The 144,179-nt window shown below is 48.4% G+C and overlaps 2 long non-coding RNA genes across 3 annotated transcripts; one reads left to right on the plus strand and one right to left on the minus strand.

Moving 5' to 3' along the window:
- Window positions 1-18,382: 18,382 nt before the first annotated feature.
- Window positions 18,383-103,699, minus strand: LOC148776615 (uncharacterized). The gene is made up of 3 exons (XR_016038371.1): window positions 102,930-103,699; window positions 49,090-49,252; window positions 18,383-18,433 (listed from the first exon to the last, which is right to left on the minus strand). It is a non-coding gene; the product is annotated as an uncharacterized LOC148776615 (long non-coding RNA).
- LOC129563173 (uncharacterized) lies at window positions 61,194-66,900 on the plus strand. 2 transcript variants are annotated; one of them, XR_016038370.1, is made up of 3 exons: window positions 61,194-61,520; window positions 64,702-64,848; window positions 66,690-66,900. It is a non-coding gene; the product is annotated as an uncharacterized LOC129563173 (long non-coding RNA). The 2 variants fall into 2 exon arrangements; XR_008687315.2 differs by lacking the exon at window positions 61,194-61,520 and adding an exon at window positions 64,402-64,461 and having other exon boundaries at window positions 64,699-64,848.
- Window positions 103,700-144,179: the final 40,480 nt, after the last annotated feature.

The raw sequence follows: 144,179 nt of genomic DNA on the forward strand, positions 1-144,179 counted from the left end.
TTTTTATTGGAGGCTAATTATTTTACAATATTATATTGGTTGGTTTTGCCATACATTGACATGAATCCGCCCCAGGTTTACATGAGTTCCCCCTCCTGAACCCCCCTCCCACCTCCCTCCTCCCTTTATCCTCCCTCTGGGTCATCCCCACACAAGAACCCCAAGCATCCTGTAACATGCATCGACCCTGAACTGGTGATTTGTTTCACATATGACAACATACATGTTTCAATGCCATTCTCCCAAATCATCCCATCCTCACCCTCTCCCACAGAGTCCCAAAGACTGTTCTATACATCTGTGTCTCTATTGCTGTCTCGTATACAGGGTTATCATTTGCATCTTTCTAAATTCCATATGTATGCGTTAGTATACTGTACTCGTGTTTTTCTTTCTGGCTTACTTCACTCTGTATAATAGGCTCCACCTCATTAGAACTGATTCAAATGCATTCTTTTTAATGGCTGAGTAATACTCCATTGTGTATATGTACCACAGCTTTCTTATCCATTCGTCTGCAGATGGACATCTAGGTTGTTTCCATATCCTGGCTATTATAAACAGTGCTGCAATGAACGTTGGAGCACATGTGTCTCTTTCAATTCTGGTTTCCTCGGTGTGTATGCCCAGGAGTGCGATTGCTGGATCATATGGCAGTTCTATTTCCAGTTTTTTGAGGAAAATAATTTATTTTTAAGTTCCTGTTCCTTGAAGACCATGTGAAGGTTTTAGTTGTCTCCTGGGAGGTGGAGGAAGCTCAGTTGGTGACATGAGGCCAAGATACAAGGATATGAGACTTGTGGGGAGAGCAGTCATTCTGCTGGTATTAGATTTCACAGAGACAGGTCTGAGCCAGGCCTGGGGTCAATGGGCAGACTTTGGATAGATGGACTAACATGAATAGGATGAAGTATGGGGTCACAGGGACTTCCCTGGTGGCTCAGACGGTAAAGCGTCTGCCTACAGTGCAGGAGACCTGGGTTCAATCCCTGGGTCAGGAAGATCCTCTGGAGAAGGAAATGGCAACCCACTCCAGTACTCTGCCTGGAAAATCCCATGGACGGAGGAGCATAGTAGGCTACAGTCTATGGGGTCTCAAAGAGTCAGACATGACTGAGTGACTTCACTTCACTCTGGGGTCACAGAACGTGGACAGCAGCTGGAGCAAGCTGGAGAAGAGGCTCTAGAGGGGAGCATGGGGGAGGAAACCACAGTCGTCCTGGGACCAGGGCCACGTGGCCTGAGAAGAGCTTGCTAAGAACTGAGGTCCTGAACCTGCCAGATCCTGCCAGCTATGAGCACTGTCCAGACTTTTCTGCCTGCCAAGTCTTTCTTCTGGGAGCCCCACCTCTAGCCAGCTTCTGGCCCGGGGTACTGCTTTCTCCGTTTGTACTTCCTATTCAAACGAGTTACTCGAAACCAAATTTTCCTTCTGGCCACAACATCTTTCAATATAGTCTAATTCCAAAACTAGGCTTTCAGAGTGGACTTAAAGAGCCTGCCCGTGAGAGTTCACTGGGGCCTCCTCCTTCCAGATGGAACAGTGGGCTCCCTTGGCTGGCGTCTCTCTTTGCCTGAGCCCCAAGAGTCCTCCCCACCAACGTGCACTCCAGGGACTGCCAAGAGCCTGTTGTTTCAACTTGGCACCTGCCCATGTTGCTTGTCTTGTCCCTTCCTGTCTCCCACCTGCTCACAGGGACTTCTAAATTAGTCATCTGTTGTCAAGGAAACGTTCTGCTTCCTCTGAGGTGTGAAGCCTGAGGGACTCAGTTATGGGGGAGGGAAAAGTGATTTACCGGGGCTGGAGTGGTGCCTACATTCATCAATACCTGGGTGGCAAAGACTAGAATTCTCTGCAAAGCTGTGGCCCTCCTACTCCCAGCATTAGCATCAATGGAAAGGTTTGTTAAGATGCAGATTCCTGGCCCCACTCTGACTTCCTAAGTCGCCACCTCTGACAGTGTGTCTCAGAACTGCCTATGGTGCCAAGAAACTCTTGGTGGGAGCAGAGTCTGGAGGTCAGAAAAGAGCATCTCCGGCTTGGCCAGTGTGCAAAAAACTTCTGGAGGACTGTGGCATTTCCTCGAACTTGACCACATTCGGCTGTTTCTAATAATTACGTCTTTATCAGTTGATATCTGTAGAACTCTGTGTGTGTGTCCCAGAGCTGAACACAGAGGAGGAGAGGAAGAGACTCAAGGATTAAATAATAGAGAAAACCAAAACTGTGCTTTGGAATATTTCCTTTGTGTCCTGTTAAGCAACTTCCTAATTCCTAGCAAATCCTATGAGCTCTCCCAGTGAAAAGTGCATTCCCAACTTGTTCAAGAAAACTCAGCATTTAATTAGATCTCCATTCCTGATGGAAACAGAACTAAAAGAACAGCAAAGGTCACACATTCCTTTTGTGCTGGAATCAGACACGCACAGCTTTGCCTGCTCCCCGGAGATCCATAGAAACTATTCCCCACGGTCAGAGAGGCCAGAGGCTCCCTCTCTATTTATGTATCTGGTGACCATTGCCACTCAGGCCTGTGACATACTAGAAACTGCTTTGAAAGCTGTAAAGCCCTATTCAAGTATCGGAGATGATTGTTATAGGTGTTTGCTCTCCCCACTAATACTGCTCAAACATCTGCTCCAAGTCAGCAGCTTTGCCGTACTGAAATAGGAGGGAAGCGGGTAGGGCACAACCTTTGAAAAAATGACATAGCCCACGGACATGACACGAACTGGAACCAAACAGGTCCAAAACGGCTGACAACTCCACGTCCACTAGAACTTGAACCTCAGTATACACTCACTGTGACACATCAACAAGCTAACTGACACACCCAGAGGTGCCACAACAGTTTCAAGTGAAGTGAAATTGTTAGTCTCTCAGCTGTGTCCAACTCTTTTGTGACCCCACGGATCGTAGCCTGCCAGGCTCCTCTGTGCATGGAATTCTCCAGACAAGAATACTGGAGTGAGTAGCCATTCCCTTCTCCAGGAGGTATTCCTGACCCAGGGATCAAACCCGGGTCTGCCCACAGATACTTTACCGTCTGAGCCACCAGGGAAACTCTGTGGTCACCCATAAAGACCACAAAATAGGTGGTGGCTCAATTCACAGAAATCTCTACCCCTTCCCCAAAATAGCTGGAAATAATTCTCCCACTCATTAGCCTATGAAATTACTCAGCCCATACAAATTAACCACACCGTGTTTCAGGACCGCTTGGCTTCTGAGAGGGCCCACGCTCTGTGGAGTATGTTTCTCTCTAAACAAATCCATTTCTTACCTATCACTTGGTCTCTCTCACTGAATTCTTTCTGTGATGAGACGTCAAGAACCTGAGCTTAAGTCCTGAGACCAGGTATGTGATCTCAGCTGAAAGATCGTGGGTTCAATCCCAACCTGAGTTACACGCTTTCAATACGTCATCTCATCCTGTATTCTCATCCCTATTTCACAGATGAGACAGCGGAAACATAAATGACCTGCCCAAGTCATACAGTTAGTGAGAGACAGGGTTCTGCGTGCTTCTGAGAGAAATCCCCTTTCCATTACCCATCATCCATCCCTGCAGTCTTTTCTTTCTTTAACTGAAGCCAGGATCCTCTGCATTGATGCTGACATTGAGTCTGACCCTCACAGCATCCAAAGGGGCAGCGACATTTTCAAACCAACTCATTTTAATTTCTTCTGATGAAAACCCCCTGCTGGTATATACACTTGGAGACTGTTGGGAGGAAGAAGGCAACCACGGGAGAAGCAGAAAACTCTGGGATGTTGGGCAGTGATGCCCCATGCTGTAGGGACTGTCTGCCCATCTCCTTCCTCCAACACGTGTTCACCAAACCCCTACCTGCTCCACAAAGTTTCAGCAGCTGAGGGGCTACATGGGGGAGAAATAGAAAACATGCCCTGCTCCCCAAGAACTCAAATTCTGACAGCTTCAGTGTGTGCCTGATGCTGAAGCTCACCTACTCTGTACACTAGTACTGAATCAAATTTCAAAGACAGAATTTTGGGTAAAGTAGAAAAGGATAGCTTTATTACTTTGCCAGGCAAAGGGGACCAACAGCAGGCTAATGCCCTCCAAACTATGGTGTCCCCACTTGGAGACTTTAGAGTAATTGTTCAAAGAGGATGTGATCAGCTGGTGGACATTCTTCTGATGGGTTGGTGGTGAAGTAAGTAGGAGTCAGCGTCATCAAACTTCAGGTCCAACTGGCCTGGGGTCTGTATGCTAGTGGTCAGCCTTCCATTGTTAATTGTTAAGTATCCCCACCTGTAAAATAGCTCAAAGATATTGTTGTGTGTATCTATGGATGGGGCACCAGGATCTTACCCCAAGGCTGTTCTTAACTGTTTCTCCCTAGTCTCTCATTCTCTCCCTTCCCTAATTAAAAACTCCTTGGATTTGCCCACTGGAACTCAGAGAAGGTCATGGAGGTTGAATGAAGGCTATTTACCATAATCAAAGAAATGAAGGCCCTGTGCCTAGGAGCCCCACAGGTAGCATGCATAGTATCATGCAGAACCCAGCCCTTCATCCCTCCTTTACAAGGAGGCAAATGGAGAAGACTGCTGTTTTGGCAGGAGGGTGGGGGCATCTCAGTGACAATGGAGATGCTCTAGGGGGCACATCTGGGTTGACCTGGAGGCTCATTCTCCAGTCAGTGGACCAGCAGGTAGCTTCAGCTCCTCTTCTTCACACAATTGATAAGCTTCCCTCTGAACCCCTTTCTCCTAACAAGATGGAACATTATGGAGACAGGAGTCTTTGCCCAGCACATCCGATCCTGTGAGCCTGGCCTGAATGTGCTCTGTGAGGGAGGTCATCCAGGCTCTGGGGCTGGGAGGACGCTGCTGCTTCTCTGCTTGGAAGCTTTATCCCAGGGTGCCCCCCTTTACACAAGACCGTCTGGCACCGGATGTGTGGATGCGGGGAGCTTGTTTTGCAGAACAATGGCTATAATAAAGGTATGGGTCACACGACATGATCTTTGAGTTTTTGCAGAGTGGGATGAGAAGACAAGATGCAAAAATAATGAGTCTCTTTCTGCATCTGGGCTGGTTCTGAAGGGTCAACGATGGCTGTGGAAAATCCTTTAAAGCCAGCTGTCTGGAACAGAGAACACAGGCGCAGGGCTTGATAACAGGTCTCCAAAGGCCATGTATGCACCAAGGGAGTTCTCAAAGGGCACCCTAAGGTGCTGCAGCGAGGCCTCCAACCCCGAGAACACTTGCCCAATCAAGGGCATCCTGACAAGTACCTACAGTTCTGTCATGACTGTTGCAGGAAGGCACCCCTTCCAGGACCTAAAAGTAGGCTCTTGTCTAACACCCGGGAATGAATTGTCAGAGGAGACACACGTGCCGACAAAGCAAGAGACTTTATTAAGAAAGGGCGCCTGGGCGGAGAGCAGGAGGGTAAGGGATCCCAGGAGCATTGCTCTGCCATGTGGCTTGAGTCCTGGGTTTTATGGTGATGGGATGAGGTTCTGAATTGTCTCTGGCCAATCCTTCTGACTCGAGGTCCCTGCTGGTGGTGTGTGTGCAGTGCTCAGTCGAGATAGATTCCAACGAGAAGGATCCTGGGAGGCTGGCAGAACATATGGACTGACGTCTCCTGTCTCCTTTGCCCTTTCTCAAATTCTTCTGGTTGATGGTAGCTTGTCAGTTCCACGTTCCTTACCAGGACCTCCTGTCAACTCTTGCAAGTGGTTACTGTGAGACCTGGACAGGGCAGGCAGTTTCCGTCAATGGTTTGCCTGACTTGACGATGGAGTGTTCTCTTCTCCAGGTGTCAGAAACAGACGCCGATCCCCCACCCTGGGAGGCAAACAGAGCTATGTCTGCTCCCTTATGCTTTGGCCCTAGACACTCAGTCTACCATTTCCTGTTTTCTTCCTTTCCTGGATTCACCAGGAGGCTGAAATGTCAGTGAGCAGAGCCCCATCCTCCTCCAGCCTCATCGGGGGTCTTCTCACAGGGAGATGGGGCTCATGCTCTGTTAGCAGAGAGGCTATGGCAGGCCTGAGCTGGTGTTTTATTGTCTTATTTAATCCTCTTAACTGCTCTAGTCACCTGCCATCCATGCCCCTGCCTGTGTCCCCTGTGGTCAGACTGCATTCATTCTTGCCTCCATCACTTTTTCTTTTTTTAATGACATGTCCTTTTGGTTTTGTGGGGTTTTTTTTCTTTTGGCTGTTCCAGGTCTTAGTTATGGCACATGGGATCTAGTTCCCTGACCAGGGATCAAACCTGGACCTCTTTCATTGAGAGCATGGAGTCTTAGCCACTGAACCAGCAAGGAAGTCCTGCGACCACTCTTGAACGGTGTGATATTGGCAGAGATTCCTAACCTCTGAGCGCCCACCCCTGCCTCCATAAAATGGACCTCTTAAACACACTGACCTCCTCCTGTGTTCTTGTGAGGATTCAAAGAGATGATGCCAAATAAAGAAGATGGCACCCCATCTGGCGCAAGATGGACACATTTGCACATTATTATTTTGTGCCTTGATATTATGAGCTCAGGGAGTTATGAGTGACTTCCAAAAGGTCACACAGCTGATAAACAGCAGAACTAGATTTGAACTTAGTTCTGACTGATTCCAGAGTTCATTTACCAAAACACCTTATGGCTGTGGGTCTAAGATGTGGTCCAGGACCAGTAGCCTCAGCATCACTGAAAATGCAAATTCTCTAGCCCCATTCCTAAGGAGTCAGAAACTGGGGATGCCCCCAGTGATCAGCCTACCCTCCGGGGGATTCTGAGACGCTTTGGTGTGGGGAAATACAGCAGGACAGTCCCTCAACTTCCCTATGGCTTCAGCCCACCCCTCACTCAGATAAAACTTCAGAACTTTTTAAAGCTCCATGCAGGAAGTACCAAGCAAAGCAAATCCTTAAGACCTGAAAGGATGAGGCACAAAGGAGCAATTAGAATCAAGGAGGAAGTTAGCACTAACAGGAGGGTAGTTGTTTCGAGTGAATTTTTAAAAAACAACAACAATAACATAAGGTGAGTCATATCTTCAGAAATTCACAAAATCCCTTTCCTTCTCCCATGCCCCCTTTTCTGGGCATCCTCTCTCCATTCCTGGTCCTAAGAAGGGCCACAGGGACCTGCAAGGTTTATGATCTTCACCGACTGCATTTCTCCCCTCATGCAACCCGGGCTCTTGAGAACGGGGGTGACTGGGCGTCAACAGCTGCCACAGTGAGATCTAGAAAAGAAAAGGGGAAAGAAAACCATGCCCCTTTTCCAAGGGAAACTGGAAGAAAAAGCCCAGGAGTCCCCATGTGCTTGTCAGTGGAGGGACTAGGCAAGCCAGGTGCCGAGGACATCAAATTTAAGGAGACACTTGCCAGACCCAAGAGTAAGTACCTCTTGAAATGTGCACCCTTGTCCTGGCCATACCTGAAGGTAAGCCTATCCTTTGACATTAAAAGGTTGGTTTCTCCCAGATAAGTCACCTGAGTCAGGAGAACCATTTCATTCTCTGATTGGACTGCACAATAGACAGGCGAGGGCCCAGAAACCTCAGCTAACACCTGCTTAAGATGACTGTGCGTGTGGAGCCAGCCTGTCTCACCACTCCGAGGTGGGAACTGTGCTGATGGTACAGCACCCTAGGGACCCCCGTCTGGGCCCTCCCAGCTGCCAGGAGGTGGTGCCCGCCCATGCCAGCTGCCAGGCCAGCCTCTGTGTGCTCAGGAGCCCTGTAGAATCTGAACAGACAGCAGGTGGGAGACCCACCGGGGAAGGCAATGAAACTCACAGCCATAAACGAGTTTATTATTGTTGTTAACTCAGGAAATAAACGTCTCGAGCACTAATAAAATGTTGTGTTTTCTGTCTTTATGTCTCAGAACTGAGGTTTTTCCCATCACCACGGCTGCTTGGAGCTGGCATGGCCCTCGGTGACAGGGCCAGGGCCTGCTGATGGGGGTCTCGGGCCGCCCCTCCTCTGTCACTCAAGCCCCACCTGGTTCTTTCAGGAGGTGTCAGGAAAGGTAGGCACAGTGGAGGGCCTCGGCCAAGGAGGAAACTTCCTATGAAGGAAACACACACATACTCCAGGTATATAAAGAAGCACAATCAGGAACTTCCCTGGTGGTCCAGTGGTTAAGAATTCACCTTCCAATGCAGGGAACGTGGGTTGGATCCCTGGTCAAAGAACTAAGATCCCACATGCCACAGAGAAACTGGACCCACATGTTGCAACTACTGAGCCCCTACGCCGCAATGAAGATCCTGCGTGCTACAACTAAAACACAGCCAAAAAATAAATTCATTAAATTTCAAATAAAAAAGAAGCATGATAATTTCCTCTCTGTTCCAGGGCGGTGTGTGCTGCATGTGTCTGCAAATGTGTATGCTGAATGCCCTTTGCATTATGAACACTCAGCGTGGAATTGTGGTGACAGGCCAGTTTCAGCTTTCTCTGAGTCTCCACAGAGATTTTGCAGAGACCCTCATGGGGCTGACATTCTATAAATTCATGATTGGATTTTGAGGACAGGGTTTTCTTGACCAGGTAGGCATGGACAAATGCAAGTGAGGACAAATCCATTGGGAATCTTGGTTTTTTTTTTCTGGCCATGGGTCATGTTTTGGTCAGGTCAAATGCTAGTTACTGAGTAAACTTGAAATCATTAGGGGCTTAACACAAAATAAATTTATCTCTTGCTCCACAAGAATGTTTCTGGTTGATGGGCAGCTCTCCTTCACATGGTGACTCTGGGATCCATGTTTTACTCATCTTGTGAATCTGACCTTCTCTAGGGGTCTCTGAGTTCTCTGAGAGAAGGCCATTGGTAAGAACTAGTCTTATGGCCCAATGGTTTGAAAGGGAGCCTGGGAGATGTAGTCTCTGACTGAGGAATGGCCTTAGTATATGAAATTCTGGTAGACAGCTGGTGGCAGAGACCAGCCTGTTAGAGGGATGAGCAAAGAAGCCAAGGTCTCAGGCTCCCGGCATATAGGGCTGAACCTGGCTGCCCCAAGACCTGGCATCTACCCCACCAGAAGGCTTCATTGTCACCAAGGTCGGGGGAAAAGGGAAGGAAATTGATGGGTAACTGCACAGATGCTCCCAGTTTCTCCAATTGCAAAATGGCATTTCTAAGAGTACTTATTAACACTTTCCTGGTTGGGTCAGGATTAAATGAGATGACATATGTGAGTGCCCTCAGCCCATGATACCTGCACTGTGAATGTTAATTAATGAAAGGGGAGACTCCATCAGAGCCAGTGAAACTGGGAAAGAGGCAGTTTCCATGGCTGTGAGAAGGAGACAGTCTACTCTACCCTCTGTCCTAACAAACATCCCCAGATCTGAGCCCGCGCTCCTTACATCTGAGCCTGGCCAAGGCCTTGTAAGTTAGAATCACGTGTGTGTGTTCTTGGTTTAAAACCACTCAAGCAAAACTGAACTGACACCAAACACCTTCTCTTAGACAATGACAAAAATCACACAGAGAGAAGGAAACAAACTTTAAAAAAAAATGCTGTTTTAGCTATATATGCTATAAAGCTATATTTAGTGCCTGCTTAGCACAATCTTATACTGCCTTACATTATTTGAAGGTTTAAGTGAGTCCACCAATCCAAAATAATTACTCTGCTAGGAGTTGAGAGAGAGAGAGAGAAATAAGAGATGTGATGTCCTATTCTCGAATTGCTGATGACAGTGGAGACGTGGGAAAGAACAGCCATTCTTCTTTAAATGAGAACCCCTTTCCTGATAATAAACAAGGGCACCACACCTGGGATGGCTCCAAGGGAGGGCAGGGGTCACCTTGCTGTGTACACTACCAGGTTATGAAGTTGACTCCTCCTCTGAGGTCCCTTTGCTTGGTGATGGGCATGGTTGTGCGTTGGTGGGGATGTGAAATGGACCTAGCTTCCCCACAGGCAGGTTGGCTCTCCTATCTTCACTGAGCCCCTTGAAAACTGTCTGTCCTCGACAGACGTAAAGAATCAGAGCTGAGCTGTGCACACAGTACATCCAAAGGTCTCCCCCATGGTCAGCCCACGCACCACAAGTTGCATGAAACTCACACTTAATGCAAAGGGAACAAGATGTTCTCTTCAGCTCTTGGGGGTGGCCCACATGTTCTACAGACTCTGCTGGGTGCATGCTAAGGGCTCAGGACATCATCAAACACAATCAGTGATGCTGCTGCTATTCCCCCTCCTCCCTCCTTTGCCTTTTCTCCCCACTCTCTCCCTCTACCCAGGCAGCTGAGACACTCAGTCTGCAAAGAATATTCTTTGCTTTACCAGATTCTCCTGCACTAATCTGAGGGCTCTAACCCAACAGGAGGCTAATGGTGTATGTGTTTGTGTGTGTGTGTGTTTCCCCCCCCTTGGCCTGATTGAATGGAAAGAACACAGACTTGGGGCTCACACTGGTCTGGGTTCCAATCCCAACTCTGCCACTTACTCGATGTAAATTTGGGCTAATTGTGCAGCCTTCTGAAGCCTCACATCCCTGTGTGCAAAATGGACATCCCCACCAGGAGATATGCAAGGGGTAGGTAAACAGGATGACTTAGCAGATACTAAAAAGCTGTTAGTTTCCTTTTCTTGGGCATGCATGTGTGTGTGCTAAGTCACTTCAGTCATGTCTGACTCTTTGTGACACTATGGACTGTAGCCTGTCAGATTCCTCTGTCCATGGGATTCTCCAGGCAAGAAAACTGGAGTGGGTTGCCATGACTTCAAGGACCTGGGTAGCCATGCAGCCTGGCTTCTGTACTCCACTCTGGAATTTCCACCATTAGAACTTCATCTCTTAAGCCTTTGATCCTTGTAAAAGTCCAGGATCCACTGGGAGAAAATCTGCATAGTAGAAAGATCACATAGTGAGGGGTGGGGAGACTGGGAGACACTGAAAGTGAACACAGAGATATAGATTCTTAGGCTGCACGGCAAGGAGATCCTAACTCTGGTTCTAATCTAACCAACTGGCAGCAGGTACTGGGAGTGCTGTGTCCAGACTGCTGTGTTGAGGATTCTGAGGTCACTTTTGGCCTGGAGGAAGGAGGCATGCCTGGTCAATTGGTGATGTCTGTGAATGAAGACGAGGAGGTCGTTAGGTCTCAAAGGGTGTTGGGGAAGAGGGCTGACAGCATCCCAGGTGTTTTTGTTCCTGGGTACTCAGTTGACTTGTTCCTCTGCCTGCCACAACCCAGATTATTCCTCCAGGAGTTCTTCCTGACTGATCTTCCAAAGTTTTTCCTGCCCTTTGCTTTCCTTTCTCTGGACAAGTGCAGCCTCACTGGCTACCGAGCATTGCTGTGCTTTACTGTAAGCCCAGCTGTTTCCAGCCAGAGCCGGCTCTTGCCCACAGAGGAGAGCAGTTTTGAGCATGCAGCACCATGCCTCAGCATCCTTCTCCCCAAGCCTCATTACGATATTGTCGATATTCCCCTCGAAAGGGCATCTCTCCCGACGCCTTCGCTTTTTTTATTAATGTGTGTGAAGGCAAGTCAAGCCTGATTATCATGAAGACAATTGCTAAATCCCTCCTGGAGAAGGCTCATCCAGACTGTGTAGGCGGTTTAATTTCAGAGACCCATTAATTGGCAAAATTGCTTAAGCAGCTGCTCTTGATGTCATTTCAGGACCACGTTGTGAGAAGCAAAGAGGAGGGGAGTGGGAAGGAAGGGAGGAAGAGGGCGTCCCAGTGGCCAGCCCGCTCAGCCTTGTGAAGCAGGCCATCAGCCCAGCATCTGCCAAGGTCCACTCTCCCCAGGTAAACATATCAACACGGGGAAGACTATGTCACGACCTGTGTCTGTGAGTGTGCTCAGTCGAGTCCAACTCTTTGCAGTTCCACGGACTGCAACCCATCAGGTTCTTCTGCCCATGGAGTTTTTCAGGCAAGAATACTTGGGTAGGGTGCCATCTCCTCCTCCAGGGGATCTTCCTGACCCAGGGATCAAACCCACGTCTCCTGCATTGGCAGATAGATTCTTTACCACTAGCGCTACCCAGAAAGCCCCCAACACATAGAGCCTGCCATAAATAAAAGGTTAAGTAAAGTTTTGTTACAAGGAACATGCAAGGTTCATGTGCATGGATCATAGAGTTGTCCCTTCATTCAATAAACATGTGCCAGGCATGGTGCTGAGTAAAGAGTGTGGGCCTCATTTGAGATAGAGAGAAAGTCTGACAAGCTATCAAAGGATATAGATCTGGGGAGATTCTGAGGTGAGTGTAGCACTCCCAGCTCAGGAGACTGGAGAAATGTTTGCAGGGGAGAGACTCAGAGCTGGAACATGGGAAAGGGACATAGCAAAGCTTTTTGACACCACAGCCTTCCAAAAAGCAACAAATACAAATATAAATATCTAAATGTTCTGTTTAATATTCCGAAGACAGACAAGTCCTGGGATAAGCATATTCTCTAAAAAATTACTGAAGCATAACACATGCAGAAAAGAGGATATATGTTAGGTAGATGCCTCACTAAATTCTTATATTACTATCCCCCTTGTAACTGCCACCCAGATCAATAGCTAGAATCTTTCTAGCTCCTGAGAAAGCTCCCCTCCCTAATGCCTCCTCCCAGTCACTGACATCCCAGGAGAACCCTTTTCTTTTTTTTTAACTGTGATCACCATAAATTGGTTTTGCCTGGAATCGTAGAGAACTCTTTCAGTTCTGGCTTCATTCACTCAACCTTATATCTGTGAGACTCTTCCACGTTGTATAGAGCTATTGGAACAAATAGGCTTTTAATGAATAGGCCCCTGTGAGCACAATTCTGGCAAAGACTTCTCATTACCTATCACACATCCATTTCCCTTTCTTACTAGCAGAACTCCAATTTATATAGGGTATTTATACACACACAACTATAAGACTACATTTCCCAGACTTCCCTGCAGCCCGGAGTAGCCAATGAGACATCAGTGAAAACCACTCAGTAGGGCTTCTGGGAAGCTCTTTACAGGGGACTGAGTCAGCCAGAAGGACTCCTCCACCTCCCTCCTCCTTATGCCTGGTGTGTCAACATGATTGGAGAACCAGCGGCCATTTGAAGCCCTGAAGAGACTTGAAGATAGGGCCACATGGTAAGGAATGCAGATCAGAAAGCCAACAGAGTCGGATCCCTAATGACATCCTGGGACTCCATACGAACCCTGGATTGCTTTCCTCCAGGCTGATACTTGGGTTTTCAGTTTCAGGGAGGAGAACTGAATCCTAACAACTAGACCATATTGGTGCCTGAAACCTCCTGGTTTCCATATGGTGCACATGGAATAAAATCCAGATTCTTGGCCATGTCCCCCATAGCCCTGTGTGATCTGGCTTATTTTCTGAGTTCTTCTTCCATTCCCTCCCTTGCTCTCCATTCACAGGAACCTTCTTTCTCCTCCTCCTCAAATACCTAGAGCTCTTTTTTGCCTCAGGGCCTTTGCACATGTTATCCCTCTGGCAGGAGCTCTCTTTCCAACATCTGCCTGGTTTTTCCCATTGTTCAATCTCACCATAAGCACCGTTTCTTCAAAGAGGCCTTCCCTGAGCACATGACTGAAACTAGATGCCCCTGGTATTTTGCATTTGGGCACTTACCATATTTTAAATTATACAGTCATTTGTTTATTTGTTCAAAGCCTGTTTACTCCCACTAGACCTCAGTTCCATGATGGCAAGGACTATGATTTTGACATATGGCAAGTACTTCAGAAATATTTTTGAGTTAATTTATTAATTTGAGGGAAATAGAAAGGAAGTTGCAGTCCCTAGCTGAAAAATCAAGTAGACTATAGACCTCAGCTCTACAATAAAATGAAAGCAATAATATATAAGATATCAAGGTGAGTCAAACAGAGAACCAAGAGATCAAGACCAGATTGGTGGGGGGACGTCAGGGACTCATACAAACAGGCAGTGTTCTGAGAATCCGCAGAAGAGGGCTTGAGTGTGACCAAGGAAGGCTTTGTAAGATGAGGACAATTATAAGAAAGAGAAAGAAAGTAAAAAACAATCAGTAGATGGAGGAAAGTCTATTCATTGGAATTGAGTTCAGTTGTGACAAAAGTATCAAATTAGCAATGGCTTAAAGAAGATACAAGTTTGTCTTACTCTCACATAAAAGACCTTAGGTCACCAGGAACATTTGTGCTTTCTGCCTTGCTTCTCTGCCATCTTGAGCACATTACTGGATGGTCTAACAGGGCTGCTCATGCTCCAGCCACTGCATCCAGAATCCATGAAGCAGGAAGAAAGAAGAGAAAGGGACAAAAGATGTATGCCAGTTTCTCTTACCATCTCATTGGCCAGAATCTAGTTACACAGCCTGCACAGCTTCAGGGAAGTCTGAGATAGGCAGGCATGATTCTGAGCCCAGATAAACATCAGGATTCCATTATTAAGGAAGAAAGACAGAATGGATATTGAGGTAAGCCATCACAGTGTCTACCATAGGGCAGGGAAGGCATTCCTTTTGTCAAGGTGTGGTAAATTGCAAAGGGGGCCATGATACACTGAGGCTCCTCCCATTGGCAGGTGGAGCCTGTTTTCCCATCCTTCGTACCTGGATTGACTGATGACTTGCGTGGACCAACAGCATGCAGTGGAAGTGACAGTTGTAAGGGAGCCATTTCTAAGCCTAGGCCTAAAGGGACCTTGCAGCTTCAGCTCGTGCTGCTCTTCTAACACTGCTGCCACAAGAACAAGCCTGGGCCAGCCTGCCAGAGGAGGAGAGGCCCAGAGAAGAAAGAGCAAGGCATTCCTGCTGACAGCTAAATGACACACAGGCAAGGCCATCCAGGACCAGCCAGCGCCCAGCCCATACTCTTTCAACAGAGTACAGACACGTGAGCAAGCAGACTAGTAGAACTAACCAACACATGCGTGAGCTGTATCAATCATTATTTTGAGTCACCAAGTTTTAGTGTGGTTCCTGACACAGTCTTCTTTGGCAATAGATGCCTGATAAAAGGATGCAGGTAAGGAAGTGTGGGAGGCTGAGTGGAGAGGAGACTTCATGCGAGGCTGAAGTCAAGTCTGTTTCTCCCAAATAGTCCCAGTGATATTTATTTATTCCAAATTAAGAGTCTTCCTGAGAACCAAAGTTCTTTCAAGGTGCTTTGGCTTGAAGAGGGAGTCAGGAGTCCCAGACTCCAAAATTCCACCGTCTGTAGCAACTGTGTGGCAAGAAGCAAGTCCCACTCCCTCTCCTGTCCCCAGGCTCACCATCCACCAGTGATGATGTGCACTTAAGCCTCAAGGCACCTTCAATGTTTATAAGGACAAAGTAAGCTAATGAGGAGCAAAGAAGAAGAAGAAGCTGGAACGTAGAGAAATGGGTCGTGGGACATGCACTGTTGGAAAAACTGAAGTGATCTTGAACAGAAACATTAGCTCAAGGTAGAAAGGGCTCAGTGCCGCCCCCAAGCGGCCATGGCCTTCCTCTGAGGGTCTTTCGGGTTCCTTAAAGGGCTATTTGCAACCACTCCTTGTTCTTCTCTGGCAGAATCACAAGATCCCAAAACAAAAAGTAACTTTGATCTGCCTAAGCTCTTTCAGTGAAGAGGTGACAGCTAGAATTTCAGCCCAGATCCCTGGGTTTCGGTCCATTGCACTTGCTACACTGATTGCCCTAACACTGTATAAGTCAGAGGGGCTATGGGTATGAGACTTTGTGGCCCCAGATCTTGGATGTCACCAAATCATTCCCTCCATCCAGTTGTGATTGGTCCCTGGACCTCTCTACCTCCTCCACATCAGAGGAGCAAAGAGCTAATGGATGCCCCAGGTTGCACTGAGCTAAAACTGCTCTGGCATGTTTTTATGCTCACACAGCTCCCCTCCCAAAAGTGGCCCATGGTCAGTCCCCATCTCCCCCAGTGCCACACTGAGCAAGAAATACTGGCCCCAGAATGCAATTGTACTGCCTTCCCACACCCAGGAGGGGAGTGGGCACCTCTGCAGCTCTAGTGCCCAGCAACCTGCTGGTGAACTCAGCCCCCTGGGACCACATGGGTTTCAGATGCTCCCCACCCCCAAACCCCACTTAGAAGCCTCATCTGCTTTCCTGCCTTCTGCCCAAATCACTGGTTCCTGCTGGGACTGGCCACCTGTTCAAAACCCCAGCTCAACTGAACCCAGTGACCAGCAGTGCCCCCAAGTAAAAAGGAGCAGATGTTCCAGGTTCAAATATCTGCTCTGCTATTTGCTGGCTGTGTAATCCTGGGCATTTTAGTTAACCTCTCTGAGCTTCATACCTGAAATAGACATGATAAACCTCCACAGCCCCCACCCCCAAAAGGTGGTTGAAAGAATCCAGAGTAAACTTTTAAATCAAATCATGTATCCATCCATCCATCTATCCGATTGCCTCTGGTCGTTCTGAAACATAGGGATACATGTGTCTCTCAGAGCCCCATTCTACAATCTCCAATCCTCCCCATCCCTGAAAACTACATTTCCCAAGCTCCCTTGCCTGCTGGCTTCTCATAACACTCAGCCGATAGGACATACCGGAGGGAGCTTGAAAGGCAGGAAAGAGGGAGAGGTGGCTGTGGCCCTGGGGGCTACAGCAGCAGCAGAAACAGCTTCAGCAGCACCTGCAGATTGGTGGCTCAGACAGTAAAGAACCCACCTGCAACACAGGAGACCTGGGTTTGATCCCTGGTTAGGAAGATCCCCTGGAAAAGGGCACGGCAACGCACTCCGGTATGCTTGCCTGGAGAATCCCCATGGACAGAGGAGTCTGGCAGGCTGCCGACCATGGTCTCCCAAAGAGCCAGACACGACTGAGTGACTGAGCACAGCACAGCTGCAGAAGAGCAGACCTTCAGGCTCCCGTTGGGTGGCCGCACCCAGACATGGCAGCAGGGCCACACAAGGGCTGTGAGCAAACGGTCCCAGGACAGGATCAAGAAGCTTCATTTCTATTTGCCCTCTGACATTTTAGCCCCTTATAACCAATTCTTTGCATTATATCCTTGAAACATTTAGAGCAGCTCTGATCTCCTGCCTGGGTCCTGGCAGATGCCATGGGCAGCAGGCGGCCCACATCTGGAGAATTTCTCACTTTGTGCCTCCTTCACTGAACTCTAGCCCAGGCCTTTTGGGTGGATTAGACCACCGAGGTACTCCCCCCACCACACACATACAAACACACACAGCCTGACCCTCAGACCAGTCCCAGACTTGGGGCTCAGTTGCTGTACCCCTCAGGTCAGTGAGTTGAAACCTTGCTTCTCCAGTCTGTAAAGGGATCCAGCCCCTCCATTCTATTTAATTCCCCCACCCCTCCCTGCCCCAGGCCTTGTCTTGACCCCGGCAGTCCTCAGCTCACTCGTTACCCACCCCTGCCAGGGGAGCCCAGCCACCCCAGTAAGAAAGAACCCTAAAATGTGCTTCCTACCCACCCCTTAGACAAAGCAGAGGAATGAATGGTTTCTGCTGCCAGTACAGCAGAGGTGGCTCTGGGGCTGGAGCAGCCCCATAACATCTTCCAGTCTGGGCTCTGCTCTTTAGAATTACAAGGTATGATTATGCCCATTGTACAGATGAAAACAGTGTATCTCAAAGAGTTGAAGTGACTCGCACATGGCTTTCTTCTGGGAAAGGCTTCCATCTGCCATCAACACTCAACTTTTCCCGATGATGGTCCTTCAAGCTCCTCCGCCCTGTCTCTGGTGCCACTCACTCCTATCACACGGAGCCCTCAACTCAGGTTGAGTCCCGGGTCCTGGACTTCCCTGTCCTGAGACCCCAAGCAAAACATGTCTCAGATTCCATGTCTGTTCATTGTTATTTTCTGCCAGAAAGGGGGGAAAAATTAATCTATACTAAAGGGTCAGTGAGCTGAAGGGTCTTCTATTGCCTAGAAACACATTTCTTCTGATTCGAGGTCTTCAGCCCATGAAGACCACTGCCTCCAGCTGTGCGGGATATGTGGTCTCCTCCCTGGCGGGCGCTAGCTGAGTGAATAGCCATCCACCCACCACCACCTGGACTCATGCAGTGCACATTTAGACAGTGGCCCTACCTTTCCAGAGACTGTGTTTAATCCAAGAAGCACCCTGTTAGAAAGAACTCATGACCACAGGTCAGGAGACCTGGATCTGATCTGGAATCCCCCACGAGCTCCTGACTCTCTCACTATGGAATTCTGTCTTCTCTCCAGAAAAATCAGGGCATATGTTTGTGCAAGACTGAACACCTATATATGCACTATCTCATCCAATCACATACGAGGCAAGGTGGGCCTCCCCTGTTGCCGAAATGAGGGGATGGAGGGCAGAGAGTTAAGGACTTGATCAATACCTCATGGTTTAAGAGAGTCAGAGTCTAAGGGACTTACCTGGTGGCTGAGTGGTTAAAACTCTACGCTCCCAGGGCAGGGGCAGGGGTTCAATCCTGGTGGTGAAACTAAGATCCCACATGCTGTAGGGTGTGGCCTATAAAAATAAATGAATAAAATTTGGGGGCTTTGCTGGCTGTCCGGTGATTAAGACTTAGCCTCCCAATGCAGGGGGTGCTGGGGTCAGAGAGCTAAGATCCCACATGCCAAAAAAAACAAAGCATAAAACAGAAGCAACATTGTAACAAATTCGATAGACTTAGAGAGAGAGAGAACCAGAGCCTGACCTTGAACCCTGCTCTCAGGCTCTGCCTCTGGTCCTTCCATAGTCACTTGGGAGCAGGAAACTTTGTATCTGTAAAGGCTCTTGAGGGTTTATGCCTGAGCACCCATGAGATGGCATCCTGGGCAGCGTGGCAGGTGGCGTCACAGGGCGGTCGAGATCCATGAGCTCTATCCATCTGGGTGGACCCTTCTCCAGCTGAAGCGCTGAGCTGCCTCCTCAAGGTGCCGGGTGGAATCCCAGCGTTTCCCCCGCCTGCTTGAGCCTGGCAAGCGGAGCCTGAGAACAGATGCCCGGCACCTTGTTCTTGGCGAGAATGACGGATTTGTGGGTCCCCTTCCAGGAGCTGCACTCACTCCCCCGGTGCACGCTGTGTCAGCCCATCCCCAGCTCGTGAAAATAAACAGAGCCATTATCCCTCCGCTGACTGCCACGTAGTCTATTTATACCACTTAAGACGCGGGATAAATGGCTTCTCAGTTTCATAATGAAAGGAATATTTCATTTCGCAGAGCTGAGGAACTGTTTAGAGTATAAAAACAACATTTATACTGTGTTTTGATAATAAACTGATCTGGAAGTTGGTTCATTTAGGCGATGGCTTGCATCTGAATTGGTCGTCTCTGCTGAGATTGGTGTGGGTAGGGGGGATGGGGGTGCGGGTGGAGGCAACAGGGGTGCAAAGTGCCTGTGGTCAGGGGAGGCTCAGGGCCCCGAAATGCCCTTTCCATTGACCACATCAACTCACCAGTCCTCGCAGCACTCTTTTAGGTGGCTACCGTTATTATCCCCATTACACAGGTAGGGAAACTGAGGCACAGAGAAGCTCAGAAGCTTTCCCAGGGCACAGAGCCAGTATTAAACTGTATTAAGTTGTTCAGTTTAAATTAAATGCAAGCAGACTGGTTCCAGAGCCCACCTTCTTAACCACCACGCCAAAAATTTGCTTTCAGCCTGAGAAAGGTTTAGAAGGTGACTTCTCTGGTGGGCCAGTGGTTAAGACTCTGTCTTCCAATGCAGGGGATGCAAGTTCGACTCCTAGGCAGGGAACTAAGATCCCACATGCCACTGAACAACCAAGCCTGCACTGCAACTAAAGAAGCCCACATGCTGACACTACTGAGCCCACGTGCTGTAGGCTACAGTCCATAGGGTCACAAAGAGTTGGACATGACTGAGCTATTTCACTTCACCACAGAAGATTCTAGGCCTGTGGTACAAGGATAAAGAGGACCTTATTCTGAGTTTGCATCATCATTCCACTTTCCAGCTGTGGACTTTTTTGATGAGGAAGAGATAACAGTAAATATTCACCCAAACCAGTTCACGTTCCTCCTGGATATGACCCCTGCATCTAGGCAGAGCCATGTGACTAGCTCTAATACATGGAATGTGGTAGAAATGAGACTTGCCACTTGTAGGCCTGGCTCCTAGAGCCTCCACAAATTCCCCTTTTTGCTGGCTAGATGCAGAAGATCCTGAGGCGGACTTTGAGGGCACTAAAATGTTAGCTGCTCAGTCATGTCCAACTCTTTGCAACCCTATGGACTGTACTCCACCAGGCTCCTCTGTCCATGGGATTCTCCTAGCAAGAATACTGGAGTGGGTTGCCATTCCCTTCTCCAGGAGATCTCCCCAACCCAGGGACTGAGCTCAGGTCTCCTGCATTGCAGACAGATTCTTTATCATCTGAGCCACTAAGGAAGTCTCTGAGGGCACTAAAGGTACCCTCTTAAGCTAAACAAAAAGGAGCAGATACTTGAGTCACATCTTGGAAGAGGTGCCCAGCAGTGCCGTGTGATGGCAATACTGCACTGGGCATTCCATCAGTGATAAGAGCAGTGAACTCTCGTTGGGTTAAATCACCAAGAACTGTGTGCTTGTTACTGCAGCATAGCCTAGCCAACCCTGACTAACACAACTGAGAAGAGGGTACCCGAAGCCTCTCAGTGGTTCAACAAAGATAATTACTGGAAGGACTCTTAGAAAGGAACCATTTCTCTGGATGAATATCAGATGGGGTCTGTGAAATAAGTACCCATATATCATCTAACTATATCCTTCTAGCTCCACCTATAAATTCTCAAAAAGACTGAGCATTAATAATCAAGAGTAGCTGCAACATTCACAGGAAAATAGCTTAGCAACTTTTCCACCAGATGGTAATTTCTTACCAAACTTACCATTGCTTTGTACCACTTGCCTTTAGACACTGCTCCATCTGGGAGAGTCTAAGGCCAGGACTGAGGTTCCTTGGTCTTAGCTTGAGTCTTTCCTGGTGGGATTTTCCTGTCCACTGCTCTTGAGGGTCTTCTAATAAAGATAAGTGATTGTTGGAGAGAGGCTCAGGCCCTAGGAGAATTGATGTGGCCCAGGAAGGAGACAGGAGAAGGAAATGGCAACCCACTCCAGTGTTCTTGCCTAGAGAATCCCAGGGATGGGGGAGCCTGGTGGGCTGCCTTCTATGGGGTCACACAGAGTCGGACACGACTGAAACAACTTAGGAAGGAGACAGGGGAAGAGAATAGAGGGACTCCACCTCTAGAGCAAGAAAAAACAGCAGGGTCTGTCCAGGAAAAGTGAGGCATCAGCTGAGAATTCCCTTCACCTCCACCTATTCTCTTCTTTAAGAGAGGCCATCTGAGACTTTGGGAAGTAGACCCAAGCCCAGCTGGCTCTAGAGGACAAGTGGCCAATGAACATACAAAAATATGGCCACCCTCCCAAGGAACCTGAGAAATAAGAATTAGAACCACAGTATATTATGGGAAGATTTAAACTGCTGCCTTTTGTCAATTATAAAACATGTTTCGTTTCACATTTTGGAACTCAGACTGTGTCTTCTAGCCCACAGCATATCACCATATAATTAGCATAACAGTGTCTTAGATTAGATGAAACATAGTAGAGATGTGGTCACAATCATTTATTCAAAGTGCATTCCTTTGTTCCACTAGAAATTTTAGTGTCCTGTTTAAGTCTCGAGGCACAGGTTAAGATAGCAGGAGATAAATCCCCAAGTTACCAGCTGGAGGAGAGGTGCCCAGCAAAGCAAACATCAGATTTTAAAAAATACCAACTTGAAGGTGCTTAATCACCCAAAAGACCAAGATTACAGGATTTCAGAATAGAATGACATGTGTAGTCCAAGAGTACTGACCATGAGAACCGCAGACTTTATATTGAAGTTATCTTCGGGTGAATATGGAAGACTGTCCTACCCAGATGTGTCTGACACATTGTTGCTGTTTAGTCACTCAGTCGGGTCCGACTCTTTGCAGCCCCATGGACTGCAGCACACCAGGCTTCCCTGACCTTCACTATCTCCAGGAGTTTGCTCAAATTCACGTCCATTTAGTCGATGATGCCATCCAACCGTCTCATCCTCTATCGCCCCCTTCTCTCACTGCCCTCAACCTTTACCAGCATCAAGGTCTTCTCCAGTGAGCTGACTCTTCAATCAGGTGGCCGAAGTATTGGAGCTTTAGCATCAGTCCTTCCAATAAACATTCAGGGTTGATTTCCTTTAGAATTGACTGGTTTGATTTCCTTGCTGTTCTAGGGACTCTCAAGAGTTTTCGCCAGCACCATAGTTTGAAAGCATCAATCATTCAGTGCTCAGCCTTCTTTATGGTCCAACTCTCACATCCATACATGACTACCAGAAAAACCATAGCTTTGACTAGACAGACTTTTGTCGGCAAAGTGATGTCTCTGCTAGACTTAAATAGTCTTTGAATTAATTAGAGTCTAGGACTAAGGAGTGACCTTTCTTTAATTCTCTTCCTCTTACATTTTGTTTCTCACCCTAGCCTCCCCATTCCTCTCTATTTTCTATTATAGGGATTCATGGGGGTCATTCTCAAAATTATAAAACATTCACAGGAAATCAGCCCTTCTTTCAAGTCTATTCCCTTCCTGTGCCCCAGCCCTTCTTTAAAATATACAAGTAATGTTAATAGCTGTTACCAAACTCAGTATTTTTACTGTGTCAGGTCTGACACTCAATACTTTTCGTGCAATGTAGCATTTTGTTAATATTTTCTTATGGTTTTTAACTCACCATTCTTTGGAATGTAGTTGTCTGCCTCTTGTATATCTCTTTTCAAAAAACTAAGAAAAGATTCAGAAAATAAAGATCATGGCAACCAGTCCCATCACTTCATGGCAAATAGGTGGGGAAACAATGGAAACAGTGACAGACTTTATTTTCTTGGGCTCCAAAATCACTGCAGATAGTGACTGCAGCCATGAAATTAAAAGATGCTTGCTCCTTGGAAGAAAAGCTATGAACAACCTAGACAGCATATTAAAAACCAGAGACATTACTTTGCTGACAAAGGTCCGTCTAGTCAAAGATATGGTTTTTCCAGTAGTCATGTATGGATGTGAGAGTTGGACTAAAAAGAAAGCTGAGCACTAAAGAACTGATGCTTTTGAACTGAGGTGTTGGAGAAGACTCCTTAGAGTCCCTTGGATGGCAAGGAGATCAAACCAGTCAATCCTAAAGGAAATCAGTCCTGCATATTCATTGGAAGGACTGATACTGAAGCTGAAGCTCCAACATTTTGGCCACCTGATGCAAAGAGCCGACTGGCTGGAAAACCTGGCTGGAAAAAACCCTGATGCTGGGAAGGATTAAAGGCGGGGAGGAGAAGGAGATGACAGAGGATGAGATGGTTGGATGGCATCACTGACTTGATGGACATGAGTTTGAGTAAGCTCCGGGAGTTGATGATGGACAGGGAGGCCTGGAGTGCTGCAGTTCATGGGGCCACAAAGAGTCAGACAAGACTGAACTGAACTGTAAATCTCTTAAGAGAGGGATTAGGTTTTTAACTCTGTCAGCCCCTGTCTCCCTCACCTGGGACTGGAACTAACCTTTAGCAAATATTCACATGATGGAGTAGATAAAAGGATGGATGGATGGACATATGGATGGATGGTTGGATACAATTATTTACACATTTTTTATTCTTGTACCATTAAGAAATAGGCCAAAAGAGAGGTTCCCTACAACAACAGAGAGTACGAGGTCACCGAGGCAGAGATAGATTTCACAAGGCACAGCCGATTTATTCAACACTGCAAATGAGTAAAAATGATAAAGTTCCCCCAAAGTCCAGAAAACCAGATGTGCGTCTGTGCCTGGTCAAATACACATGATATATTCTTATTAATAAAGCCAGACTGGTGTCCAAAAATTATCCAAGGAAAACATTCGCCCACCCACAGTGATGGGGGAAGCGATTACTTATTAATAAAGCAGTAGCTAAATCTAATTATATCCCCATCAGAGGCAGTTGGTAATAAAACCGGGCTGGTCTTCCAGAGCTCTGTGACCTCGCTGACCTCAAATCAAAGTTTAAACCATCCGTCAGCTTCCAATACATTCCCAGCACACCTACCAATTATCAGCACCCTGGTGCCGCTGTCTGCCGGGGGTCAGAGGTCACCGCGTGCACCAGAGAGCTGGGAGCTGGAACGGGGCTTTAGAAATCTCATTATCCTGTTAACCATACATTTATCTGACAAGATAAAAGAGACTAGGTGACCAAGCTATCATTAAAGATTAATAGAAAGTATAAAAAATTCAGCTGCAACCAGCATTGCTGTTTAGAGCTTGTGATCGGCATGACAGGGTTATTAATCAGAGCGCCAAAAAGATTTAAGTCTTTGCTCTTGATATTTTCTATTTTTGTTTTTGTTTAGTTTTTTTTTTTCCTTCCCTCTGTCTCAAGTCATTACTTCGTCTCTTACCACCCCAAACCAGAGGTCAAAGGAGACTCCTGCTAATTGGCTCTTCTGGTTTCAAATCATAACCCATTGGGCCAATTATAAAATTGCCAGGACTCCGAGTTGACAAGGGATGCAGCAGAGGGATGCTGGTGAGCTAGGGCAGCGATTCAAGCTGCCTACGGGTCTGCCGCCCTTTCTCACGTGCCAGGCCTGTTAATCAGTGGGGAAAATCAATAGATTTTTAAATTAATTCAGCCCTAGAAGGCACACCCAAGCCCCAAGATGATTTCCCCTCATTTGTGATTCCATTTCAGTTTTACACAGAAGATTTTCAGACCACACCTACCCAGGAATCAGAGGGCAGCCTCAGTAGTAAGGCTTAGGGATTCTTAGTCTCTGCAGGTCTCTCCCTATCACCCCCCACCCCATCACCCTGCTTTTTCCCTGGCATCACCCTTCCCCGTTGTGGATCATAAATCAAAGTCCTTTTCCTATTAGCTCTGTACGGTATGCACTCAGATGACCACTCGGCAGGCTCCCCTTTGGCCGGGGGCCGAGCCCACAGAGCTAGGAAGATTATGTAGGGAGAGAAGGAAGCAGTGTCCAAAGCGAAGGAGAGGCTCCAGTCTGCCCATGGAAGGGACTCGTGCCTCACAGTCCCCACAAGCCTGTTCAGCAGAAGCCCTGGGGTTGGCGCAAGCTCAGTGGCATGCACAGGACTTCCACCAGGCCTGCCTGGACTCACGTCTGCAGCCTCCCCACCACTCACTGGCTGACCTCAGGAAAGTCACCCAGCCTCTCTGTGTCTGCTTCCCAAGCTGGGAAACGGGAACAACCCCCTCCTTCTCAGGGCTGTTTGAAGATCACAGGGAATCCTTGAGTCCAGTCTTTTCTGTTGTAATCACTTCCTGACTTGCTCCAGCTTCCTCTGGGCTCCATTAAAGCTAATCTGATAAATCAATTAAGAATAAAATTCTATTGACCAGCCTCTGGCAAGTTGCCAGAGTTCAAGGACAGCATTTTATTCCTCTTCAACTTCACTCTCCCCGCCCACTCAACACTCCCTGCCAACACACTCAGTAAGTGAGTTGTCTGATGACCTCCCCTTGCAGATCACAGCACTGTTCATGCCTCGTGAGCACAGCCCAGCATACGCCATCATGACTGCTCCACGTGAGTTTGATGAAGGAAGGAAGGAAAGAATGCCTGGTCAGATAGAAAATCCAAATCACCTGCTAGGAGGGACATCCAGGTCAAAGACAAGCCCATGGGGTTGAGGATTCAGCTCAAGGATCCTAGGAAGGTGAAACAGAAAGAAAGGTCATGAAGAGAAGAGACTGGTAGGGAAGAGGAGAGATAGGTGGTCAGAGAAAGTGGCTTGGGATTGAAGTAAGGCACACACTTGGCCTTTAGAAAGTTAAGACTCCAGCTCTGTGGCTTAGGGCTGGACCAGTCGGTTTCTAGAATCAGGCAGCTCTGAAAAGGATGGAAATGTCACTGGTGGCTGCACGCCAGGAGAACCACATCCAAAGATTGCCTCATTTTCCTGGGAAGTCAAGCAGGAAGAGGGGAAGGAGGGAGGTCTTCCAGCAGGAGGTTCTCTTGAAAAAAGTGACATTTCAAGGGACAAACTTGTCATGATGTTACACAGAACAGAGGAGGAAAGAATGGGGTTGGGATCTGAGAGAGAAAGCTAAAGGAATCGTCTAGGGATGACTCCACGAAGGTCCACACTGGGATGGTGACACTTGGACATGATGGAAAACCAACCAGCAGCCCACCTCTCGTGTTCCTGCTCCTTGCATCCAGGCACAGCCTGTCTGGTAGGTCCCTCCCAGAGCCACATTCCGGGGCCAGGCCCAGTTCCACCAGGTAAATAGAAAGGAAGTTAACGGTTTCTTCCTTCATTTCTCTCTCCTGACTCCCTCTGATTGCCCAAATCATTGTCTCTTCTGCAAAAATGTGTTTTATATTCAAAGCATTACATGTCTAATTGTGTACTAGATTATTTACTAGCTGTGCATCTAATACAAAATTTCATCTTAAAGTGTCTTTTCCCCCAGAAAATAGTTTTCCTTTAAGCACAAATGCCCATTTTTTAAAGATCCTACGCTTCGAAAACAAATCCAGTGAAAGATAAAGAACTCTTGACAGTAATCAGGTGAACAGGCTGGCTTTGAAGACAGAAGGGGGACAGCTTCCTTAAAGCCACACCCTCATAAAAATCTTCTGAAAGATTCTGGAGCTAAGAAAGAGGTGTGTGTGTGTGTGTGTGTATTTGTCTGGGTGTATTTGGATGTATGTGAATCTGGGTGTATCTGTATTCATGTATATGTGAGCACTTGTCTGTATGTTGGAGGAAAGAGAAAAAAGGAAACTAGTATTAATTAGCAGCCTACCATGTTCAAGAGTTTTGGGCATTCACTATACTTAATCCTCTTGTAATGTACCCATTTTACAGTTAAGGAAAGTGATACTTAGGGCAATAAAGAAACTTGCTCATCTGCCCGTGTCAGAGCTGTTACCCCTCAGTCATAGTCAAACCCACCTTTGCTGAAAGTACTGAGGAAATCTAAGTAAAATATTTTTTTCCCAGTGGCGTCTGCATACTTTCTCAGATCTATTTGTATATTTTATAAGTATTTTATGAGTGCCTTCTTCCTAAGCATAGAGGTAGAAACTTTACATATGTTGTCTAATGCCATGCTCACGACATTTCTGCAAACAAGTTTACTATTCCAATTTCAGAGATGAGAAAACTTGAAGCATTGAGAGATTAAGTGATTCCTCTATTTGTTGTTGCTATTGTTTGTTCCTAAGTTGCGTCTTAACTGTTTTGCAACCCCAAGGACTGGAGCCAGTCTGACTCCTCTGTCCGTAGGATTTCCCAGGCAAGAACACTGGAGTGGGTTGCCATTTCCTTCTCCAGGGGATTTTCCTGATCCAGGGATCGAATTTGCATCTCTTGCATCTCCTATATTGGCAAGCAGATTCTTTACCACTGAGCCACCATGGAAGCCCAATTCCTCCATGGTTGGTGGTGGTTTAGTCACCAAGTCGTGTCTGACTCTTGTGACCCCATAGACGGCAGCCCACCAGGCTCCCCCGTCCCTGCAAGAACGCTGCAGTGGGGTGCCATTTCCTTCTCCAGTCAATTCCTCCATGCTGCTGCTGCTGCTAAGTCGCTTCAGTTGTGTCCGATTCTGTGCGACCCCATTGACAGCAGCCCACCAGCCTCCCCCGTCCCTGGGATTCTCCAGCCAAAATCGCTGGAGTGGGGTGCCATTTCCTTCTCCAATGCATGAAAGTGAAAGTGAAGTCTTTCAGTCGGGTCCGACTCTTTGCGACCCCATGGACTGTAGCCTACCAGGCTCCTCTGTCCATGGGATTTTCCAGGCAACAGTACTGGAGAGGGGTGCCATTGCCTTCTCTGCAATTCCTCCATAAGGAGCTATAATTCAAAAACATTTTTGTTTGACTCCAAAGCCTGAACGCTTGACACTCTATCACACTGACTTGCTTCATTACAACCAAGTTTTAAGCGTTGAAAATTAAGAATATCAGTAGATAGGAAAATCATACACACATAAAACCCAGAGTTGTCTCATGATGATCTACGTATAAAAGACGGCAGCTACCCTGCGTCACCAAAACCCACATTCTCCTCATCTTCCCACTCTGTTACCACCCTCAGTGTATCGGCTGCCATGGGCCAGCTTTCCCCACGGTCACAGGATGGCTGCCACAGTGCCACACTCGATACACAGTCCTGACAACAAGCAGAAGAAAAGGGACCAGTTAATTCCTATGTTCTCTCTTTTACACCTTTATTTTCATTTCTTATATGTTGTGTCCACTATTCTAATCTTTTCTCTGTGCATATATATGGAGACATGTTGGGAAGACATTCACCTAATGTTCCAAAAAGTCTTTTTGTACTTCGATGCATGGCTTGATTTGTTTTTGTAATAAACAGACTTTTATTTTTTTTAGAAATAAAATAGTGAAGTCAAGATTTAAAAGAACACAATCAAACAGAACTTACGATGTCAGTCACCTGCTTAAGATATACCATTGTCTCCCCGACTGCTGACAAGATAAAGGCCCAACTCCTCAGCAGAGAACACAAGGCCTGCTGTGATCTATGGTCCCCGTGGTCTTGCCATGGGACACAGGTTTTCAGACATGGACATTTCTTTGGCTCTGGCTGCTCCCTCTGGCTGGAGGACCTCTGCTCCCCTGCTCTTGGTGAAAGCCATTCTTTCCTCAAAACCCAAGCCAAAGAATTGATTTTTGTGTGTATGATTGCTCCTCGGAGCCTTCCCAGAAAGCTATAGGGTATTTCTCCACTGTCCAGGGTATTTCTCCCCTGTCCAGGGGTCATAGAATTATATTGAGAAATATCTTTCTTTTTAAGTATGCTGTACAAACTACCTTGCCCCATGGTTAGTTTGGGACAGTGGTGTGCTGGAGTTGGCTTCCGCTCTCAAGACCTGATTTTCTGTATCTCTGCCAAAGATGCCTCACTGGTACCTAGAAAGTGGTTATGTTGAAAACATGCCTACCGTGGGAACTGGCAAATGCTGTGATAGGGTATCATGCTTTCCCTGTGGAAAGCTGGTTATCAGACATTCACCAGCGTACCCCAGTTTGGGGAGGTATCCTTTCTGTTCCATCCCTAACACAACTCACTAAGGTCAGCCTTACTCCCTCCAGCACGGTGCTTTGCTCAGGGCAGGAAGTTAACATCTAGATGATCAGTTTCTGGAAATGTGGTGTAAGCAGAAGGGCCATCCAGAAATATACTCATTCCCCAGCTGTGGGCGTAGCCTGCCCTCAGCCTCGCTGTGGGCTGTGCAATGCAGATTCCTGTATTCTTCCTGGAGAAACCTGTCTCCACCTCCTGAGAGGGAACAGGCAGGGCTTCAGGGGAACAGGCAGGGCTTCAGGGAAGCAGGTGATGTCAAACTGCCCCCAGGCCTCCCCAGATCCCTAAATCTTATACAACAGAGAGACTTAAGTAACTCTGGAAATGTGGGAGTGAGCCAGATGGTTCACAGGTCTTGGGAAATGCAAGAAAAAAGTGAAGTCACTCAGTCAAGTACAACTCTTTGCAACTGCACGGACTGTAGCCTACCAGGTTCCTCCATCCATAGGATTTTCCAGGCAAGAGTACTGGAGTGGGTTGTCATTTCCTTCTCCAGGGGATCTTCCTGATCCAGGGATCGAACGCAGACGCTTTACCCTCTGAGCTACCAGGGAAGCCCAGTGGTTAATCCGGCCCAAGTAGCATTGATCATGTGCTCACTAGGGGTCTATCCAGGGGTCTGTCCAGTTACCCAAAGCACTGTCTGTGCTTTCCAGGGGAAACTGTGAGTGACAGGAGAGCAAGAAGCGGGCCTAGGTGACATCTCACAGGGTCCCCAAACCCCCAGGTGTGCAGCTATGGCCCACCACACCCAAGTCTATGCGGGGCACTAGGGGGTGTGGGGGTCCTCAGAGAACTGACAGGCTCAGCCCTGAGATCAAGCCACTCACACCGCAAGACTGTACGGCCATCCAAACTCATACCCGCGTGGGCCCTGGAAGCCCGTACAGGAGGTAGGGGCTGGGTTCCGGTCCCCATCATGGTGCCCAGTCTGCAAGTCATTCTGAATGATGTTTGTTGAAGAAATCAGCCTGAGTTCTGGTCCTTTGCACTGCATTTCCCCACACCGACAATGAGGTGCCTGGGCTTCGTAGGCTTCCACCACATCAACTTTGCCACTTTCTGTTTCTAGGTCTGAGCCAGCCCAGGGCTCAGGAAAGACTGAGTGCTCAGTGAGTTGTCCCTGTAACTGACCTGCCCCTCCTCCCTGGATCAGCCCCTGTGCAAACCAGTGTCTGCTGCCTGGAGCCCGCCCAGCTGGCTGGCAGCCCCTCCGCTGACTGCCTATGGGAGCCGATGACGAGCTTGAGATGAGAGGGAGGCTCAGCACATGTCTGCACCACTATCACTCGGCTTCCTTGAGAGGAAGGTCATCAGAGGCACGTCAACACCCTGGCGGCTGCTGTTCCAGGCAGACGAAACAGGGGGAGGGCTTGGGGATGCCTGGACCCTGCAGAACCAGCCTGTGGTGGATGAGAGCCGAACCACAGGAGGGGAGCAAGCGGGCCTGGCCTCCACCCTACAGGCTTCAGGAGTCTGGGGAGAAAGGGAACAGAGAAATATTTCTTCCTGCATTTTCTAACTGGATGCTTTACAATTTGTTTCATTTCCTCTCTAACATGACTCCATGGAGAGATGCTCTTGCCCCATTCTTCAGCTGAAGCTCAGTTAAGGTGGCATGTCTTGTCCAAGGTCACTCTGGCCTCCAAGGCCAAGATCGTCATGGATGACAGTTTAAAGGGACTGAGCACCACACTTTGAACAAACCTAAAAGTAGGAACCAGCCATACGATTGTTCACCACACTGATTTTTACATGTAAACAGTGAGTCCACCCCTCCTACCCCAACTAGGGGTGCAGTGGGGCCAGGTGTTCCCTGGCTGACCGGCATCTAAAGCATCTTGCAGGGAAGTGTCCACTTGTTGACAGCCAAGCTCTTTAGTCCAGGAAGCCTCGAGGGGGTGTGGGTGGGGTTTCCGTTCATAGGAAGCTGGGGGCAGGTCGGGGTGGGCAGGATGATATGACCACTCCTGGGTCAGGGGGGAGCCAGCCTGGGACCCACTCAGGCCAGCCTTTCTGGGGACACAGCCCCACCAGAGACCCAGCCTGTCTTTGACTCGCCCACCCTCTGCCCCTTCTCCAGCCCCTGTGCTGGTCTTTCTCCAGGCCCCCACCCTTACCCACTATGACTCTCCCACAGAAGAAGGCCCCAGTCTCTTTCCTTCTTCCATCAGATTTCAAGAGTTCATATGGAATTGCTAGAAGCTACATTAGACTGTAGCTCCAGGGTCAGTAAAGACAGGCTCTGCTTCCCTGAAAACCAGAGCCTAGGTGCTCTACCCGCACACCCTACACACGGCCCAGGCCACCCCCTCTGAAGACTTTTCTAGAAGGGAGGGGGACAGGAGACACAAATGAACTAACACAGTTTCAATTTTCCTATTGCTACGCCGAAGAATTGATGCTTTTGAACTGTGGTGCTGGAGAAGACTCTTGAAAGTCCCTTGGACTGCAAGGAGATCCAACCAGTCCATCCTAAAGGAAATCAGTCCTGGGTGTTCACTGGAAGGACTGATGCTAAAGCTGAAACTCCAATACTTTGGCCCCTCATGCAACGAGTTGACTCACTGGAAAAGACTGATGCTGGGAGGGATTGGGGGCGGGAGTAAAAGGGGATGACGGAGAATGAGATGGCTGGATGGCATCACCGACTTGATGGACATGAGTTTGAGTGAACTCCGGGAGTTGGTGATGGACAGGGAGGCCTGGCGTGCTGTGATTCACAGAGTCGCAAAGAGTCGGACACGACTGAGCGACTGAACTGAACTGAACTGAACTCCCAGGAAACTCAAAGAGGCTGGCTAACTTACCTGAAGGCACCAGGAGGAATTGCCGGTGTCGCCCTCTGAGCCCAGTCAGCACCAAGCCTGTGTGCGCACCGGACCCTGCGCGCCTGGGTCTCCTGTCCACGTTAGACAGCACTGGCACTTGTGTGCATCATCTCCTCTCCCAGCCTCTCACAAGCCCATCCTTCTCCACAGTTAGCATCTGCCTGGGGCACAAGCCTGGGGTCTTCTCAGCCCAGGATCAGCCCCCAGTCACATCTCTCTCCCTGTAATCCCCACCCTCCACTGGTCAGGGCTCCTGGCTGCCTCTCCCTCCATTTTCAGAACGTATTTATCTCGAGCCTAGGATGAGCCAGGGACTCTGCCGGGCACTGGAGAGACGGACGTGAGTGAGCAGGACAAGGGCAGGGCTCCCTGCTCTCGGAGTAGACATTCCTCTGAACAGAGGCAAGCAGATGAGCCTCAAATGAGAGACATGTGCTAGAAAGTCTCACTGGGAAGGCAAGCTCACCCAGCCTGTCCCTCGGTGGTCCTCCATTACGTTTGGCCTAACTGGTCCCCTCACTTGACCTTGGGGAGCAGACGGGGGGCAGGGAGACCTACAGGAAAAGACCAGCCGAGCCCTTTTGAGTGTGGCATTGTAGATTTTCTCACTCACTCTGGAAGGTTGAGATTATCCTCAGGATTGTCCCCAGGTACAGATGACAAAACTGAGGCTCTGAGAGGTCGCTCAGAGACACGGGAGCCAGTATAGACCCGTGTTGGAGCCCAGCCCTCTTGACCTCTGGCCAGCACTATTTCCAAATTATGCTGCCTCCAGACCAAATATGAGATGGCAGCTTCCCCCATTGCCCTCCCCAAGTGCTCCCCTAACCTGCCTCAGCCTCCCTTCCACCCCACCCACCTCAGCTCCTGCCAAGAGCACAAGCCAAGGAGTTCCAGAGACAATCCTACTAGAAGACATTCAGGAGTCGCCATTCATGGCACAGACTGGTTGCTAGATTGGTCTCAGATGATAGCTTTTTGGGCTTACTAGTTGGCTTAGTCATAAGGAATCTGCCTGTCAGCGCAGGAGACACAGGAGATTCGGGTTTGATCCCTGGGTGTGGGTGGGGGGAAGATCCCCTGGAGCAGGAAACAGCAATGCTCTCCAGTATTCTTGCCTGGAAAATTCCATGAACAGAGGAGACTGCCGGGCTACAGACCATGGGGTCACAAAGAGTTGGACACAGCTTGGCGACTGAGTATGCAATGGGGACTTACGGACAAGGGTCTGGGGGGAGGAAAGAGAGGGTGAGAGAATGGGGGGAGTGGTATGGAAGAATCTACACCAACATGGGTAAAATCGATAGCTGATGGGAATTTGCTGTATGACTCAAGGAACTCAAACTGGGGCTCTGTAACAGCCTAGAGGGGCAGGAAATGGTGGGAGGTAGGAGGGAAATTCAAGAGGGAGGGGACATGTGTACACCTATGGCTAATTCATATTGATATCTGGCAGAAATCAAACCAATATTCTAAGGCAATTATCTTTCAATTTAAAATAAATGATTTTAAAGAAAAAGCTGACCACAGCAGATTTCAAGGCCGCCCTCACCTTCCGCAATAGCCCACGCTCTGTGGAGTGTGTTTCTTTCCAAATAAATCCACCTCTTTCCTATCACTTTGTCTCTCACTGAATTCTCTCTGCAATGAGACATCAAGCACCTGAGCTTCACTGGGTCCTGAAACCAGGTCTGTGAACTGGGTTGGGAGACCGTGGGTTTTGGCCAGGTTCAAGAGCCGGCCATGGGTGTTCACATCCTAATCTGAGGTGAATGGTTTCATGGTGAGCTCTAGAACCATGGTGAGCTTCCTCCTCTTTCATGGAGGAAGCCAGTGTGGCTAGTGCAACTCTGAAGCAGAAAGAGCAGGCTTACCAGGGCTGTTGGCAGGGCCACACCAGGTGGTGAGTCATGGGATACAATAACACATTTGCCCTTGATCTGGGGCAGTGAGGAGGCTTTGGGGCTTTCAAATGTGTCTGCATAGTGAGGAAGGGGCCAGCAAGCCGGGGGACAGCTTGGTGGGGCAGAGGTGGTGCCGGGAGACCCACTGGAGACTGTAGCAGAGTCCACATGAGCAACCTTGATGCTTTAGAGGCAGGTGGTAACAGCAAGAGAAAGACAAGCAGGTACACTCCAGGATACGCCAACAGCAAGGCTGAGCGATGCACTGCAGGTGGGGGTGAGACCCAGAAGTCGAGGCTGGTCTAGTTCCCGCTCTATGGAGACCTGGGTGGAGAAACCCTGAGCTTAGGATCTGATTGATAAGACTGAAAGACATGCCCAAGACCTTCCAGCCAGCCTCGATCTGGGACGCCTAGTTAGTTTCTGAACACGCAGCTCATGCTGAGCAAAGCAGAGTCCAGGTGAGAAGTGGGGGGTGGGGGCGCTGCTTTCTCTTGGTCATCTAGTGAGATACTAGAGACAGACCTGGGGCATCCTAGTGTGCCCCACACCCATTCTACAGCATCTCACACAGCCTGTGATGCATGGGGCTCAGATGGTACTGAGCCAGGTACTTAGCTAGGGGTACTGAGAACATGACACCTCCTGGAAACTCAGATTCTATCTCCCTTTAAAGTAGTCTTGCTGATGATAAAATGCTATCAGGTATGCAAAAGCTCTTTGGATAGTACCAAGCATAAGTGAAAGCAAAGTATTTTTATGACAAAGTTTGGGGTGGGGTTGAGATATGAAGATGAGAAGGAAGAACATCACAGGTGGGGGTTGGCACAACCAAGCACAGGCCTGGGGATGGGAGAGGGCAAGGCCATCAAAAGCGGAAGATGGCAAGACCAGCTAAGTGCTTTCATACACATTATCTCGCTATGTAGTCATCGCATCATTCTTATTAAGGTAAATATCATGTCCTCATTTTTCAAATAAGGAAACACAGTGGGGCAAGTTGTCCACGCTCACCAGTTCCTAAGTGGCCAAGCCAGCTCGTCTCACTCCCAAGCAGCCTGGCCCTTAATAGATGAAAAATCGTTTTCCAGGTTAAAAGTTAAAAATGGCTTTTAGAGGATGACAGCCTCCCCAGGAACTAGTTGAGGGGAGAAACTTTTAGTGGCCAGGACCTCTAAAGGTCAAGTTTAACAACCCAGGGCAATTCTGAGAAAGAAATTGGCCTTTCTCAAAATGGGCCCCCACAAATAAACGTGCTCTCATTTCAAAAGTCTGAGTGTCACGGAGGCAGTGGGCAGGCCAGAAGGGTGAGGCTCTGCCCACGTGACTGTCTCTCCTGCAGCTGCTCCAGAGAAGCTGGAGACATGGAAGATATTGTCTGCTGATCAGCAACTTGGGCAAAACTTAATTGCTTCCCCAAACCTGAAACATATCAAACTGCATAAATAAATGTGCTTTAAATTATTAATAAAGGCATTTACATCTGAAGTCTGAAAATTAATTTAATTTCTTATGCTAAACTGGCTGGCGTAGATTGTGATTTGAAGATTCAAAGACACAAAAAAGCAGGGAAGAAAAAAATAGGATCGGTTATCTTGGGCATTTTGCATTTATGATCCTAGGGGATAATAAGAAAGAAGGAAGCGGTGGAAAGAAAGGGTGGGAGGAAGTCCTCCTGCAGACCCAGATGAAAACCACTTCATCACGAGAAGGAAAACAGACAGGCCACCTTTCTTCAGGGCTCTTGCATACTGAAATGCACTGGAAAACTCAGGGAGTCTGAGTTTCCGGGGAGATTGAATTGCTTAGCTTTCTCAAGGGCAGACATAATTAGAGCCAAGGTTGTGTTGGATGTATTAGATGAGCTTAGAAAGTAGGCTAGGAAGCATCAGCTAATGCCTGTGTGGCTGGGGAGAAAGAAGTCAGAGACCTCTGCCACCCAACCACAGCCCAACCTGACACTGTCAGAGGGCCATCCCTTCAGCTTCCAGAAGCAAGGTAGTACCAAACATTCCTGCATCAGAACCCCAGCTCAGCCAATTACTAGTTGAACATCCTTGACCCAGCCTCTTTCCTCTGAGTCTCGGCATCTTCATCTGCAAAGTGGGTTAATAGTATCTATCTCACAGCGTTTTGGTAAAGATGTTGTGTGGCATTGGGAATTGCCTGAATCCAGACACTATTTGGACAAGTGATAGTGCTACTGCGCTCTCTAGTATTTTTGATATCCACTGATAATGCCCAGATACTTTTATTTTTAGGAGAGAGAATAAAGGAGATGTTGGACTGGGGGCTTGGTCTAGGGAGATAGCAGAAAAAGAGAGGTGATATGGGGCCTCTTCTCATCGAGCCACTGGGACAGGGTTGAGCTCTAAGATCTAGACGATGGAGAGTCAGAAGTCAAAATGGGGCTTCCCTGGTGGTCCAGTGGTTAAGAGTCCGCCTTGCAATGTAAGGGACACTGGCTCAACCCCTGGTCTAGAAAGAGGCTACCTGCTGTGGGGCAACTAAACCCGTGTGCCACAACCACTGAACCCGAGCTCTAGAGCCCACAAGCCTCAACTACTGAAGCCTGAAAACTCTAGAGCCAGCACTCTGCAACAAGAGATGCCACAGCAGTGAGAAGCTCGTGCACCACACTAGAGAGCCACGCAACTAGAGAAAGCCTGAGTGCAGCAGCAAAGACCTAGCACAACCCCCCCCCCAATTTTTTTTAATAAAATAAAATTATTTTTGAAAAAGTCAAAAGGTTTTGTAAGGTTACTGGAAGCAGAGCTGCCCTGTAGCCCATGCAGGTGGAGAGGCGCACCATCCTCTATCTGCCTGGAAGGGTCTGTGTGCCAGTGTTCCATGCCCTGGTGGAAGAGGCTGGGTGGCCCCCTCACAGAGCAAGGGTCATGCTTGGGTGGGGGGAGTGGGCACAGACATGGGGATTCAAGCAGGAGAGGAAGGGTGAGGTGGATTTCGTGAGTAAGGAGCCCCTGAAATATCCAGAGAACACTCAGATCCGGCACTAGGAGACAGTGAAAGCAAATGAGCCAAGATTTTCTAGTTATAGGCTTGGGGGCTGGAACACCTGGAGTACATCTCTGAATGCCCATCATTAGGCAGGTATACAGTAGGCGTCAATACAAAGTCAGCTCCCTTCCCAGTCCCCTTTGTTCCTATCTTGTGCACTTAACCGGGTATTGATCTTTTCCCTTATCTGGTCTCCAGGAGAGTCAGGGGTTAGGATTCTGTACTTTAAATCCCAAGACTCTGATGCTGGGAAAGATTGAAGGCAAAAGGAGAAGGGGGCAGTAGACGCTGAGATGGTCAGATAGAATCACTGATTCAATGGACGTGAATCCGAGCAAACTCCAAGAATTAGTGAAGGATGGAGGAGCCTGGCGTGCTACACTCCATGAGGTCGCTAAGAGTCAGGCATGACTTAGCAACCAAACAACCTTAAACCCCAAAGAGAACCAGGACAAATCCAAACGCACCGACCAACACTTGTTAAAACATCAGCTAACAGTTGACGCTGCACATTACTTTTAGCAGTTGAGTCAATGTTTTTACTTCAAATTCCCTTGAGCCACAAGCAGCACCTTGTAAAGCAGTATCCCCACTCTACGGTAAAGGCAACTGAGGCCCAAGGAAAGTGACCTAAGGTCATGCAACTTGTAAACAAACCACAGAGCAGGGATTTAGCTCATGGTGCCCTGGCAGTATGGAGAGAGTCATGCTGAGCTGGGACTAAAGCCAGCCCTTCCTCCTCACAGCGACTCTCGCTGGCATAGGGTCAGCCCTTACTGAGTGTCGTGCACTGCGCCAAGAGCTTTGCAAGCATCACCTGTACATCTTCACCAAAACCCAATCACTGAGACACTCCTGTCATCCACTCCTGTTATCCCTGCGTGTAGAGAGTACACCGTTCTTTTGAGAAGCTAAGTTTCATTTCCTCTAGTCTGGTGAGTAGAAAGTCAGGATTCCAGCAGCTCAGGCCAGAGGCCACGCCTTTAACTATGAGCCCTACTGCCTCTCACCTAACAAATTCTGCTTCCCACCTGTCCAACAGACCTGATGACACGGAACGTGCAGAGCTACTGTGCAGACCAAAGCGGGCCACGGCACCCCCCAGCACAGTGAGCTCTCAAAGGACACGTGTTCCCTTTCCCAGGCCACACGGCTCCCCAGGCTGGGCCCAGAGGGCAGGAATGAAAAGACAGACCTGAGACGGGTGACTGAGCAAGGCAAGCCTCTCTCTGCTGCCCCATGAGACAGGTGCCGGCCTCACAGTCTGACACCCACCAGGGACCTGGGCATCTGCCTCAACCCTGCCCTGGATCTCTCGGCCTAGCAGGGGGAAAAGCACAGTTGGTCCTCTTTTCAACAATTTCCACTTTTGCTGCAATTAATTAATGCCCGAACAACCGTGTGCTGTTCACTTCGCTATTTCTACTGGTAGGACACAGCTTAGTTGAAAGAACGGTGGCTCTAGCATGACTTTGGACTGCATTTGAGCCTTGGGGGGCCTTGAGCAGGTCACCGTGCTTCTGGGCATGTCAGGTTCCCAGCTTACAATGAAGGGATCCCTACCCAAGGTCACTGCCAGGTGCAGGTCAGGGCTGTGCCATCACTGACAGGGCATCACTGCTCCTCCAGGGTCTGCACTGGATGCAGCCTCAAAGGCAGCACCATGGAACAGAAAGGTCTTGTTTGCCACGAGAATTTGTCTTTAAAGAAGGGGATACCTTTAGTCATTTTTGTTTCTCAGGTATTAACCTTCCTAATTGCCTTTGAAAATGCTTCTGAATTGCAACACGATGAAAAAATGTTTCTTAAACAATGCTTATGAAAGACAGTATATTAGTTTTAGGTTGAATTTATTATACAGGTGGACATTATAGTATCTTTAGATTTTAGAGCAAACGGGGGCTCCTCTTGTGATCACAGTGTGAAGTCAACAAGTGTTTGCATTGTATAGGACCTGAACAATAGCTTTCTATGTTACATCACAGTAGAAGCTTACAGGTGTTACCTCTTTACCCCACGCTGTTGGTCACGGCTTTGATTCAGTTGTCACTGGGACATTTGCCGGGGATGTCAAAGTCAATGACTACGTGGCACAGCATAGTTGCTAAGAACAAGAGCAGGGTATTCCTGAATTCCACATGCTTTGTGTTGGGCTTGAGAGGAAAAATCCCATTTATTCAGAACTGTTTCTCCCTAGTTTCTTTTTTTTTAATTTTTATTGGAGCATAATTGCTTTACAATATTGTGTTAGTTTTTACTGTACAGTAAAGTGAATCAGCTATGTGAATACATATATTCTCTCTTTTCTGGATTTCCTTCCCATTTAAGTCACCACAAAGCATTGAGTAGAATTCCCTACACTGTACAGTAGGTTCTCATTAGTTATCTACTTTATATTCAGAAACTGCTTTCACCCTGAGTGAAGAATTACACTTGGAGGACAGGAATAGCTGAGCTGCCCACTGGCTTCAATGCCATCCTTTCTTCCTTTCTGGCTCCCATCTCTGTCCCATGCAAGCACCTCTGAGCTTCCTGAAATTGTGTATTAACCTACATGCTTCATTTTCTGGGAACATATAAATAGCAAGAACCAGACCCCTGCTCCTGCTGTCTGTGGCTGTCCTCAACCCCAAATTCCTCTGTCATGATCCCACCCGCAACCTCCTGGCTCCCTTCCTCCTCTCCCTCCTCCCAAGAGCTCAGAGCGTGGTCGGGTTGGGAGTCTGGCCAGACCTGATCATCGTACCATGTGGCCCTAAGCAAGTCTTCTTTTCACCTCATCTGTAAGACAGGAATGAAATAGTTATCTACTCCATGGGTTTGATGGGACACCTATATATGATCTTGGAGATGGCAATATTCATCAACAGTAAAGAGCCATTGGTCATTACTATATTCTGTCTCGGCTAGGTGATCAGCAGACACTCATCGAATTGGATTCATTTCTCCTAAAAGAGCAGTGGTCCAAACGGGAGGAGCACTTGCGTTTCAACAGATGAAATTGTGGGAGAAGGAACTTCTCCCCTCCTCCCCATTTTCACCTGCTCACAGAAAATGGGATGCTGCTCCTCCCCCACTTAGAAGTGAGCTGGGGAAGGGACTTTTCAAGGAGCTGCTGATCTGAATGGTGGGCCCACCCGTCCTGGGCTGGATCTCAGTTGGGCAGGGGTAGAGTAACCATGAGCCATCCCCTGTCTTTTATTTCCTGTGCCCAGGCGTAGGGGACACCACCCTCCCTTCCCCAAGGATGCCAGGTGCTCAGCTGGCCTGTGATGTACTGAGGCTGGGCCTTCTTGGAACCGTGGCTCAGGAAGGTAAACCTCACAGGTTGGACCTAGAGGGACAAAGGGGTATGGGGTTTCTGAATCCCTAACATGCTTCTTCCTGGGCCTACTATATCTTCAAGTAGTAAAATGTCAGACCCTGATTGATTTCTTTGTTCAATGCATGCATGCATGCTCAGTCACTTTAGTCATGTCTGACTCTTTGCAACCCCGTGAACTACAGCCCACCAGGCTCCTCTGTCCATGGGATTCTCCAGCAAGAATACTAGAGTGGTAGCTGTGCCTTCCTTCAGGGGATCTTCCCCACCCAAGGATCAAACCTACATCTCTTATGTCTCCAGCACTGGCAGGCATGTTCTTTGCCACTAGCGTCACCTCAGAAAGCCTATTTGCTCAATTAACATGCCCTAAGCAGTTACTGGGCTTCCCAGGTGGTGCTAGTGGCAAAGAACCCGCCTACCAAGGCAGGAGACATGAGACGCAGGTTCAATCCCTGTGTCAGAAAAATCCCCAGAGGAGGACACAACAACCCTTTCCAATATTCTTGCCTGGAGAATCCCATGGACAGAGGAGCCTGGTGGGCTATGGCCCATAGGGTCACAAAGGATCAGACACAACCGAAGCAACCGAGCACACACGCAAGCAGTTACCATCAAGCAGTTTTGATGACAGTCACTGGGAAGAAGCAGATCAGAGGAGGAGAAAAACCTAGGCTAATGGTCACATCTCCTCTCTCACATAAATTCTTCTCTATGTCACACAGGTTTCCCTCCTCAGCACATGTATACTTTCTGTCTCTACACACACCTCAGCCTCTGCTCTGCTGAGAGGCCCCTTGGTTAAAGCTGTTTTCTGGAAGCCAGAGGGAGCTCAGTAGGAAGAACAGGTTGATTCAGCGGGCAGACTGGCCTGTCTCCTCCCCCAGCCCCCTCCTCCCCTCACCCAACCACCCCCCCCCCCCCGCCGGGGGCCTGCTCAGAGCTCCTCTCCGCGTTGGATCGGCCTCAGTGGCTCACCAGGACTTGTGTGGCTTCACTTCAGTTTCTTAGATTTAGAAGACAAGACAGAAAGGGAAGCGTGGGGAGAGCCCAGCTGGAGCCCGAGGGGGAGCAGCGGGGAAGGGCCATGCCGCACCCACCCCCTCACCCGGCCCCCTCGCCCAGGCCGGGCTCAGAGCAGAAGTTGCTGATGCACTGCGGTCGCCATGCGGTTCAGGCCCAGGGGCTTAGGCAGTCGGTTGTGGGAAGCGTGATAACCGGTGAGCCGATTCGCAGAACTTCGAAGGTTTTGTAACAAAAGGTGACAGCACAAAGCTGGAGATAACAAGGTGCCATGGCACTGTGCCAAGAAGCTGGGCTGTGGTGACAAAGGAGGGCCGGCACGAAAGCCGCTCCTCTCTGGCAAGGGAGGGCAAGCGGGACCACTTCCGAGCCGAGACAATGGGGCCCCTTGGAAGAACTCACTTGTTCGTGGCTGGGGCGGGGCTGTGACAAGAATGGAGATGAGCTCAGGCCATCCCTTCCTGCCAAGCTGGGAGTCCACGCAGTGGGCTGTCATAGCTCAGTGACTGTCATAGAAACTGCTCGATAGTAACTGCTGGCGTGTGTGCTCAGTTGCTTCAGCTGTGTCTGGGACCACAGGCCCCCTGCCACGGGGGTCTCCTCACGTGCTTGCCATCTCAGTGTAGCCGTGACCCTGGCCTGGGCGGCAGCCAGACTAATAAACACACGGGGAACTGCCGCCTGGGAGGGAGAGCCGGACAGAAAGCATAGCCCGGTGCCTCAGACACTCTGGGTACAGACAGAGCCACTGCAGAAGGGACCCACTGATGCTCTGTGGCCATAGGACCGCGTCCCCCTTCCTCACGGTGGCATTTGAGCAGCCTCACTCTGGGCCAGCCTACTTTCCAGCACCACCTCCTACCCCTTGCCCCATTGACGGAGTCATCTCCCCAGACCTTCGCCAGGCACAGCACACACTCAGCTCTTTGAGGCCTCAGTGCCTCTGCCCCTGCCAGCTCCTTTGCCTCTAATGCCCTCCCCTCTCCTTCCTGCCTGGATGATCCTTCAGGAAACTGTTTAACTATTTTCTCTCCTGGGAGGACCTCCTTTGCCCCTCAGGGGAGAATTCAACCCTGGTAGACCCAGCCCCTGCACCAGGCTTGCCTGCATAGCCATCTGCTATTTGCACCCGTCCACCTAGACCGTTTGTTTTCCCGTTGTCTCTCTTCCAGGCTGTGAGGAGAGGGACTGTGTCTTAATCTACCTTTCACTCCTAAACTCCAGGTCAGAGTCTGGCATTTAACACTCACCTGATGCTGATAGAAGGATGGATGGATAGAGGGTTAGATGCATGGATGGGACGGGAAGGATGAGGGAAGGATCCAGGCAGGTGCACCCTGGTGGGGAAAACACTTCATCCCAGAACCTGTACTTCCTCCCAGGCTAGAGGCCTGGGGTCCTCTTCCTACCTGAAAGCCCCCTCTTCCTCGGCTCTCACACTCTCATGCCTTGGATCCCAAGTAAGTGCTTGAGGCCTGCAAAGTGGTTTGAACCCCAGAGCCTTAGAGGGGGTCACGGGAAACCAACTTTCCCCTTAGGAGTTCCCCCAGGCACGTCCGAGCCTGCCCTGTGCAAAGAAGGAGGGCGGGAGGGTTGATCAGCCGTAGGTCAGTGCCATTACTCACCCCTCCCTCAGGCCTGGCTACTCACTGCTGCGTCCTTGCTCCCACACCCCCCAGTGTCCTCTGGCCCCGGACTGGAATCCCCAGGGCCCCTCCCATGCCTTGGGGTGACATCAGTGCCCAGCCCCAGGAGGAGGCTTCACCCCCAGAGGCACAGACATGAGCCTCTCAGAACAGACACCAGCCTCGCCCAGGGGCCAGGAGGTGGGCAAAGGCCAACTGAAACTGGTTTAAACCAGACTTAGCCGGTTTTGCTCTGAGCGGTAGAGGAAGTGAGTGGTTCACACCTAGTGAGACGGAGCAGCCAGGGCTATCTGGAAGCCTTTTCTACAGCCAGATCCCCTGCAGATCGCACAGGAGACACGGCCCCCACCCTGTGACTCCTCAAAGGACAGGGCCCAACACCAGTCCACAAGGGACACTCCAAAACAAGGCTTCGACCCTGTCTCCTCAGCCCAGGGCTGGCCCGACCCTGTTAGGTGGAGACCCTTCAGAGAAGGGTGTGCATGTGTGCTAAGCTGCTTCAGTCATGTCTGATTCTTTGCGACCCCAAGGACCACAGTCCGCCAGGCTCCTCTGTCCATGGGACTCTCCAGGCAAGAATACTGGAGTGGGTGGCCATGCCCTCCTCCAGGGGATCTTCCCCACCCAGGGATCCAGCCCGCGTCCCTTACGTCTCCTGCACTGGCAGGCAGATTCTTTACCATGAGCGCCACCTGGGAAGCCCTGCACAGAAGTGGGGGGAGTTCTATTAACTCTCCTGCCCTGAACTCACAAGGGTTTCCAGAGAACTCTGTCATCTCTGTGTCGTTTCTCTGGAGTCCTTCAGAGAACTACTTATGCTCCTGGCTTGTGGTGGGTGTCCTCCCTTCTGGAAACTCCCATCTCCACCATCTTCCATGGAGCATCAAAGCCAGGTTGCTGTACCTCCAAGGAGGAAGTGCCCACGGCAGCTGGGGTCCTCAACTCCTTGCCCGGTTTGCCCTGGAAGACCCAGGCTTGCAAGATCCAGCCAGGTCTCTGCTGGGTTGCCCACATAGGCCACCACTCAGCCCTGCCTCTTTTCTTGGACAGAAAAAAGCCTTTTCTGCTCCTCTTACTCGTGAAGCTAAAATACTCTTCAGAGAAGCCCATGGAAGGGGAAACCCAAACCAAAGACACCAACAGGGACTCTCAGTGCTGGGAAGAAAGGGCTCAGCAGTGGGACCCCTAGCAGAGCTCACTGGAGTCCTGACCTCCTGTTTCCGGGCTGTGCTGTGTTTAGGCAAGCCCCTTCTCTGAGCTCAGTTCCCTCCTCTGTAAGACAGTCCTGAGTATAGACTGCCTGTGCAAGTGGCCATGTGGGAGCATTTGGTGAGATTTGGATTCTGAAGTCAGGAGGCATGGCACATAGTAGGTATTCAACAGACAACAATCCCCTTTCTGCTCCTTCACTGCCCATGTGGTTTAGGGTCTCCACCTGGAGTGCTCAGGCACTGGGAGCCCACCCGGTGGACCTGAATCCCAGCTGGTGATGCCTGGGGAACTAACCTAGCCTGTGAGACCCACCCTCTCCCTTTAGTGACATGGGCTTAGCCACGGTTGTTATATGGGAGGGTCGTTAGGGGCTGTATGACAGGACAGGAGCAAACCGTTTAGCACAGTGACTGGCATAGAGTTGGTGCTCAGAAAATGCCAGTGGCTCTGTGGTTAATTTTTATCCCGTACGCCCACACTCCAGCACACAACTCTCCTCCGTAATGCTAGAGCCAGAGACACCGTGACCCCAGGAGGAGCCAGGTGGGGGTACAGCTTCAGCCCGAACCCTCAGAAGCTGCTTCATCAACCACATCTCCCCGCTGAATCAACATCACCTGTGGGACTTTTGGCACCACAGTGACACCCACAAACCCTGCTCTCGGGGGATGGGTCAGGTCAGGAAAGGTGCCAGTGAGTTCCCAAGGCAAAAAAACACTTCCCTACAAGCACCCGGCCTCCGGGACGCTGGGAGGTGCACGGAGAGGCAGGCCTGCTCCGTGTGGCCAACCTGTGGCCAATGTACCTTGTGGGAAAGCAAAGACTTGGAGCTGCAGCGGTGGGACCTGGGGAAAACCCAGAGACTATTTCACAGCGAGAAACCCAGGTTCAAGAGGGAAGTGAATGTACCAGGTCACCTGACAGCCAACGCTAGGTCGCATCACCTAGTGATTCCCATCACTGCTTTCACCTCCTGACCATGGGCCAAGACTTCGAGAGATCTTCCTTCATATACAGACGTGTACGGCTGTAATCACTGTTGAAAAGGCATTGTTTCTATACCTGACTGCTTTTTTTTAAGTCTTTATTGAATTTGTTACAATATTGTTTCTGTTTTATGTTTTGGTTTTTTGGCCACAGGGCGTGTGGGATCCTAACCCCCGGCCAGGGATCAAAACCACATCCCCTGCAAGTCCTAACCACTAAACCACCAGAAAAGTCCCTATACCTGACTTCTGACCATTCCGTTCCTCAACTTTTTCTTGTGATCAACTTTTCTGAGGTGAAATTCACATAACATACCATTAACCACTCCAGAGTGTACAATTCAGTGGTATTAAGTGCATTCACATTGCTGGGCAACCACCAGCTCTCTCTACTTTCAAAACTTTTTTTATCACCCCATAAAAAATCCCACACCTGTGAGATAATCCCTTATCCTCCCCTGGGAACCTCTGGTCTGCTTTCTGTCTCTTGGGGCCTTCTGGAGGCATCATATAAAAGGAATCATACAACGTGTGGCCTTTGGTGTCTGACTTCTTGCATTTAGTATGATGTTTTGCAGGTTCATCCACTTATAATATGCATCAGTGCTCCATTCCTTTTATGGCTAAATCATATTCTTCCATATAGAAATGCTATTCATCCTGGGTGGACATTTGGACTGGTTTGTCATTTCTAAACATACAGGAAGACTGAAAGAATAATATAATGAGCTCTCCTTTTCCCACTCCCCTGACTCAACAACAGAGTCTGGATTGAGCGAGGCCAACAAGGTATTCTGTTGGGACACTGAAGGAAGGGCTTGCTTCCAGCAACTGCAGGGGCAGGTGGGCCTTGAGAGGCATGACTCCCTCAAGGCTGCCCCTGAGGCATCTTGCCAGCCTCATCCTGGTCCTGGCCCTGTTGGACTGTTTTAATCTGTTGCCATGCTTGCATTGGCTGTCAAGTGACCTGGTGCACACTTGAAGATGGATTATGGACCACATGACATGTTACTCCTCAGTTGCTCAGCTCCCAAGGACAATGTGCTAAGTAAAAAATCCATTCCCCACTGTGATTTCATGTCACCTCCATCTTCCAACCATAGTCACATTTCCCAACTGCCCCAAGTACTTCTCTCATAGATCTTTTGCTTGGTTGGTTGGTTTGTTTTCATAACCAACCAAGCAAATGATGTATGAAAGATGTTGTCTGGGGGCTTCCCTAGTGGCTCAGATGGTAAAGAATCTACCTGCAATGCACAAGACCCAGGTTCGATCTCTGGATCGGGAAGATCTCCTGGAGAAGGGAATGGCTACCCACTCCAGTATCTTGCCTGGAGAATTCCATGGACAGAGGAGACTGGTTGGCTACATTCCATGGAGTCGTAGGGAGTCAGGTATGACTAAGTGACTTTCACTTTCCCTTTTTCTTTTGGTTTGTTTTTAGCAGGATCTAATGGTGCTTCCCACATCACATGTGGATATTGTGTCTCTTTCACATTAAAATGGCCAGGGTTCCCCCTCTGCCCCATGGCATAGGGCTTTTAAAGAGTCCAAACTGTTTTATACAGAGTGAAGTAAGTCAGAAAGAAGAAACCAATACAGTATAAGAATGCATATATATGGAATTTAGAAAGATGGTAACCATGACCCTATATGCAAGATAGCAAAAGAGACACAGATGTAAAGAACAGACTTTTGGACTCTATGGGAGAAGGCGAGGGTGGGATGATTTGAGAGAATGGCATTAAAACATGTATATTCAGTTCAGTTCAGTTCAGTTCAGTCGCTCAGTCGTGTCCGACTCTTTGCGACCCCATGAATCACAGCACGCCAGACCTCCCTGTCCATCACCAACTCCCAGAGTTCACACAAACTCATGTCCATCGAGTCGGTGATGCCATCCAGCCATCTCATTCTCGGTCGTCCCCGTCTCCTCCCACCCCCAATCCCTCCCAGCATGAGACTCTTTTCCAGTGAGTCAACTCGTCGCATGAGGTGGCCAAAGTATTGGAGTTTCAGCTTTAGCATCAGTCCTTCCAATGAACACCCAGGACTGATCTCCTTTAGAATGGACTTGTTGGATCTCCTTGCAGTCCAAGGGACTCTCAAGAGTCTTCTCCAACACCACAGTTCAAAAGCATCAATTCTTCGGCGATCAGCTTTCTTCACAGTCCAACTCTCACATACATACATGATGACTGGAAAAACCATAGCCTTGACTAGACGGACCTTGGTTGGCAAAGTAATGTCTCTGCTTTTTAATATGCTATCTAGGCTGGTCATAACTTTCCTTTCAAGGAGCAAGCGTCTTTTAATTTCATGGCTGCAATCAGCATCTGCAGTGATTTTGGAGCCCAAAAAAATAAAGTCTGACACTGTTTCCACTGTTTCCCCATCTATTTCCCATGAAGTGATGGGACCAGATGCCATGATCTTCGTTTTCTGAATGTTGAGCTTCAAGCCAACCTTTTCACTCTCCTCTTTCACTTTCATCAAGAGGCTTTTGAGTTCCTCTTCACTTTCTGCCATAAGGGTGGTGTCATCTGCATATCTGAGGTTATTGATATTTCTCCCGGCAATCTTGATTCCAGCTTGTGCTTCTTCCAGCCCAGCGTTCCCCATGATGTACTCTGCATAGAAGTTAAATAAGCAGGGTGACAATATATAGCCTTGACGTACTCCTTTTCCTATTTGGAACCAGTCTGTTGTTCCATGTCCAGTTCTAACTGTTGCTTCCTGACCTGCATACAGGTTTCTCAAGAGGCAGGTCAGGTGGTCTGGTATTCCCATCTCTTTCAGAATGTTCCACAGTTTATTGTGATCCACACAGTCAAAGGCTTTGGCATAGTCAATGAAGCAGAAATAGATGTTTTCCTGGAATATTACCATATGTGAAATAGATGACCAGTCCAAGTTCGATGCATGAAACAGGGCACTCAAAGCTGGTGCACTGGGACAACCCAGAGGGATGGGATGGGGAGGGAGGTGGGAGGGGGGTCCAGGATGGGGGGGACACATGTATGCCCATGGCTGATTCATGTCTATGTAGGGGGCAAAAACCACCACAATATTGTAAAGTAATTATCCTCCAATTAAAATAAATAAATTAATTTTTTAAAAAAGAGGCCAAACCTTATAGTCTTTTAAAATGGCCCACACCATGGATTTGCCTGATTGTTTTCTCTTGATGTCATTTAACTTGTTCTTCTGTCCCCTATAGATCCCGTGACCTGGGATTTGGGACTGGAGATTAAACATGTTGGCAAGAATACTCCATAGGTAAGGTGTGTTCTGCACATCACCTCACATTGGGAAGACTGTGATGCCAGGTGGTCCTACTATGAATGGATGATGCCAAATTTGACTGGTTGGATAAATGCATGGCCACCATACTTGTCGGTTGGAACGGCCATTTTTCCTTTTTTAATCAGTAAGTAAGCTGGGGAGACTCTCTGCAGCTGCACAAATATCCTGTTTCCCAACAACCCTTCACTCGCTGGCCTTTAGCACATTAATGATCCCTGCCCAAGTCAAGAATTACACTGGAGGAGGCTGTGAAATGGTGACTTTCTAGCTTTATCGTTCCTTCTACCGTCCTCAGTGGCATCCTTTTGAAAAGGAGGGCTCCCCTCTTCTCCCTCACCCTCTCTCTTTCTCTTACACATGCACACACACTGAATCCATGGGTTTTTCTATTCGTTTCATGTGAAGTTTCAAGTATATTTTCTACTTGTTTCATTAATGATAGCCATTTTTCTTCCTGATGCTCAGAAGCCTCAAATTTTGCCAAAGGGATCCCTTTAAGTCTACTTCTGCACCTTTCTGGCATGACTTCACTAGTTTTTAAGCACACCCTTGCTTCTCGGGAAAGATTGAAGGCAGGAGGAGTAGGGGATGACAGAGGATGAGATGGTTGGATGGCATCACTGACTCAACGGACCTGAGTTTGAACAAGTTTCCGGAGTTGGTGATGGACAGGGAAGCCTGGCGTGCTGCAGTCCATGGGGTGGCAAAGAGCTGGGCACACCTGAGCGACTGAACTGAACTTGTTTCTGGGAACAATAAGATGTCCTAAGCTTACCTTGTACTTTCCTTTCCTCAAATCTGGAATCAACTGCTTCTCCAGAAAGGTTTAGTTCTTTTTGGTGGTTAGTGGTCTTAGAAATCAAGACTGAACACTGGGTGGTCTCATCGCTCCTGGAGTTCTTGCTTCCAAGCTCTTTCAGTGGACAAAGGTGGGGAAACTGAAATCAGTTTATAATATTATCAGTTCAAGTTTAACCATCTGTTTCTTCTCTTAACTCTTTTGCTGTTGCTAATTTAATATTTGAATCGCTTTTCTTTCACACAGACTTAGTTTCTAATGACATTAATATACATATTTATTTACTTGATTTTATGATATACATAAAATACTTCCAAAGTTACTGTATCATCATCACTGCTAAGAATAAATGTACTAAGTAAACTAAGGACTTCTTTAGTTTTATTTGTCCATGGAATATACCCCACCTCAGATGTATGGTCAAGGTATTTTTTTCAAGTTTCTTGAAATCATTCTTTTTGTTGTACAGTTAGGCTCTTAAATTAATTTACAGTCAGGTTTATTTGTTTGCATTTGTGAACAATTTGGGAGTTTTCTCTTTTCTTTCCTATTTTTGATTTAACTTTATGAACATACAAATCATGTACCTGGTTATAAACAGAAAACTATATTAAAAACCATATTTGGAGCAATTTTACTCCCACATCAATCACCCTGTTTCCATGCCCCTCTGGTTGATTCTTCTTGTGTCTTTTTATATATGTGTGTGCATATGTGTTCATGTATACGTATTATTACTTCCCCTTCTTTTCTACAGAATTTATGATAGGGTGCAGATGAACATCTAGAGTTCTGTGAGATAAAATAAATTTAAAGGAGACACATTTGCTTCTAAATCTCAGACCTACTCCCAGCTAGCTGTGTGGCTTGAGCTAGTCACATAATCCCTCTGAGTCTCTATCTCCTCATCTGTAAAATGCGATAACAATCCCTGCCTTGTATGGTTTGGGCTAGGATAAAGATATTTCTCATATCATATTAAAATATTAAATTCTAGGTACAGTACAGAGCAAAATGTAAAGAACAAACTAAAGAATATTAATACATATATATATTTAATATTATGCCTTCCTGTATAAGACACAGCCCCAGAATACATAAAAGACCAAGGTGGTTTTATAGAGATACAAAACAACTCTATGACAAAGGAAACCCTAATCAATGTTAAAACACAAGCAACAGACAGGGCAAAAGTGTTTGCAATATATTTAAAACACATCAGGTACAATCACTTTGAAAAACTGTTTGGCACTTTCTAGTAGAGCTTAAATATACACTCACCCTGTGACCCAGTTATTCCACTCTAGGGTATTTACCCAAGAGAAATGAGAACACACATCCGCACGAAGACTTGTGTGTAAATGTTGATAGCAGGCTTATTCTTTATAGCCCTAAACCAGAAATGACCCTGATGCTTATTACCCAGGACAATGGGTGACCCATGTGACAATGGGACACCCCTCAGCAATTAACAGGAACCAACTACAGATAACATGGATGAATCTCTAAAACAGTTCGTTAAGCAAAGGAGGACAGACATGAAAGTGTCTGCTTGTATTGGATTGGCCAAAAAGTTTGTTCAGGTTTTCCGTAACATCTTACAGAAAAATACGAACAAACTTTTTGGCCAACTAATATGATCTATTTACAGGAAACTCAGGTAGAGTCAAATCTAATGGCTTGTGATAGGAACCAGTACAACAGTTGTTCTTGAGGGGTACTGACCAGAAAGGGATCTGAGGGAAACTTCGGGAGCAGGGAGATGTTTGTGCTGTGATTTGAGTGGTGATTACATGTGTGTGTATGTTTGTCAACAATCTTCAAACCCTACCCTTAAGATTTACACGTTTCATTGTATGTAAAATACACCTCAATTAAAAAGACAATGGGGACTTCCCTGGTGGCGCAGTGGATAAGAATTGGCCTGCCAACACAGGGGTCACGAGTTCGATCCCTGGTCTGAGAAGACTCCACACGCCTCAGGACAGCGAAGTCTGTGCTCCACAACTACTGAGCCCACGTGCCGCAACTACTGAAGTCCACGTGCCTAGAGCCTGTGCTCTCTGCAACCAGAGGAAGTCCGTGCACGCCAACAAAGATCCAGAACAATCAAACATAAGTAAGTAAATAGAGTCTTTTTAAAAAACAAAAATGGATTAAACAGAGGACATATAAAGAGTTCCCAGAAATCACTAAGAAAAGGTTGTGTGTGCTAAGTTGCTTCAGTCGTGTCTGACTCTTTGTGACTCTTTGGTCTATAGCCTGGCAGGTTCCTCTGTCTGTGGAATCCTCCAGGCAAGAACTCTGGAGTGGGTTGCCATGCCCTCCTCCAGGGGATCTTTCTGACCCAAGGATCGAACACTTATTTCCTGCGGTTCCTGCATTGCAGGTGGATTCTTTACTACTGAGCCACCAGGGAAGTCAAAAAAGGAGTAAATACTGTTTTTAAAAAATGGGCAAAGACTGTAAACAAACAACTTATTATTAAAGATATATTCATGTTTAGCCAACAAATGACGAAGAGATGTTCAGTTCACATGGAAGCTAGGAAATACAGGATTGCAGTTTTGCCCATCAGGTTGGCAGAAGTTAAAAAGATTAATAATATCAAATGTTGGTAAGAAAAGAAATCAAAGAAATAATCACTCTTATGAACTATAAATTGGTGAAGGTTATTAAAAAACAATTGGTTAGTTCCTATCAAAATTTTAGATGTACATATCCTTTGACCTAGCACTAAAACTTCTGGAAATCTATACAAAAAAAGGAATTATTTTAAATCACAATATTTCTGTACCATGGAGTGAAGTAGTTCTATGAGTATCAATATGAAAGGACATATAACTAAATGAACAAAAGCACAATTCAGAACAATACACAATATAAAACACGATCCCACTTATACGAAAAACACCTGAGTAACTATATGCATGCATGCATGCTCAGTCATATCCAACTCTGAGACCCCACGGACTGCAACCCGCCAGGCTCCTCTGTCCATGGAATTTTCCTGGCAAGGATACTGAAGTGGGTATTTCCTCCTTCAGGGGATCTTCCTGACCTAGGGATTGAAATTTTGACTCCCGAATCTCCTGCCTTGCAGACACATTCTTTACTGCTGAGCCATTGGGGAAGCCAATGCAGATAATTACATGTACATATATATATATATTTAGGCATCTCTGGTAGTTCATCTGATAAAGAACCCGCCTGCAATGCAGAAGACCTAGGTTCAATCCCTGGCTTGGGGAGATCTCTTGGAGGAGGAGGGCATGTCAACCCACTCCAGTATTGTGCCTGGAGAATCCCAAGGACAAAGGACCCTGGCAGGCTTCAGTCCATGGGGTCTCAAAGAGTCTGACACGAATGAGTGACTAAGCACAGTGCAAAGAGGGAATAGGAAATATTTGCTTTAAGTGCTGATAAGGTTATTTCCTGGGAAGGGTATCAGGGGTGTTTGGTAAAGGAGAAGTTTCCTATGTTACACTGTATGTTTTGAGTATTATTTTTATAATAAAAGTATATTTCTGCACTCTTGCTGCCATTGTGAAAACAAACGCAAAAGGTTTCTTGACAAACTCTTTGACGCTAAGGATTTCTGAAGGAGCCATTGGATATATGTATTTTGTCCTCTTTATATGTCCAGTCTTGTCCAAGGGGTGAAAGAACCCCAAAGAAACATATCCCACTCAAATCCCTGTACATTCACCTTGTTATGATCATGCAATGCTAATCATGGAAATACAGTCCCTGCTGTCATCCAACGGGCACTGGAAAACATTCAACAATTGTGTGTTCAAATGTATTCTTACAGGTGTGGTGGTTGTGAGAGTAGGGGTTGAGGGAGTCCTATCCTTCAAACTTAATCACACAGGATACCAACCCTCACAGGACCCTGGCAGCCATGTGTGTTTTGGAAATCAGAAGTTTTACGATTTTAGTTGGTGCTAGTGGACAGAGTCTAATCTCATATAGTGCATGCATGTATGCTAAGTCACTTCAGTCATATCTGACTCTTTACAACCCTGTGGACTGTAGCCCACCAGGCTACTCTGTCTATGGGATTCTGCAGGCAAGAATACTAGAGTGGGTTGCAGGCCTTCCACCAGGGGATCTTCCCAACCCAGGGATTGAACCCGCGTCTCCTGTGGCTCCTGTATTGCAGATGGATCCTTTACCACTGAGCCACTGGGGAATATAGGAGATCTAGCAGAATCTGGGGCAGCACCTTATAATCAGGCACATCCCCAATATTTCTGTAGCAAAATGCATGAATGTTCATATCGAATATGAAAACTAGCTAACCACAGGTCAGTCCAAGTCAGATTCTGCAGTCAAATGAGCTCATGCTAATCTGACAAAATCAGCTTTTGATGTTTGAGATCTCTCTGGATTTTGGAACTGTGGATAAGGGACTGTATGGCCAAATGCTCTCTAAACCTTACCTTATTTTTGTTTTATTGAAGCATAGATGACTTGGGGTTCCCCAGGCGGCGCTAGTGGTAAAAAACCCTCCTGCCAATGCAGGAGACGTAAGATGCTTCACTCAACTGAAGCGACATAGCACACACATAGATGATTTCCTAAGCTTCACTTTGAAAGGTGATTTCTGACGACAGAATGTCAGCGTGATGCGCCTGTATTTAATATCATTCCTCCTCTCATCACTGAGCGTACAGTGGATACCATCAAGTTAAGGAAGTGGTGTCCCTGAGGCCGGATTTAGTCATGCCAAATAATTTCCATGTTTGGCCCAACTGTGTTAAGATTAAGGAACCCACTGTTCCTACACTAAGTTTTGAATTTTTTAAATTTTCTACTTACTTCTAGGAAATGATGTAGGACAAAATCCTATAGCATAGTCACACTCACACACACACATGATGCAGGGTGGACTGAACCGAAGTATTACTCAAGCCACATTTGTTAAGTCCAGGCTCAGCTCTTCACTCATTCGTTGATGTGGAGAAATCCAAAGCCAGCAAATGAACGTCAGCTCCAGCTCATCCAAGTCTAACACACAAAGTTTCATATTGCCAGTTCTCATGGAAGTCTGGAGTTTGAATATACGCTACCTATGTGATGCAGAACCCCCAAGCCAGAATAGTGAATCGGTCCCAGGTTGGCAGTGCCCCCTGGTGGTTAGAAGAAGCAAATACAAATCCTCTAGAGTAAAAGTGTTCTCACTTTGATTTGCCAAACTACAAAAAACAAAAAAACCCGCACTCAAAGCAATGAGTCACCATGAACTAGAGTCAGCAGAGACAACAAGCCACAGATTCCAACCAGGATTTCTCAGCCTCAGAGCTATTGACATTTGGGACCAGATAATTCTTTTCCATAAGGGCTATCCTGTGCATATTAAGTAGAATACCTGGCCTCCACCCACTAAAGGCCAGAAGTGTGTGCACACTCACACACACACACACACACACACACCACCAGTTTTGACAACTAAAATGTCTCCAGACATTTCCCAATGTCTTGAAGGAGAAAAATTGCCCTCAGTTGAAAAACATTGATTTAGATCTTCAAAGACTTAAAATATTAGAACAATAAGATAGATCATAAAATAGCTGTGTATGAAATACTTAAAGGCTTAAAATACAGACCAAAGACAAACAATAAATGAATAAGAAACTACCAAAATTTACAGGCAGGTGTTTATGAAGGCTCACATAGAACTGGAAATGAGAAAAAGACAATTCATGAAATTAAAAATTCAATGGATACACCAGACTAGATACACAATCACTGAAACAGAGGAGAAATTTAAAGAAATCGCCCAGCTATACAGGAAGAGCAAGATGAAGCAAAACAGAAAACGGAACAATAAGGGAAACATGATACAGAGGTTAAATGACAAGCAACTGGAGCTCCAGAAGCAAAGAGTAAGGAGAATGAGAGGCAGGCGATATTTGCGGAGATAATGCCCAAAACTCTTCTGGATCCACATACACAGGAACTCCTGAAAATATCAAGCTGGGTGAAAGTGCAAGTTGTTACGGGCTGGATGGAGGAAAGCTGAAGCCTGAGCCTCAAGGGCTTATCATTGAAGCTGGTACACCAGTCCAACCCAGAGGTCCACGGGAGGGCCAAGCTGGCGTCAATGGCGCAGATGTGGGAGAGCTGAAAAGGGAGGGATACTGTGGACGGGGACCTGAGCTTGACCTTGAAGGGTGTTGAGGGAAGTTCACCCAGTGTGTCTTCAGAGACCTTGATTTGAGCCCTTTGTTTTACAGGACAACCTGCAAGGTTGATTGGAGGTGGAATGTAGAAGGGTAGAGAGGACATGGGAAAACAGGGGAAAGAGCATAAGCAAAGCTTTGGAGGCAAGGCTAACACGTCATGAGCAAAAGACCAAAAGGAGTCCTGTTCAATGGATCGGGGAATATTTGAGAGAAGAATTACAAAACTTATTGAATGGACAAAGTGAAACCAGCCTGGGAAAGTCCCTTGGGAGATAAGCAGGTGTGTTTAGACTTGAAACTGTAGACCAAGGGTTGGTCAGCTGCAGCCTATGGGCAAGTCTGGCCCACAGCCTGTTTTTGCAAAAAAAAGTTTTATTGGAGCACAGGCACACCAGTTCATTTGCAAACCACCTATGGCCGTCTTTCACTACAACAGCAGGGAGCAGTAGCTGCCACAGACACCACACCATGTGGCCTGCAAAGCCTAAGATATTTACTCTATGACCCTCAACAGAGAAAGTATGCTCATCCCTGATCTAGGCAGAAGCAGCCAGGCAATGAGGCCTTTCGGCCAATACCCATGATTAAGAGGATAAACCTAGAAGTGGCTGAAGGACTGTGTGTTTTGTAAGAGGAGGAAGAAAAGTGCTTAACCTTTATTGAGTTCCTACTTTTTGCCATCCCTCCTCCCACATTATCATTATTTTTCACAATGACCCTGACTAGAAACTGCTGCTATTTTTTTTTTCAGAGATGAGTTAAATGGGATCCAGAGAAGTTAAGCGATTTACCCAAGGTCAGCCAGTGTTTCAGGCAGGGCTGAGACTTCATTTCAGGTTGGTCAGATTCCAAAGCTGATGTTCTTCCTACCACACCTCACTGCCTTTCCAGGCACTGTGTATCCCAGATGGAAGGTGACAGCCTCAGGCTGATGAGCTGGCTACTGTGTGTCATAGCCAGCAACAGTTTAAATGGGGGTGGGGGTGGTGTTTACCTCTTCTCTTGAAAACAGATCCAGAGGCCTACTCTGACCCAAAGTGAGGGGGACCTCTGGCTCAGGGATCCTCCAACAATTGCTTCCAACTTATCCAAACATTGGCTCCACCTTGGCCCTCTCCACCCCGCCCCTCCAGAGCCATTGGCTCGGCCAGGAACGCCTATCATACAACTTCCCTCCAGTCTCATCTCACAGCACGATGCTGAAGGCACTTGGGCCATGTGATAGCATCTCCGTATCTATGAAAAAAAAAACACAAGGGTTGGCAGTCCTGCACAGTGCCACCCACAAGAGATGGCCCAGTTGATTTGCAGTGAAATTGCAACACAGCTTCTGCTTCTGCCCCAGCTGGATCCCAGGCCCTGGAGCAGAGCCCATCGAGGCTTGCTTCCACCCCCAGCCTGGCTCCTGCTCCTCCCGTGACTAATTTGGATCCCCATCTGACAGCTACCATGACCACTCCGTCCAGATAGGGCCTAACAGACCAGCTTCTCGGTTTTGTGGTCAAACTGGTTCTTGAAACTTCCCCAGAGTTCCAGCAGGGTTGGGTCTGTCTGTGGGGAACTGTAACTGGCTGCCCCTTGGGGTTGAGCTGGTTGAGGGTTTGAGAAACCGAAAGAAAGAGATTAGGAAAGTGTGAGTTCCACCTAAGGCCTAGGTTATCTATACGGTCGTGGGACGTAATGGAAGTCTCCCCAGTGGATCCCAGTGGCTGGGTCTGTACCTTGTCAGCTCTCCAGTTTACAGTCGGATGCCATGCCACGTGAGCTCTAACCTCCAGCGTGTCCATGAGGAAATGGATGTAAACATGGGAGGAACCCTGTGACCCCAGGTCTACTGACAGCCTCGCATGGACAGTTGCTACACCCTCCTACTCTCCTGGGAAACAGAGATGTGTGTCAGCTCCAGGGACTCTGGGCCCATGCCTGCTGGTGTGCTGAACTGCTTGCTGGCTGTCCCTGATGCAGAGGGACAGCGGGGAGTGAGGGACACCGGCTTACCCCAGCAGCCTTCCTCAAACACAGCCTGTTGGCCCCTTTGCTGTAGCCACATTGTGTGTCCACACGGGGGGCAAGAAAGAAAGGGGTGGGGAGCCAGAAGAGGACAAAGAAAACAAGGAGGCCAAGGAAGGTTTCAGTGCAGTTCAGTTGCTCAGTCGTGTCCGATTCTTTGCGACCCCATGAAGGAAGGTTTAAAGAGCATCTATTACATGCCACGCTCAGCACGGGGCACATACAAACATCATTACATTTATTCCTTATGTGGGAAAGGAGACATAATTTATTAGACAAACATGTGCATCCCTGAGACACAGCACAGCTGTAAGGACTGTAGACCTGACTCCTCCTGTATCCCACCTCTGCCATAGCTGCTTGTGTGATCTCACTTAACTCACCTAAAATACAGGGGTTAAAAAATAGGGATGATGTCATATGGTTGTTACAGTGATTAAATGAGATAATGTACTTAAAGTGCTTAGAACAATGCCTGACCTGAGCTCCCTGTGTTATACAGCAGCTAACTACCTGTTTTACACATGGCAGTGTATACATGTCAATGCACTTTCTCAATTCATCTCAACCTCTCCATTCCCCTCTGTGTCCATTCTCTATCTCTGCACCTCTATTTCCACCCTGCAAACAGGTTCATCAGTACCATTTTTCTAGATTCCATATATATGCGTTAATACACAGCATTTGTTTTTCTCTTTCTGACTTGCTTCACTCTCTGTGACAGACTCTAGGTGCTCTGTGACGACCTAAATAGTGGAAGGGGAGGTGGGGGGGTGGGAGGAAGGCTCAAGAGGGTCGGGATATATATACAAATGGTTGATTCATGTTGTTGCACAGCAGAAACTAACGCAACATTGTAAAGCAATTATATTCCAATTTTTTTAAAGTGCTAAAGGAAAAACTATAGACCTAGAAAATATAGCCAAATATATTCTCCAAACCCTAAGGACAAAGATTGTTTTTTCAGACAAAAATATATATATATAATACCTCATACAGAGACAGTAAAATCATGGTGTTAACTAATTCTGATTTTTTAATCTTTATTCTTGTTTTACTGTTGAAGAAATTGAGGCTCAGAGAGGAGCAGTGACCTGCCCAAGATCACACAACTAAAGAACGACAGATGCTGGCGTTCACCTCTGGGTCTATCTGATGCCACTACCCCCTGTTTGAAGATTCTGAGTCCACAAGGGGACTGAGATAGAAAGAGAAACCTGAGCGCCCTTGGGCAAGATAACTGCTGCAAAGGCAGCTGCTGGGGCTGTGGCTGGTCTCAGGAAGGGAGTGAGTCAACCTCACAAGGTCGTGGGGTGAGGTCCCCTGGGAGGGGCTCAGGGCTTCTTGGTACCCTCAGGCCCTGAAGGGAACCCAGGTGGGGAAATGGCTATGGGTGACAGGAGTCTGCTCATCCCTGAAGAAACCAGTGAATGATTATGCAGAAAAAATTGAGAACGCTCAGCCTCCGGGAAGGCAGGCTTAATGGTGGTGAAAGAGCCCCTAGCAACAGATAAACAGGAAGTCCTGTTGCCCAATACCAGACAGACACGCAAGCAGTCCCCACACACGAGTGGTGGCACCGAAGCTTGGTGCAGCAGCCCAAGAGGAAAGCGGCAAAAGCCCCCGGGGTGGGGCATCCCGCCTCAGCCCGTCCACACACAGCCACAAAGTGGGCCAAGCCTCTGGCAACTGGGGAAGGTACACAGCCTCCCTGGGCACCCCTTTTTCCAGCCATGTAATGCAGATGGTGAGACCCAACTTCCAGGGCAGTTCTAAGGACTGAGGTTAGATTATGGGGTGGGATGCGGTGTGAGTGCCCTTTCTCAGTACAGAGTTCATGACCCCCTGCACCCTTAATGCTATGCCCAAACTGTCTCCCATTCCCTCAAAGAGCTGGACTCAATATAGGTTTCTACTGAGCTTCTCAGGTTCCTGGAAGGCAGATGAGCCTTTTCATATTTACAGCAACCCACCCCTCTCCCCAGCACTGCCTGCTGGCCCACACCTGATGGAGAATAATAGTGTTACTTCAATATCCCTGGGGACTTCCCTGGCTGTCCAGGGGTTAAGAATCTGCCTTGCAGTGCAGGGGATGTGGGTTCAATCCCTGGTCAGGAAACTAAGACCCCACATGCTACGAGGCAACTAAGCCTGAGCACCGCAACTTCCAAGCATGTGCATCTCACCTAGAGAGTCTGTGCCCGAACAAAGATCCTGCTTGCCACAATTAAGACCTGATGCAGCCAATAAGTAAATAAATATTTTTTAAAAAATATCCCTGGACAGGTGCAGCTTCTGGCCTCGCCCCTATGTCCCTGGAGCCAAGCAACCGATCCGAGCTACCTCGACAGATAATCACTGGCTCCCTCTGAAGGTCCTGATCTCTGCATCACCCGTGGTTAGAGGCCAGCACCACTTGGAGAGGAGGTTGCAAAGGGGATTCAGTCACTGACTAGGAGTCAGATCTGCAGAACTGAAACCCTCATGGGCCAGCCCAAGCCGCTGTTCCTGTGTTGTTGGACTTTGTGGCTGTTTTACAGACAGAGCCCAAAGCCTCCTTGATAAAAAGTGCTATCTGTCTAATGAATGTATTTGTAGGGCGTTTAAGTTCAAAGCCAGTACAATACTGGCAGAAAGGAAAGATGAAAGAATGGAAAGAACAGGATGGGAGCTGGGGACCCCTGAGCCCAGCAGATGTTTCTACCAAAAGAGCCTCCTCACTTCCTGGGATCCCTGAGACCGAGCCCTACGGTCTAAGCAGGCAGGTCTGTGATCCCATCCAGCCCGACCTGTCCCAAGGCCTGAGGCGCACCAGGCATCCGAGCAGAGCCTACATCACACTCACTCTTTGGATTCCCTAATTGTTGCTCTGAAAATCTGTCAGAAGCTCCAAGGGGCACCAAGGCAGTTCTTTGGAAAACAAGCAGACAGCAATGAAGGGAACCAAAGCCTCAATTACGCTGGGGACAGAAGTCTTTCAAAAGAGATGGTTTAATGAAAAGGTGCTGTCAAGAGCTAACTGTGTGGAAAGCAGCCTGTCCTCAGCTTCCTTTCTCCGTGTCCCCACCCTCCCCAATCTAGTCAGGAGCCAGCACTGCAGGACCAGGACTCCAATGCCTGAGGATTAAGCCCAGCAGGGCTGGGAAGGAAGGAGCTGCCAGGCCAGGTGCACAGGTCAGCTCCCTCAGGTCCTGTCCCCTTACCCAGCCTGTGACCTGGGTTCTGGACCCATGGTTCCCACTGATCAGACTGCGTGGTGACCCAGGCTTGGAGAAGACAATGCAGCCACAGTATTTTTCTACAGTACTACTCATTGTTTGTTGAAGGGGACTTTCAGCATAGATTTAGTCTTCATTGAATAGTTACCTTGACAAGTAATTTCTAATCTAGCCTTCAAACAATCCTTGAGTTGCTTAGTCCATGATTCCCATTTTACAGATGGAGCAACTGAGGCACAGGGGAGCAGGGGAAGCAACTTGCTGTTGGTCATATAGCTAGAAAGCAACAGAGCAAGGGTTTAAAGTAGGCAGTCCGGGTTGACAGCCCCCCTTTCACAACCTTCCTCCCAGTCTTGCCCTTTCTAGTGTTGATATGCTGTCTTGATTAGCCTTCCAGACTGATTCCAGGCTCTACCCGAAATCCCCAGGTGCTCCCAAGTCAAGCCCGCTTCCAGGCTCAACCCTTCTCCCCAACACGGATTATCTTTTTGGGTCCAGGAGTTGCTGCCACCTACAGGCCGCATGTGCAAAGACGCTTGAGCTCTTGAGGTTCCCTGGGCAGAAGGGTGGCCTGGAGACCCAGCAACCACTGTGCTGCTGCGTTCCGCCATATGGCTAAGCAGTAGCAGAGGGTGGGGAGCTTTAGCTCTGGAGAGTTCTGCATCTGGCCCCTTCTGCAATGACAATCTGGACCCCACGAGGAAGAAAAAGGGTGGTGGGCTCTACAGGGAGGCAGACACAGTGGTGGGAGATGAGTCCCCACAGAAGCCTCACCACCCGGGATGAGTCAGCCTCCTGGTGCAGTCCTGCCTAAAGACAGGAATTAATGGAGCTCAGAAAGAGTATTTGTCATTTCCGTACTACCTTTCTTTTGTAGCTTGCTAAAGACTTTAATGCCTGCACCATAATCCAGCCGGAGGAAACCCATGAAGCTCTGAATGTCCCTGTGTTTCAGAACTGTGCCGGACTCTTCTCCGCCAATTAATTGGTAGGTATACACGGATTGAGGAGGGAACGAGAGAGCCAAGACCACTGGGGACAAACAGATTTAGCCGAAATGCAGTCAACGTGTAGACCAAGCAACAGAGATAGGCATTTTCTGCCAACCTGGTCTAGTCTGAGGCTTTATTTCCAGACTGATCACTGGCTTGCTGTGACAGCCACAGAAACCACCTCCCTGGGCCTCAGTGCTGACTGATACTTGTGAATGGGGGAACAGGAGATGGGAGAGAGAACGGTGGTTAACTTTGCCCCTACTGAGAGGTGGGCACTGTGCAAGGTGTGCATGCGTGCAAAGTTGCTTCAGTTGTGTCCAACTCTGTGCAGCCCTATGGACTGTAGCCCACCAGAATCCTCTGTCCATGGGATTCTCCAGGCAAGAACACTGGAGTGGGTTGCCATGCCCTCTTCCAGGGGATCTTCCCAACCCAGGGATCGAACCCTTATGTCTCTCTTATGTCTCCTGCATTGGTAGGTAGGTTCTTTACCACTAGCGTTACCTGGGAACCCCACTGTGCAAGGTGCTTTATGTGAAATACCTCCCAAGGCCCCAAGTGGCAATTTTTATATCCCTGTTTTAGAAAGGTAAACCCAAAGTCACGTAGCTAGAATGGAAAGCAATGACAACAATAGTAACCAATACGACAATCATAGTCAATGTTTATATAGTGCTTGCTGTGGTCTGGGAAATACATTGACATGTCTAAGCCTCACTGAAAACCACTGGGGCTTCTCCAGTGGCTCTGTGGTAAAGAATCTGCCTGCAATGCAGGAGGTGTAGGACACACGGGTTTGATCCCTGGGACAGGAACATTCCCTGGAGGAGGGCATGGCAACCCATTCCAATATTCTTGCCTGGAGAATCCCATGGACAGAGGAGCCTGGTGGGCTACAGTTCATAGGGTCGCACAGCATCTGACATAACTGAAGCAACTGAGCTCAAGCTCAAAACATTAGGTTGGTGTTGTTACCCCCATTTTGCAGATGAGGAAACTGAGCAGAGATCTGCAACTCCCACCTAGTGCAAGCAGCACCACCACCTTCCTTCCTGTTCATGTCACAGAACTGTTGTGAGGACCAGCAGTATTGGGGAGCAGAAACAATGCTCCTGCAGAAGAAAGTCACCCTTGGACCTGCCTTTACTTCCTTCCTGGAGAGGGTCCCTCTCTGGCAGCAACAGTCACTTAACCTCTGTTGATGAGTTGAAAGCCCCAGGGCTCATACATGATTGCAACGATTTTTCCTGTGTCCCCAGAGAGCTGGAGTGGGTGGTTTCCGAGGTGCAGAGCTCAGGTGGGAAGAACTGTGGAAGAGGGACTGGAGTACAGATTTAGTTGTGAGTGAGGAACGGATGAGTAGGTGGGAGAATAAATCGAGATGGGCAATTGAGAATAGAGAGGTTAAAAAAGGAGGGGAAGACTCCTCAGCCAGGACCCGGGAGCAGGCCATGGAGCCCCCCAGTGCCTGAACACCTGTGCCTACTGCCCCAGGCCTGACCCTTCTCTTTGATCCCCTAGGAACAAGAATGCACAAGGCCAAGGGTTAGGCTGGGTGCAGGAGAGACCTCAGAGGAAGTCAGACTGAATTTTGAGACCCATCTCTTCTTACTCACTGTGTCGCCCTGGATAGGTTACCTAACCTCTCTCCTCACCTGTAAAAGGGAGATTACATCCTTGCCTTACAGGGATGATGTGTGGATTAACCACAGTGATGTCCAGACAGTTCTAAGCACAGAAGTGACTGGCCTCCAGCAGAGCTCGGTAAATTTTGGCTACAATTATAAGCTGTTTTAAAAGCACTTGGCATGGAGTAAATACTCCACAAATAAGCCCCATACAAGTGTAAATAATTAATAATTATTATGATGACTAATCATCATTATTGTTGATGATAAACGTGAGAACTGCTACCCAAATGCCAGCTCCCCCACTCAATCTGTCTGCAGTTTTCACTCCTCAGCAACAAAGAACTATTCTGAGACCCAGAGCAATTGCCGGTCCCATGCAGGCAGACAGGGAGCACTGATACTGTCTCAGTCCCCACCCCCTACTCCCCTCCCGTACCCCCCCCAGCAGCACAGCAGGGTCTGGTCTCACCCAGGCAGGTACTGTTCAACCAAATGCACCCATCTGGTTGTGCATCTACTTAGCTCCTCTGCCTCTGCATTGTTAAATATTTTGGATAGCACCTAAAGAGAGTACCTCTTTGCAATTCCTTGAGCCCTGGCTCATGTGCAACAAGGCAGACCTGCATACAGAAAGCAAACCAAGGAAATCCTGGTCCAGTTCCCGGAACCTCTGCCTCTGAGATGAGGCTGGTAGGCAAGGAACAGGCTCTCCTGAGCATGCAGACCTCAGCCTCGTACTGAAGAAGCGGAGCAAGGCCTACAGTGGTGCCTGTCAGCACACCGCATAGCAGAAACTCAATAAATACATGGATGACTGGATAGTCAGACGGATGCATGGATGGATGGAGGGATGAGTGAGAGTGACCATAATAATCATGTCTTTTTTCCCCCTGACTTTCTGATGCTTTGACATCTGGGGCTTCGCTGACCCTGAAGAGTCTGCAGCTCCCAAGGCTAGTAAACTCTGAGATGATAAACACACCTTTCATATGCAAACCAACCAGTCCCTCATTCCACCCATCCCCTCACCCTGCCCCCTAACTACCTCCTTTATCAGGCTTTCATACTTTGGCTCACTACCAGGTACCAGACTGTTAGGGTCAGTCCCTGCACCCCCGAGCACTGCTGAAATCATTCTAACTAGCAAACCCTAAACCTGCTTAGCTTGCCTCATCTGTTCCTTCCCTTGGAAACCACAGTAAAGACTCTCGCCCACATTTTCCCCTCACTCTTGCCTCCTGATCTACCCTGGTACTTCCCCACATAGCCCCTTGTGGCATGGCCTGCCCTCCTCTGGGGAACTGTGAGTAATAAACTACCTTTTCAACAGCAGTCATCTTCTGATCTGCTGGCTTTACCATACCTGAAGAAGAATAAAACCTTCATTTTAAAACAGGAGGGGGAAGGATAGAAGGAAGGACGGGAGGAGAGAAGGAAGGATGGAAGGAGGGAAGGGAGGGAGGGAGGAAGAAATTAACCTGTTAATTTCAAGTTTCTGTAGGAATGATCTGATCCACAACTTTGCTCTCTGCTTTGAAAGAAGCAGCTTCCTCCTAGCAGATTCTGGATGTGTTTGAGAGAATGATCCTCCGCAGTGCCATAGGCCAGCAGTTATAACACTCTACCTTTGGGGACATACAGGCTTGGCTTTGAATCATGACCCTGCCTTTCACTGGCTATGAGACCTCAGGTAACTGACTTGACCTCTCTTGATTCATTTCCTCAACTATTTTATATATATAAAATAACCATGCACCATCTCACTCTAGCATCAAAAAACTTGGAAGGTACCTTCCGTACCTTCCGGTACCTTCCAGTAGATAGATACCTTCCAGTACCCAGTATCCAGCTCAGAGTACACATTCCACAAATGGTGAGCATTGTTACTTGGCCATTCTGCAGTCCTGCACTCCGAGTGCTACCTGGTAGCAAGACTGTTATCAAAATGTCATCTTCACCCAGTAATTCCTATTTGGGTCTCTTGGTTTCAGCATCCCAGAAAGCTGTCTTAAACTCCCTGCCCAGTCCCTGGCCCAGGGACTGGGTTCAGCAGACAGAAGGCTTGCTGTGCTTAGTGAAGGAGCTAGAGGGGCCCTGCATCCCACCTTGTGCTTCGATTTTCACAGCCCTGGAGTCACACTGACCCCCTTCCTGTAGAGACGCTGTTTGGCTTCCCCTGCTGATTTCAAAGTGAGGAGCAGGAGGACCTTTCAACTGGAATAGCATTTCCATTTTCCCATCTCCCCCGTACACCATCACTCAGTAAAAATAGCTAATTTTAAAATGGCTGCTCTTATGATGGACGAGATTAACGGATCTTGAAGAGCAGCCAGTATACCAACTGCTCCTGCAGCCATGATGAAAGCTAATAATGTAGAAAATTCTGCCAATTCCTTTAATTCATGAATATTTAAGCCTGTGAAAAATCTGTCAGATTATATCATTTTTTTCTGGTGATTTTCCGCCTAAGTACATTCGTGGCGGCCTGCCAGTTGCTCAAGAAACTTCAGCGGGAGCAAAATTGTTCTTGTTGTGGTTGGTGTTGTTACCATGGGTTGTCGTCTTCCTGCTGAAATGATCCCCCCTCCCCATCCCAGGACGGAATCAGGTTCACCTGACAGAGCCAAAGGCAACCCCTAGGATTTTACCTCAACAGGCGTAGATTCTTCTAACCCGAAGGCTGGCACAGACCTTTGAGATCAGAGCCCACGGTTTTCAAATTGTGTTCCATGGTACCCAGGGATTCCTCCAGGGTCCCCAAGGTCCCCTAGCTAGAGATGCTACGTGGTTGGAGTTGGGGGATGCAATCTCCACCTCCATCCAGCAGTTCTGCTTTCTGCAGCGAGGTTCCATCTAATATTTCCCTGGGAAGACATTTAAACAGAATTTGGAAACCACCTTGTAGCCCAACCCCCACCTCCCGAAATAACAGATGGAGAAACTAAACCCCCCACAAGGGTAAGCAGTTTGTCCATGTCACTAAGTACATGAGCGGAGGCCTCTGAACTGTAGCCAGGGTCCCCAGCTCCAAGCCAGCTCGCTCTCCTTTCCAGCACATTCTGGCCGACCTCTCAACGGCCCAGCACAGCCTGGGTGGGGGAAGCAGGAAGCCGCCGGGCTCAGATGGGATGGCCGCCGCTCCCCAGCCAGGGTGGACAGGCCTCTCTCGGAAGCCAAGCTGTTTCCTCGCAGAGACAAGAGACAGACAATGAGCGTGGTTAGCGGCTTGGGAGGGAGGGGCGGCCCACTTCAGAGATGATTATCATGTGGGGACTTGGCTGGAGGAAGGAGCGAGCTGCTTTTTATAGGAACTCCAGTTCCTTGTTTTGTTCCCCTCGGGTGATTCTCCAAAGAAAGCCGACTCGAGTCAGCTGGCAGTGGCAGGGCGAGGCCGAGGCGGCTGGGCTGCGATGGCCCTGGTTCAGCACTTGCCCCAGCTGGTCACGTCCTCACCAGGGCAGCCCGCACTCTGCCAGGAGCCCAGGTCAGCCCCCATCCAAAATCAACAAGTCTTTTGTGCTTCTCCTTTAGACACGGTGTAATTACAGCAAACATGCACTGGCGGTGAGCAGCAATCATGAGACAACTGTTGAGGATTTCAGATGCGCTTGGCGGTGGCTCCTGGAGCGCAGCGCGAGGAACCGCAGCTCCAGTTGGCCCGTGCTGGCCCGAAAACAAGGGATTTGCAGAAGTCGGGAGCGGTGTGTTGGCACAGTGTCCACACCATGTCGTTCATCAGCTATTTCCTTGATCGCGGGTTGTGTCTTACCACCAAGCCAACCGACTGACTCATGAGTCATTGAATTAAAAAATAAATAAATACTTGAGGCCAGCTGTGCCCGACGAGCAAAACCCGTCAGGCTGCAGACAAAGTGGGCCCCTGCCACTTTCCCAGGTGGTTTCATTTTTCCTCTTTTTGTTTTCTTGTTTGAAAACTATGAAAGTGAAACCACACACCTCCCCCTGAACGCTGTTGTGTCCCCACAGCTGGAGGAGGTGGGTGGGGGCGGGGTCTCCTGGTTGCATCGGCATTGCCCTTCCGCAGGCCCCAGGGTCCAGCCATGAGGCGGGAACCCAGGCCCTGCTGTGCCTGGCTCTGAGCAAAGCCCTGCACAGGGAAGTGGCCAAAACCCATTGTTAGGTGGTTACAGTACATGGCCAAGAACCCACCCAGACAGATGATGAGGAAAATAGTGATATGTGTGGAAAGTGTGTTAGTCGTTCAGTCACTTTATGGGTCCTACTCTTTATGACCCAATGAACTGTAGCCCTTCAGGCACCTCTTTCCATGGGATTTTCCTGGCAAAAATACTGGAGTGGGTAGCCATTGCCTTCTCCAGGGGATCTTGCTGACCCAGGGATTGAACCCGGGTCTCCTGCTTTGCAGGCAGATTCTTTACCATCTGAGCCATCAGGGAAGCCCCAAATAGTGATCAATATCCTCAATTTATAGATGAGGGAATAAAGGCTTCTTCGTTTAAGAGTCATGCTCTGGTCCCACACTTAGTAAGTGACAGAATTGGGTTTAAAATCCAGATTTATCTGATTCCAATGTTCTTCTTATTCTCAGATGCATCATACTATGAATATGTAATATTATAGGGTGATTAACACTGACATGGCCCACTCACGCCCCTCCCCCCAACCCCAAGGCTGACATTTAAGCTTGGGAGGCACGAAGTCAAGGATGAATTAGACAGTTGATGTAATTGTGGTTAACACCCTCAAGGAAGAAGTTCAGGGTGTTTTCATCAGGGGACAGAGGGCCTGGCCTGGCCTGAGAGGGCTGAGAGGCATGAGGAGGCATTAAGTGGGCAAACATTCCTGCAGAGGGAAGGGCAGGAACAAAGACCCTGAGGCAAGGAACTGTGTGCTGGGTGCTGACGGAAGGGCAGGGAGCTTGCAATGAGGGGGCCTTAAGGGTGGAGAGCTTGGTGGGGCATTGAAGGCCAAGGAAATAATTAGGGGCTTTATCCTAACAACATGGGGTAGCCATTGACGGGTTTTAAGTAGAGGCATACACAAATCTGAGATTTTTTTTTAAAGGATTCCCCCTGGTTGTTTTATAAACAATTGGCTGAGGGACAGGAGGAGGGACAGGAGAAGTTGCAGGGAGAGTTATCGATAGGCCAGCAATGCTGGTGGCTCACAGTTTCCAGACTGACTGAGGGCACAGGCTCTCTCCATCACCGCCCCTCAGTTCAGTTCAGTTCAGTTCAGTCGCTCAGTCATGTCTGACTCTCTGCGACCCCATGAAACGCAGCACGCCAGGCCTCCCTGTCCATCACCAACTCCCAGAGTTCACTCAAACTCATGTCCACAGAGTCAGTGATGCCATCCAGCCATCTCATTCTCTGTCATTCCCGTCTCCTGCAGCCCCCAACCTTTCCCAGCATCAGAGTCTTTTCCAGCGAGTCAACTCGTCACATGAGGTGGCCAAAGTATTGCAGTTTCAGCTTTAGCATCAGTCCTTCCAATGAACACCCAGGATTGATCTCCTTTAGAATGGACTGGTTGGATTTCCTTGCAGTCCAAGGGACTCTCAAGAGTCTTCTCCAGCACCACAGTTCAAAAGCATCAATTCTTCAGCGATCAGCTTTCTTCACAGTCCAACTCTCACATCCATACATGACCACGGGAAAAACCATAGACTTGACTAGACGGACCTTGGTTGGCAAAGTAATGTCTCTGCTTTTTAATATGTTATCTAGGCTGGTCATAACTTTCCTTTCAAGGAGCAAGCGTCTTTTAATTTCATGGCTGCGATCAGCATCTGCAGTGATTTTGGAGCCCAAAAAAATAAAGTCTGACACTGTTTCCACTGTTTCCCCATCTATTTCCCATGAAGTGATGGGACCAGATGCCATGATCTTCGTTTTCTGAATGTTGAGCTTCAAGCCAACCTTTTCACTCTCTTCTTTCACTTTCATCAAGAGGCTTTTGAGTTCCTCTTCACTTTCTGCCATAAGGGTGGTGTCATCTGCATATCTGAGGTTATTGATATTGCTCCCGGCAATCTTGATTCCAGCTTGTGCTTCTTCCAGCCCAACGTTCCTCATGATGTACTCTGCATATAAGTTAAATAAGCAGGGTGACAATATACAACCTTGACGTACTCCTTTTCCTATTTGGAACCAGTCTGTTGTTCCATGTCCAGTTCTAACCGTTGCTTCCTGACCTGCATACAGGTTTCTCAAGAGGCAGGTCAGGTGGTCTGGTATTCCCATCTCTTTCAGAATGTTCCACAGTTTATTGTGAACCACACAGTCAAAGGCTTTGGCATAGTCAATGAAGCAGAAATAGATGTTTTTCTGGAACTCTCTTGCTTTCTCCATGATCCAGTGGATGTTGGCAATTTGATCTCTGGTGCCTCTGCCTTTTCTAAAACCTGCTTGAACATCTGGAAGTTCACGATTCACATATTTCTGAAGCCTAGCTTGGAGAATTTTGAGCATGACTTTACTAGCGTGTGAGATGAGTGCAATTGTGCGGTAGTTTGAGCATTCTTTGGCATTCCCTTTCTTTGGGATTGGAATGAAGACTGACCTTTTCCAGTCCTGTGGCCATTGCTGAGTTTTCCACATTTGCTGGCATATTGAGTGCAGCACTTTCACAGCATCATCTTTCAGGATTTGAAATAGCTCAACTGGAATTCCATCGCCTCCACTAGCTTTGTTCATAGTGATGCTCTCTAAGGCTCACTTGACTTCACATTCCAAGATGTCTGGTTCCAGGTGAGTGATCACGCCATCGTGATTATCTTCGTCGTGAAGATCTTTTTTGTACAGTTCTTCTGTGTATTCTTGCCATCTCTTCTTAATATATTCTGCTTCTGTTAGGTCCGTACCATTTCTGTCCTTTATCGAGCCCATCTTTGCATGAAATGTTCCCTTGATAGCTCTAATTTTCTTGAAAAGATCTCTTGTTTTTCCTATTCTGTTGTTTTCCTCTATTTCTTTGCATTGATCACTGAGGAAGGCTTTCTTATCTCTCCTTGCTATTCTTTGGAACTCTGCATTCAGATGCTTATATCTTTCCTTTCCTCCTTTGCTTTTCACTTCTCTTCTTTTCACAGCTATTTGTAAGGCCTCCTCAGACAGCCATTTTGCTTTTTTGCTTTTCTTTTCCATGGGAATGATCTTGGTCCCTGTCTCCTGTACAATGTCACGAACCTCCATCCAGAGTTCATCAGGCACTCTATCTATCAGATCTAGACCCTTAAATCTACTTCTCACTTCCACTGTATAATCATAAGGGATTTGATTTAGATCATATCTGAATGGTCTAATGGTTTTCCCTACTTTCTTCAATTTCAGTCTGAATTTGGCAATAAGCAGTTCATGATCTGAGCCACAGTCAGCTCCTGGTCTTGTTTTTGCTAACTGTATAGAGTTTCTCCATCTTTGGCTGCAAAGAATATAATCAATCTGATTTTGGTGTTGACCATCTGGTGATATCCATGTGTAGAGTCTTCTCTTGTGTTGTTGGAAGAGGGTGTTTGCTATGACCAGTGCGTTCTCTTGGCAAAACTCTTTTAGCCTTCGCCCTACCTCATTTCGTGCTCCAAGGCCAAATTTGCCTGTTACTCCAAGTGTTTCTTGACTTCCTACTTTTGCAGAAGAGTCCAAAATGCAGTACTTGGATACAATCTTAAAAACGACAGAATGATTTCTGTTTGTTTCCAAGGCAAACCATTCAATATTACAGTAATCCAAGTCTATGCCCCAACCAGTAATGCTGAAGAAGCCGAAGTTGAACAGTTCTGTGAAGACTTACAAGACCTTTTAGAACTAACACCCAAAAAAGATGTCCTTTTCATTATAGGGGACTGGAATGCAAAAGTAGGAAGTCTTCTCCAATACCACAGTTCAAAAGCATCAATTCTTCGGCCATCAGCTTTCTTCACAGTCCAACTCTCACATCCATATATGACCACTGGAAAAACCATAGCCTTGACTAGATGGACCTTTGTTGGCAAAGTAATGTCTCTGCTTTTTAATAGGAAAGCTGATTGCCGAAGAATCGATGCTTTTGAACTGTGGTGTTGGAGAAGACTCTTGAGAGTCCCTTATACTGCAAGGAGATCCAACCAGTCCATTCTAAAGGAGATCAATCCTGGGTGTTCATTGGAGGGACTGATGCTAAAGCTGAAACTGCAATACTTTGGCCACCTCATGCGACGAGTTGACTCACTGGAAAAGACTCTGATGCTGGGAAAGGTTGGGAGCGGGAGGAGAAGGGGACGACGGAGAATGAGATGGCTTGATGGCATCACCGACTCTGTGGACATGAATTTGAGTGAACTCCAGGAGTTGGTGATGGATGGGGAGGCCTGGCGTGCTGTGATTCATGGGGTCTCAGAGAGTCGGACACGACTGAGCGACTGAACTGAACTGAACTGAAGGTTGGTCATAACTTTCCTTCCAAGGAGTAAGCATCTTTTAATTTCATGGCTGCAAACCTCCCCTCACTGTGCATCAGAGATGCTCCAAAGGCTCTATCGCTAACAAGATATTCTCATAATCAGGGACTAACTTTACAGATGTGAAGCCAGGAGGAATACTGCAGCCTGGCAAATACTGCAGCCTGGCAGCATGGTTCTGGGGATCTTATCCTCCTCCCCCAACCCCTCCAGCTGAAGCCAAGGTTGGGGTGACTGCAAAAGCAGCACCCCTTTTCTCCTCTCCCTCCTGGTCCCACACTGTTCTAAGTAATTCTTTTGAGCAGTCCCAGGAGCTGACTATGGCTCAGATCATGAACTCCTTATTGCCAAATTCAGACTGAAATTGAAGAAAGTAGGGAAAACCATTAGACCATTCAGATATGATCTAAATCAAATCCCTTATGATTATACAGTGGAAGTGAGAAATAGATTTAAGGGACTTGATCTGATAGATAAAGTGCCTGATGAACTCTGGATGGAGGTTCGTGACATTGTACAGGAGACAGGGACCAAGACCATCCACATGGAAAAGAAAAGCAAAAAAGCAAAATGGCTGTCTGAGGAGGCCTTACAAATAGCTGTGAAAAGAAGAGAAGTGAAAAGCAAAGGAGAAAAGGAAAGATATAAGCATCTGAATGCAGAGTTCCAAAGAATAGCAAGGAGAGATAAGAAAGCCTTCCTCAGTGATCAATGCAAAGAAATAGAGGAAAACAACAGAATAGGAAAAACAAGAGATCTTTTCAAGAAAATTAGAGATATCAAGGGAACATTTCATGCAAAGATGGGTTCGATAAAGGACAGAAATGGTATGGACCTAACAGAAGCAGAAGATATTAAGAAGAGATGGCAAGAATACACAGAAGAACTGTACAAAAATATCTTCACATCCAAGATAGTCATGATAACGTGATCACTGACCTAGAGCCAGACATCTTGGAATGTGAAGCCAAGTGGGCCTTAGAAAGCATCTCTACGGACAAAGCTAGTGGAGGCGATGGAATTCCAGTTGAGCTATTTCAAATCCTGAAAGATGATGCTGTGAAAGTGCTGCACTCAATATGCCAGCAAATGTGGAAAACTCAGCAATGGCCACAGGACTGGAAAAGGTCAGTCTTCATTCCAATCCCAAAGAAAGGGAATGCCAAAGAATGCTCAAACTACCGCACAATTGCACTCATCTCACACGCTAGTAAAGTCATGCTCAAAATTCTCCAAGCCAGGCTTCAGCAGTATGTAAACCGTGAACTCCCAGATGTTCAAGCAGGTTTTAGAAAAGGCAGAGGCGCTAGAGATCAAATTGCCAACATCCGCTGGATCATGGAGAAAGCGAGAGAGTTCCAGAAAACCATCTATTTCTGCTTCATTGACTATGCCAAAGCTTTTGACTGTGTGGATCACAATAAACTGTGGAACATTCTGAAAGAGATGGGAATACCAGACCACCTGACCTGCCTCTTGAGAAACCTGTATGCAGGTCAGGAAGCAACGGTCAGAACTGGACATGGAACAACAGACTGGTTCCAAATAGGAAAAGGAGTATGTCAAGGCTGTATATTGTCACCCTGCTTATTTAACTTATATTCAGAGTACATCATGAGGAATGCTGGGCTGGAAGAAGCACAAGCTGGAATCAAGATTGCCGGGAGAAATATCAATAACCTCAGATATGCAGATGACACCACCCTTATGGCAGAAAGTGAAGAGGAACTCAAAAGCCTCTTGATGAAAGTGAAAGAGGAGAGTGAAAAGGTTGGCTTGAAGCTCAACATTCAGAAAACAAAGATCATGGCATCTGGTCCCATCACTTCATGGGAAATAGATGGAAGAACAGTGGAGACAGTGTCAGATTTTATTTTGGGGGGCTCCAAAATCACTGCAGATGGTGATTGCAGCCATGAAATTAAAAGACGCTTACTCCTTGGAAGGAAAGTTATGACCAACCTGGATAGTATACTGAAAAGCAGAGACATTTGCCAACCAAGGTCCGTCTAGTCAAGGCTATGGTTTTTCCCGTGGTCATGTATGGATGTGAGAGTTGGACTATGAAGAAGGCTGATCGCCGAAGAATTGATGCTTTTGAACTGTGGTGCTGGAGAAGACTCTTGAGAGTCCCTTGGACTGCAAGGAGATCCAACCAGTCCATTCTAGAGGAGATCAATCCTGGGTGTTCATTGGAGGGACTGATGCTAAAGCTGAAACTGCAATACTTTGGCCACCTCATGCGACAAGTTGATTCACTGGAAAAGACTCTGATGCTGACAAAGGTTTGGGGCGGGAGGAGAAGGGGATGACAGAGAATGAGGTGGCTGGATGGCATCACTGACTCTGTGGACATGAGTTTGAGTGAACTCCGGGAGTTGGTGATGGACAGGGAGGCCTGGCGTGCTGTGATTCATGGGGTCGCGAAGAGTCGGACACGACTGAGCGACTGAACTGAACTGAACTGAGGTATTCCCTGAACCAGTCCCAGGACTTTTCAAAGGAGGCCGCCATTATCTTCATTACCTCCACCATAGTTTGGCCTCATGTCAAACAACAGGGAGGGAATACAACCCCGCCCACCAATAGAAAATTGGATTAAAGATTTACTGAGCATGGCCCCACCCATCAGAACAAGACCCAGTTTTCTCCTCAGTCAGTCTCTTCCATCAGGAAGCTTCCATAATCCTCTTATCCATCAGAAGGCAGACAGAATGAAAACCACAATCACAGAAAACTAACCAATCTGATCACTTGGACCACAGCCTTGTCTAACTCAATGAAATGATGAGCCATGCCATGTAGGGCCACCCAAGACGGACAGGTCATGGTGAAGAGTTCTGACAAAATGTGGTCCACTGGAGAAGGGTATGGCAAACCACTTCAGTATTCTTGCCTTGAGAACCCCATGAACAGTATGAAAAGGCAAAAATATAGGACACTGAAAGATGAACTCCCCAGGTTGGTAGGTGCCCAATATGCTACTGGAGATCAGTGGAGAAATAACTCCAGAAAGCATGAAGAGATGGAACCAAAGCAAAAACATCACACAGTTGCGCATGTGACTGGTGATGGAAGTAAAGTCTGATGCTATAAAGAGCAATATTGCATAGGAAGCTGGAATGTTAGGTCCGTGAATCAAGGCAAATTGAAAGTGGTCAAATAGGAGATGGCAAGAGTGAACATAGACAATTTAAGAATCCGTGAACTAAGATGGACTGGAATGGGTGAATTTAACTCAGATGACCATCATAGCTACTACTGTGGGCAAGAATCCCTTAGAAGTAATGGAGTAGCCCTCATGGTCAACAAAGAGGCCAAAATGCAGTATTGAGTGCAATCTCAAAAATGACAGAATGATCTCTGTTCTTTTCCAAGGCAAACTATTCAATATCACAGTAATCCAAGTCTATGCCCCAACCAGTAATGCTAAAGAAGCTGAAGTTGAATGGTTCCATGAAGACCTACAAGATTTTCTAGAACTAACACCCAAAAAAGATGTCCTTTTCATTATAGAGGACTGGAGTGCAAAAGTAGGAAGTCAAGAGATACTTGGAGTAACAGGCAAATTTGGCCTTGGGTTACAAAATGAAGCAGTGCAAAGGCTAAAAGAGTTTTGCCAAGAGAACGCACTGGTCATAGCAAACACCCTCTTCCAACAACACAAGAAAAGACTCTATACATGGACATCACCAGATGGTCATCACCAAAATCAGATTGATTTTATTCTTTGCAGCCAAAGGTGGAGAAGCTCTATACAGTCGCAAAAACAAGACTGGGAGCTGACTGTGGCTCAGATCATGAACTGCTTATTGCCAAATTCAGACTGAAATTAAAGAAAGTAGGGAAAACCACTAGATTATTCAGGTATGACCTAAATCAAATCCCTTATGATTATACAGTGAAAGTGACAAATAGATTCAAGGGATTAGATCTGGTAGACAGAGTGCCTGAAGAACTATGGATTGAGGTTCATGACATTGTATAGGAGGCAGTGATCAAGACCATCCCCAAGAAAAAGAAATGCAAAAAGGCAAAATGGTTGTCTGAGGAGGACTTACAAATAGCTGTGAATAGAAGAGAAGTAAAAGGCAAAGGAGAAAAGGACAGATAAAAGCATCTGAATGCAGAGTTCCAAAGAATAGCAAGGAGAGATAAGAAAGCCATCCTCAGTAATCAATGCAAATAGAGGAAAACAATAAAATAGGGAAAACTAGAGATCTCTTCAAGAAAATAAGAGATACCAAGGGAACATTTCATGCAAAGATGGGCTCAATAAAGGACAGAAATGGTATGGACCTAACAGAAGCAGAAGATATTAAGAAGAGGTGGCAAGAATACACAGAAGAACTATACAAAAAAGATCTTCATGACCCAGATAACAACGATGGTGTAATCACTCATCTAGAGCCAGACATCTTGGAATGTAAAGTCAAGTGGTCCTTAGGAAGCATCACTGAACAAAGCTAGTAGAGGGGGTGGAATTCCAGTTAAGCTATTTCAAATCTTGAAAGATGATGCTGTGAAAGTGCTGCACTCAATATGCCAGCAAATTTGGAAAACTCAGCAGTGGCCACAGGACTGGAAATGGTCAGTTTTCATTCCAATCCCATAGAAAGGCAATGCCAAAGAATGCTCAATCTACTGCACAACTGCACTCATCTCGCATGCTAGCAAAGTAATGCTCAAAATTCTCCAAGCCAGGTTTCAAGTGTACTTGAACCATTAACTTCCAAATGTTCAAGCTGCACTTAGAAAAGGCAGAGGAACCAAAGATCAAATTGTCAACATCCACTGGATCATGGAAAAAGCAAGAGAGTTCCAGAAAAACATCTATTTCTGCTTTATTGACTAGCCAAAGCCTTTGACTGTGTGGATCACAACAAACTGTGGAAAATTCTTAAAGAGATGGGAATACCAGACCACCTGACCTAGGAAATCTGTATGTAGGTCAAGAAGCAACAGTTAGAATTGGACATGGAACAACAGACTGGTTCCAAATCAGGAAAGGAGTACGTCAAGGCTGCATGTTGTCACCCTGCTTATTTAACTTGTATGCAGAGTACATCATGTGAAATTCCAGCCTAGATGAATCACAAGCTGGAATCAAGATTGCTGGGAGAAATATCAATAACCTCAGATATGCAGATGACACCACCCTTATGTCAGAAAGCGGAGAAGAACTAAAGAGCCTCTTGATGAAAGTGAATGAGGAGAATGAAAAAGTTAACTTAAAGCTCAACATTCATAAAACTAAGATCGTGGCATCCAGTCTCATCACTTCATGGGAAATAGATGGGGAAACAATGGAAACAGTGACAGACTTTATTTTTCTGTTCTCCAAAATCACGGAGGATGCTGATTGCAGTCAGGAAATTAAAAGACGCTTACTCCTTGGGAGGAAAGTTTTGACCAACCTAGATAGCATATTTAAAAGCAGAGACATTACTTTGCCAACAAAGGTCCATCTAGTCAATGCTATGGTTTTTCCAGTGGTCATGTATGGATGTGAGAGTTGGACTGTGAAGAAAGCTGATCACCGAAGAATTGATGCTTTTGAACTGTGGTGCTGGAGAAGACTCTTGAGAGTCCCTTGGACTGCAAGGAAATCCAACCAGTCCATCCTAAAGGAGATCAATCCTGAATATTCATTGGAAGGACTGATGCTGAAGCTGAAACTCCAATACTTTGGCCATCTGATGCGAAGAACTAACTCATTTGAAAAGACCCTGATGCTGGGAAAGATTGAAGGTTGGAGGAGAGTGGGATGACAGGGGATGAGATGGTTGGATGGCATCACCACTAGATGGACACGAGTGAGCAAGCTCTGGGAATTTGTGATGGACAGGGAAACCTGGTGTGCTACAGTCCATGGGGTTATGAAGAGTCGGACACTACTGAGTGACTGAACTGAACCAAACTGAAGGTATTTCCTTCAATCTGCTTTTGAAATCTGCTTAACCAGTTTTCATCAATATTGAAAAAGCTCCTCCAGTTCAAGCCTCCCCTCTTCACCCTATTAATCCCCCACGAGGGCCCCTCCAGGTCACACCATATCCAACTGGGGCTTAGCTGCCCCTTCAATTCAGTTCAGTTCAGTTCAGTCGCTCAGTCGTGTCCGACTCTTTGCGACCCCATGAAACACAGCACGCCAGGCCTCCCTGTCCATCACCAACTCCCAGAGTTCACTCAAACTCATGTCCATCGAGTCGGTGATGCCATCCAACCATCTCATTCTCTGTTGTCCCCGTCTCCTCCCGCCCCCCAATCCCTCCCAGCATCAGAGTCTTTTCCAGTGAGTCAACTCGTCGCATGAGGTGGCCAGAGTATTGGAGTTTCAGCTTTAGCATCAGTCCTTCCAATGAACACCCAGGACTGATCTCCTTCATAATGGACTGGTTGGATCTCCTTGCAGTCCAAGGGACTCTCAAGAGTCTTCTCCAGCACCACAGTTCAAAAGCATCAATTCTTTGGCGATCAGCTTTCTTCACAGTCCAACTCTCACATCCATACATGACCACGGGAAAAACCATAGCCTTGACTAGACAGACCTTTGTTGGCAAAGTAATGTCTCTGCTTTTAAATATGCTATCTAGGTTGGTCATAACTTTCCTTCCAAGGAGTAAGCGTCTTTTAATTTCATGGCTGCAATCAGCATCTGCAGTGATTTTGGAGCCCCAAAAAATAAAGTCTGACACTGTTTCCCCATCTATTTCCCATGCCCCTTGGAGACCCAGTTTTCAGGAGAGCTCAGAAATCCTTCCCCAACTCCCACCCACCCCTTCCTCCTCCTGAAAGATGAGAAGAGGGCAGTCTTGGGAAAGGAAGAGCTGCTCCTCCCCTCCCTCACCCTCTCCCCTGGTGTCTGGGCCAAACTCTCTCTCCTGGCCTAGAGGGCCTCGGGCTGGCTGGGCCACTAGGTTTGGTGCCACTAGGAGGTGCCCTCTCCTGCCTTCTGTCTGCCCCCTCTCCCCCAACTATTCCCACCCCTCTTACAGGACAGAGCAACACTCAGATCTGGGCCCTTGTGTGAGTGAAGGGCAGGGATTCCTAGAGCCCTACACCTGCCCAGGCACCAAGGTGCCAATGCTGTAAAGTATCCCTTTGGCCATTTTGTCTCCTTTGCCATGAATACCCTTCAGGGCACTTGTGGGGAAGGGCCACATTTTGACCTAACACTATCCTCAGAGCACTGTAATCTCGCTACAATTTCAAACCTCCATTCTACAGATCGGAAGTGGAGGTTCAGAAGGGCTCAAGAGCTTGCCTGCTGCTAAGCGGGAATCCGCAGATGAAACCAAGCCTGTTCCTTATACGCTTCCTGGCTGAGTGAGGAGGATAGAGAGAGGGACCCTGAGGGGCTTTGTCCCCATCGTCTGGGCCCCGGTGACACCCCCGGGACCTCAGCACACACCAGCCCTGCAGAGGTCTAGCACCGCACCCTAACAGTCAGCGTGGGCCAGGGTCTGGAGACTGGGGGTGCATCACTGAGGTCCCACAGAGCCACCACCACGCCCCAGTGATGGCTACGCGCCCCTGCTCAGCATCCTCAAGGCTCAGTACCCCTGAGTACATCAGCGAGAGAAGGTGAGGTGTGACTGCGATTTAGGGTGTTCAGCCTTTCCTGTCAGCTCCATATGGGAGCACTCCTGTCCCCCTGCCCTGCTGTCACCCCTCCTCCAGTCTCCCTCCCACCCCAGCACCCACCACCGCTCAGAGCAGGCCTTGCTCCATCTCCTGATATCAGGGCAAACTTACTGCGAAGAGCGTGGTGGGAGGGACCACCAGCGTGATTAATGCGCCAGCAGCCCCGGAGGGGCAGCTGCCAAGCTCACCAAACACACATCATGAAAAGTTATTGCTCAGAAAACATCAGGAGCGGCACTCACTCATAAATATTTAATGCCCCCACCGCAGGCAGCCAGAGTTCCTGCAAGGCGGTTAATTGCCTCCAGGACAAGGAGGCCAGGGCCTCCTCAGAGCCAAGGCTACTCCTTCAGCCCCTCCTGGTCCTTCCACCCCAGCCCCACAGTCCCCCAGCCCCCACCCTTGCCCAACGGCTGAGCAGGTCCTTTCACTTCCTGGCTCTGCTGGCCGAGGATGAAGAAGCCCCTTAAATCTTTATTTTTTTACAATTTTTTAAAAATTGATTTTAATTAGAGGCTAATTACTTTACAATATTGTAGTGGTTTGTGCCATACGTTGACCTTAAGTCTTTACATGTCACAACACAGGCTCTCTCCGCTCTTCCTACCCAATCTCCAGGAAATCTTCCTTACTCGCTTTACACTCGTCATATTGAGTCACTGACTGTTCCCTAAATAAGCCAGATTTTTACCAGGCAGGAGATAGATGGCCCCGTTCCCCCTGACCCAGGGTAAAGCCATTGGAGACTCATTCCCTGTGGGTTAGAATAGCAGGACAGTTAAGGGAGAGGCTGGGCCCTGCCCAGACCACATATTTCTTATTCTCAGAGTCAGAAGACCCCCTGCACCACATGTGTGCAGAGAATTTCCTTGGAAGTCAAAGGGGGAGTGATGTCAAGAGATGCTCTACCCACAGGCCTTTTCAGTAGAATCCGTCTCAGCTAAGAGATGCCTGCACATGCGTGGAAGGAAACTGAGATACACCAAATATGGACTGAGAACCAAGCAAATCAAAAGGACTGACCTCAGGAAACCTGGAAGAAATGCCCCATAAAAGTAATTCAAACTGCCATGAGAGTGAGGCTCAGGGACTTTCCATCTCAGTCTGCCCGTGTGTCTAGCCACGGTTGTTTTTGCAGTTTAGTCAGTAAGTCGTGTCCTCTTTGCAACCCCGTGGACTGCAGCACGCCAGGCTTCTCTGTCCTTCACTATCTCCCAGAGCTTGCTCAAACTCATGCCCATTGAGTCGGTGATGCCATCCCACCATCTCATCCTCTGCCTTCCCCTTCTCTCGCCTTCAATCTTTCCCAGCATCAGGGTCTTTTCCAATGAGTCAACTCCTTGCATCAAGTGGCCAAAATATTGGAGCTTCAGCTTCAGCATGGGTCCTTCCAAGGAACATTCAGGGTTGATTTCCTTTAGGATTGCTTGGTTTGATCTCCCTGCAGTCCAAGGGACTCTCAAGAGTCTTCTCCAGCACCACAGTTCAAAAGCACCAATTCTTTGGTGCTCAGCCTTCTTTATGGTCCAACTCTCACATGTGCTGTACTCCTTTCCCTCAATAAATAATTTACTTGCTTCATTACTTTTCATCTTTGTGGGAATTCCCACAAAGTCCACGGTCCACCCCACTCCCAACCTTGTCCTCCAGAGACATGTCTAAAGTCCCAGCTCAAGGGTTCTCCCTGTGTCACAGGCGCTGTGCATGTTTCTGGTGGAGTAACATGCAGGATGGCACCCATCTACTGACATGACACAACCCCCACCAAGTCAAGTTCCTAGAGGGAAGAATCTAGATTTGCCCTATTTAGAAGCATCCTGACTCTCTCTCTATTGCTCTGTCTGCTGCCCCCAAGGAGCTCCCAATAAAGATGAAAACACCGAAGGAAGGAAGCAGATGGAGGGAAAGGGGGAGGACTTCTCATCTGGAAGATGGGATAAGTGCCTCTTTGTCAAGATTGGCATAAAACTGAAATAACACATGCAAAGCACAGTGCCTTGCATGTAATAGATGTTTCAAAAATATGTTTGGACAAAATTAACGAATGAAGGAGGCAGTGAATGGTGTCCACAAGGAGAAGAAATTGGAGAGGAGAGAAACTGGGGGCAGGAGAGGAGAAAACAAATTCTTAATGAGCATCTATTCCATACCAGGCATGGTCCCAGGCTCCAGATATACTCAGTGATGGGGAGAAAAAAAAAACAAAAAACCACCATATCACTGCATCCATGAACCTACAATCTAGAGGGAAGACAGAGCTCGGTCTTAGCCCCAGTGTGGGGTGTAGGCACTGCCATTCTAAAACTTTATTATTCACTTCCCATGGCCTCCAAGATCAAGGTCAATCTCCAGAGCTTGCATTTATGGAGTCAGGATAGATAGACCATACCTATGTCCGTGCAAGCCTGCTAAGTCGTTCCAGTCGTGTCTGACTCTTTGCAGCTCTATGGACCATAGCCCACCAGGCTCCTCTGTTCAATGGATTCTCCAGGCAAGAATACTGGAGTGGGTTTCCATGCCCTCCTCCAGGGGATCTTACTGGCCCAGAGATCTAACCAGTGTCTCTTACATCTCCTGCAATGGCAGATGGGTTCTTTACCAATAGCGCCACCTGGGAAGCCCAGATGGACCATGCTATGTAACAAATAGCCCCCCAGATTTCAGTAGCTTACAGGAGTTTGTCATTCAGGCAAATCCACACCGGTCCAGGCATGATCTAGCCTGTGTAGACCCTGTGTTTTGGGCTGCTCTGCTCCAGTGGCACCTCCATGTGTCATCGCCCATTTCTTTTCTGCTCAAGTTGGTAAGGTTGAAACCATGACCCATTCCAGGGCCCTTACTCTGAGCCTCTGCACATCCTCCTGTCCCTGGACAGAAGACACTGCCACCCGCTCCTACCGGCGGATCCCGGAGGATCCCACGATTCTGACATACGGAGCTCGGCTGTGCTGTAGGTTCAGAAAGAGAGGAGGAGAGCAAGGCACTCGCCACGTTTCCCTGAGGACTCATCCTCTCCACCTGAGAAACGGGCAGAATTGTTCCTGCTGCTGTGGATGGGGAGTAGGATGCCTCTTTCTGCCTCTGGGAAGAATCCACCCCCTGGAATCCTCACAGTCCTCAAAGACAGTTTCTACCCAAGGGCAGTTGTAGGCTGTGAAGCAGAGAGAGGAAAGAATTGGCCTTGAGGTTGGAAGCCCTCAGCCCGTGGCCACAACATGTTAGCTAGAGGGGAAGCAAGCCATGGAGTTCAAAATAGAGAAAGAAGAGGAAACGAAACCGGCTCCTCTCCCAGTCCCCACCACCCCCGCCCCTGCAGTGCCTTAGAGGATGAATCAGCTTGTGCTCTTCTTTTCCTCTTGGAGGCAGTGGTAGAGCTGGGGGTGAGTAAGCCGTATGGTTCCCCAATGCGGTCGCGGTCAAGGTCACTGGACACTTGGTTCAGCCCCCTCACAGGCCCGTGAGAATGAGTTCCACATCCTCTCACACCAACTCCATTTCCCCTCCCACCCCCTGCCCCTGGCAATCCCCTCTGGCTCTTGCTTCCCTCTCCCAAGTCCAAGTCCAAGCACAGTCTGCCCCAGCCCCCACCCCACTGGCCCAGCCAGCCCCTCGCAGAGCACAGGGCATGGTCCGAAACCGCATCGTGCAACGTGACTCACTCGATCTGTGGCAAGACTGATGCAATTGTGGGTGAGGAGTCATTTCTGCTGATGAGGAAACCACAGTAACCCAGCAGGGGTGAGAGGGCAATCCATCAGGGCAATTGGGACCCACCCTGAGAAAGTGCGCTCCCAGAGCCCTCGGGCTTCCCGGAGGAACCCAGCCCCACCGCAGCGGCGGCCAAGAACAGAGCAGAGCCCCCAGTGCATGGCTCCCACTGGCTGAGATGCCGCAGGCGTGGGGCTGGGAGGAAGGCCGGGCCCTGGCAAGGGTGGGCCTGGTTCACACACACCAACTCTTCCAGGGCCCCGGGTGAGCCACCTTTCTGCCTGTACAATACAGAGGCAGCTGTGAGAGGTTCTCAGAGGAGGCCAGGGAGCCATGGTAAGAGAAGTCTTCTCTGCACCCGATGCCTGGACCAAAGATGACAACCATCTTGCGGCTCACTCCACTGCACTGAAAGCATCTGTATCTGCCTGTAGTGAATGAGCCCCCACAACCAGAGCAGGTGCCCAGAAACACCCTGAGCTGAATCTGAAGTCACAGCAGCCAACAGCCTGTGTGCTGTGACCCGGCTCCCCTGGCACACCCGCTCTGGTTGTCTGATCTACTGCTCATGTCCATGAGCCAACAAGCCCAGTCAGCCTCATGCCCAGTGAGCCCTCATCACTGCCCCCACACTGAGCTCTTTTCTTCCATTCTTTATCATCTGGGTGGTACAATGCTCGGGGCGGGTCTCCACCTTCAAACAGAAGCCATTCTAGACAGACGCTAGAGACATTAGCCCTACCAGAAAGCGACACATCACCTCACCAGATCAACAGACCCATGAAAGGGAGGCATTCTTTCTTCTTTTAAAAAAAATATTTTGTTTATTTTGCTGCACTGGGTCTTAGTTGAGGCACCCCAGGTCTTTGATCTTTAGTTGCGGCATGTGGGATCTAGCTTCTTGTCCAGGGATCGAACACAGGCCCCCTGCATGGAGAAGGCAATGGCAAGCCACTCCAGTACTATTGCCTAGAAAATCCCATGGATGGAGGAGCCTGGTAGGCTGCAGTCCATGGGGTCGCTACTAGTCAGACATGACTGAGCGACTTCACTTTCCCTTTTCACTTTCACACATTGGAGAAGGAAATGGCAACCCACTCCAGTGTTCTTGCCTGGAGAATCCCAGGGATGGGGGAGCCTGGTGGGCTTCCGTCTACGGGGTCGCACAGAGTCGGACACGACTGAAGTGATTTAGCAGCAGCAGCAGCCACTGAAAGTCTAAGGGAGGCAGGGAAATCCCAAGTGAGGCATTCTTATCCCATTCTACTGCAGAAGGAGCCAAGGCTCAGAAGGCAATATAACCCACAAGGACACCAGTAACTTGGCAGATTGTGGCCCAAACTCTCTTCAAACTCCGTGCTCAGAATTCTCTCCAGATTCCAGCCACCTGCTAACTCAGCTTCCTCCTTGGGGGTCTCTCAATGAGGACCAAGGAGATGAGGAGTCTTTTAAGAAGCGCCAAGCAAAATATAAAAGGAGAGAGCAGGACAGTTCACCCTCCACATCTGTGGGTCACTGACCCACAGGGCCAAGGACCATGTCAAACACAGGCCACTGCCCCATCCTTATGCCCTCCCACCCCCAACCGCCCCCCACCCCCACGCCCCCCCAGGCTGAACTGGAGCACCATAAAGGCTGAGCCCAGCCATTCATATGCAAGCCTGACCCCTGGTGCCACAACCCGGAACTGCATGGACAGCCAAGGAGGCCCAAGAGGTCAGGAAGCTTGGCACTCGGTGGAGACAAGTGCTGAGCCTCAGAGCTTTTGAATATGCCCACACTTCCCAGCCCCCCAGTCTGGGTGACTCTGGAACCCCAGGCTACAGGGTCTTGATAACCAACCCCCTCACATAGCCAGTTCTTGGAATATGCTCATGAGTCACAAATCTCATAATGGCCTAGGAGGCACGTAGAGTTTTAGCCCCTTTCTACAGATGAATATACGGAGGCCACAGCAGTGAGAAAAACTCCCCAACTTCAGTTAAGAAGTCAATGACAGATCCTACACTTGAACCCAGATTTTCTGATTTAAAAGACCACCCCCTCCAATTTTCCTAAAATCTCCACCCCTTGGGTCACTAAAGGTAGAAAAGAGATAGGAGAACATGGCTTCTAGGACACCCCACATACATCAAGTAGATTTATTTTGGAAAAATAAATGTATTTAAAATTCATGCCTTTATTTGAAATTAAAGAGTTTATTTAAAATAATTGTACTTAAACATGCTTATGTAAAATAAAATACTTGCAAGATAGCTTTCCACCTGCTTCTAATAGCCCATGACCACAGGACCGTTGATCTAATAAATATCGTGTCTAGAGGGGGTGGACAGGACTAAGATTGCTAGATTTAGCAAATAAAAGTACAGACTGTGCAGTTACATTTAAACTTCAGATAAACAATGAATCCGCTATTTGGGACATATTTATGCTAAAAAAAAAAAAGAAAAAAGATTTGTTGTTTGTCTAAATTCAAATGTAACTGGATGTCCTCTGTTTAATCTGGCAGTCCTAGACTAGGTGCTCTTGGGGATGGGAGAGAACTGCAGCTAGATTGGGGGGTCCAGGAACAGTTTGGGGCCTCTTAACCAGCGAGGGGTGAGGAGGGGGAGAGGCAGTGAAGTTGGAGATCCAGGCAGAAATTTGGAAGCTGCTCAGGGTTTGGGGTCCAGGAGTGACATGATAATGTCCTTCTTTTCTTACAGATTATTCTGACCCCCACATGGAATATAAGAAAGGGGGAGTAGGGACTTCCCTGGCAGTCCACTGGTTAAGACTTTGCACTTCCACTGCAAGATGTATGAGATGGATCCCTGGTTAGGGAAATAAGATCCCGCTTGCCATGCGGTCAAATTTTATTTAAATAAATAAAAATAAAGTTGACATCTATAATATTTTTAAGAAAGAAGAAGAAGGGGGAGCAGTCAGTCAGGGAGGGCCAATAAGGATGTATGTGACGGCATGTGGTTCACGCAGGGTTGCACGACAGGTGGAGGTGGTGGGGAGCAGTAGGTTCGGGACACGCTCTGAAGGTGGAGCCCACTGGAACCTCACCCTCGGGGCCTGGAGTGCCACTCTCTTCCCATCTTGTGTGCTTTGGTGCTCAGTCGTGTCCAACTCTTTGCAACCCCATGGACTGTAGCCCACCAGGTTCCTCTGTCCATGGGATTCTCCAAACAAGAATACTGGATGGGGTGCCATGCCCTCCACCAGGGGATCTTCCCAATCCAGGGATCAAACCTAGGTCTCCCGCATTGCAGGCAGATTCTTTACTGTCTGAGCCACCACCAGGGAATCTTCTCCTCTTAGCCCTTCCCGATCCTGCTCTCTGAACCACGCACCCTTGGTTTTGCAGCCTCAGTTCTGACTTCCGCTGTTTTCCTCCTCCCTCCATGAACTCCCCACCCGGGTGCCACCTGATGGGACTGTCCCTGCTCCTCTTGGCAGGCAGGTTCACGGAGGGAAGAGAAAGAGAAGTCGTTGTGTTGTTTTTCTTGTTCACCTCATGGCCACCATGCCCCCCCAAGGGACCCAGCCAAGTGGCCAATGTCAGGTTTTTCTGAGAGAAGCCTGTCCCTCTGCATACAACCAAGAACCAAGGCAGGAGGGGCCCCCTGACAGCCCTCCCCTGGAAGCAGGACCCCTGAAGGACCCCTGAAGAGTCTGTGCTCACCCTTCAAGTCTCAGGTAGGGTAAAGAGATCAGCACTCCAGGCCCTGACTCAGTGCCTACCAACCCTACTGAGGGGAAAAGCTCCTGGATGCAGAGCAAACCACCCCCTGACCACCACCACTGCTGCGTACTCTTTCCCTGAACCAGACCTCATGAGGACAAAATGCTGGTCTTCCAGCTCAAGGTCAGTGATTTTCAAACTTATTCCCAAATTAGGCCACTGTAGAGGGGGAGAAGGGGAGGCGAATCCAGGAACCAACTCTCCCTCACATCAGCCACACTAGTTAGACATGTATGACTATACATGTTTTGTAAACTGGGGCTTCGGGTAAAATTATTTTTTTAAACGTTAAATTTTAATTTAAAGTTTAGAAATGTTAAACAATTAATTAAAATTTAAAAATAAATTATTTTTATCTGGCTGCATCGGGTCTTCGTTGCATCACACCGACTCTCCAGTATGGTAAAGGCTCCAGAGTGCGCAGGCTCAGTAGCTGCAAGTCTTGGGCTTAGTTGCTCTGAGGCATGTGGGATCTTGGTTCCCCAGCCAGGGATCAAATCCACGTCCCTTACATCAGAAGGCAGATTTTTAACCCTGGGACCACCAAGGAAGTCCTTAAAATTCTTCTTTTAAAGGATGCCTTGGTGAAAATACTCCCGCCTGTGTGCACGTGTTGAGACCTTGTTCTCCTGGGTCCAGCTTTCCCAGTACCATATCATCTGAGCCCTGCTCCCTTCGCTTTCATTCCTGTACTGCCATTCCACCTGAGACTTTACGTCCTGGTACTGCCTGACCCTCTCTCCAAGGGTCTCCATATCAGAATCCCCACAGCAGCCTCCTAACACCCCCTGGGTTGATGATCATATGGCCCATTTTACAGATGAGATCACTGAGGCCCAGAGGCAGCAGAACCTGAACTGGATGCTGGGAGTCTGACTTTGGATGCCGGCCCTCGGCAGGCTCCTACTGAGGCCCCAACCCCAGCTCCCTGCCAGGATCCCCATCCAGGCCACCAGAGTCCCAAGTCTTTGATTGGATTGACTCCTGCTGGAAGTCTGCCTCAGAGCTGGAGGCCATGCTTTAATCAGAGCAGCCCAGACTGGCCTGTGCAGAGAAGAATGTCATCTCTGGGGTCTCGGCCCTGGAGTCCAATCCCTGGGTGGCCTCCTCCCAGCAGCACCCAGGGGTTCACTGCCTGTCATCTGTTACATAGCAGGAGAAACATGCTGGGGAACACTTCCAGCTGAGATGGATGCCCAATCAAAGCCAAGAGGAGATGTAGAACCCTACACACAGCAGCCTATTGAGAACCCATGCAGCTCAAGAACCCCCTCACCCCCCAATCACCCTTTGCTGGGCATCAGAATCAAAACCACAGGTGCTCAGATGGAACTCACTGAAGTTCAGTTGACTCAGGGTAAGCCCTGGGCCTGGGGATTGTTTGAAAGCTGCCCAGGTGATGTTCTGGACAGCCAGGGTTGATAACCACCAGCTGGTTCAACTTCTCCCTTCCACAGAGGAGAAAACTGAGGCCCACAGGGAAGGGCTGGTGACACCTTAGGACTAGGATCCAAGACCTACGACCTAGGACTAGGGCCCTGGAGACAGGAGTCTTTGCACCCTCAAACCAGTCCCCCCCACAATATTCAGACCTGGGTCATGACATGTACAAGGGAGAGGGGAGAACACACACCCTAGCCCCTGGCACTGAAGGAAACTCTGGCCTTCACTCCTGTCCTCCTGGACTCTTTTCTGTGAGTCAAACAGTGGGAAGGCGACTCTGGGTAGGCAAACACAGCTGTGTCAGCCTCAGTTAGCAGTTTTGAGCACCTACTGTATGCAGACACTTGCTAAATACTTTGCTGGCATTTTCACCAAGAAGATCTTCAGGTTTCTGACCAGAACTGTCCCACATTCCCCAAGAGAAACAGGAAGCTGTTGTCCATCACTGGATGAACTGGATAAAGAAAATGTGCTTTACATGTATGGAATGAAACAGTCCATTGCATTGGAATATTATTCAGGCATAAAAAGACATCCATTTGCCACAATGTGGATGGATCTTGAGGGTATTAGGCTAAGTGAAATAAGTCAGATGGAGAAAGATAAATGCCGTATCACTTCATTTACCATCAAACTCGTAGAAACCGAGAGTAGAAGGATGGTTTCAGGGCCTGAGGACTGGGGTAAACAGGAAGAGCTGGTCAACAAGTACAAACTTTCAGTTATAAAATGATGAAGTCCCAGAGATGAGATGCACAGCATAGTGAACTACAGTCAATAATACTGTATTGTGTACTTGAAAAGCGGCTGAGGGAGTAGATCTTGAATGTTCTCACCATAACAATGACAACAGCAAAATAGTATTTATGGGAGGTGAAAGGCGTGTAACGGGAGATGCAAGAAGTGTCAACTAACCTTACTGTGGTAAACATCCTATAGTATATGGGTGCATCAAATCATCATACTGTCCACTTAAAACCTGCAATATTTTTTTAACTTTTTGTTTTATATTGGAGTATAGCCAGTTAACAATGCTGTGACAGTTTCAGGTGGACAGAAGAGGGATTCAGCCAAACATATACATGTATTGATTCTCCCTCAAACTCCTCTCCCATGCATGGTGCCACATAACACTGAGCAGAGTTCCCTGGGCTATACTGTAGGTCCTTGTTGGTTATCCACTTTAAATACAGCAGTGGGTACACGTCAGTCTCAAGCTCCCTAACTATCCCATCCCTCTCCCTTCCTCCTTGGTAACCATCAGCTCAAAACTTACACTATATTATATGTCAGTTATATCAATAAAGACGGAGAGGGGAATGTAAGTAAGCTGGGTTTCCCCTACTTTAGTAGTCATGTCCTGCTTAATAAAATCCAAAAAGGCTTTGCTTGAAATTTCTGTCTGATAAGGAAAGAGCTTCCATTCTTACTCTAGGCAGGCAGCTCCTGGTCCCCCGCCTGGCCTGAGCTGTGGAGGGCATGGAGCACAGAGTTTAGAGTCAGGACACCTGAGTTCCAGCCCCAGCTCTGCCATCAAGTGCTCGTGGGGCAAGTCATTCTCCTTCTCTGAGCCTGAGTGTCACTATTCTTTAAATAGGTGGGGTGAACTCCATCAGGATATTCAAATTTGTTTTGTGCAAGCCAACACTTTCTTCCCATAAAACTGCACATGGGTTACACAGATCATCATGGATACAGTAAAAGAAGCATCTGGACTCTCAGAATGGGCACATGCAGCCCTTCCACCCGACTAACCACCCCCCACACACAGCCCCCAAGGAAGCTCCCCAGAATTCCCTGAAGCTTCACTCTGCTTGGCCAATAAGGTTGCCTTTGGTTCTGTCACCTGGATTTGATGGGGACAGGGGAGATGGGGCGGTGGTGAGGTATCTGAACAGGAGGGTCCAGCATTCCTCTTTCCTAGATCAGAGAAAGCAATTTCTTATCCTTTTGGCATGACTCAATGGCTAAAGAGGTAGCAGAGGGAGTAACAAGTCCGGCCAGTGGCTCTAGTCAAGGGGAGGGGACATCATGGGGACATGGGGGGCCTGGGAGCACCTCAGCTCAGAATCAGATTTCTCCTTCTCTCCAGGATGCAGGCCAGAGCGTCCCACCGGTAGTTCCCCGTGACTTTTTGATCTTTCCTAATCTGTGAAATGGGCACATCAGAGCCGTTGGGAGGGTTGGCCAAAAAGCTCATCAGGGTTTTTCCATAACATCTTACAGAAAAACCCGAACAAACTTCCTGGTCAACTCAATAGAAAGCATGCAAAGGGCTCAGAGCAGGGCCCAGCACGTCCCCATCAGTTACTACTTGTTAACTGTGGTTTTCTGTGTTGTTATTTTTCTGCCTTGTGGTTTGTAAGCGCCTTTGATTGGGTGGGGGCAGGGGAGAGTCATCTAATTCTTAGAGCTGGTGGAAACGGTGGAAACCTTCTTTGAGAGATAAAGAAAGTGAGTCTCAGAGAAAGAAGAGGGCCTTGCCGGAAATTCACGTGGTGAGTCAGAATCGAGCTGGGGCTCCGGCGAGGACTCCAGCCTCCCTCCCGGGAGCCCTCGGCGCAGGCAGAGCGCACGCCGCCAGCTTCCTCCTCGGCTCGGGCCCATTGGCCTTCGTCGACTCTCCGCCCACAGGCCCTCCGCCCAGCGGGCGGTGGGGAAACCGCGGACCCCTAGGTCGGCCTTGGGTTCCTGAGGCCCCATTCGGCCTCTCCCTCGGAGCACACACCCTCCCTTCCCTGCCCAACCAGGGCCTGTAATTGCACTAACTGCCCCCTGGGGAAGGGGAGCCTCGGCTTCATCCACATGAGTCAGGTTTCCAGGGCAGAAACCACATCGAACAGCCTCAGCCTCGTCACCGCTCCCCACAAACCACTTCCTGCCCCTTTCCTGGCACCGCCAGCCTGAGGTTCGTGGCAGCTGCCAGGCCTTGGTCTCTGCTACTCCAGTCCTAGCCCACTGCAAACCCAGCCGCACACACCCGCTACCCCCACCCCAGGAGCAGGAATCCGTCCAGGTGGAGGGGCCATGGGCTGGGTCAGGAAGGCAGTGGGAAGTCCCACCAGGATAATCTAAGCCCTGGCTGTTCCTGACTCCCCAGGCACTGTCTGTAATTTGATTGTTCAAGCAGCCTCATGTCTCCCACTGCAGAGGGAGACAGAGATGCAGAGCTGGCTGACCCCTGCCCATCCACCCAGGGTTGTGGCCCAGCTATGCCCATTTCTCCACAGGAGGTTGTGGGGAGAACAGAAAGAGCACAGGCTTTGGAGGCAGACCGATCTAAGTTTGGATTCCAGCCTTGCCATCGCCTTACTGTGACTTGATCAGGGACTTCATCTCAGCCTCGGTTTTCCCACCTATAAAATGGACAGCATAGCATCACTTCTTCCAGATGTGTCAGGAGGAGCGACGGAGCTAATCCACACAAAAGCCTACAAAGTACGCTGTTCCCAGTAGATGCTCAGTAACTGCTGGTGTCCTTCCTCCACCAGAGCAGTTCTGGTGAAGCGGCGACAGGTGGCCCAATGTCAGGAAGAGTCCTCCAGTGGGAATCAAGAGACTGGATCCAACCCCGGGGCCGCCTCTGACTTTCTGTGTGGCCTTGGGCCGGCTGGACAGCCTCTCTGTTCCTCAGTTTTCTCGGGCATAAGCATGAGGATGGGTTCGATGGTTTCCAAGGTCTCTCTGACACACCTGGGGGCTTGCTAATAGATAGTGACCCTGCGGGAGGGGGACAGTGAGTGGAACAAGGTTAATACCATCGTTGGGGCGATGGTTCAGCTTCCGGGTGACAATGACACAGGGCTGGGGATTTGAGCTCGCTCAGATGGTGCCAGCAGATGGCCCCCAGGGACACACTAGGTTGGGGGCAGATCATCCTGCACTCAGGATAGCTGAGCTCCCAACACCTCCCTCCACCTGGTCAGCCTCACCTGCCACTCTACCAAAGATCCCACAAAAAACTAAGGCTGTCTCTGCCTTTAGGGAGCTCCGCTAGGCAAGGACAGACTTCCAGGAGCTTTTGCTGGGGAAGACAGACTTCTCAGCGCATGATCAATAACTATATTAATAAGAGACATCATGGTACTTATTCACTGATTACCCCAGAGCACACCCTGTCTTAAACCCTTAATGAGCATCGTCTCATTTAACTCCCCATGACAACCCCAGTGAGGTCATTATTACCATTATTTCTGCTCTACAGGTGAGGGAAACAAAATGCAGAGAGACTACGTTCCCTGGCTCCAGGGCAGGCAGCAGTATGCACCAGGCTCGGGCCAGGGCACCCTGACAGAGCAGAGGTGTGAACAAGGTGCCGGGGAGCCCAGAGAAGAGGCCTCCCCCTGTTGGCTGGGGGTTTGGGAACATGGCCCAGAGGTGGGGCATTTGAGTCAGTCCAAGCTCCCACTTACCAGGCACTTGCCAACATCATGCACTTCTCAGACTTTAGGTAAGTGTCCCATTCGGTCCACCGTCCCACCCCTCTGCCAGGTGCTTCTATTATTCCTGTTATAAGGAGGCACAGAGAGGTCAAAGCCTTTGGCATCGGGGGGCGGGGGAGCAGGGGGCCCAACAGAGGGAGCAGCTTAGAATAAACATGCTCAGGAAAGAGCAGGCATAGCTGAAGCCTTAGGTGTTGGGAACAGAGGCTAGACAGGTAGGTGAGGCGAGGTCCTGAGCCTCCACCCAAGCACACAAACACCCTGGCAAGAGGGGACCCAGGTCCTCACCTCACATTAGAGCTTGGTGGTTGAGCTTCAGGGCCTCCCCCTCCTGCAGTTCTTAGGAGGTGGCCATTACCCATCCTGTCTGTGACTTACACACCCAGACTCTGAGTAAGCAAACAGATCATGGGGCTCCTAATCCCATCACACCCAGAGAGCTGGGGAGAGGCTGGGGTGATGGGCCTGGAATCTGTGCCCTCCGGGAGAGACGGGGAAACCTCGTTCCATCCTCCTTCTCAAACTAGTAAACCAGAATGCCTGGGTGATTCATTTTTCTTGAAGACACAGAATAAACACGGCCTGAGAAGAGAATTGGTCTTTGTTCCCCAGGATGAAAGACAGTTGGAAAGCAGGGTTGAAAATGCTGAAACCCAAGGTTGGCAAACAGAAAATTAGTGGCAGATTAATTTCACTGTCTCACTGGGGAGTGGAATCTTGTACATTAAGTACAGGATTAAAGGGAATTAATTTCCCATCTCACCAGGCCTGGAGGGAATTCACAGGAGTTCTGTGCCTCTGGGGGACAGGGAGGTCAGTTCCAGTGGAGGAGAGGCAAGGTTTGCCCCAGGGGTTGTGAGGTGGGTCAGGACAGGTTGTGGGGTCCCAGGCCCCTGACAAATGGGAGGGAAACACTGACCTTTCAGAAAACTGGAGCCTCTGCAGTCATGACCCCTCTAGGTGCCTTTCCAGTCCTGCAAGGTCATATTCAGAACCATTCTATCCTATTTACAAGCCCTCTGTGTACCCATTCTGTCCTTCCTTCCTTATAATAATCTTTATAAGGTGATTACTAAATGTCAGCACTTTTTTTTTTAAAGAATCAGTCAGTTTATCCTTGCAAAAAACCCAAGAGGAATTACTATTATCATCCCCATTTTACAGATAGGAAAACTGAGGCAGAGAGAAGCAAACTGGTAGCACTGGTAAATAGCAGAGCCAGGATTTGACTCCACACTGTCTAGAAACAGTCTTGTGCTTTTCACTCCAGCTTCTCCAAGGACAGGGTTTGCTTCAGTGGAGCAGACCTGACCTACGTGGTGCTGTCTGGGCTATTCCTGGTCCCTGCTGCAGTGGCCAGTCTCAGAGGGAGCCCCGCCCTGCCCACATCCCTCACACAAGCACCATGAGATTCTGGAATCATCTTGAGCGAGGAAGGTTGTTTGTTGCTGGGCCTGATGTGGTGGCCCTGGGCTGCAGCTGCTACAGGTGGAGAGAAAGCCAGACCCAGCAGAGGGACCCGCCCACCTGCAGAGTCAACCCTGGCTGGGGCTGGGTGGTGCTACTGCCTTCGCTGTGGGGAGGGTGGGGTGGAACAGCCCAGGGCCAGCCAGACCTCAAATAGCAGGCTGGTCCAGCTGCCTCCTAGACCCACAGTTAGGACATGGACCCAGAGAAGGCGAATCTAAAGGAAGGAAAGACTATGGCTTGCCAGCTCACTGCAGCCCAAACCACAGTGTGGCAGAGACAGGAAAGGTTTGATAAGACTCCCCGCCGGGGACAGGGATACATGAGTGGGTTCTGGAAGGACCTGTCTCTAGTCCTCATTCAGGGATGGCAAATAGCCTTCAACTTGCACGTCGGTGCCAATCAGGTGGCTGGAGAATTTCCCCACAGTGTCAGAGTCATATTCTGGCTCAGCAAAGAAGAGGTCTGTGGTTGGTTAGCAATGTCTGCGATGGGTGAAGCATCAGAGTGGGAGCATGGCCGTGGTGTATTAACGATCCCTGTTAGCTCTTTCATATGGCACCTAGGATCCACTCCAACAGTTTTACCTCCCACTCCTCTCCCATCCTTCTCACCTCCAGCCACTCCCAAGTGATTAAGGTTCTCTGACCACATCCTTGAAAACAATACATTACTATATGCTTCAGGCAGCCTTTGTACAGCGTGTTCCCACTGCCTCCATCCTCAACTGCCTGATGAGCTCACTTTCATCCTTCAAAACTCTGTCCTGGTATCACTGCCCCGATCTTGACCTCCACGGGGTTCGTCACTTTCCCTTTTGTACATCATGATCCACGGAGCTGCCATTGCTGAGTGACTCTGGGGCCCAGCAGTGGTGCATCCGCTGCACCGCTATTTAGACACCCTGCCTTACGTCCTAAAACGATCCCGTTACACACATGGGGACCTGATGCTGAATGCTCTTAGGACTTTTCCCCAGGTGCCCAGCTGGGCCGTGTTGGAGCTGAGATCTGAGCCCAGCCTATCCAAGCCCAAAGCCCGTATGTTAATCATCATGCTGTGATCTGGCTGCTGCCCTCTGTTTATACCACACCGAGGTGTAATCTGTATTCACTTGGCTGTCTCCCTCTCTAGACAGTTCCTTCTTAGATGGCAGAAACCGTGTCTCTCCCACATATCCTCAGCAGCTAGTCCAGGGCCCACCACACAGGAGGCGCTCAAGAAATGTTGGTTGAACTGGATCTGACAAAAATGGTGGAGAGTTTACTTATTCTCTCCCCTCTCCTCATGTCCCAATCCTCGTCCAGGGACTTGCCTCAGCCATGATTGTCTGATCTGGGCATTAGTCTCTCCATTGTGTCCCACTTTTTGCGACCCCATGGACTGTAGCCCACCAGACTCCTCTGTCTGTGGAATTCGCCAGACAAGAATACTGGAGTGGGCTGCCATTTCCTTCTCCAGGGGTTCTTCCTGACCCAGGGATTGAACCCCCATCTCCCTCATTGCAGGCAGATTCTTTACTGTCTGAGCCTCCAGGGAAGCCCTGTCTGATCCAGGCAGTGGATGTTTAATAGAGCCTATGAGAGGACAGAATCATGAGTCTTTTTGATGTGGGTGATTTATCTCCCCAGAGAGATTATAAGCTCACAGTGGAAAAGAACAAGGTATACATCTTTCTTTTTTTTTAATTTTCTTTTATATTTTCCTTCCTGTTTTTCACTTCTTATTTATTGAGTGCTTCTATTGTTTCAAGCTGGGGCTGGGTCCTGGGGAACATATACCCTCCTGATGCAGTGTGTGGGCTCTGTGGACAATCCACTGGTTTAAAACACAAGTTCCCTGACTCCCCTCCACCCTCCAGATTCTGACTCTGGAGGACCAGGGCAAAGCTGTGCACTACCCAGCTTTATTATTATTATTATTATTATTTACTTATCTATTTGGCTGCACCAGGCCTTCGTGTGACACATGGGTTCTTTTTTTCTCTTTTTTTAACTTGTAGCATGAGGGATCTTTTAGTTGTGGCACGCAGAATCTTTAGTTGTGGCATGTGAGCTCTTAGTTGCAGCGTGCGGAATCTAGTTCCCCAACCAGGGATCAAACTCAGGATTGGGAGCATGGATTGGGAGCATGGATTGTTAGTTGCTAGACCACCAGGGAAGTCCCCGCACTGCCCAGCTTTGACTACATTTCTGATGCAAAGCCATCAGCAGCCGCCAATCTGTTGAAACCCCCAAGTTACCATCTCACCACCAGTGGCGCTGGCAACCCAGTGATGCACTGAAGACCTAGTTGTGCAGGGAAGGGGGTCCATTGGGTGCCTGATCTTCCCCCTGCCTACAAGAGGACTGAGGGTCCTAATTCCAACTATTCTCCTTTCAGACTTAAACACCTCTTCCCTGAGGAATGCTCTCTGGTCCCTCAGGCTGGGTTAATGCATTGTCACTTCTCCAATCATAGATGTGTCTCCCTGAGATGGCCTGGTTATTTGCCTCACACCCAACCTAGACTATGAGCCCCCCTTGAGGGGAAAAGATTCTTATTAATTGATTTTGTTCACCCAGCGCTTGTTGAATCATCACTGGCTTTTCCATGCTCGTGTCTGAGAGAATGCTGACTGGTGATTTAGTTAGCAAGCCAACCATAGCCAGAAGTCCGAGGAGTAGTGGCAATGACACAGGCCTTGGAGCCAGCTACACCTGGGTTCCCCTCTAGGCTCTTGCTATTAGCCACGTGACTTGGAGTGCATACCATACTTCTCTGAACCTCGTTGTCCTCACCAGCAAAATGGAAGTAACCACATCTGTACTTTACAAAGCTGTGAAAGTGAAAGTCGCTCAGTTGTGTCCGACTCTTTGTGACCCCATAGACCATACAGTCCATGGAATTCTCCAGCCCAAAATACTGGAGTGGGTAGCCTATCCCTTCTCCAGCGAATCTTCCCAACCCAGGAATCAAACCAGGGTCTCCTGCATTGCAGGCAGATTCTTTACCAATGAGCTATGAGGGAAGCCCAGGAAAAAATGAAAATAAATGTATGTGGAATCTAGAAAAATGGTACAGCTGAGCCTATTTTCAGAGCTGGAATAGAGACACCGATGCCGAGTACAGACATGGGGACACAAAGCAGAGTGAGGGCAGGGAGAACTGGGAGAATGGAATTGATATATACACTCTGCTATTTATAAAATAGATAACTAGTGGGAACCTGGTGTAGAGCAACCTGGGGGGGTGGGATGGGGAAGAAGGGGTGGGAGGAAGATCCAAGGAGGGGATATATGTATACATAGAGCTGATCCACTGCATTGTACAGTGGAAACTAGCACAACATTGTACAGAAACTATACTCCAGTTTTTTTGTAATGCATATAATAGAAAAGGCCCCCAAAATTATAAAACAATTCTAGAGAGCCCGTGACTCTCCCTGCCCGGCCCTGCCTTGACCAAGTCCCACTTCCTGTGCTAAGACTCTCCCAATTGGCCGTGCGCCTGCCTGAATGTCCTCTTCCTACAGGGTCTCACTTGGTGAGGTCAGCCTGCTCCTGTTGGGTCCTGGTTAAGGCAGAGGTTTTCTGTCCATGCTTTTAGATGAATCATCATTTCATTAAGGCTAGAATGTGCCTTTTCTAAGCTCCAGGCAGCACAGGATACGATTCCCCAAGAGGTCCCAAGCTCAATAAGTGAACACTGGGTTTGTGACACATCTGAATTCTGGTCCCGTTGCCCCCCGATGGATCTCAGGATGAGGGTATCCTCTCCTTAGTTTTCCCAGGTTCCCCTGAAAGAGGCACAGAGCCTTTATGCTACAGAGCTCCCCACATCAATTGGCATCTTGGGATGTGGAGGCACTTTCCACGCACACTTGATGAGCGTCGTGGGCTCTTCTTAGGCATGAGCAGAGCAATGGTACTGGTGTACCCTGTCCCCACCAGTACAGCCAAGTGAGGTACACAGAATTCAGAGGAACATTGCTCTAGACAGAATTTGTGGAGAGGAACTAATGTGTGTGAGCACATCCCATGTGCCAGGCTGAGGCTGTTCACAGACATCATTATTTGACCCTTGTGTTGATCCTAACAGATAGCCTCGTTTTACAAATAAGGACACTGAGGTGTAAGAATGTAAGTGGCTTGAACCTGGCATGGGAAAAGTTAGCAAACATCCAAGATCCAAACTCCCCAACTTTGACTCCAGAACCGTCTTCCCCCAAAGAAAAGTAAAGGGTCTCAGTTCTCATGGGGTGGAATGTGATCTTCCAGCATCTTCCCAGTCATCCCACCCTCCCCCAGAGTGGGTCCCACCCAGATCCAAGTAAGGACAGTCTGAGTCCCCAAGCTAGCAGGCCAGGAGCCAGCATGTTCCAAACCTGACCCTGTCACCCAGAAGCTGTTAGCAGCTATTGTTCCCACAGGAAGCCACATAACACAGCGCTCTCAAACCAGGCTTTAGTGGCACAGAGACTCAGGTTTGAATTCCAGTTCCTCCAGCCTCTGGCTCTGTGACTTTAGGTAAGTCACTTGACCTCTCTGAGCATCTTGTGAAATTGGGAAAAGAATCTTCTGTTCAGAGGATTTTTGTACAAATGCAGGCTATACAAAGTACCTGGCTCATAGGTAGGGCGCAGTCAATGCTGATCATTCTCATGAGTTGCTCAGAAGGCAGCACATCCTCCAGAGGATGAACCATCACCCCCTCAGCTGCTTCCATTTCCTTCCCGTCCCTTATCTCCCACCAGGAAGAGAGATAACTAAATGTCTCTAGGCAGGAGAGAGAAAATAACTAGGTAGGAGCTGACTGCCTCTGCACAGAAGTTTAAATTTTTATGAAATGAGGAAATTCTCTCTCCCCTTTCCAAGTGCCTGGCTTAATGAGCCCAGCCAGAAGGAAAACATTCACTGGTTCCCTCAGGTGGGCACATAGGCAGGAAAAGCAGGTCGTCCCTGGTGCCCACCTGTCCCAGGCCTGCCGAATGAGAAGAGGGTGTTTCCTCTGTGATGCCAGGCATCAGAGGCGAAAATAGATTGAATTTTCTTACAGTGGGGCTCTAACACTTAAATGTGCTTCTAGGCTCTAGAAATAGCCAGGATTTGAAAAGCCCAATATATAGAACAATTCTTTTCTTTTTAATTGCACACGCCAAGGATTAGGTGTTTTTTGTTTTGCTTGTTTGTGTGTGTGTGTTGTAATATTTACTTCTTTGGCTGTACCGGTCTTAGTTGCAGCATGCAGGGTCTTCTAGTTATGGCATGAGGATCCTGAGTTGCAGCATGTGAGATCTTTTTTTTTTTTTTTTCAGTTGTAACACGTGAACTCTTCTCGCACCATGTGGGATCTAGTTCCCAGACCAGGGATCAAACCATGGCCCCCTGCATTGGGAGCACAAAGTCTTAGCCACTGGACCACCAGGGAAGTCTGTACAGTTTTATCAGGAGACCAGGAGGTCTCAGCAATTCAAGGGTTAGGACCCAAGAGCATGCGTATAATTGCTTAGAGAGGCCCCAGAAGTCAGGGGCACCAGCGGGGCCTGTTTCATGTATCCTTGTGACCACTTGTCAGGCCAAATACCTTGACGATGTGTGTCAGAGTCTTGAATCTCACAGACCTGCCTCTGCAAACGTGTCTTCCAAGATCACACAAGCAGCCTTTTACCCAAACTTGTGAAAAACAGTGCTTTGTCTGGGGGCAGTAGATGAATAGAAGCACTCGATGATTTCACCTGAGGTGGGGGCCAGGTCCCGCATTTCAGACGCTCTTTGCTAAGGTCCTACTCTTCCCCTGGACCAGCCAATAGAGTTATCATGGTGACCGCGTGTGTCTAGGGGTGCAGGTGAGAGCAGGTGGAGGAGAAGGAGGCCTATCACCTGCTGGTACTTCAAGAGCCTGAGGCTTCCACACACAAACATCCCAGAGGTACCCCAACCCCTCCTCATGGAGCCAGACTGGCTTCAGAGCCCAGCTCTGCTACTGGCTGTGTGGCCTCCAGCAAGTCACTGAACCTCTGCAAGCCTTAGTTTCCTTTGCCGGGCAATGAGGAATATAAAACTGCTTCACTGGATTAAATAATAATGACTGTGCCTGTGATGCTGTCTGAGATCAAGATCTGGATCTATTATTTACAATAGCCCTTCTGACCAAGGAGGAGGGCCAGGCGCCCACCCACTTCCTCCCCAAAAACCCGCAGTTGCTGTAGGTGCACCTTCTAGGGGTTCTCCCCTCATCATGGCGTCCCTCTCCCCAATATCCGCTTCACTTGGATGCCACCTGCCCCTGCTGACATCCCTTGGCCTCATCTTACCTCCAGAAAGCACCTGAAATGCCCCAGCACCGACCGGCTGTGTTGGAGGGAGGGCTCAGGTCTCCAAGAAGAGACCAAGGGGGGCTTTGAGAGAAGTTAAGCTAAACTGGAAGAGACTTGGGACCTGGGGACAGGAGATCTTCAAAGTTGGGGCACAGGGGTTCCAGTCCCAGTTCTGCCATCAATCCGCTGAGTGACCTAAGCAAACCCCTCTCTCCTTGGTTCTAGATCTCCTGTATGTGAAACAAAGGGCTGGACCAGAGCTGAGAATTTCCATCTACACTGTTTGGGGACACGTCTGTGCCCAGCAAGGACCCAGGAGGGCAAGGTCAAGATGGTGCAGCTCTCTCTGTGCCTTTTTATACATTGGGAGTCCATGGGCAGTTTCAATCGAAAAAAACCAACTATTGCAAATGAACTACAAATTAACCAACCTGGGCATCTGCCTAGACCCTGGGTGGAGTGAGGGAGGAGGCAGGAAAGGGCCTCAGAAACCGGAAGGGCAAGCCCGGTGGAAGGGAAGGTCAAAAGGAGGAAGAAGAAAAGCTGGCAAACAAGAAGGGGGAGTGTCTACAACAAGAAAGGAGATGAAAGAAGGCGGTGGGTACAGGCTTCCAGGGCACCCACGGGCAGGTCCACACATCAACCTCATGGAGGGCTGGCTAACCTGAAGGCCAGGAGGGGCTGCTTTCCCCGGCTCATGGCTCCACCATCTTCTGCTTTGAGTATTTGATGGCTCCACCGGAAGGACAGCACGTCCTGGGTTGGGAGCACGGGGAGGTGGAGGCAAAGCCAGTAAAATGAGCCCTCCCAGGCCCTCTCATGCAGTAGACGTGCCTGCATCTGGAAGCCAGCTGGGCCCTCCCTCCACAACACAGCCCCCTGCACCCAAGCGCTGCTTGTTCATTCTGATGGAAGCCCATGGTATAAGAGTCAAGGGTCTCACACAGCAAATGGCCAGAGCTGGGGCACCAGGCTGGACGGCCTTGCCTCCATCCCACCCATGTTCTTGTCACCCATGTTCTTGCTATGGAGTTCACCCAGGTTACAATGCTCAATAGTTCCAGGCGCTGACATCTGACAGCTCCATCATCTGGGAGACAGGTGGACTGATTTTACAGATGAGAACATGAGGTTCAGAGACAGAAGCTTGCCCAAATCCACACAGTTACTTGGGGTAGAAGCAGCCCTTGAGCCTGTGATTCCAAAACCAGTGCTCTTTCCAGCAATAACACCCACTTCATATCAGTCATGTCATGTCAGTCGTTTGCACCACAAGATTAAAAAGGAACAAAAAGCCAGAACAGGAACAAACTGGAGGGCTTGAGACATAGGTCTTTCCAGTGTCAAGTCCAGAGAGAGAAGAAGGGACCATGTATTTGTCCCCATTTCCTAGCTGTAGGGTGGGCCACCTACACCCTCACTTTACAGATGAGGACATTGAGGCTCAAGGGAGTTAAAGAACTTGTTCCGCGCTTCATCACAGTAGCCGTGTCCATAAGCCATGCTCATTTGACTCCCGACTCACCTCCCCAGGCTTCACAGAGCACCACAGGGCCCCCACTACTGTGCTTTTTGCTTGGAAGACACCAGAGGGCTAGATCTTGAGGTCCCTAACCTTGAGGAACCAGTGGCACTTAAGGAGGGGGTAGGATAATGTCACTCCCTGTAGGAGAGTTCCCTGCTTCTCCCAGCAGGCCAGGACACACACACACCATTCATCCCAGTGCTTTCCCTTTGTGGCCTGGATCACAGGCCTCCTGGGATGTTGGGGGGATTCTCCATTTGCAGTCTCTGCCCTTTTCTAGAGCGTGCGTGACCCAGGTCTGCCTGGCCCAGAACAGAGCCTGGGACATGGAGGTGTTCGTAAACCCTTGATCAAAGAATGGGCACATGGATGGATAGATAGATGGAAGGACGAATGGACAGACAAACAATTGCTCAAAGCATGCAGGGCAGTGGGAGGTCAGAGAATAGAGAGAGAAGAGTATAAACTTGGAAGCCCGGGGGAAAGTGTCAAACAGAAAAGGTTCCTTGTATGTGTGGGTGGGGAAAACAGCAGAGCAGCAGCCTATATCTAGGGCAGAGTTTATTGGAAAGAGACAAGCTCTGGGGCCACGTGGAAAGGTGGCCAGTAGACCAGGGTCAGTTTCCTCTGTGCTCACAACTCGCTGGCAACCTTATTTGGGATCTTGGCCCCTCTGGGCCTCAGGCATTTCTGCTGTAAACAGAGAGGGTGGGGTTGACCTCACCAAAGTTTGAGTTCTCTTCTATTTCCAAAACCCTATGAGTAGGCCCAGCCAGCAGCTCTCACAACTTTCTCCCTCGGGCCAAAAGCCCCAGCCCCAGCCCAGGGGCCCTGAAACCCTGCCTGGACTGACCCTGAAGTGACCACAGGGCTGCAGAAACCTATGATTTTCCCTAAATTACCTCAAGCCCACATGGAGCCATGGGGCCATGGGGCCCAGCCGGGTCTTACAGCCACAAAAGCCGGCTCTGCTGAATCTTGGATCTGTGACTTTGGGCAAGTCACCATGAACCTTGGGGCCCTCATCTGTGACACAGGATAGAAGCTATGCACCCACTCCCATCCCCCACCCCCTCCCTCAGGTACCTTGAGCTCTAGGAGAATCAGGTTTGTGTAAGAATTTAGGTTCAGTGAAGCTCTGGCGGCGAAGGTCAGACAGTCGCATGGAGGAAGTTGTCTTTGAGTTCTCCACTCCCCGGGCCCCTCTTGCTCCCACAGGTGCCCTGAGTCCTGGGAGCCCCGCCACCTGCAATGATCCTAGTGCCAGGGCAGCGGCTTCAGTGTTACTTCTGTCCCTCGGTGTGTTAATGGAGGAAATCCTCTGAAAGCCAGATGTGGGCTCTCTGATGGGGCAGTTTCCTGCCAGCAGTGAAGGGAGCTGGCGGGACAAGAAGCCATTCAGGAACTCATTCAGCTGCTCACTCCACCTGCTTCTGCAACATGCCTGAGTCCAAACGTCCGTCAACAGGCGCACCTCCCCAGACCCCAGCGTCTGACCCTTCTCGGGGCTGCTCTGGGTGGCAGGAGTGACAGAGCCAAGACGCCCGAATGTCCCTCAGGGCACCTCTCGTCCACCCTTCACTGCACAGACAGGCTTCCCAAGGGGCGGATGAGAGTCAGCCCCAGGCCCCCGCCTCTTAACTGCACATGCTGTGTTCCCAAGGCACTTCCCAGCTGCTCCCCAGATCACGGTGATGACTGTGGCAGAGGGGAACTGCCCTGCTAGGTTCATCCACCTGGGGCACGGGGGCATGTGAAGGGTTAGGGGCCTGAGAGCTGGACCTGGCCCCCCCATCCTGGCGTGCGGTGCTCAGGATGCCACATCCCCACTAGGAGGCTCAGATTTGGGAGCCAAATTCAAGCCATCTGCTCTCCAGCTGCAGAACACCCCCATCCCTAATGAAGTGTCACGCCTTCACTTTCCAGCCCTCAGATTCTCCCCTCAAACCCAGACACCACCCTCTAGCTTGGTCTTGGACACCAAAACAGCGACCCCTGCTGGTGGTTAGATGTTTGCAACGCCAGGCTCAGACGTTCAGATGCCTCAGGGCCATCTGGGCAGCAAGATGGGCATTGGGCACAGACAGAGGAAACTGGATGCCCATTCTATCCCTCGGCCTGAGGGCAAAGTCCCAGAGGGAGACCCCAGTTCCCGGTCTTCAGGGGCCCTCCTGAAGGCCTCCAGGCCTGCCCGCCCCAGAGCACTTTCTTCTGCTCAAACAAGGCCTTTCAATGCCAAGGGCAGTGGTCTTCTCATCCTTACACTCTGCGGCTTGTACAGACTGATGCGAAGCTGAGTGATTCTGAAAGGAGGGGCTCACTCAGGGCTTCTTGAGTAATCTAGGCCCTCACTCTACTTCAGTCAAAATCCCCTTCCTCTGGGGACGGTGAGGGGGAGAACTCTGATTAACTCATGCGCACTTGGGTGTGGCTGACTGTTAGTACTATTGAAGGGGTGGGGAGAGCTGCGGAGGATGGCTGTCTGGGTACCTTGCTGACCCCAAATAGAGGGAGAAATCTGAGACAGTTGACCAACCCATGAAAGCAGACCTGAGGGCAGTTCAAGAGAAGATCCAGGGGATTTGAAAGTTCCCTGACATCCCTGACAAAGTAAGGACCTCCACAATCACGCATTTGCAAGGTTAATCCTGGAGTTACAGCCCCTCAGAGTGGAAAGGACCTTAAAGGCCAAGGGGAGCCTTGGGGTTTGTGAATCCAGACACACTGACACACATTCACCACTTCAGAGTCAACCTGCTGGGGAAGGTCTGGGGAGCAGAGCTAAGCTGATGGTGAGCTCTGTGCTATCCAATTATCTTCTGCTGGAAATGCCCAAAGGGGCCCTGGAGAAGTTCCAGAGAGTGCAGAGTGGTTGGCCTACTGGACTCAGCCTCAGTGAGCCAGCTGTTCCATCTCAGCCAGCAGAGAAATTTGGGAAGAAGTGGCAGGTGGTTTAAGCCCAGGCCAAGGTGTTTGTACAGTGGCTCACAGCAGAGTCCGAGCCATGGGTTTTAGTAAAGGGTGCATCATGAGATGATATGAAGCAGATTACAGAGACAGGGCCACAAAACAAATCCCCTTCTCTGTTCATAGGGCAATGAGCCTATGAACTTTCAGAGTCTGTGCAGAGAGGGGCTCTGAGGGGGTGAATGGCTGGCATTCCCACCACACTCAAAGGCCCACTGCCGCCATACCCTATCCCCCACCCTGACCCCCATCTACTCAGAGGTAGCTCTCTTTTCTTCTCCTTCCCTCCCTGCTTCCTTCCCTAACCTGTTTCCCTGCCTTTAGCTTAAACTACACCACTAAAGTGGTGCTCAGGGCCAGGCACCTGTGCTGGGTATCATGGGGTCACCCAGCTATGACTCAGGCAGGGTCGCCCTCCACGCAAGGGGCTGTTGGAGTCACATGCACAACCCTGAGTCAGCTCAGAACTCAAAGTCATGCCTTGGGATGCCAAGAACAGCACTTTGAAGGTTGATTATCCGCTACTGTTTGTGTAGACAGGGCTAAGCTGAGTATCAGACCTCCGGGCAGGGCTCGCCCTGCCCACAGCACTGCACTCACTGTTGTTAAAACCTGCCAAAAAGTGGATTTGAATGGAGGGGTAGGAAGATTGGTTTTTACTGAGCCTGCAGCATGAGTCAGGCACAGCAATTAGGTATCTCATTTGCTCACACTGGCCTGCAGAGGAAGGGATTAGCATCTCCAATTTGCTATTGAAGAACTAAGATTCAGAAAGGTTAAACGACTCATCAAAGCCGCACAGCCAGAAACTGGTGTGACCTCAAAGCCCTAGCAAAAGGGAGGGGGAGTGGAGTTAGCTGAGGTTGCAGTGGGTGGTGTCTGGTGGTGTGACTTCTGACTACCCTGCCCCCAGCCTGTGCTGGCCCCGCCCACACACAGCTTGCACGCACTTCAGCCCTCCCATCCACACACGTCTGGAGTGCAGAGCGCAGCCAGGCCTACCAAGCGTGAGGCAGGGTTGAATTCTCCCCCACACCAAGAGGCAAAGGAGGGAGAATCGGGCCCACAGAGGCCCCTCCTCAACGCCTCCCTCACCTCCCCCAGTCTGCTGCAGCCTCAGCCTCCCCAGGGTCAGCATCAAAGATTCATCAAAGCTGAAGCCCTGCAAAGTGTGCGCTTCACATCTCTAAATGTGCTTCTTCCCAATGAAAAATTCAGTGGAAAAACGTGGGGAGTTAAAGGCAGGGAAACAAGTTGGGGAAGGAAGCAGGGAGGGAAGGAAAAGAAAAGAGAGCTACCTCTGAACTGTGGTTCTGCTGAATCCACCCACATTTATGGAGCATCTGCCTCAAGTAGGACCTTAAGCCTGACACCAAGGCAGGGTTGTAAAATACAGTTGCCCAGGCTGTGCACTGCACAACTCCAGAAGATTCAATCCCAGAGACAACAGAGGTGGTTCTGCAGAGGAAGCAGGCTGGCTCCCACCCAGATGGTGTGGGAGTCAGGAGGCCCAGCTTCTGCTCATCTAACATACTGAGTCTTGGATTTCTCGTGTCCAAACAGGGTTCACAGTCCTCACAGTTCTCATCTCCCAGTGTCTCAAGGAAGACTCACACTTTGTTAACTGTTGTGCTAAAAAGAGAGAAAGCAGATAACTCTTCCCACAGAAAAGCCCAAACAGTGGATTCAGGAATAAAGAGGAAAAAGGAACTGCTTCCAGGTGGGGAGACTGGAGGAGGTAATATTTGATACAGGTTGTAAAGAATGAGGAGGCATTGTACAGGCAAGCCACTGGGGTCAGTGTGCAGCACTGCAGGCCAGGCAGGGGGACAGTGTGGGCAAAGGCCTGGAGGTGGGAGTGAAGGGCTTGGGCAATGGAAGGGAATGTGTGGTTTGGCCTAGGAGGAGCTGGCGCAGGGAGTAGAGAGGGGAGGGCATGGATTTAGTCTCCAATAAGATAGCAAAAGACACCAGGGTCACTACAGGAAAGGCCTGAGGTAGCCCAAAAGTGTGCTGAGAAGTCAGTAGCCTCTTCCCCTCTGCACCTCACTGGTTTTGTCATTTGAGATGAGTCACAGCCTCCCTCAAGTCTCAGTTTCCTCATCTGTAAAATGAGGATTTCAGACAGGTTCCTCTTGTGGCTAATTTGGTCTGTACTTCTAGTTCTAAGAAGCTAGTTCTGTTGACCATGGGGTGTCACAGGAAGCTTAGACTGACAAGAACTGCCCCGGGCTTCCCTGTTCCCCAGAGGGCACTCCCATCCCTACCCTACACCCCCATTTCGAAACAGCCTGTGCTGCATGGACGTGAGCCTCCCTGGGGTGATGCTGTACCTTCCTCCTGGCTGAAGACTGAGCTCAGCAGGACTCCAGCCCCACCCTTCAGATGAGCCAGGAACACCACACCTGGAGCAGCCCCTGAGCCAGCAAGCAGCCTTCACAGCCCTGGTGACATTGGCTGAGACCCAGGAACCCTCAGGGAGAGCAGCTGCTCCCCATACACCACACACCCTGCACACCAGCATCCCTAGATCAAACCGAAAGATTAGTCTCCACTTCCTGGACAGGCCTGATGGCTCCCTGTGAAAAGCAGAGCAACCCCTGTGGAATGGCAGTTCCATGACACCTGGTCCCTGGCAGGGTTAGTGGGCTTCTTGCTGCTGGGCCAAAACCCTCCCCTTCCCCACAAGGACTATGATGCTTTCTCAGCTGGATTCTGGGGGCAACACAGAGAAGCAGTGGCTTGTGGCTTGGGCTTTGGGGTCAGTGGTGTGAGTTGAGATTCTCAGCCCCACTCCTTGCTAGTGGAATGATCCTGACCTTGAACCACTTCCCTATTTCTTCTAAGTCTCCATTTGGGAATAATAACATCAATGGCAAGCCACTCTAGTACTCTTGCCTAGAAAATCCCATGGATGGAGGACCCTGGTGGGCTGCAGTCCATGGGGTCGCTACGAGTCAGACACGACTGAGCAACTTCACTTTCACTTTTCACTTTCACACATTGGAGAAGAAAATGGCAACCCACTCCAGTGTTCTTGCCTGGAGAATCCCAGGGACAGGGGAGCCTGGTGGGCGGCCGTCTATGGGGTCACACAGAGTCGGATACGACTGAAGTGACTTAGCAGCAGCAGCAACATCTCCCTTCTAGGGTTATTGTGAAGATGAAATGTAGTCACGTTTTTAAGGTACCCTACCCAGGTGCCTTAAGGCCCTGAACATAATAAGGGTTGAGTCGTAGGAGATGGTAGAGTTTGCTGGCGGGGTGCCCTTGGACCAAGTGGAGGACTTGCAACATACCAAGTGGGCCTCCAGAGGGGCTTCCCAGGTGGTGCAGTGGTAAAGAATCTGTCTGCCAGTGCAGGAGACGCAGGAGACACTGGTTCGATCCCTGGGTCAGGAAGATCCCCTGGCGTAGATAATGGCAACCAGCTCCACTATTCCTGCCTGGAAAATTCTATGGATAGAGGAGCCTGGAGGGCTACAGTCCAGGGGGTCGCAAAGAGTCAGACACGACTGAGAGACTGAGCACAAGGTGAATCCTCCGAGGTGTGCCCGGCAGGGGCAGAAGCTACAGTGTTGGGTTGCTTGGCTCCACAACGCCCTCTTCCCACCAGGCAAGGCCACTACCACGACCGGCGCAGCCCACAGACTTGAGCGCCCTCCAGTGGTCGCTCCTCTGCCCTCCTGGCACCACAGCTTAGTCCCCACAACACTCAAGACTGCCCGACAGCAGCAGGTGCCTTTTGGCCCCAGAAAAACAAAACAGCCCAATTGCAATACCTTGCAGGCTTCTCAAGCTTATAGTCCCCCAAATTAGGCAAGATCAAATTTTTACCATAGGCATATGCTGCTGCTGCTGCTGCTAAGTCACTTCAGTCGTGTCCAACTCTGCGATCCCATAGACGGCAGCCCACCAGGCTCCCCCATCCCCGGGATTCTCCAGGCAAGAACACTGGAGTGGGTTGCCATTTTCTTCTCCAATGCATGAAAGTGAAAAGTGAAAGTGAAGTCACTCAGTCGTGTCCGACTCTTAGCGACCCAATGGACTGCAGCTCACCAGGCTCCTCCATCCATGGGATTTTCCAGGCAGGAGTACTGGAGTGGGGTGCCATTGCCTTCTCTGATAGGCATAGGAGTTATGTTTAAAAATACGAAGAAACAAGGGCTGCCCTGGTGGCGTAATGATAAAAAAAATCCACCTGCCAATGCAAGAGACATGGGTTCAATCCCTGGTCTGAGAAGATCCCACATGCCTTGGAGCAGCCAAGCCTGTGTGCCACAACTATTGAGCCTGTGCTCTAGAATCCGGAAGCCACAACCACTGAGCCCACAGGCCTGGAGCCCGTGCTCGGCAACAAGAGCAGCCACCGCAATGAGAAGCCCACGCACTGCAACTAGAGAGTAGCTCCTGCTTGCCACAACTAGAGAAAAGGCCGAGCAGCAACAGAGACCCAGCACAGCCAAATAAATAAGCTTTTAAAAATATGAAGAAATAAAAAAAAATTAAAAATATGAAGAAATAAATGATTTATTTTTAAATAAAAAATATAATGGAGATGGAAGGGGGGAAGTTAGGGTGGAAAAAGAGAAAAAAGGTCCATTTTTCACGAGCTGTGTCATAAGGATGAAATGAAGTAGAGAACAGAGAAATTTCAGTTCCTAAAACCACTCCTGCAATATCTAAAAAAAGAAGAAAGTCCAGTTGGGACGAGGAACGTCAAGCCGTGGGGGGAATGCAGCCCAGCAGGCATGTGTGTGAGCAGAGGGGGTCCCAGGCAGAAGTGCAGCTCATCCAGCTCCCGGCTCTCAGGGGTGGAAGAATACAGCACCCTCGCCCCTGGCATCTTGGCTGCAGCTGGCTCAGGGCCCTCCTGTTAGTCATGTCAAGTACCTTTAAACTCAGGATTTTAAAGTACCTTTAAACTCAGGGTTTTAGAGCCACCCACAAATGATCAGGTGAGAATGGCTATGCATTTCCAGAAATGAGGACAGGCAGATGCACACTCGACCTAAGCAACCCAAACGACTCCATCCACCCGATTTCTAGGGTCACCGTTCCTTTAACAGTCCCATAGTAAGTCCAAGCATCCATCTCCTGTGACGAGGGAGGGTGGGGGCTGTGCTTCCCAGGATTCCTCTCCGTGGATTTCTGAGCCTCCCAGCAGAATGCAAACATGTTCATAGGACTGTCTGGTTGTTTCTTATTGCTTGACTCCCCGTCTCTACTGCCCCACACAGCTCCACACAGGAGATCACCGCCTACCAGCTCAGAATCTGATTCTCCAGCCACCGCACCCACCACCCTCCTTTGTGTGTCATCTCAGTCCTGGATGCAAGCCCATGTCTCCACCCTCCAACTTGTCTAAAACCAAACTGATATTTTAAGACACTTTTACTGAAGGTGGAAACTAATTGCAACGGCTACCAGATGTTTCTAGTCTTAAAGCTCGTAGTCAAAATCTGACCTAGAGTCTGCCCAGCTCCTAGCAGGATTCCAGGTGGGGGGAACAGCCCCAGGAATTTCCAGGAGTCTGCACACCTCAAAGACCACTCATTTTGGTCCCAGAGAGAGAAGAAAATCCTCCCCTCCCCAGTGCAAAGCCTGTGTCCTTTCTGGCCTCAGGACATGCCTTTCCTTTTGAACAGCTCTGGGCCATACACATGTGGCCTGACAACCAGGGCCCAGAAGTGACAATCAGGAGGACTCTGAAATACAGCAGAAAATGAATGTATCTGGGAAACAAAAGCACAGCAGACTTGTGGGTGCCTGGGGGAGGAAGGATTGGGAGTGTGGGATTATCAGATTCAAACATATATAGGACAGATAAACAATGAGGGGCTACTGTACAGCTCAGGGAACTACTCAGTATCTTGTAATAAGCCATAATGGAAAAGAAAAAAAAAAAGAATGACTTCCAGTTTTCGGAATAACTCTGTTGGGTGAGGGAAGTGCAACAGTAACTCATGCCCAGTTCCACCCACAGTCACCCTGCCCCCAAGCAGATCTGTAGGGAAGGGGGAATGCAGCTCCCACACCTAGTGATGCCTGGTTCTTGGCTCCAGATATCTCGGGAGAAAATGTAAGAGAAGAGGACAGGAACAAGCCTCTGTGAGAGTATTGTAAATCCAGGTGTCGGATGGGGAGTGGGGTGCAGGCAGGACCTAACTCCACGGGACCAGACTCTCCCAGCTTACCAGGTACATCCTAAACAAGCCAGTGAGCCTTGCAGGCTGCAGACTCTGATGCTGGTACACTTCACCTTTCAGAGATTCCCCAAGAAAAATGGACACATATTTGCTGCGTGATGAAGAGGTCACTCCCAGACCTGTCCAAGAGATGAATTCCAGTCATACCCTCAGTCAGTTCAGTTCAGTCGCTCAGTCGTGTCCGACTCTCCGCGACCCCATGAATCACAGCACGCCAGGCCTCCCTGTCCATCACCAACTCCCGGAGTTCACTCAAACTCATGTCCATCGAGTCGGTGATGCCATCCAGCCATCTCATTCTCTGTCGTCCCCTTCTCCTCCCGCCCCCAACCTTTCCCAGCATCAGTCTTTTCCAGTAAGTCAACTTGTCGCATGAGGTGGCCAAAGTATTGGAGTTTCAGCTTTAGCATCAGTCCTTCCAATGAACACCCAGGATTGCTCTCCTTTAGAATGGACTGGTTGGATCTCCTTGCAGTCCAAGGGACTCTCAAGAGTTTTCTCCAATACCACAGTTCAAAAGCATCAATTCTTCAGCGATCAGCTTTCTTCACAGTCCAACTCTCACATCCATACATGACCATGGGAAAAACCATAGCCTTGACTAGATGGACCTTGGTTGGCAAAGTAATGTCTCTGCTTTATAATATACTATCAAGGTTGGTCATAACTTTCCTTCCAAGGAGTAAGAGTCTTTTAATTTCCTGGCTGCAATCAGCATCTGCAGTGATTTTGGAGCCCCCCAAAATAAAGTCTGACACTGTTTCCACTGTTTTTCCATCTATTTCCCATGAAGTGATGGGACCAGATGCCATGATCTTTGTTTTCTGAATGTTGAGCTTCAAGCCAACCTTTTCACTCTCCTCTTTCACTTTCATCAAGAGGCTTTTTACACTGCTTCAAATGTTCACAAGCCCCTAGAGGGGTTTTTCCAGCTCCAACTTTATTTAAAAACCCAGGCTGTACCAGGTACCCCATTAAATACATGGAGAATTGAGAAACCCCTCATCAAAAGTAGGGAGGGAAGAGGTATTCCACCAAAATTCTCTTGTTCTTCATCATCTTGCTTCTTTCTGTCCAGGATTCTCCTCTGGATCCCAATCTATAGATCACCAATCATCTATCTGTCATCGCTCTGCTTGCCTACCGACCAATCTACCACCCCATGCCAGTCTTCGCTGAAATGGCCACAGTTTGCATCAGAGAATTTGCAGGGGCTCTCTGTAGTTGCTCACAGGCTAGTCTTTCAATTCCGAGTCTCTACCCTGCTGATTCCTACAGCATTAACCCCTTCTTTTCTGATCACTTCCAGACTTTAGTTGACATCCCAAACTAGGATCATCTGCTTTCCTTCAAATTGTGCCTTCTGCAAAATGTATATATTTCTTTCTTTTTATTTGCATCACTTTCTTTAATTTAGGATTTTTTATTTTTAAAAATTTGAAAACTATAGGAAAAAGCAATAGATACTATTCTTGGTATCTATTTTTGGGAAAAGAATAGTATCCCGTTGGTCATGTATGGATGTGAGAGTTGGACTGTGAAGAAAGCTGATCGCCGAAGAATTGATGCTTTTGAACTGTGTTGGAGAAGACTCTTGAGAGTCCCTTGGACTGCAAAGATATCCAACCAGTCCATCCTAAAGGAGATCAGTCCTGGGTGTTCATTGGAAGGACTGATGCTGAAGCCGAAGCTCCAATACTTTGGCCACCTCATGCGAAGAGTTGACTCACTGGAAAAGACTCTGATGCTGGGAGGGATTGGGGGCGAGAGGAGAAGGGGACGACAGAGGATGAGATGGCTGAATGACATCACTGATTCAATGGACATGAGTTTGAGTGAACTCCGGGAGCTGGTGATGGACAGCGAGGCATGGCGTGCTGTGATTCATGGGGTCGCAAAGAGTCGGACACGACTGAGCGACTGAACTGAACTGACCAACACTCAGAATTAAAAACACTGTTAACTTCTTGGTATGGTTATATTCAGGGTTTTCTACAACAATAAACAGAAAAAAAAATCACTGTATAGTTTTTATTTTAAAAAATATACATATGTTCATCATAAAGAACTTAAGGAAAGCAGAAAAGTACAAAATCAAAGTTAACTATCAACCAGAAATAACCATTATTAACTTTAGGTAAACATCATTGCAGATAACTCTCTCTGCATTTATATGAAGAGAAAGCCAAACAATTGGATACACATGTAGAGAGAAAGTCAGAAATACTTTAATAAAAATGGGATAATGCTATATATGCTATTTTAATAAAAAGTATTAAATTTAATTTTACATGAATTTATCAGTAGAAAAGGAACCTGAAATGAAACAGAAGAAATCATTGAAATTCAAATAAATGTTCTTTACCACACACGCACACAAAATTTTTTTAAGATTCCTGTAAGGTTAACTAAAAGTGAAAAATCGTTAGTCACTCAGTCGTGTCTGACTCTTTGAGATCCCATGGACTGTAGCCCGCCAGGCTCCTCTGTCCATGGGATTCTCCAGGCAAGAATACTGGAGTGGGTGGCCATTCCCTTTTCCAGGGGATCTTCCTGACCCAGGGCTTGAACCGCATTCTCCTGCACTGCAGGCAGACTCTTTACCATCTGAGCCACCATGAGAAAGCACCATACATTATGAGTATTTTCTCAAACTACACGTTTGTATAATTGTTGCTCTTGTGCTCAGTCAGTCATGTCCGACTGTGACCTCATGGACTGTAGCCCACCAGTCTCCTCTGTCCACGGAATTTTCCAAGCAAGAAGACAGAAGCAGATTGCTATTTCCTACTCCAGGGGATCTTCCCAACCCAGGGATCGAACCCGCATCTCTGGGGCTTCCTGCATTGGCAGGCGGGTTCTTTACCACTGTGCCACCTGGGAAGCCTGTTTGTATAATAAACAGTATCAACTGATCTCCCACTTTGTATAAACACGGTAGTATTTTTTATTTTATGTTTATAAGGTTTAAGAGTTCATGTTTGATAACTCCCATAGTTGTCTGAAACTTTATTTTTAAATGCATTTGTGATCACCATCAATATTTCTTAATTCCTGAATTCTTTGCTTTTATTCATAACTTATTTGGCTGGGTTTTCTCACCAAGTAGAATTCAACTAAGGGTTCATGCCTGATAGGTTCACAGATTCTCTTAGACTTGAGAATGCCTGTCTGCCTGGACTTTGTATTTAAAACAATAGCATGCCTGGGTGTTTTATTCTTAGATGACACTCCATTTCTCCCAGAGTTTTGGAGACATTGTTTTATGATCTTCAGGAATTGATGATTACGACAGAGAAAGCCCTTAGTCAGCCTGATTTCCTCCCACATCACTCCCCTCCCCCACCATCTCTCTAACCCTTGTTGGTGATTTGCTCTTGCTTTCCTGATATCCAAAGATACTGTTGTTTTTATCCTGGAAGGTCAGTAGCCTACCTAAGCTATGTTCAGCAAAGAGTGTTTATAATCACCTGTGCCCTTTTGATCTGCAGGATTATTCCTTTCTCCATCCCAGGGACATTTTCTGGTCCAACTTTAAGTCCTCTTTATCCTTTGATGCATTCTAATTTAACAGACTGGAGCATCTCCCTCTCAGTTGATATCTAGTAACTCCGCTCTAGTTGCTGTAATCTCTTTTTCTTCTACCTCATCAAGCCTGTTCTCTGTGTCCATAATTTCAGTTTTGTCTATGTTCAAGGGTTTCAATTCCTTCCTGGCTCTTTCTAATTTATTTAGTATACATGAAGATTTGGGTCTGGCATTTACTTTTGTGGCTTTGCAATCTCTATCCCCTTCTGTTCCTCTCTCTTGTAACTTAGGGTTAGAATTTATGGGTTTATGAAACTAATCTGGGTAGTCTTCAAATGGGTATATGAAGCAGTAGTGGAGAATCCCCTTCTGTTTCATGGTTATCTTTCCTTCTAAGTTGGGTACTTTCTTCTCTCGGTTATAACACAAACTAGTTGTCTTATCTTTTCTGTTTATTTTCTTTCTTTTGAATAGGTCTGGACTTCCTGTTTGCATCAATATGGTGAACATGCTTCTCAGCACTTTATAAAAAAAGCTTATTTGCCTGCACCGGGTCTTATTGTGGCAATCAGAATCCTTAGTTGCCACTTGGGAAATCTAGTTCCTGACCAGGGATCGAACCTGGATCCCCTGCACTTGGACCACAGCATCTAAGTCACTGGATCACCAGGGAAGTTCCCTTCCCAGTGCTTTTTGCCACACCTGAGACCACTGGTTTTGTCTCCTGGCTGAGGGTTGGGGAAAGCATTTCTGGCCACTTTTCTTCATCCTGAGGGATGGTGGAGGGTATGGGGTGGGGAGGAGCTGAGCTCAGGCAGGACGCACTCTTGGTTAGAGTAACTGGGTTCTGTTTTCTCGTCCAAAGTCTGCTAAGTGGCCTGGCCCAGGTGTTCCCCACATGCTTTGAGGATGGGCTCCATCATCATGGGGAACAGCCTGAGCCAAGATCTTCTCCATGATTCAGAACGTAGCCTTGAAGCCTTCATGTCTGTTGGAGGAAGTTCACCTTGCTCACTGCCATCTCCCACTTCACATGCCCATGAAGCTTTCCCCCTATTCCCAAGGCAGATTAGGAAAAGGGAGAGGAACCCAATCATTTTGCATCTCTCCAGATTAGAGGTCTTCTTGGAAAAAAAAAAATCTAGATTTTTATCCATCAAAGAGGAGCCTCACTGTACTGCACCTCTCCTGCCCACTTGGAATCCTCTTTTCTTGTCTTCGCCATCAATATTAACATTCATGGGACTGGGGCATGTCTTTCCTCGCGTGGCTGCTGTCTGTGATTGCTTGCTTACTGGAGTTTGCAATTTTTAATTCATTTTTTAAGTATTGCTGGAGGGAAATTCTGAGATTTGGCTTCCATTTATTTCCTATATTCCCCAATCCTTTGAACAGTTTTTGTAGCTTTCTCAGTTTTAACACTAATAATTAATATGTACCGAGTATCTGTTATGTTCTAGACTCCGAACTAAGCCCTTTGGTATTCACTGCCTCACCAAATTCTCCAAACGGTACTTTAAGGAAAGTATTATTCAGTTCAGTTCAGTCGCTCAGTCATGTCCGACTCTCCGTGACCCCATGAATCACAGCACGCCAGGCCTCCCTGTCCATCACCAACTCCCGGAGTCCACTCAAATTCATGTCCACAGAGTCGGTGATGCCATCCAGCCATCTCATTCTCCGTCGTCCCCTTTTCCTCCCGCCCCCAACCTTTCCCAGCATCAGAGTCTTTTCCAGTGAGTCAACTCGTCGCATGAGGTAGCCAAAGTATTGCAGTTTCAGCTTTAGCATCAGTCCCTCCAATGAACACCCAGGATTGATCTCCTTTAGAATGGACTGGTTGGATCTCCTCGCAGTATAAGGGACTCTCAAGAGTCTTCTCCAACACCACAGTTCAAAAGCATCGATTCTTCGGCGATCAGCCTTCTTCACAGTCCAACTCTCACATCCATACATGACCACGGGAAAAACCATTGCCTTGACTAGACGGACCTTGGTTGGCAAAGTAATGTCTCTGCTTTTTAATATACTATCAAGGTTGGTCATAACTTTCCTTCCAAGGAGCAAGCGTCTTTTAATTTCCTGGCTGCAATCAGCATCTGCAGTGATTTCGGAGCCCAAAAAAACAAAGTCTGACACTGTTTCCACTGTTTTTCCATCTATTTCCCATGAAGTGATGGGACCAGATGCCATGATCTTTGTTTTCTGAATGTTGAGCTTCAAGCCAACCTTTTCACTCTCCTCTTTCACTTTCATCAAGAGGCTTTTGAGTTCCTCTTCACTTTCTGCCATAAGGGTAGTGTCATCTGCATATCTGAGGTTATTGATATTTCTCCCAGCAATCTTGATTCCAGCTTGTGCTTCTTCCAGCCCAGCGCTCCTCATGATGTACTCTGCATATAAGTTAAATAAGCAAGGTGACAATATACAACCTTGACGTACACCTTTTCCTATTTGGAACCAGTCTGTTGTTCCATGTCCAATTCTAATAGTTGCTTCCTGACCTGCATACAGGTTTCTCAAGAGGCAGGTCAGGTGGTCTGCGATTCCCATCTCTTTCAGAATGTTCCACAGTTTATTGTGATCCACACAGTCAAAGGCTTTGGCATAGTCAATGAAGCAGAAATAGATGTTTTTCTGGAACTCTCTTGCTTTCTCCATGATCCAGCAGATGTTGGCAATTTGATCTCTGGTGCCTCTGCCTTTTCTAAAACCTGCTTGAACATCTGGGAGTTCACGGTTTACATACTGCTGAAGCCTGGCTTGGAGAATTTTGAGCATGACTTTACTAGCATGTGAGATGAGTGCAATTGTCCGGTAGTTTGAGCATTCTTTGGCATTGCCTTTCTTTGGGATTGGAATGAAGACACCTCTTCCAGTCCTGTGGCCACTGCTGAGTTTTCCAAATCTGCTGGCATATTGAGTGCAGCACTTTCACAGCATCATCTTTCAAGACTTGAAATAGCTCAACTGGAATTCCATCACCTCCACTAGCTTTGTTAGTAGTAATGCTTTCTAAGGCCCACTTGACTTCACATTCCAAGATGTCTGGCTCTAGGTCAGGGATCACATTATCAGTGCTATTTTAAACATGAGAAAACTAAAAGCCTTAAAATGTTTAAATAAGTTACCCAAAGTCACCAGCTAATGGATAACACGTAGACTAACTAGTCATCAGCCAGCAGGGGTGTTCAAAGAATCTTCTTCATTTTGACCTCTCTGAGTCTACACTGGGCTTTTCTCTAAGGAAAAGGACAGCTTTCAGGCTGATTAGAAGCTGGAATGACCCCTACTTCTTTCCTGAGTGACAGGAAAGCCTGTGATTTCTCGACACTTCTTGTCATGGGAAACATGCAGCTGGAGGGTCACTGAGTCCTGACCATAGGCTGCGGAGTGTCTCCTCCTTCTTGATTTTCTGCCTGGAATTTGGAAACTTTGATATTGTTGTTCGGTTGAGTTCAGTCGCTCAGTCGTGTCCGACTCTCCACGACCCCATGAATCACAGCACGCCAGGCCTCCCTGTCCATCACCAACTCCCGGAGTTCACTCAAACTCATGTCCATCGAGTTGGTGATGCCATCCAGCCATCTCATCCTCTGTCATCCCCGTCTCCTCCCGCCCCCAACCTTTCCCAGCATCAGAGTCTTTTCAAATGAGTCAACTCTTCACATCAGGTGGCCAAAGTATTGGAGTTTCAGCTTCAACTTCAGTCCTTCCAATGAATATTCAGGACTGATCTCCTTAGGATGGACTGGTTGGATCTCCTCGCAGTCCAAGGGACTCTCAAGAGTCTTCTCTAACACCACAGTTCAAAAGCATCAATTCTTCAGTGCTCAGCTTTCTTCACAGTCCAACTCTCACATCCATACATTACCATGAGAAAAACCATATCCTTGACTAGACGGACCTTTGTTGACAAAGTAATATCTCTGCTTTTTAATATGCTATCTATGTTGGTCATAACTTTACTTCCAAGGAGTAAGCGTCTTTTAATTTCATGGCTGCAGTCACCATTTGAAGTGATTTTGGAGCCCCCAAAAATAAGGTCTGACACTGTTTCCACTGTTTCCCCATCTATTTGCCATAAAGTGATGGGACCAGATGCCATGATCTTAGTTTTCTGAATATCGAGTCTTAAGCCAACTTTTTCACTCTCCTCTTTCACCTTCATCAGGAGGCTCTTTAGTTCCTCTTCACTTTCTGCCATAATGGTGGTGTCATCTGCATATCTGCATATTGATATTTCTCCCGGCAATCTTGATTCCAGCTTGTGTTTCTTCCAGCCCAGCGTTCCTCATGATGTACTCTGCATAGAATTTAAATAAGCAGGGTGACCATATACACCCTGTTGTTCAGTCACTCAATTGTGTCCAACTCTTTGTGACCCCATGGACTGCAGTATGCCAGGCTTCCTGTCCTTTACTCTCTTCCAGAGTTTGTTCAAACTCATATCCATTGAGTCGGTGATGCTGTCCAACCATCTCATTCTCTGTTTCCCCCTTCTCCTGCCCTCAGTCTTTCCCAACATCAGGGTCTTTCCCAATGAGTGGGCTCTTTACATCCGGTAACCAAAATACTGGAGCTTCCGCTTTAGCATCAGTCCTTCCAATGAACAGTCAGGATTGATTTCCTTTAGGACTGACTGGTTTGATCTCCTTGCTGTCCCAGGGACTCTCCAGAGTCTTTTCCAGCACCACAGTTCAAAAGCATCAATTCTTCAGTGCTCAGCCTTCTTTATGGTCCAATTCTCACATCTGTACATGACTACTGGAAAAACCATAGCTTTGACAAGATGGACCTTTGTCAGCAAAGTGATGTCTTTGCTTCTTGATACGCTGTCTAGGTTTGTCATTGCTTTCCTTCCAAAGGGCAAGCATCTTTTAATTTGTGGCTGCAGTCACCGTCCACAGTGATTTTGGAGCCCAAGAAAATACTGACTTAGAGGCATGGCAATAGTTCAGCTTTGTCCTTAAAGTGGTTCTGAGCTCCAGAAAAGAGATTAAAATCCAAAGTCTATAGCTGCAGTTATAGCCCAGTGACCTTCCCCTAATACACACACTTCTAATCCAGAGTTACCCAGACTTATCCATGAAAGTAAGTCTTAGGTGGAAGTGAGTGGGTACTTTCACAGGCTGCAGTATAACTGAAAATTCCCTTCTAGCTGTAAGAAAAACTTCCAGATTTTCATCTAAAAAATTCATGGGAATTTTGCTTTCCAACATGTTTGAGTTTTATATTAGAGTTGATATTAGAATCTTCCAGGAAAATTAACTTTCCAGGAAAATATGCTAGGCTTATGTGGGGTTTGCTGCCCTGGAACTTTGCCTCATGGGGGTGAAAATAAGCATCCTTCTCTACACCCATCTCAGTAGCTCTGCATCTTTAGGTTTCTCCGTTCAGAATAGAGAACACTAGTCTTAGCCAAGTTGTGGAAGTGAGCAGGGGTAGGCAACTTGCCTAGAAGGTCTGCCTGTCCTGGCTCACCAGCCCTGGCCAGCTGCCAGGACACACCAGCCAGGCCACAGACAGGGGAGCCTGCCTTTCCCAAACACATCTCCTGCCCTGACCTCAGAGCAAAAGGACTTTCACAGCAGGGCCCTGCCTCCCAGGAGGTGTTTACCCAACAAAAGCTGACCACCAGGCAAACTGAGCAGGAGCCACTCACAGGACTTTCCAGGTTATTTGTATTCCCCTCCCAGCTCCAGGAGTTTCCACCCACATTCTCCAGCCCTAAGTCTTAAAGTCGTTTACACAAAGTGAGGCATGTTGAATTCATTACCTTTAATCTCAGCAATCCTCAAAAACAGGTGTTTTTGTGCCCATTTTGCTGAGTAGAAAACTGAGGTGAAGAGGCTTGCTTTCAGCCACACAGTCAGTAAGGGGCCCAGAAAGGTTCAAATGCGTGGAAGTTTTACCTCCCGCCCCACAGCGGGGGTTCTGCATCTGAGGTTGAGAGGTGTGGGTGCTTTACCTCCTGGGAGTCTGAGCAGCGGAAGTGTGAGGTACACTTTGTCACCCACTCCTGCTCTGAAGGGTCACAGCTGTGTGTGTGACTCTCTCCCTTGGGTGAGATTTTCCCCATGAGAACCTCTGGTCTTCGTGCACATAGACCTCTAGTGCCCTGAGACTTCAGTTCTGCAGGCTGAGCCTCTTTCGGTGGCCTTACGCGGGATGGATGTGGACTCACTGGGCAGCACAGCCCTTTTCCATCAGTAAGTTCTCAACCGTACCCATTACAGGGTCCCTCTATCGCTTTGGAGTCATCCTGGACTCCCAGTCACCCCTTTACATCACTAGAAACTGCTGGTGCTCCAGAAGCTACAAGTGAATGAAGCGGCACTGCAGCCCACACACCAGGACTGTAGGGAACACACACACGTGCACACAACACACGCACACGTGCCATGAGAAGCTGAACAGCACTTGGGGCATCCATCAGCAGTCTGTGCTCAGAATCATGTGCATGATGCAGGGGAAGAGAAATAGAAGACGGAGATAAGACTGCGTCGGGGTGGGGGAGGCTAATCAGGGAAGGCTCCAAGGAAGAGGTGAACTTGAATCGAGCATGAGGAGCTCCGTCAGTCTTACACTGTGCTGAAAAGTGAAAGGAGAACCAGGTGAGCCCAGGCTTGCTTTCGGCTGCGCAGTCAGTGAGGGGCATGTGTGTGCTTGTTTGAAGAGTCATGAAGATGCTGGGAGCTGCATCATCCAGTTAGAGGAGGGAAGAGAAGGAGATGTCAGGCAGGGGGAGGTCAGGCTTGCATCAGGGGCTGCAGCTCCACTTCTCTGCACGCCCTGCTTCTCCTCACTCCCTGCCCCATCCCAGCCACTAGGAGCAGTTGTAGTGAGCACCAGTGGGTGACTGCTTCAGGATTCCCATTCTTTGGGCACTGCCCTTGAAGGATGCAGGAGAGGACTCCCAGGATACACAGGTACTCCAAGACCCTGCCCTGGGCAAGGATGACACCCTCATCTCCCAAGCTGGGCCAATCAGACTCTCTCTCCTGACAGATTAAAAAAGGAGACACACGGTGGTCAGGGGATGCTTATGCTTGACGCAAAGCAAAGGCTCCCCAACTGGAGGCTGCGGAGCACAGGAGCAGCCTGGCTCCTGCCCTCCTGAAAGCAACTCGCCTTTGACTTCTGGAACGCCCCCACAGTCTTCCAATGGAGTTTCTCATTTTGCTTGAGCCCACTAAAACTGGTTGCTTGCAATAAAAATAACCACAGTTGATCCAGAAGGGGAGGTGAGCAATTTTCTCACTGAGCACCCACAAGTGTTAAGAAAATTAACCATGTCATCTCTCTTCATTCTCTTAATAACCACATGCTCAGTTCAGTCGCTCAGTCGTGTCCCACTCTTTGTGACCCCATGGACTGCAGCACGCCAGGCTTCCCTGTCCATCACCAACTCCCAGAGCTTGCTCAACCTCATGTCCACCAAGTCGGTGACGCCATCCAACCATCTCAACCTCTGTCATCCCCTTCTCCTACTGCCTTCAATCTTTCCCAGCATCAGGGTCTTTTCCAGTGAGTCAGTTCTTCACATCAGGTGGCCAGAGTATTGAAGTTTCAGCTTCAGCATCAGTCCTTCCTATTAATATTCAAGACTGATTTCCTTTAGGATTGACTGGTTGGATCCCCTTGCAGTCCAAGGGACTCTCAAGAGTCTTCTCCAACACCACAGTTCAAAAACATCAATTCTTCGGCACTCAGCTTTCTTCACAGTCCAACTCTCACATTCATACATGACCACTGGAAAAACCGTAGTTTTGACTAGATGGACCTTTGTTGGCAAAGTAATGTCTCTGCTTTTTAATATGCTGTCTAGGTTGATCTTAGCTTTTCTGCCAAGGAGCAAGCGTCAAGTTAAATAAAGTGTCTTTAACCACATGTGAGTGGGATTATTGTTCCTATTTTACAGATTAAGAAACAGACTGGGCTCCTGAAGCCAGCTATAACATTGCCCAGGTGCAAACTGGGAAGTAGTGGGGTTGATGACAACCCAACCGTGGTCTGCCTGATTGCCAAGGCTATTCTCTTTCCACCCTTCTTTGTGTCTTCCCACATGCACTAACCCAGGCCTGGTGTTGATATTATCTTAGGGTTAAACCTGGTTCCCTTTGGAGTAATCAGTATCTTTTAAAAAATTATTTTGGGGGTAAAATGCGCATAAAATTGATCATTATTGGTATGTAGCACATTCACACTGTTGTACCATCCTTATCACTGTCTAGTTCCAGAGCATTTTCATCACATCGGAAGGAAAGCCTCACCCCATTTCCCTGCCCCCCACCCCAACATAGCAACCACTTACCTGCTCTCTGTCTCTATGGACATGCTGACCTCGGACTTCTTATGTAAATGGAATCATAGAATACGTGGCATTTGTGCTTGGCTTTTTTTGCTTAGAATTAGGTTTTCAAGGTTAAGCCACATTGTAGAGTGGTTCATTACTTCATTTCTTTTCATGGCTGAATAATATTCCATTGCCTGGATGTGCCACACGCTCTTCATCCTTTCATCAGGTGACAGACACTTGGGCTGTCTCCACCTGTTGGCTACTGTGAAGAATGCTGCTCTGAACATTCACGTATAGGTTTTTATTTGAACATCTGTTTTCAATATGTTGAGGTATTTACCAGGAGTGGAATTTCTGTGTCCTATGGCGATTCTATGTTTAATTTTATGAGAAAATGATATAGTTTTATGTCTTTCTTCTCTTGAAAATTTCCACAGCTTTCTCCCCAACATCAAGGCACTACGACAAAGGACAAAGGAAAGCAGTGTTCGGAGAAAGAAAGGAGCTCCCTTTAAAATTTTGGGGAAAAACCACCATTCTACAACTGGTTGAAGGTTTACCAAAGGCAGGCACGATACTGAGCACTGTGTGCAACTTTCTCGAGTGTTCAGGACCTTTGTGACCAGAGTAAGCTGTTACCCCAACCTGGAGCCTGGGAGGGGGCTCTGGCCAGGGACACACAGGCGTCAATATTCACCCAATCCTCTCCACTCCGGCAGAGTGTGAGGGGGAGGGGGTTGTGGGTAACTGCAAATTTGCATTTCAATTCCCAAATACAAATTAAACCCAAAGTTGTCATCAAAGAAAAGATGAAGATGAGGATCAAAGTGATTCTACACTCCCAGAAAAGAAGAGATTAAAGAAGGTGAATCGAACACAATTTTAAAGAGGTTTTTAAAAGGTGTTAATGCAGGCTAATGCAGTTAATGAAGGTTAAAAAAATAAGTATTGCTCAATTAGCATTTTCAGCTAGAAAAAGGAGAGCTTTTTTGCACCTTCCCTTATATCAAAGCCTGGATTCTTCCTCTTATGAAAAGACAGCCTCGATTATTTTAAAAGGAAGAAGAGATTAAAAATAGATTTATGATAACTGCTTCCTCCATAATAGTAACAATTTATTTCTCGGCTTCTAAACTCAACTTCATAACATGTGGTATATTTGCCTGCCCCAAGCAGTCTTTGAACCGGCCCTGTAAGAGAATGAGGGTAAGCTTCGAGGAACCAATGATTCACGTCTAGGATCCAGCTTTCAGCTAGACTCTCCTCTTCGCTTGACTTGATGGGAAGTAAAACAACCACAGATGGACCCAGAAAGTCCTGGGTTTGATCTTCTGTCAAGTTTTTACTGCTGAATATCAATGCATTGCTGTTGCTGTTCAGTCACTAAGTCACATCTGACTCTTTGTGACCCCCTGGACTGTAGCATGCCAGGCTCCCCTATCCTTCGCTGTCTCCCGGAGTTTGCTCATGTTCATGTCCATTGAGTTGCTGATGCCATTAAACTCTCTCATCCTCTGCTGCCCCCTTCTTTTGCCTTCCATCTTTCCTAGCATCGGGGTCTTTCCCAATGAGCAGGGTCTTCACATCAGGTGGCCAGAGTATTGGAGCTTCAGCATCAGTCCTTCCAATGAATATCTAGGGTTGTTTTCCTTTTGGACTGACTGCTTTGATCTTCTTGCAGTCCAGCGGACTCTGGAAAAAAATCAGTTAAGATGAAACTTTTGAAAGTCTAAAACTCGCTCTTTCGGCATGTACAGTCAGAGAAAGTTTGCTTGATAAAATGTTTTATTCAGAATTCTGACCCTGAAAAAGTAGGAGCCTGGGAGCCAAGGAGGCACTCAGAAGACCTACGGGAGAGGGTGGCCACCCACCCCTGCAATCCTGACCTTCATGGGTCAAGAATAATGGTGGTGATGATAAGGGTGGTGATCAAGATGAAGACAGACAATAGCAAGGTGCTGCTGCTGCTGCTACACATCTGTTGAGCACTTACTATCTGCTAAGCAGCATCCATGCTCTTCCCATTCATTCCCCAGTGAGACCCATTCTACAGATGAACAAACTGAGGCATGAAGAGATTTTTTGTGTCTTCCCCCAGTTTACACAGTTGCCCAAGTGTAGAGCTGGGATGTTTACACGGGTCTGACTCCCTCCAGAGTCCATAGCATCATTGACTACCAAGTTGTCCAGTTAAGATGTCCGCAAAACTAAGACAATTGCTCAGGACAAACACTATTAGGACTTTCCAAGTTACCCACAGGGTGTAAGGTTCTAAGGGCAGGAACCAAATGAAAACTCTCCTCTGCTCCCTACCCCCAAGGAATTCCAGCACAAACACTCTGCATCCCACAAACAGATGCATCCTTGTCATTTGCAAATTTCCTATTCCTGATTTGGGTTGTTGACTGGCAGCCCCTGAGTCCCAAGGTCTGTAATCAGGGGCAGTTCTGCTGAGTCACACATTTAACTCCCAGGCCCTGCAAGGCCAGAGTGGATGCCCACTGAGTGGGCATGAACAAGAGCCTGGTTCAGGGCCCTCTGGCTCCTATTTCTTGTCCTCCTCTCTTCAGGTACAAGGGCCACTGGAAAGTGAAGGAGAGTTTGCTCCCTTTTGGCAAATGCCCCAAGAAGGAAGCCCAGAGCTCGTCCTGTGGCGATGTTCATAACTCTAGGCCCCGTGCCTATGTCACAACTCAGCCCTCCTAGGGTCTTCTGCATCCTGCTAATCTTTGCTTATGACAATAATAATATGCTTAGATTCCTGCTCCTCTCCAATTGCCCCGAGGCACAGAAAACTGCCACTTACCCCTCCATACCCTCCACTCCCAGCCGTACGTTCCCCAGTCCTCACTGATGCTACCATGGTGGGCATCACGTCCACCCCGTCACAAATGTTCGTATGACCCACAAGCTGCTCAAGGGCAGGCCTGGCCCCAGTTGTCTTTGTTTCCCCAATACTTAACACATCAAGATGCCATGGGAAATGAAGTCAGTCCTCAGGGCTTCTGTTTTGTTACCACAAGTGGACATCCAAGCCATGCCTACGGCATCAGCAGCTGAAGGAAATCAGTGACTATAGGATCAGTTCCCTCCAGCACACCTCCACCGGTGGGAAACTCCATCCCATTTTCAGATAACGCTAATGTTGACATTTCCCCAACTCATTCTGCTTCCCTCCTCCCCTCCTGGGTCCTGGTGAAGACTCTGAGACTTCAGGGAGCCCACTCAAACCCTCTGCCCACATGGCTCCCCAAAACTTGAAAACAATCCCCTTCCCAACAGTCATAGTCCTACAGAATCTCGTATTCTTCCTGTTGCATCAGCGGTACTCTGGCTGGAAATGCTTAGTTTGGTGGAGAGGAGTCACGTTTATGTTCTTTATTCATCTCCCAGGTTGGACTCAGAACCCTCACTTTATGTCAAGGCCATGTCTCTTTTCAGTTTCAGGTTCCCTGGGGCCGAGGTCTCCGCCTTCGCCTTAATGAAGTCCATATAGCATCCAGGTTTCCATGGGGCCCAGGGCACAGCTGGACCCAGGCCCTGGGCACAGGCTGGGGAGCAGAGGAGCAGCATCTCAGCTGGGAGGCAGGCCGCCTCCCCCTGTGCCATCCAGACTTTGCAAATCACCCCAATAACTCTCTCCATCCCGGAGCCACATCTTTACTGGGGGAAGGGAGTTTTAAATTGGTAGCTTCTGAACATAACAAGCTCAAGACCAGACAAAGGCTGTGCAACAGCCCCCGTGGGAACCAGCGGTTTTATGAGCCCGTCATATTTACTATTATCCAATGAGTCATCCGCAGCGTGTTTTCATTTTGAGGCTGCTGGACAAATAGGCTCTCATTGGAGCCACTCTTAATCCATTATTTACGCCTGCTCCTTGTCCTCTCCAGCGCAGCTTTGCAGACGGGAAGCTCACTCTTCATCCACCAGCCACGCTCGCCAGCCTCATGTACATCCTTCATTTCAAGCACAGCCCGTGGCGTTTAAAAATAGCAAACTAGGTAAACACTCTGATTATGAAATTTCTAGCTGATGTTTCCCTTGCCCTTCATTAGGGAGAAAACGAGCATGAAGTGAACCCACAAGGCCAATGGGTAGAAATGAAGAGTGCTGTGTTTATGACTTCTGCTTAGAACTGCTTCTCAGGAAGCTTCTGTTGGTATTGGAACGAGTGGGACTGACAGTCTGAATCTAGCTGTTGTGCCTAAAGATGGCTTCACTAAAGCCCAGGAAGGAGGAACAAATAGCTAATTAGTAAATGGGCCTCAGGTTTGCACTTATAAGAACAAATCACTTGTGAGTTTTCAGAATCAGACTATATGTTTTGTGCCAGGGGAAAGGAAATGTAAGGATTATGAAATTTAAAGTGACTCATCGAATCCAAATTTGCTTTATGCTATTGGCCACCAATGACCCATCATCTTGGCTAAACAAGGAAACAATTTATTTTCGAAGCAGGAGGACAGCTGGTGTCTAGCTGTCCTGCTGCTGCCTGCATTGCCACTCAGAGGGCTGTGTCACTGGGACCAAGCAGAAGTCTGGAGGGGGCGACTCGGAGACCCCTCGTGAGCAACCGTACAGGACTGGAGGGCACCCGAGTGATGGGGCAACTGTGAGTGGTGGGCTGGTAACCAGAAAAGGGTCAGGGGGCAGGGCAGTAGGTGGCAAAAAGGAAACACATTCTAGGTCCAACTGGATTCTCTTTGGAGCTTGAATCTGGACCAGAGCGACAAAAAGACTAAAAGTCATTGGCACTTACTCGCACCAGCAGCAGAAGCAGCAATGGCAGTCTTTTAAGATCTGTCCTTTTATCAGTTCTTCCTGTTTCTGAGACCCATATGTGACTTCATATGTTGTTCTGGTTCCAGGCCCTCTGGGCTGGCTCTCCAGCCTGCCCTTCAATTCCATGAGCTCAGCTCCATCTTTACGATAAACTCCTGTGTTGATATTAGCCAAAGTGCTTTCTGCTGCTTGTACCCAAAACTTCCTAGCAGATAAGAGCTGAAAAATGAAAGCAAGAGAGGAACACACACCAAAATCAAAGGCCTGATAGTCCTGGGGGAGGGTCAGATCAGAGGAGATACCAACCCAGGGCCCAGGGCTTGTGAAGTCAGAAGGAACACTCCAGGGACAGGTTACAGCAGGCCTGGAAGCCCAGACATCATTCTATTGGCAGCTGATACTATTGCCAACATCTCAGACCCATGGGTGGTAAACTGTGAGTCACTCCCAACCTTGAGTCTGAAAGGTGCCAGATACAACATGACAGCTCTTAATCTTCAAAGCTCTTATTCTAATTTTGACCAATGGTGGGAGGTCAGGTTAGAAAGGTAAATATGCTTTCTGCCTAGGATGATTTGAGTTCACTGGAAGACAGCAGGGCGTTGGATTTGAATTATGTATTTATTCATTAAACAAACATTGATTGAGCTCCTGTTCTCTGCCACTGTGTGCTCTGGGCACTGGGGACATTAAGGAGACTAAGTCATAGGCCCTGCTTTTGAGCTTGAGTAAGGACGGTGCGCAAACGGCACTGCACGGTGGTGAATGACACATGCCAAGAGACCAGAACACATGCGCAGTTCAGAGGAGAGGGAGCCTTTGAATTGAGGGGAACAGGGAAGATGATGGGAGGAGCTGACCTTGAAACTGCTCCTTGAAGGAGAGGGAAGGTCTCACTAAGAGCGACTCCAGACACAGGGGCATACACACAATTTGGCTAGGGTATCCTCAATGCTGCCGGAGGAAATAGGCTGACATCAGATTGTGGAAGGCCAGGCTGGGAAGACTGGATTTTACCTACACTCAACGAGGAACCAGTAAGGACTTGGAGCCAGAGAAGAACAAGATCAAAGCAATGACCTGCAGAGAATCTCCTGGCAACAACCTGAAGAGCAGATAGGAAATGGGGGAGAATCTGAGCATAGGTCAACCTGCTTGGAGTATACTGCAATGTTCCAAGCAGGACCCTTCACCTGAGTCTAAGAGTGGAAATGCAGAGGAAGACAGAAAGGAAAGGTCCTGACAGTGAAAAGGTCAAGAGATGTGGCATTGGAGAGAGAGCAGGCAGGCATGGAGGGAAAAGGTGACCCAAGGGACTCCACAGGGTTTAGAGCAAAATAGCTGCTCAGTTCCATTAAAAGAACACCCACTTCCTGATCACCTGCTCTGTGCAGAGCAGGGGTTAGGGATGGGGAGGAGGTGCTGAGGCATTAGTGTAGGAGATGAAAAGATGGAAAAGGCCCAGGTCCTGGAGGACCTATGACTCCATGCTGAGGAGCCGGGCTGCTTCCTTAACACTGGTGATTATCACAATGTGCTCCGCAGCGAGCGGACACTATGGTTTTCGGTACTCCACTGCCAGCTGACTTGAACGAAGTCTTAGGGATAAGAAAAGGGAATTGCAACCCAGAGGGAAATGTATGACTGTTACTAGAAGTGGCTATGCCTTAAACCTCTTAAGTCTTAAAAAGTCAGTTCTTAAATGATATAAGCCCAATCCCAAACCAAGGCCTTCACTAGAGTGGTTTCTGGCCTGGTTTCTAGACCGCCTCCATCCTCTATCCCAGGATAAATTTCATCCCAAGACACTCAATAGTGCCAAGTTATATTTGTTTCAGAGCCAAAAAAAAAAAAAACAACCTATCAGGGTTTAGTCCAGGTAAGACATTCATAAGAGTACACAGCCCAGTGTCCCAAATCACGACCACATAGCATCCTTCACAAGGGGCCAGCAACCCAGTCAAAGCTGAGCTGTGCCAAGCCCAGGTGCTCCCTTCCGTCATCTCCACCGTCAAGGGTCAAGGTCAGGACTATGTGCCCCTTTGGCACAGCTTTCACTTCCTGTCTCCTGAGAGCAAAATCTCAGGCAAGAACGGACAGACAGATACACACACACACACACATATACACTCCACATACACACAGAGAAACACCACCAAACACATCCCTGTGTGTTTAGCCCCTCAGTTACGTCCAACTCTTTGCAATCCCATGGACTGTAGGCCACCAGGCTCCTCTGTCCATGGAATTCTCCAGGCAAGAATACTGGAGTGGGTTGCCATTCCCTTCTCAAGGAGATCTCCCTGACCCTGGGATCAAACCCCAGTCTCCTGCATTACAGGCAGATTCTTTACCATTTGAGCCACCAGGGAAGTCCCATACATCCCTAGAAGAAATAATAATTCACAGGGAGGGGAACAGTCTCTCCATATTTAGAGAGAATGGTTTTCTTTAACTCCATAGGGAAGCAGTTCAGTCCTTTACACTCAACAGAGCACAAAACCGAACATTTTATACCAGCTCGAAACAACCTGCGACTGGGGCCTCCAGGAGAACGCTGAGTGCATATGCGCTTGGCTTTCAGCCACCCCTCCCAGCCTCCTCTGTAGGTGACAGAGCTGCTCAGAGTCTCTAAAGTGGTGGCACTTCTAGCTCAGAAGGGTTTCCATGCAGTCCCCGTCGGTCACTGTAATAGAAGATAAATATGCTGAGCCTCAGAAAACATGAATAAACCAAAATGTCCAACACCCAAAGCCAGGCTGGGATTCAAGCTCAAGTCCACTTGAGCAGCCAAGTGAAATCAACCAGTGAGCGTTTGGCCTTTCCTGTGAGGTGCTGATTGGGACATGATGAGCTGTTGAACACTGAAGATGACCTTTGGTGGGCAAGATGTATCTAACGTGATATGGTCAGTCAGTTATGAGATTAAACAGGTAGAAACATGTTTCTGCCTGCACTTGGGACTTGGTGTCTGAGTCTTTCAGATTCAGGATGTGCTCAACTCCGGGCCTTGTAACAGCTGGACCTGGCTCCCTTGATCTTGTATGAGCCAGCCCAAATGAAACGGGCAAACTTACTCAGAACTGAGTGCCAACACCATCGTGATGACCCACATCAGAGAGTTATATCAGCCCTGTCAGCATATTTCCCTTGGCTTTTCGTTGAGGAGAAATTCAAAACTGAGATCTTGAATAGAAATAGGATTCCCTCTCCCCATCTCAAAAAAACTGTGGAAAAAAAGAGAAGCAATCATTTTTATTTCATTTTCTCCTATTATGGAGACAGTCAGAGGGAAAGACTCTGTGTTCGCAAAAGGTCAGTTGATTAGCAGGATTTGTTTCATTTCCAAGCTATAAACTCACAGGGGCCCAAATAGGTCAAGTGACTTATCCAAGGTCACACAGCCTGCAGAGCTGGAATTCTGCTGCCTGTCATTCAATAAATGATTCTTGCCTGCTTTCCACTTCCTGCATCATTACCTTGAAAACCACACACAAACATATGTACATGTGTATGCTCACACACACACAGCCTCCCAGAACAAATTAGACAGACTCTGGAGTGACTTGTCATAGCATCAGCCACAACATCACAGGTGGGAAGTTCTTGAAAGGTTGTTAGCAAACTAATGAATTCTGTAATGACTGCTCAATAATTCCCAGGGCTAAGTTGAGTCCTGAAACACACATTTTTCGTTTGAAGAAGATTGAATTAAAACCATGTGTATGGTGCCGTTGACGAGCACTGCCCTTTTTCCTGAGAACATTTGCACTGTGAAGAACCCATGGAGAGGGAAGACCAAGGTTCCCTCGGGAAGCAGACCTAGGGAAAACACCTGAATCAGGTGACTAAAGGGTGAATGCTATCTCCAGTTCAGCACTAAGCCCCACCATCCCCAGGACCACCACCATGGTTCGAGGTTGTCAGTAAGAAGTTCTGAATATCCACTGTGTGCAGGGCTCAGTCTTGCATAGTCAGAGAGGAAACGAAATAAGAAACATGGTGCCTGGATGCAAGAAACTCTTGTTTTATTTGGGAGACACTGTCTCTGTTCTGGGAAACCTCCCTGCCCTTGGGAAGCTCTCAAATTCTTTGAAGACGTATAAACTTCTGAAGCTCTTGGTTGGATAGAGAAGACAAGGAGTGTGCCCTTGGGAAAGACCAACCCATGTGTGGGATGGAGGGATGGGAGAAAGACTGAGTTTGTGCTTGGGAAACCGCCAGACCAAGGGGGAGGACAGAGTCCCTGCTGTGATCAGGGAGGGACCTTAGGTCTTAGGCGGAGTCCCCCCACAACAGGGAGTTTCATCCCAGTTTGGTACCCACATCTATCTTGTAGCATCTTGCCTGGAATAATCTCTTCTATGGCTGGCTATGACTATTAATGATTCTCTTAAAAATTCATAACCCAGCTTGGAACACCACATTTAGCCTACGTATCTCCATCTGCATTTGGCACCTGATTTATCCCATGAAGGCTTCATTTACCTGTCGGTGGAAAGGCCAGTCCCGGGAGGGCCAGATGCTGAGGCCCCATTCACAGACACTCCACAAGCTCTTTCATCCAGAGCAAGTGGCCCAGGTGCCAGGTAAGTCCAAGAGATGCTGGGCCATGGTGAATTTCTCAGCAGTAATGAGGAAGATGGCCATCCAAACCAAGCTTCAGAAGGCCCAGAGCAGACAGGGGGAGAAGTCAAGGGGATGATTGAAATCCACTTCCGCTTCTTCACAATTTTCTCTTCTATGGCTCTTGCTTCCCAGATCCCATCAGCCTTGGGACCAGTGGTGACTTGAGTGAGAATCACAGAGGTTTCTGGATTTGAGCTCCACCTTTTTCCCTTCCTGGGCCCCAGGTCCCAGGTCCTGCCTTCCCCATAGGCCCAGGGGCCTGTTAACCACACATGACATGACAGAGGTATGGGGGTGGAGAGGGAAGTAGCTCTGCCCCTCTGGCTTCTCCCAGCTCCTCTGCTGTTGCACCCACAGGCAGGTGCACCTCTTTCCACCATCCTTGACTGGTTGCTTCGACTGAGCACAGTCATTTCCAGGGTCTATGCTCAGCTTCCCAGCCCACTTTCCCTAGGGACTTAGGGCAAGGACCTCAAGGCTGATACAAAAGGCCCTTTGAGAAATGCACTCACTGGCCAGTGTCAAACCTGAATTCGGCACCCACCCAGGGTCTTAGGAACTTGACTTTCTCCTATTTCAAGTTCAAGTCCCAACCTTCAAGGGACCTGGTAACCTCCTCCTGACCCTGAGGACAAAGTGGAAATTTTCCCTTTTGCTTGAAAGTCTCAGTTCCAGTGCAGACACAACAGCTCCCGTGTTCCATCATTTCTGAGAGGTGGTTTCCTGATTAGACCCCACATCGTGACTACACTACTTTATTTACTTTATTAAGAAATGTATTAAGAACTACTACCTGGAAAAAAAAATCAATAAACAATTCAATAAGTCAGGCAATGTAATCTAATCATCATGAGTTAAGGTTCAGGGGAAGAAAGCTGTTCTAACCTGTTGACTAATCTAAATTCTGAAATAGTTTTAAATAAATTCTGATTTGTAGCTCACGGACAAATCCTAACCATCTCTGCTACCACAATGCATCAGGGTCCTCCTGGGCCAACTCCCACTGTGAGCATACAATTGCACATTGCTCTTTCAGACTCAAATGCACAGCGGTCACCAATCTGAGCTGTGCCTTCCGAGTAGAGGGAGCAGGTTAAAGGTCTCTGGGATTTCAGAAAGATGGAAGAGAAGATGAAAAGATTGAACCTGGAGTCGGAGGATGTGATGTCAAACTATGCAACTCCAAGGAAGGCATTTAATCTCTGTTTCTTCATTGATAAAAAGAGGGAAATGATAATTATACTTTAGATTACTCTAAGGTTTGTGAAAAGAGACACAAAAGAATCAAATCAAAAGAGACATCAGATGGAGCATGGCCAATCTTTCTCCTGACAAAAGTGTCTGTGATCATTGAAGTGATACATTTTGGGGAAGAAGAAAAAAGGAGGAGAAATGGAAGAAGAGAGAGCAGAGAAATCAGAGGAGGTCTACTTCCACCAATACTGAAAATATGAAGGAAGGAAAGGAGGGAGGGTGAGTGGAGTTAGCAAACCAGAAATTCTGAGGAATTCCTGCAAAAGAGTAACCAGAAAGCACTGCAATGACTGAACACACGAGGCGTCTCTCGTTAAACAGAGATTCTTACGTGCAAATGTGAAGAGACAACCAAGAACTACTGAACATCCGAGGAAAACTCACGCTGGAAAAGAGAGTCCCTGGCCTCACCAAGAGGGAGTAACTTCCAGAAAGGAAATGGAAGACAAATTTAGAATAAGAATTAACATGTTCAGAAACAGTCAAGATGATGACACTCATATCCAGAATAAAAAGCTGCAACGAAAAGCAGCAATTCTTGGACATGGAAAATATGGCTATAAAAATTAAAGTCATTATCAATAGACTGAACGAAAGGATGAACATAGAGACTCTCAAATAAATAAGTTGAATAGTGGAATTGGAGAAGTCTCCCAGACCCACAGGGGAAGGTCAGAGACAACTGGAGGCAGAGGGGTCTGTGGGGAAGGGAGTTATATCAATGCTGGTGGGATCTTAAAGTTGTGCGTGGGGGGAGAGGCAGCCTGGCATTACAGACTTGATTCTTTCATCGTCACACCAACACTTCTTATGAACAATCAAGCCCTTTTCTGTGTGAAATTATGCAAGCATAGCCTTCAGCCTACTCCAAGTCAAAAAAACTGTATGTTCAGAATCAGTGAGATCTGAGTTAGCCACAACTGAGTGAAAAGAGCTCTCCAAGGACACACACACTCACTCAGCCAAACTCCTGAGCTTGCTGGTGGAAGGCCCTCCTCCTAGGGATCCTAGAGCCCAACGCTTTCTTTGCACAGATGAGAAATCCAAGGCTCAGAGGGGCAGAGCTAGTCCCCTTCCATTCCCATACCTTGGTCTGTCCTTTCAGAAATCTCCTTGATGCCTGAGTTCATGGGCTGTGTGTGCGCCTCTCCCTGAAGTCTGCCTCCTCCACCTCTCCTTCCCTTTGGGTTGGGGCGAGCCCTTGGGCCTCAGGCAGCAGTCCAACCAAGTCAGCAGCTCTGGGAAGGAGGACATACCATGAGGAGGAGTCCTGAGAGCTGCCTTTACGTTGGTTTGGGCAAAAAGAAGGAGGCCAGCCGCTCCTGTTTCTGCCACGTATCAGCTCCCTGCGTCGGCCCCAGACAAGGGCTCTGCTTGTCCGTCAGGTGGCGTCTGGACCCAGCTGGTTCTTATTGCCCCCGACCTTGACTCCTCCAGTGGGTATCCTTGCCCTTCAGTGCTTAGTCCCCCTAGGGCATCATCCAAGCCCATTGTCTGTTTGCTCCTCCCTTCTGTGGGTTCTTCCAAAGCAAAGGGAATCTAAAATTGATAAACCCCTCCTATGTACCAGACCCTTTTGGGGCACTTGACATACTTCTTTTATTTTCTTCTTCTTTATATTTTGGTAAAATATGTATAACAAAAGTGACCATCCTAGCCATATTTAAATGCACATTTCATCGGTATTAAATACATTCACACTGTTATGCAACCATCAACACCATCCCTCCCCATAACTCTTCACCTTGTAAAACTGACACACTAGACCCATGAAACAATAACTCCCCATTCTCTACTCACCTCTGGCCCTGGCAGCCACTGTTACACTTTCTGTCTTTTTAAACTGCTTTACGTACCTCGTGCAAGTGGAATCAATCATACAGTATTTGTCTTTTTTATGATCTGCTTATTTCACTTACCATAATGTCCTCAAGGTTCATCCATACTACAGCATGTGCCAGAATTTCCTTCCTTTTAAAACCTGGATAATATTCCATTGCGTGGATATACCACATTTTGTTTACCCACTAATCTGCCTTGAACACAGGTTGTTTATACCTTTCACCTATTGTAGTAATCCTTCTATGAACATGGGTGTGCAAATATTTCTCTGAGATTTTTTTCAATTCCTGGGAATGTACCTAGAGGTGAAATTCCTGGATCAAACGGTAGTTTTAATTTTAAATTTTTTGAGGAACCACAATACTGTTCTTCATAGTGCTTGTTTCATTTTACAATCCCATCAATAGTGCACAAGGGTTTCCTTTTCTCTTCATCCTCACCAACCCTGTCTGGAATACAGGAGACACAAGTTTGATCCATGGGTCAGGAAGATCCCCTGGAGAAGGAAATGGCAACCCACTCCAGTACTCTTGCCTGAAGAATTCCATGGACAGAGGAGCCTGGTGGGCTACAGTCCATGGTGTCGCACAGAGTTGGGCACAACTGAGTGACTAACACTTCACCAACACTTATTTTCTGGTCTTTGATAATATTCAGAGCAACCATGTGATACAAGCATCCATCTTTACTTTTATAGATGAGAGAAAGAGTTCAGAGAGGTTAGTGACCAGTAGAAGGCCAACAGATGTGGAAGCCAGGATTAAATCCATGCCTCTCTGACTCCTTGTTCCTCCTGTCCTCAGGCCAAGAGTCGTCCAGTGATCTTTGGGTCTCATAAGACTTCTGGGAAAGGGCATTTGAACTGCAGTGACAAGTCACCAACTCAATGGACATGAGTTTGGGTAAACTCCAGGAGTTGGTGATGGACAGGGAGGCCTGACATGCTGCAGTCCATGGAGTCGCAGAGTCGGACATGACTGAACTGAACTGAACAGGCAAGTCATATAAGCAAAGGACCTGAATTATCTAATTCCAGGTAACAGGTAAGTAATGGCTAAGTGGGGGTCTTCCTATGAGATTCCAAGTGCTATGATCAGGAAATCTTCACGGAGGAGGCAGACTCAGTTCATTTCTACAGGGCAGGCAAGCAGCATTTGGAGAGCCAGAGAGGAGGAAGGGAGACTCTTCCATGATTAGCAGGCAAGATTTTAAATCTCTTTAAAAAGTAAAAAACAGTGACTCCATCTGCCTTTAAAGAGACCAGGGGTGTAGAATAATTTAAATCAAGGAAAGAATACATCGTGGCCTGGATCACTTTCCTGGAGTCTGGTGGTGGGGCGGGAGCCACGTGGACAATCTGATCATAGTGAAGGGAAGCTAACATGTGAGACTCTCTGCTGGTTTCTGCCCTTGCTTATCAATGACAGAAACAGGCCAGTCCAAGTAGAGGCTGGAGGGCCAAACACAGCTCTTCGTAATAAAAGGAAGGAATCCTGAGCTTCTGAGGGCAGCCCGAGAGAGACGAGTGGAAGGGGAAAGAGAACAGAGAGACAGAGATGTGGGGAGGCCCCACCAGCGTGAGGAGCCAGGAACCCAGGGGCAGGCGGAGGGCCTGGGGGAGGAGACAGTGGGGAGGAGCAGCTCTTGCGCCTTCAGGGCAGCCGTGAGTGACTTCCATATCGAAGTTCCCTGTGCTATGATGTGGCACAAATGGGACTTCCCTGGTGGTCCAGTAGTTAAGACTCCAAGTTTCCACTGCAGGGAGCACAGGTTCAATCCCTGGCCAGGGAACGAAGATCTCTTGTGCTGCATGGAATAGCAAAAAACAAAACAGAAAAATCCCGCAAACAAAAATAAACATCCCGTGACCCACAATGGAACAGACAGACAACAGTCTAAAGCTGGGTGCTGTAGAGAGGATTCCAGGTAGAAGGAGCCCCACTACGGGTTTTCCATTATTCATGAAATGAAATGAGGACCAGCAGCAGTTTTAATTAAAGAGCAAAAGGAGACCTCATACATGGGAAATTTTTGTTGTTGTTCAATTGCTAAGTCGTGTTTGCCTCTTTGCGACCCCGTAGACTGCAGCACACCAGGCTTCCCTATCCTTCACTCCTGGAGTTTGCTCAAACTCATGTCTACTGACTGAGTGATGGGAAAGTTTGGGGACAGTCAAACGGCTCACGTACAGTTTACAAAAGCAGAGAGGATAGTGGAGACGAAGTGTATGAATGAAGTCGATGGCTTTCGTTCGCAGGCAGAAGCTTGATCCTCATCCAGCTGTGCTGGCTATTTTCATTTCATTTTATTCAGTAGGTCTGCGGCACCATTCCTGTGGCCTGGCAGCAGTGACAAGTCACTTTTTAATAGCAACCGAAGCTTGTACATTGACAGTGCTCTCTGTCAGCGCTGTTCTGAGCACTTCAAGTATCAAGTCACTTAATCCTCACCACCACCCAATGACTCTGCTTGTCCCCATTGTGCAGATGAAGAAACCGAGGCACGGAGAGGTTAAGTCATCTGCTAAGGTTATGTAATGAGGGGCATGGCTCTGAATTCCACCCTTGACGGTCTGGCTCCAGAGTCTCACTCTTAATCGTGTCATTATACTACTTCTCTTTGGCTCTCCAGTTCCAGTAGCTGCCTTCTTTCCTTTGCTACTATTGAATAGATAGAGGGACTATTGATTACTTGGAGAGTAATAGCAGAAAACCCACATACTTTCATGATTCATTAAGATCTAAATTTGTCATCAGTCCAAAGGATAATAACCGGAAGAAACAAGGATTCCAGCTCAGTAGAAAAAGGAAGACTGCCAGCATGATGAGCCATCCAAATGAATGCATGGTGTTGAGAAGTAGTGAGCTTCCTGTCATCAGAGGGATGCAGGCAAGACTTCCCAACAGCTTGATGTGGATGCACGTCAGCTACGAAAGCTGTTAAGGTTCTCTCCAACTGGAGATTCCATGACTCCAGGAATTTTCCCAATCTAGAAGAAATCATTCAAATGAATAAGACATCAGGGATCATAAGAATCCACAGGCTTTGGGTTACCCAAAGTTTGTTATATAGGCCATTCCTGAAATCTCCTTCCTTTCTCTCAGTCCACTTGGTGAACTTCTACTTATCCTTTAGAGCCTAACTTGAATGACACCTCCTTCAGGAAGCCTTCCCTCCTCACTCCATTCCTACTAGGCACCAGACTCACCCAGGCCCTCCTCTCTGCTTCTCTCAGTTACCTGTCTTGCTTCTCCAATTACATCTTTCTGACTACAGGTCAGTTCTGCCTCTGGACGGTGAGCACCCAAGGGTGGAAACCAAGCCCTATATATGTCTCTAAATCCACAGCTCTTCGCATGGGGAGGATGGCCAGTGAGATCAATGCAATTCAGCAAACACGTCTTTATATCCCCAGTCTATTCTGCTCCTCTCTGGTCGTCTGTGTTTACAGACAAGGCCCCTTGAATGCCAAGCACCACTTTCTCCTGCTGTCTGACCTGTGCACATTCTGTAAATGATTTATGAATGGACAATGTCAGAGGCTCTCTTGGTTTATTTCTTCCGGTCCACATGAGGTGACGTGGCCACGTTTCCAATGGCAGAGCCCCTTGACATTCCACAGCCCTGAGGCCTGCGAGCACACCTTACTCACCTCACACCTGTGTGGACACTTATGCAGATTCCCCCATTAATGAAGGTCTTGCTGGGGGGCTGTGGCACTCAGGCTTCAGCAGTCAGAGGGCTGCCACACCAAGATCTCACCTCCTCCCGTGAGGACCACATCTGATGACATTACAGTGGAGAAAAGTGCATTAAAAGTTTACCATAAACACCCAAAGCTGTCCTCCTTTGAAGGACTGCTGGCCAGGCTGACCCCCAGTTGGCATCTGGGAACTCATTCCCTGATGAGAGTGGCTCACTGTACCTACACTTCCAAACATTATGTTTCATGCTGAGCTCCTGCCTTCCTCCTGGGGGGTGGGAACTGTGGTGCAGGACAGACAGAGGTGCCTGGATGGCCAGCCCTCGCCCCCTCCGCCCAACAAAAGCCCTGAGTTCTGAGTCTAATGAGCCCCCCTGGCTGAGAACAGGTCACACGTGTTGCCAGTACTTGCTGCTGGAAGAATGAGTGTGTCCTATACGACTCCACTAGGTGAGGGTCTTGGAAGCTTGTGCTCAAGAGGTTTATTTGTTTATTATCACTGTAGTAAACGAGCCATTGCTGCGAGGACCACTCCACGCTGAGTCCTGGGAGTCCTTCCAGTGGATCATCAAACATGGGGACCCCCAGGACAGGGTGTGAAAGTTCACTTTGGCTTCAGAGTTGTGTGAGAGTCAGGGACACTTGCCCTCTGACCACAGCTGCATCTGCCTCTTTCCTTCCAAGACTGTTGATCCCCAGGGTATACCCTAGCTAGTATCCTGACTGCTAAACTCTAGCTCAAAGCTTGGTTTCCTGGGAGCCCCATCTTCAGCAGATACAAGGGCCTACAAGTCACTGGGCATTTTATTGTATGTTAATTTCATTACCAAAACAACCCTATTAGGTTCTTCCAGAGGAGGCAATGGGAGCTGAAATGCTAAGTAACTTGTCCTAGGTCACAGAGCCAGTTAGAACTGAGATGGATCTCAGGCAGGATGTTTCTGAAGTCTGCGGCCTCTCCTGAAGCAAGCTGCCTTTCACCCGTGGCTCTGAATGTCCAGGATTCTTCCAGGCTTTAGGACCAGTAAGCAAGCCCTCTTGCACTAGTTATTCGCAGAGGCATCTGGGAACCAGATCTGGGCAGCACTGAGTGGGGGACAATTCCAGTCCCAGGAAAGGAGGCAGAATGCTGTCTCCCTGAAGGACTCGGAGGAGAGGATGAGTAAGCAGACTCCTGTACGCGGGACACCTGGAATGCTCACACCCACTGCCAGCACACCTGCACCCTCCACCCTCTGGCCAGACCTCGGCCTCCCTGGGTCTCAGAGCCCTGCCCTGGAGTCTGCACAGAGGACACGAGTCACGCGGGGCCTCAGCAGCCTTTGCGGCAGCCACAGGAGCAGCCCAGAGAGTGACGGCGCTGAGAGGAACTTGGCTTCAGGCAGCCGAGGGGCTGCCACTCCGCACAGGCAGCCAGCCCAGCTGTCGGCTCCAGAGAAGACGGGGCGGCTGGGAGACGTGACAGACGGAGTCCCGGGGAGCTCGTGAACCCCATCTGTCCACGGCGGGTGGGGGAGAGCCGCCCTCCCCAGTGAGGCGCGGGTCACACTGCTAACCCTTCTAAAGTCACACAGGGGCCCTGTCGTCAAACTCTGTTCTGCAGAATCGCCACAGGGTGCCACATGCCTCTCTCCTTCCCCCTGTCCAGGCAGCAGCTCCATTTCTGTGCTCTGTGTTACCACCGACGGGCCTGCCGACGGACAGTGGGGTGCGCGTGGATTTCTCAAGTCCCCGGTGGAACAGCCCAAGGGACCAGGAGCTGTCCCAGGTTTGGAAAGGCTTTCACTCCCGGAGTCTTCCCTGCTGGGACCTCCTGCCTCCACTGAGTCAACAGGAACACCAGAAGTAGCCCCTTTACCGTTTCACAAAATACCTAAGTAAATAAGCAAATAAATGCATAAATAAGCAAATACACTTGCCCAGTTAGTCATATGCACAGCTAGAGTTACTGAAGACCATGGCGGGGGCCGGGGTGGGGTGAGGGGGAGTCCCGTATCCCAGGCCTTACTGTCAGCAACTGGAAAAGCTCCCCTCCCTTTCCCGTCCCCTTGGGTCCCAAAATTCACATGCAAATGTAAGGGATCCAGAAAAGCAAAGAGAATCTTTATAAAGAAGGAACAAAGTGAAGGACTTACTTGCCAGGTTTCAAAATTTATTAAAAGGTGAAGGAAATAGGGAGATACGGGTCAAAGAGCAAACTTTCAGTTATAAGATGAACACATTCTGGGGATCTAATGCCCAGCCTTGTGACTATAGATAACAATAAGTTGCTGAAAGATTACACCTCAAATGTTTTTACACACACACACACAATGGTGATGGTGTGAGGTGATGGAGGTGTTAACTAAGCTTATTCTGGTAATCATTTTGCAATGTATGTGTGTATCAAGTCATCACATTGAACACCTTAAACTTACACAAAATTATATGTCAATTGTATACAAATAAAGCTGGAGACAAGGCTTTTTAATTTTTTAAAAACTTACTACAGGAGAAGGAAATGGCAACCCATTCCAGTATTCTTGCCTGGAAAATCCCATGGACGGAGGAGCCTGGTAGGCTACAGTACATGGGGTCACAAAGAGTCGGACACGACTGAGTGACTTCATTTTTTTTTTTTCATTTTTGTGTGGTGGGCCCTCGAGGAAAAAGCCCTTGGACGGGGACTCACTCAACCTTGAACTAGGATACTGTTTCTTAGATATGGGACTTCCCTGGTGGCTCAGCAGTGAAGAATCCACCTGCAGTGTGGGAGACCTGGGTTCGATCCCTGGGTTGGGAAGATCCTCTGGAGAAGGGAACAGCTACCCACTTCAGTATTCTGACTTGGAGAATTCCATGAGGTCACAAAGAGTTGGACACGACTGAGTGACTTTCACTTTCACTTTCTTAGATGTGATACCTAAATCACAAACAACAAAAGAAAAAACAGATAAAGTGGACTTCTTCAAAATTAAAAACTTTATTTGTTTCAAAGGGCACTATTAAAAATGAAAAGACAATCCACAGAAGAAGAAATATTTGCAAATTATATATCTGATAAGGATTCACTCGTCAGAATATACAAAGAACTCTTATAATTCAGCAATAAAAGACAACCCAATTAAAAAATGGACTACAAATACAAGTAGACACTTCTCTAGAGAAGATATGCAAATGACCATTAAGTATATGAAAAAGATGCTCAATATTATTAGTCATTAGGGAAATGAAAATTAAAACCACAATACCACCTCACACCCATTCAGTTCAGTTCAGTTCAGTCGCTTAGTCGCTCAGTCGTGTCCGACTCTCCGCGACCCCATGAATCACAGCACGCCAGGCCTCCCTGTCCATCACCAACTCCCGGAGTTCACTCAACCTCATGTCCACAGAGTCACACCCATTAGGATGGCCATTTTCATAAAAATGGACAGTGCTGAAGAGGATGTGGAGAAATTGGAACACTTACACATTGTTGGTGAGAATCTAAAATTGTCTGGCACTTCTTCAAATGTTAAATACGGAGTTGCCACATTTAATATTTCTTCATAAGTAGGAATGTTCTTGGGATTAATACCTAGGGATGTGATTGGGATGAAGCAGAAGTCGGGGGAAGAAATGAAGCTGGGATGCAGGCCAGTGGCAGGCCCTCGGCTAACTTCATGGGGAGCTCTGGATCCAAAATGGCCCATCAGAGCTGTCCTGCATTGGACTGAAATAACCGATCCTCGTCCTTTGTCATGGGTCAGTCATCAGATGGGGTGCCCCCCTACCGCCACCGGAAGGGCACGACTATGTGCAAGGCAGCCCTCTGCAGCTAAGATGGCCCCCAGAGTGGCCTGTTGAGCACCCTCCCAGCAGCCTAGGCAAGACCTAGGGTGTCCGGGTGGTGCAATTATCTGTCCATCCTGCTGGTACTGAGGTATCTGTTGTTGTGCAGCAGAAGCGCCCAAGACCCAGTGGGAGGGTGTGGGGTTGGGGAGGTGGGTTGAGGTTCAGAACGGTACCAGCGGTAAAGGAACAAGGTCACAGCAATAACAGATGCCAGGACCTGCCCTGTGGAGGCAGTGCCTGGGCAAAGGGATGGGGGCAAGATGCTGACGGTCTCTGGGAGGCCTGGGGGCCTCTGCCATGAGCTGGTCAGCTGATGTGCGCTTGGCACCTAAGCAAGGCTAGTGAGAGTTCTGCTGCGGGCTAGCGCTCCAGGGGTCACGGCGTTGAGCACTCAGCGACCCCCAGGGCTGCTGTTTGCCTGTGTGTGGGGGAGCGGTGGGTGGTCCCGCCTCTCTGGATGCAGGTGGCTAATCCATCCAGGGGAGGCTCTGAGCTATCTCCTGCACAAAGAACCCTTGGGCAGTTTACGTATCTAAAGGCGAGGTCTGTGAGTAACACGGTTGCAGAGACACTGCAGAGGCTCGTCTCCCAGGGAATGCTGGCAGGGCAAGGAGTCACCCCGAGCAGGGCAGAGGGAAACAAATGCCCAGGCTGCAGCCCCCTGACCAGGCCTTTGATTAGCTGTGTGACTGTGGACAAGTTCCTTGACGTATCTGGTCTTAGTCTCCCCCACAGTTAAATGAGAAGGAAGGAACTTCCCTGGTGGTTCCGTGGTTAAGAGCCCGCCTGCCACTGTAGGGGACATGGGTTCGATCCCTGGTCTGGGAAGATCCCACATTCTGTGGAGAAACCAACAACTACCGAAGTCCATGTGCTCTAGAGCCCATGCTCTGCAACGAGAGAAGCCACCACGATGAGAAGCACCACAAACAACACAACTAGAGTGGCCCCTGCTCTCCACAACTAGAAAAAGCCTGCACACAGCATTGAAGACCCAGCACAGCCAAAAGAAACAAGTAAATAAATTTTTAAAAAACTTTTAAACAAGAGGGAAAACGTAGATAGCCTCACAGGTCCATTCAGTGCTAATCCACGGGTTCATCAACCCAGCAAGAAGCTAGTCAGAGTGGGAAAGGTTCTGAGGCTTGTGCTCCCCTCCACCCAGAGGCCCCCAAAGGCAAACCAGGGCCGCCCAGGATGCCCACCACGTCTGAGCCCACCACACCCGGCTGCTCCTACTCTCTCGGGCTCTAGCTGCAAATTGGTTCCCATGATGAACACAAGCTGCCCAAATCACTCAG

This window comes from Moschus berezovskii, chromosome 9 (genome assembly GCF_049115385.1).
Source record: "Moschus berezovskii isolate FMDL1 chromosome 9, NW_MosBer_1.0, whole genome shotgun sequence".
NCBI classification, from domain to species: Eukaryota; Metazoa; Chordata; class Mammalia; order Artiodactyla; family Moschidae; genus Moschus; species Moschus berezovskii.